Below are 144,179 nucleotides of genomic sequence, written 5' to 3'. Positions count from 1 at the left end.
ATGTCATGTTTGGTTCCCCTGTTGCCCAGTTTCGGCTACCATTACTGTCTGCTGTACTTGAAGTGTTGGTGCTATACTTTTGTTGTGAAGCCACCTGATGTGTTCCTAATGATTCTGCTGTGGCTATGTATGTTTAGAATACATGGATTTATTATATATTATTTAATTGTCTTCCTGTTATGCTACCTTTTATTTTGTGGCGATTTGACATTTATTTTATAAGTTCATTTAATAAATGTTTTTTTGTTTTCCCCAAATGTGTGGTTTAATTGATACATGTCGAAGTGACATGTGTATTTGTATTATTAATATGAAGTTGTGTTCATTATTTGCAGTGTAAAAGTGTGTGAAAAGTGCAGCATATATGTGTGTGTTTAGTAATGTTCCATTTAAGCTGCAATGGTTCCAATTGAAGCAGTGACAAGCATGTAATTAACAAGTAATGAGTAAAGTAGGTGAGTGTATTGTGTTCAGCTGACATTGGTTGAGGTGCGTCCGTCCTGATTAGGCGTTCCGATTGCCTAGCGCATGACCGAGTGGTGTCCGCAAAGCAATACTTGCTTATGGACACCGCATATTTCTTGCCTTTTTGTTCGCGTGCATTCGGCGTGCTATCCGAATGCACGCCTACCAAAATAAGTGCACTCCCTCGTGTCCGCCCATGTTTCCGCCCAGTTTAGCCCACTTTGAAAGTACGCCCCTGTGTCATTCCGAATGACGCCCATAACACGCCCATATTTCCCGAGTGATTGCGGGGCACATTTCAGTACGGTATTATTGAGAACAAGTACGGTGTCCATGCGTGGCACATGCGCATAGCGTTCCCCACGCATGCGCAGTCGGCTAAAAAACGCCATCCGAAAGTATACGGAAATGTACGCACCAACCAGAATAAGGCCCTGTGTTAGAGTATGCATGCACAGATTTCTGGATATATAGCACCTGCACAATGATTACGATTAATTCTGCAGCACCAACAGAACAGAGAGGTATCTTTTGTGAATAGGTGAGGGTACACCCTGCACCCATTTTAGATATGTCCATGCCTACAATCAGAGGCAGAACTCTGGGAGGCAATGGAGTCATCTGCCGCCGGGCTCCTGCTCCCAAGGGGGCACCTCTCCTACCCTGCATGCTTGAATCACTTAATTGAAAGCCGTCTATAATGGTTCTGTGGCTGAATCCCCCTCCTAACAGGACTATAGACGTCAAACTCTTGTTATTTTCAACATAATATACATAACATACAGTATATTTATATAAAGTGTGGGGGGAGGGCATCAATTTTTATCTTGCCTCCGGGCCACTGGAACCAACTTACGCCACTGCCTACAATAGTCTTCCGTCCCTTAATAATTGTCACTGGGAAAGTAAGGTGGAAATGACAGCTTGGTATTGCTCTTACTAGGACATTCTGTTCTTATTATCGGGAACAAGTTGTAGGTACAATATCATTGTCATTTTAGACTGCAGACACCATTCAGGGAAAAATAGGATAGATGGAATCCCCATCACAAACCAAAGCCTTAAGACAAGTATGGACATTTTCTTTATTTCAGAGAAATATTGAAGCAACCATATAAAATCTGAGTAATATAATTTTATGCATAATGTATGTTAGCGATAGTATGACAGCATCAGATTAACGATAGAAGAGCAGGACAGCTGCCTCTGTTATCTCCTTGGAAGCACTGTATCCTGCGTGAGTTCCATAGCCATCCCAGTCAAAAGCTGAAAAGTCTCCACACTGCCTGGGGTTTCCCTCTGGGATGTAGCCACCGCCACCGATGCAATGCTGCAAAAAAAAATGTCAAGTAAATATACAAACTAAACACTTTAGTTTTGAAAATGAGCCCTAAGAAATGATATAGCCTTGTATGAAATAAAATATAGCTAGATTTTCAGAGGTCTTCCAGATGTTGGGAGAGTAGCCTAGGTGCCTACGGACGGGTCCTCACCTAAACCTAGAGTCTATACACAATATTCTGTAGTATGCCGTGAGATGCCTAGGGCAACAGCGCCACTCTGAGAGGGGTAATGTACCTCTTTTTCTTAAAATTGTGCTACTAATTTGCTATGCAGATACAGTGGAAGCACTGCTCAAAATGTTGGGCTGGGCTACGACTTTATCTGCACAGGAATTTGTGTTAAACAGATACAAGGTCACAGTGAGGTGGAACCAAACATGTCAGAATCAAATCAGCAATCAATGTATCATATACAGATTTGAACTCATTCACACATAGAGGAGGTATTTAATCTTTTTTCCGAATGTCGGAACATTTCCGACAGTTGGAAATACCGGTCAATTCAACAGATGGGGGTAAATTTACTAAGATGGGAGTTTTGTCAAAGATGGGATGTGGCCCAAAGTAACCAATCAGATTCTATCTATTATGTTCTATTATGTTAAGAAGTAAAATCTTATTGGTTGCTACATCCCATCTTCAATAGAACTCCCATTTTAGTAAATTTACCCCATGGTATTCAATTTCCGACTGTTAGAAACGTTGCAAGGGGTAAAGAAGACGGAAACGTCTGAAATTGAATAGGTGTGTGCTGATATTTCTGAATGCCGAAAATATTGGCACACGTTCTATACCACCTAAAGGGGGGTATTCAATCCTCTGCCGCTATTCCCGATGGGAGAAATAGCGGCCGGGCCCTATTCAATGCAGTCTTTCCCAACAGATTTGAACAGGGATCTCGGCAGAACGGGCCCGACTTTAGAAGCAGCCGGGGCCCGTTCTGCAGAGAACGGCAGTGGATTGTCGAGCTCCATGGCCGCATCTCGCGGCCATGCCCCCTTTTCGGCGTTTGGCAGGCGGGACATTGAATCCGCCTGTCGATTCTTCATCGAGCCAGCCGAGAAGGGGTCACTGCTGTCGGACCAGCCTGACAGTCGTGACCCGGGATTGGATATCCCCCATAGACGTAAAAGTGTCACATATCAAACTAATCAGTGTAATCTAGCAAAGTAGTTTGTTGCCACCAGCTTTTTTATATATGTGAATAAGATGCATATTTTAAGTGGAAAAAATGCTTGGTGCGGTCAGGTCGCCAAAGACCTGCCATGCCTAGAGAGACTGGAGTGACTGAAGCCGCAGTCTATGATGACACATCTGTAGACCCCACTCATTTTGCCAGGGTAGTGGGCAATATAGTGGCCCAATGAGGCAATCTTTGTGACACGCCCTCTTCCCTTTCCCCATACACCTCCCACCAGGAGGAAAAAAAGTAAATAGTCTTCAAGTATGGCTATGTTACTGTAGTACCGATACTTACATGTTCTGCATTGCAGCCCGTCACCTTCACACCTGCGCACAGAGCCAGAGGTGCTCTTTCTGTGTTAATTACTCGGAACTGGACATAGCCGGCAGTGAACTCTCCTTCATAGAGAGAAACATGTATTAATATACAGGTCACCTTTAAACGTCATTATTTCCAGCTTACTACACAATAAAATGTTACGTACTTGCTCCCAATGGTGAGTAGTATGATGTTGTCTTCTCAGCGCTTCCAAAGTCATACACAACAGGAACAGCGGGTCCATTGTGTGAAAGACAGCCTCCGATATTGTATACCACCGGGTATTTCTGAGGGAGAAGCAACAATTACGTGTCCATTCAGCACAAACACTATGTAGTATATACAGCTTCTTTGTTGATTAACTTCAAACTGTTACTTAAGTACGCCCTGGTACTAGTTATGTAAAACTAATTTAATTATGCTGAATTTATATATATTCAGTCCTATCTATCAGGTGTGATGCCCAAAAACGTTACACTGTTTAAAACAGATGCTGATTGATCACAACTTGTATCATTACATGGTATCTCTAAACTATTTTGCTCTGGGACCCCATCAGACAATAAAAATAATGACAGGACCCCAGCAAGTTACTGCAGAAGGTCATCACATCACGTGTGTAGTCAGCAGACAGCACATACATGGCAGCATTGTGGAGGCTCAAAATGATGGGAGGAGTCTAAAATAACAGACAATTCAACAGATTTTTGAGACTCAAACATAACTCACATTAAATAGGCACTTACTTTGTACAACTGGAAAAGGTTACCCCCTTCTTGGGAAAAGAAGCCATTTTCAGTGCGGTATCTCAGGAGGGACGAGTTCCTCCACTGGGGCAAGGGTGTCTTGTTGGGAACATGCCATATGCCCAAATCTTTGGTAACAATGTCATAATAGCCGGGATTCTAGATGCAAACAGGAAACAATAGACTATTGAGTCAACTATATTATTCAGCAATTTCAGCTTTTCAGCTGTTCTGTGCCACATTAATATAGACTGCAATGATCTGAAATAGAAACTGGTTACAAGTGAATACACTGATGTGATTTGGGCCGATTTAACCCGATTCTGATGGATCAGGCTGAGAAATCGGGTAAAAACGGCCAAATCATATGTGTTTGAAATCCCATCCAATCAGAAATGTGTTGTAAAACTGGCACACCTGCTACTAGTGATATTACCTATACGCTTTGAATACAAATGCATTCATACGCCACATGAGTCCATGTTTTTTTGTTTTATTGCGCATTTTGGGGAAGAAATCATCTAGAAATAGATTTGGGTTAACAATGTTCTGTGGTATAATGGGAGGAAAGTCCTGGCAGAACAAATATGATAAGGAGAAATGTTGTACAAACAGAACACTTAGGACCTTATTCAGTTCCGTTCGCTGCGGCCGTTCGTTCGCACGGGGACTGATGTCAAAAGGTCGACATGGGGTTTTTCACTTTTTTTTCCGAGCCGACATGTGCCGACAGGCAGTATTTCATGCCCTACCATCCACTAGGGCGCGGTGGGAGAAATAGTGTGCTGAGTATAGCGAGGCACCGTGTCCAAAGCATGGTAACCTCAGCGAGCCATGCGAGGAGACGCAGTGCTACGTTTCAGTGTCCATGTCGACTGTGTCAAAATTTGGGACAAAAAAAGTGAAAAACTCCATGTCAACCTTTTGACTGTCGACCTTCCCCATGTCGACATAATGCTTGTGTCAACCTAATGACCCTGTCGACCTAACCCATGTCGACCTTCCTGCATGTCGAAATTGAGTCATGTCGACCTTAATGCATGTCGACCTAGTGGTGTTGACCTAATGCTTGTCGACCTACTTGCTGTCTATCCAATGACCCATACCCGTTTACTGTACCTTGTAATCATCACTGGTAGCTCCATCAGGTAGCCCAAATGTGGCATAGTTTGCCCAGTTTCCATCCCCTTCTGGATTATTGGCGTTATCCCCCTGCTGGGAGGACCAACGATCTCCCACTGTGCATTTACCATACATGTTATTTTCATGAACACTGGCCACTAAGGTCCATCCTCCGCCTTTGGTTGTCATGTCACAGAAGGCTTGATAGGCTATTCCATCTTCAGTGGTCAGCATGTATATGCCATCTGAACAGGAGTCATACTGTATATTAGTCACATGATTTCACTGCATATGTATGTGTATATGTATATGTATATTTGAGATTTAAGATAAAAATAATTGGACATTTGCCCTTAATACTGCAGTCTCTGTGTGAGTAACATGATGGTAATAATTATTAATTACATTTTTTTTTAAAAGTCAGGGAACACTTATAGCACAGGGTTGCCGACTTTGAAGAAATCCTCTCCGGGAGAAGCCCGGAGAGGAATCTAGCATTACTCGTTTTGGGGGCGGGGCTTAACTGTGACGTCATTAAGCCCCGCCCCCATTACAAGAAATAGCCGAAATGACAGTTATCCATGGAGGGGGCGGTGCTAAAACGTCACGATTGTGCCGTTTTAGCTCCGCCCCCTCCCCTGAGACCCGCGGATTGCGGCATATAAATGCCGCGATCGGGGGGCTCAGTGGGGGTCCCCCTGATTCCGGGAGGGTTGCCCACCCTTCCGGGGGCCGGGAGGAAGGACCCGATTTTCGGGAGACTCCCGCAAATTCCGGGAGGGTCGGCAACCCTGTTATAGCAGCATAGTATGTATTGTATGCGTGGATGTGAATACATTCCCGAATGTACTGTATGTGTGGATGTGAATACATTCCCAGTATGTATATGCACTGTAGATATATGCCATGTCAGAATACAACTGAATACATTGGCATATACAGAAAGTACATGTGCTGACTGTGTTGAAGCTTCTCTACATGTCGCTATTGATGTTATATAGCCTCATCTCACCTTCTGCATCCTTATCGGATTTCTTGATATCCTTGCAGCTCCTGTACCCATAACCTCCACCAGTGGGATTCCCAGAATGTGATTGGTAGCTCTCTTCATTATCTTCATTCCAGCATGCCAGCAGATTCAGAAGGTTTTGCTTCTTTTCAGAAATAGACTCTAAGGATGACAATCTGTGTTACCTATACCACTTTTACACCAGAATACCGGGTAGGACCCGGGAAATCGAACACGGGAAATTGCCAGGGCATGCCCTGCCTCAGACCCCATTTACACTGCAATTAAATCCGGGTTATTCCCGGGTAAGGCCCTTTCACACTGAAAACGGATCAGCCTTGTCTTTCCTTGCTGGTGTCATTAAAAATGGACCTTTGGGCTGTTTGAGATGAGGTCACAAGAAAGGGAAAAGGGAGGGAGTGGGTTCTGCTCCCAGCATTGCAGCAAAGATGGCAGACGGAGTAGCTGTGTTGCAGTTTGTGCTGTACTTTTCAGCAATTGAGAGTTTGAAGCAGCTTCTCACCCTGTGCTACTTGCTTCACACTTGGAGGAGGAGAGCACAATTCTTGGCTGAGAGGTCTAGATCTCGACACCAATATTTGTGCCGAAGGAGAGAGCGTGGTAACGCTGCTGCTGCGCTGCTACATGCGCCCTGTGCGGGTCTCCAGCAGATGACATCATCTGCCAGAGCCGCAGAAGCACCAATCAGCTCTTCGCGCCCCTCTACCCACCAAATAACCCGGATAATGACCATTTACACCACCCTGAGCCCCGGATAAGCCCCGTGTCCGACCCTGAACATTTGCCGGGTCAGATTCCCGGGGAACAGTACCCGTGTTATTTTTTTTCAGCCCATTTACACCATGCCCTGCCCCGGACTGGAGCGGCAATATCCCGGGTCCAACCTTTGGTGTAAAAGGGCTCATACATATTATGTTGAGTGTAAAAAATGGCTACTGTAGTTTGCCAAGATGGGGCTAGCTGACCAGATTAATCAGTATATCAATATATGGAAGTAAAGGTGCCCATACGCGGGCATCGCATCGGACGGTACAAAAAGTAAGTGCTGCACATACTTTTTGTACTGCCCGCGGATCGCATCGCATTGCATCGCATGCAAATCGCACGCGTGCAATCCGATGCGATTTAGTACAAAACGCATGGGTGCTGTCGCACCGTGTATGGCCACCTGAACCCTCCTTGTTTTTATTTACAAAGTGCCTTTTAATCTAAACATATAGCATAACAAATTATTCAGTGTCTTTTATGTTTTTCCAAAGGTGAATGTCAAAGTTCATTATCGTCAGCGTAATACGTGGTCATCCTAATTTGAATTTCATTGTTATTTAGAACAACGTAAACCAACGTATGTCCTATTCATCTATGTTATAAGGATACTGAAATAGTTATTAGTAGAAACCAATATTTCAGTACATCCCTTATTTTAGAATATACTGTACGTCTTTCCTTACCTGGCTGCTATCCATATGGGATAGCAACTAGGGACGGTGTAAGGCTTCTCAGCACCCTAGGCATAACATCAACTTCTGCCCTCCCATACTGACACCAATACCCACTTTCCAACCCCAGCCCCCCAGAAAGGTGGGAAAGTCCCCTTTGCCACCCACAACAGAGTACAAAGAGGAAGGGGCAGCAAAGTATGCCTCAAGGAAAAGTATGGAGGTGAGGTCTTAATGGTTCCACTGCCGCCACCTACATTAAGTACAAAAAGGATCCTCAAAAACATCCTTGATTTTATGGTAGTCAGACTTGGTGGCGCCCCCCAGATCCTGGCACCCTAAGCAGCTGCCTAAAGCTGCCTAATGGTAGAGCCGACCCTGATAGCAAAATAATTTTAGTGATTTCTTTCCTGCAGAAGTACTCACCACATTTAGTACAGTATACTCCAGCAAGTGCCAAAGACAGCACCACGAGACTGTGCACCAACATTTTCCACTAAGCAGATAAGAAAAGCAAACACATAATAAACAATCATGTTACTTAGTACAGTATATACCTACTGTACATAGCCAAATGCAGAATGTATTACAATTAACATTCATGTCAAGACAGTACTTGATATTAACTTGGCAAAGTAGCACTTAAAAGATGACCTATTCCAGGCATGGCCAAACTATGGCCCACCAGCTGTTGTGAAACTACAAGTCCCATCATGTCTTGCCACAGTTTTGCTATTAGGGGATGCTAAAACTATGGCACGGCATGCTGGGATGTGTAGTTTCACAACAGCTGGAGGGCTGTTTGGTGGCGGAATAGTGGGAAATACAAATACTAACAACAGGGGTTATTCTTGTTCATTCTTTCTGACAAATTCCTTCTTAGATGGTAAAACCATGTGCACTGCAGGGGGGCAGATGTAAAATGTGCAGAGAAAATTATATTTGGGTGAGTTATTTTGTTTCTGTGCAGGGTAAATATTGGCTGCTTTATTTTTACACTGCAATATAGATATCACTTTGAAGTAAAACCCCACCCAAATCTAATTCTCTCTGCACAAGTAACATCTGCCCCACCTGCAGTGCACATGGTTTTGTCCATCTAAGAAGGAATTTGTCAGAAAGAGTGAACCAAAATAAACCCCAATGTGCATATGTGTAGTCTCTGCTAAGATAGCTGGCGTTTCATTTGGTAGAATACGTATAATTATTTGGGCCCAGTTCTTTTAAGTATAGTGAATTTGGGCGTTATAGCCCAGACAGGAATTTCTAACCTCAAATTCTAATACCACTCAGTGTGCTGGGGGGAAAAATGTCTTGTTTTACTTAACCAGTATTAACCCCTCCCTTGCATGCACCTGAGTGATATTACTGAACTAATTTGAGCATCTACCACTATCTGTATGAACCTCAAATTCTAGCTTAGCTACCTATATTTTATCTCTCATGACTAATTATTTGCACATTAAACTAAAGCCTATTGAATATAGGCCCTTATTCGGATCTGATCGCAGAACAAAGCTGTTCTCAAAATGGGCAAAACCATGTGCACTGCAGGTGGGGCAGATGTAACAGAGAGAGTTGCATTTGGGTGGGGTATGTTGAAACTGAAATCTAAATTGCAGTGTCAAAATAATGCAGCCAGTATTTACCCTGCACAGAAACAAAATAACTCACCCAAATCTAACCCTCTCTCTATATACATGTTACATCTGCCCCCCTGCAGGGCACATGGTTTTGCCCATTTTGAGAACAAATTTGTACTGCGATCAGATCTGAATAAGGGCCATAGCCACAGCAAAATCATCCATTGTCAAAGAGAAAGTCACACAACATCATCTAAATGAATTAAAGTCTAGCTAAACTGCGGCTGAAAATGAGCCTATATGTCATATTGAGCATACAGAATGAGATTCATCTTACCAGTTAAACGCCCTTGAAACACTGGAGGAATCTGGTCTGAATGGTTAGATGTCCCACTTTATATACTCTAGCTGAAAATCCTAAACCTGCCCAGTGGCATTGTTTAGAAAGCTATTAGGGTGTCACTGGTTTCATTGATTACTTAGTAAGCTATAAAGTTCCTTTATAAAAAATGCATTCCATCTTACAAGTTCGATTTGGCCATGAAAGTAATATAGGGTATATGTGAACCATAAAAATACCTTAGATTGTATATTTGCATGAAGATTGATGTTGCTACAAATAAAATATACAATCTGACATAAGCCTTTAGAGACACATGTAAAACTTGTTTTTCAAGAATATAACTTGTCTATAGACACCTGTCATACAGTATATTTGCTGTACAAATACACTACTTAAAAACAAGTTTGGTGAAGTGAAATTCTGCAGTACTGTAAGGTTAAGTTGCTATTTATTATTGCAGGTGTAATAATAAAGTATGTTGAAGAACAGAGACAACTCTGCTTATTTACTGAGAAATTTGGATAGAGTTGGGCTAGAGGGGTTTAATCATTTAAAAGTTGATTAGAGCCAGGCAGGGGCGGATCCAGGATAAAATGACAGGGGGGGCACCATGATAAAAGAGGGTTTAGGTGGGGGAAGGTCAGTGTTAGTGGTGCCAGTGTACATGCTAAGAGAGCGGCAGAGAGAGGGTGGCAATGGGATTAAAAATAGGCCCTGGCATTTAAAGTGCACAGGCCCACCATGGCAACAAAAGTGAAGGATGTAGTTGTGCGCGCGCCGAAGGTGCGCTCTGGAAAAGGGTGTGTGGCCACTCAACAGGGGGCATGTCCTTGAGTGTAGTGTACAACACCATATACAACGTCTACACATTATGCAACAAAATACTAGACCCCATTATACTTGCCCCTTACACATGATGCCAAATGGAATGAGCCAAAATTCCAACAATGCCACATGGATTGTGTCAAAATTCACATAATGCCACACGGATTGAGCCAAAATTTACATAATAACACCCGGATTGAGCCAAAATTTACATATTAACACACGGATTGAGCCAAAATTCACATAATGCCACACGGATTGAGCCAAAATTCACAAAATGCCACACGGATTGAGACAAAATTCACATAATGCCACACAGATTAAGACAAAATTCACAATACGCTTCATAAACAGGGACATTGTCCACCAAAGGCACGCATTAAACATTTACACCATAATGTCCATTGCACGTTAAGTTACACGGCATGATGTCCATTATGTATTATGCCAAACACCATAATGCCTATTAAAAATTATGCTACATACAGTAAGTGCTGCTTATCTACATGCTCATTGCCAAGGTTCCATGCTCATTGCCAGAGGTTCCATGCTCGTTGCCATGTGGGATTACATGCTCATTGCCAACGGGGAATACATGCTCGTGGTAAATGGGGAACAGCCGCTGCCAGGCAGAAGTGATAGCCACTGACAGTGGCAGAGCCTGGCTGTATTCCGAGCACTGCAGGTCCCAGCTATTTGAAATAATACCCATTTCACACCAGAAAATGCGTTCCCAGGTTGGCCCCTTTTACACCAGCCTAGTCCCTGCATTTTCTGGTGTGAGGGGGAGAGAAAACAACCCCTCCCCCCCTTTAACCAGTTATCTCATTTAACCGGCTATATCTTCGGAACTAACTGACCCATTTACATGAGACAATTATCATACTAAAGAACTTTTGAGTGGGCTTTGAATGATTTTGGACCAGTGAAACTGGAACGTTTGGTTCCAGAGTAATCTGCCCTCAAAAAACATGAACAGCCATGAAATTACATTTCAACAAAAAAAAATCGATTTACAAGCTATATCTCTGGAACCGATTAACCGATATGGACCATCCTGGTATCATATTGAAGGCCCAGCGATTTGGAATTGAATTACTTTAACCACAAGCTCCTGTGATGCCAGGGGGGGACCTGGCAGCCGTCGGAACCGGGTGGGGGTCGGAATTGACAGGTCCCATATTATCCTATGGGGAAAAAATGTTACAGCTTTGACTGGCGATATCTCCGGTTCCCGGGGGGCTAGAGACATGGGGCTGGGCTCGTTGGAAAGCTCTGGTCCTCATCTACAAAATGAATGACAGGGGGGGCACGTGCCCAGGTGCCCCCCCCCCTGAATCCGCCACTGGAGCCAGGGCTGGTGTAAGGCTTCTCAGTACTCCAAGCAAAACTCCAATATAGTGCCCCCCATTCACACACTGCCACCCCAATATTTCCAGCCACTCAAATGGAAGTGTAAAGGTGGCATCTTAAAAGTTCCACAGCTGCCACCTGCATTAAGTAAGAAAAGGAGCCCCCCCCCCCCCATATCCTGGCGCCCTAGGCAGCTGCTGAATGGTAGAGCAGGCCCTGGTGGGAGAACTCTTGTTGACAGTCAACATTGAACTGGGACAGTTCCCCACTCTACTGATGCCTGGGTTGGGGGAAACAGTGATATCCAATCTGTTCAAAATCCTCAAATCACTGATTCTGCCACAAGATTATAGAGATTGAGATTATAGAGCTTGGCGAGCCTGAGATTTTAATAACATGCTGGTTTTTTTGCATATTCCCCAATGGAATATCAATCATCAATGTCGGCTGACTGGCGGATTGGCAACGACAGAATGGGAAATCCTGTCCTAAATGCATGGCCCACGTTTTTGCACTAAATCTGTGTTGTACATAACACATGCTAAATACAAAAACACAAACATTTATAAAACTTACAATAATGTAAGGAGGGGTAAATTTGAATATTTGTCTATTTATATGCACTGTTTTTTTCACTTGTGTATGTTCTGATTACAAAGTGTTCCAGTCTCCTGAGTGCCGCCGATCAAATTTTTTCTAATATATATATATATATATATATATATATATATATATATATATATACAGACCAGATTGTAGAGCAGCACTCCCATACAAACGTCCAACAAGTGGCGGGTGCCAGCCAATGTAATCCCCCAGGGGATACTCCAACACAGAATCCTTGCGGCGGCACACCAGAAAATAAATCAACGGAGGCTTGTGTAACTGCAACGTTTCGATGTTTTAATTGTTCACATCGTCTTCAGGCAATAATAAACATACAGATAAAACAAGTTACCTTATATCCCCACCGGAGAACACGTGCCGCCAGCTACCGGAGCCCACGCCGGAAGGAGGACGCATCCAAGATGACGTCACTCCCTTCACACACGGGTTACCATAGCAACCGGACGCACGTGAATTTTAAAACCATTTAAAAACATGATCAGAATGCACTGAATGTAAACAATCATATATGCACAAGCACATCAGTTATAATAATGCATTAATAAAGCACAAAAAGAACTTGCATGATTCCACGAACAATAAAATATATATCATCATGACAGCAGCACCCACTGTTTAGAGGAACGCATGCAGACCCAACTGTTTGTTAAGCCCATAAGGGGACAGAGTCTTTAATCGAAAGATCCATCTCGATTCGCACTGCAACAACCTAAGAGACCGGTCACCCCCCCGGACATCTGCCGGCACATGATCAATGATCATGTACCTCAGCATGGCCAGGCTGTGACCAGCCTCCAGGAAGTGCCGTGCTACCGGCTGATCGCTGGAGCCAGAGGTGAGGGCTAAACGAATGGCATATCGATGGGCTGCCATGCGAACACGCAGGGTGCAGTCGGTTTTGCCGACATAACTTAACCCGCACGGGCAAGTTATCATATAAACAATATATGGAGTAGTGCATGTGACACGATGTCGGATAAAATATCGTTTACCACTGTACGGGTGGCAAAAGCTAGTTCCAGCCACCAACGACCGACATGTGGTGCAATTTAAGCAACGAAAACATCCCTTGTTAATAACAAGGAACTTAGAAGTAGTCTCATCCGTGACCGGGCGACGGGAAATATCAGCCTTCATCACCCAATCACGGATGTTACGCCCCCTAGTATAGCAGGACATAATACGAGTAGTATTAATGCCCACGTCTGAATCTGCCTGCACAATGGGCCATAACCTCTTGCTGATTTTATTAATATCATTGCTGGCTGTGCTGTAATGATTGACCCAAGGTAGGCGTTTGGTGCCGGGGTTAGAGATTTTTTTACTCAAAAGTTGCTGCCTGGGAATAGACATAACCCGATCCTTGGCACTAAGCAACAAATTACGGTCATATCCCCTATCACCAAACCGTCCAACCATGGAGTCAATCTGAGCAACAGCCTCAGCATCAGTGTTGCAGATCCTGCGAGCCCGCAGGAACTGCGAGTAAGGCAGTCCATTCTTTAAAGGTAAGGGGTGAAAACTGGCTGCATGAAGGATGGTATTCCTATCCGTGCTCTTCTAAAACAGGGTAGTCTCAAATGAGCCATTGCAAAGTGACACCGCCACATCCAAGTAATTGACAGAATGTGCATCAACATTATAAGTTAGCTTAATAGGACTATCTGACAAATTATGACTATCGATGAACTCAATGAATTCCTGTTTGGATGCTGCCCAAAGCAGGAATACATCATCGATGTATCGAACATAAAATTTGACCCTGCCTGCAGCCAAAGGGTTAAGAAAAAAAATGTCCTGCTCCGCCTTCATCATGTAGGTGTTGGCGTACGATGGGGCCACATTGGACCCCATCGCACAGCCAGACACCTGCAGATAAAATTTCTTATCAAAAAGAAAAAAATTGGAAGTCAGTATCATCCGCAATAAATCACAGATCAAACTGGCATCAGGGCCTTTGTATGCTGGATGATTACTAATGAGGTCACGTACAGCACTAATGCCTTCCTCATTAGGAATAACAGTATACAGGCTGCTGATGTCAATGCTACATAGCAGACAATCAGCAGGTATATTATCAAGGGCGGACAACTTGTTCAAAAATGCAGTGGTGTCAATCAAATGGTGTTGGTAATTCACAATACAAGGCTGCAATAGTGTATCAATGTAAACAGCACAATTCTGGAACAGTGATCCACGGGCTGCTATGATGGGTCGCCCGGGTGGATGCTTAAGATTTTTATGTACCTTAGGTAAGGTATAAATTAGTGGTACTACAGGCCACTTAGGTACTAGAGCATCCATAAGGGCCTGATCAATGACACCATCATTCACAGCAACCGTGAGTCTCTAAACCAGTTTATCTTTAAATACCCCAGTAGGATAATGATCAAAAGCACGATAAACAGCAGAATCAGATAGTTGGCGTAAAATTTCATTACGATAATCACTTAAATCTTGAATAACAATTGCCCCGCCTTTGTCGGCGGGGCGAATTACAACATCAGTATAAGACGCTAAATTGCGTAATGCTACAAACTCTTTATTAGGTAAATTGTGATAAACTTTCTTAGATGGAGAGGGGGAAGACATTTTGTTGCGAACCTCAATGTCCAACATAGAAGAGAAAGTCTTAATAGAATGATTCACTGATTTAGGCTCAAAAGTGGATTTACGTTGAAGCTTCCGCAACTGCGGAGGTATTGTCCCCTCAGGTATGTTATCGGGGTGATTTCTAAAGTGTTCTTGTAATCTTAGTTGGCGGTTAAGTCGATATTTTTCAATTTCCCAGTCAAAGGGCCTAAAATGACAAGTGGGGACAAAAGACAAACCACGTCCGAGCACTTTAGATTCATCCACAGTTAGATTGCGGGAGGAAAGATTTATGACCGGTTCTTTAGTAGGGGCGGCCTCCCTCTTTTGCCATGCCCGCGCCCGCGAGCGGGTGCCACCCCTCCTTGTGTGGAGCCTGCGGCGCCGCGTTGTCGGGGCCGCAGCGGATACCCCAAAGGGGCCGGAGCCATGTTAAATTGCGAACCGCCAGATTCATTATAATCAGAGTCACTAGTGGAGGTCATGTCACGGGCTGATTGAAACCCACGGCCAGGTCGGCGGGGTCTTGCACCAGCACGGCCCCCATTACCACGATATGACTCAGGTTTACCACCACTGATCCACATGTATACTTGATTATGCTCATAGTCCAAATGAACCTTTGCAAGTTTTTGCTTTTTGAACAATAGTAGATCCTGTCGGTAGGTGACAACCTGCTTATTCAATCTGGATAACCAGTCCTGCGACTCATCCTGCACAAACAAGGCTTTATAAGTGGTCTCAAAGGCAGCAATTTTATCACGAGTGACACCCAATTCGCGGCTGGCCTCCTCGATCACAAGTAACATTAGATCATAGCTGCACTTATTCAATACAGCGATCCAACGCTTGCAGAAATTGGTATTAAACCGGCCAATCGTGGGGCAATTTTTCACACGAAACCCCCCTGGGATCAACTTTTGCTTATAATAGTCACTGAGTGTCACAGCGTGTAGATGAAAATCCACCTCCCTCTGTTTGAGTTTTAACCAGTCACGATACACAATATCAAGTGGTTTAGGGTCGTCAATCAAAAGCTCATTCACCAGTATCCCCTCAGCATCGCTGTCAGAGAAATTTAGAGCAAGTCCTTGTGTGGCTTTAGACAAATTCACGCTTTCCAGTAAGCGATCCACGGGTAAATCAGTACCCTCAGCCATTCTGACCCAAAGTCCAGTACTCTCACCCAGATGGGGATGTGTGGAATCAAAATACAATGGGTGCTTGTGCTCCAAGTACAAAGTTAGCCCATATACAATGTACTATAATACAGACCAGATTGTAGAGCAGCACTCCCATACAAACGTCCAACAAGTGGCGGGTGCCAGCCAATGTAATCCCCCAGGGGATACTCCAACACAGAATCCTTGCGGCGGCACACCAGAAAATAAATCAACGGAGGCTTGTGTAACTGCAACGTTTCGATGTTTTAATTGTTCACATCGTCTTCAGGCAATAATAAACATACAGATAAAACAAGTTACCTTATATCCCCACTTGAGCATCCACCCGGGCGACCCATCATAGCAGCCCGTGGATCACTGTTCCAGAATTGTGCTGTTTACATTGATACACTATTGCAGCCTTGTATTGTGAATTACCAACACCATTTGATTGACACCACTGCATTTTTGAACAAGTTGTCCGCCCTTGATAATATACCTGCTGATTGTCTGCTATGTAGCATTGACATCAGCAGCCTGTATACTGTTATTCCTAATGAGGAAGGCATTAGTGCTGTACGTGACCTCATTAGTAATCATCCAGCATACAAAGGCCCTGATGCCAGTTTGATCTGTGATTTATTGCGGATGATACTGACTTCCAATTTTTTTCTTTTTGATAAGAAATTTTATCTGCAGGTGTCTGGCTGTGCGATGGGGTCCAATGTGGCCCCATCGTACGCCAACACCTACATGATGAAGGCGGAGCAGGACATTTTTTTTCTTAACCCTTTGGCTGCAGGCAGGGTCAAATTTTATGTTCGATACATCAATGATGTATTCCTGCTTTGGGCAGCATCCAAACAGGAATTCATTGAGTTCATCGATAGTCATAATTTGTCGGATAGTCCTATTAAGCTAACTTATAATGTTGATGCACATTCTGTCAATTACTTGGATGTGGCGGTGTCACTTTGCAATGGCTCATTTGAGACTACCCTGTTTCAGAAGAGCACGGATAGGAATACCATCCTTCATGCAGCCAGTTTTCACCCCTTACCTTTAAAGAATGGACTGCCTTACTCGCAGTTCCTGCGGGCTCGCAGGATCTGCAACACTGATGCTGAGGCTGTTGCTCAGATTGACTCCATGGTTGGACGGTTTGGTGATAGGGGATATGACCGTAATTTGTTGCTTAGTGCCAAGGATCGGGTTATGTCTATTCCCAGGCAGCAACTTTTGAGTAAAAAAATCTCTAACCCCGGCACCAAACGCCTACCTTGGGTCAATCATTACAGCACAGCCAGCAATGATATTAATAAAATCAGCAAGAGGTTATGGCCCATTGTGCAGGCAGATTCAGACGTGGGCATTAATACTACTCGTATTATGTCCTGCTATACTAGGGGGCGTAACATCCGTGATTGGGTGATGAAGGCTGATATTTCCCGTCGCCCGGTCACGGATGAGACTACTTCTAAGTTCCTTGTTATTAACAAGGGAGGTTTTCATTGCTTAAATTGCACCACATGTCGGTTGTTGGTGGCTGGAACTAGCTTTTGCCACCCGTACAGTGGTAAACGATATTTTATCCGACATCGTGTCACATGCACTACTCCATATATTGTTTATATGATAACTTGCCCGTGCGGGTTAAGTTATGTCGGCAAAACCGACTGCACCCTGCATGTTCGCATGGCAGCCCATCGATATGCCATTCGTTTAGCCCTCACCTCTGGCTCCAGCGATCAGCCGGTAGCACGGCACTTCCTGGAGGCTGGTCACAGCCTGGCCATGCTGAGGTACATGATCATTGATCATGTTCCGGCAGATGTCCGGGGGGGGTGACCGGTCTCTTAGGTTGTTGCAGTGCGAATCGAGATGGATCTTTCGATTAAAGACTCTGTCCCCTTATGGGCTTAACGAACAGTTGGGTCTGCATGCGTTCCTCTAAACAGTGGGTGCTGCTGTCATTATGATATATATTTTATTGTTCGTGGAATCATGCAAGTTCTTTTTGTGCTTTATTAATGCATTATTATAACTGATGTGCTTGTGCATATATGATTGTTTACATTCAGTGCATTCTGATCATGTTTTTAAATGGTTTTAAAATTCACGTGCGTCCGGTTGCTATGGTAACCCGTGTGTGAAGGGAGTGACGTCATCTTGGATGCGTCCTCCTTCCGGCGTGGGCTCCGGCAGCTGGCGGCACGTGTTCTCCGGTGGGGATATAAGGTAACTTGTTTTATCTGTATGTTTATTATTGCCTGAAGACGATGTGAACAATTAAAACATCGAAACGTTGCAGTTACACAAGCCTCCATTGATTTATTTTCTGGTGTGCCGCCGCAAGGATTCTATATATATATATATATATATATATATATATATATATATATATATAGCAGCATGTACCCCGGCACTCTGATGGATTTCGGCATATAGCGTGCTCCGGTGCCTTCCATGGAATAATACCTTTATGGACTGGAAATAAGGCGGCACTCGTCAGACTTCGTTTGCAGTGAAATCAAAGTAGTTTATTCCGACATATGTTTCGGGCTGAGCCCGTCGTCAGGGACAAACAATGATAGAAACAGTGCACATATATATACCCATCCCACAACCAAGACACCTCCCCTCATTAACCCCAACAGTTCACAGCTGGGTCCTGACACGCCGATCACCTCCACGTCCGCTCCTGTGTATCCTATCCTGACGTCAGAGGCTAGCAGCGTCGGACCCAAATGCTCACAGGTGGAGTCAATCAGTTGACTTCATAAAATCTGTATATAAAAAATACAAAATACAGACAGGTACAATGAATACCAGAATTTTGTACATATATTAAAAACAATAGCACATATGATTACTAGACGATCACATTATTAAACAATGTTTATACATTTAATGCTCATTATTGATATCATTTTAATCATTTAATTTTGTTGAGTAAACACATGTATACAAGCCGTGACCTTAAAGGATCAGAAAAGTTTTTTTTATCAGATATATAGTTTAAAGAGATCTGAGATACAAAGCTAGAAAATAACGTTTATAAAAAACAAGATAAGCCCAAGTATTCGTTTAACCCCTTCGGTGCAATGGTCTCAAGTTTGTGTATCCATTTACACTCTAATTGTAACAACAATTTATTTCTATTTCCCCCTCTTCTTAAGACAGGTATATGATCAATTAATTTTGATCGTATAGACGATACAGAGTGCCCAAATCTAGCACAATGTCTAGCCATTGGTTGATCACTCGTTCCAGATTTTAAAGCTGAACGTATGGCCAACCGATGGTTAGCCATCCTTTCTTTGAAAGTGGTACTGGTCTTCCCCACATACACTAAACCACACGGACAAGTTAAAGTATATATCACGTATCTGGATGTACACGTGAGAATATGCTGAATGTAATACTTTTTGCCACTATGCGGATGTAGAAAGTGGTCACTGGCTGTCATGGCGCTGCAGGTAGTACACCCCGTGCAGCGATAGCAGCCGGGTTTGCGTCTTAGAAAATGTGTTGGCTGGTTGTTAACCCCTAGGTCTGTTACATCCAATTTTACCAATGATTGTTTGAGGTTCCTACCATTGCTGTATGCCGGCATCAATCGTACATCATGAAACATGGGCAGATCGCGGTCGGCATTCACCATTGGCCACAGATTTTTAATTTTCTTTGTTGTCTGTCTGCTGGCCACTGAGTATTGATTTACCCAAGGGATGATCTTATCCTTTTTCTTTTCTATTGGCTTGGGCTGCAGACAAACTTCACGGGGAATACGCATCACTCTATCTCTAGCAGCTATGAGTTCTTTATAAGGATAACCACGATTTTCAAATTTGATGACCATAGTATTCAATGCCTCAAGGACTGCCCCCTCATCACTAGTGATCCGTCTCACTCGAAGCATTTGTGAGAAGGGGAGCCCTTTTCTTAATGGGAGAGGGTGAAAGCTGTTATTAACCAAAATGGTATTTCTGTCAGTTGGCTTGACGTACAGGTTGGTTGTGATAATACCATTTTCAATGTGTATCTGCACGTCAAGGAAACTGATCACCGATTTGCTAATATCGTATGTGAACTGTATAGCTTCTCCTTTGGCATTGTGCTCATCCAATATCTGTTGTAGCACAGTTGCCTCGCCAGACCACACAATCAAGAGATCGTCAATAAATCTCACAAAATAAATCATTCTGGTGACAACCATCGGCTGAGAGAAGATCTTTCGTTCTTGTTGGCACATGAAAGCATTGGCATACGACGGGGCCACACTGGACCCCATCGCAACCCCAAGCCTCTGTAAATAATACTTACCATCGAAATAAAAATAATTTCGGGTAAGTATCAATCTAAGCAATTTAAGGAAGAAAGGGATAGGTGGACCCTTATAGTGCGGACTGTCCAGTAATAGTTCCTCTACTGCCTCCAACCCCAATTCATGAGGTATGGAGGTGTAGAGGCTTACAACATCGGCGCTGCATAGTATAGTATCGATAGGTGCAATGCCCAAATTACGCAGTCCATTTAACAAATCTGTAGTATCTCTAATATAGGTAGAAGTATGCTGAATAACGGGATTAAGCAGAGAGTCCAAGTAAATAGAAATCGGTTGATACAGTGACCCCCTGGCTGAAATAATCGGTCTGCCAGGGGGGTCTACCAACCGTTTATGGACCTTGGGGAGGGTATAGAACAAAGGTGTGATAGGAAATTCTACCTTCAAAGCGTTGTACAATTCTAATGGGATATATCCAGCGTCCCGAGCTTGCGATAACAATGTATCCAATTCTGTTTTATATATCGCTGTAGGATCACTGGATAAAGCCTCATAGACTATACCATCGTTTAATTGACGATAACATTCACATTTGTATGCATCAATACTTTGTATTACCACACCCCCTCCCTTATCAGCTTGTCGAATGACTATATCCGACCTACTTTTTAAAGATTTTAATGCATCCCATTCAGAACCTGTAAGATTAGAACAAATGTTAGCATTACGTTGGGCAAGTTCAATACCTGTTTGATCCATCATTCTAACCAGAGTCTTTATAGAAGCATTATTGGATACAGGATCAAAGGTAGAGCCTCCCTGTAGCTTGCGTAGTTTTAACAATACTGGATCAATCAGCACAGAGTCACTTGAATCGCCAAAATGTTCTTTTAATTTTAAGGACCGATGGAATTTGTACATGTCCTTTTTCCATTGAAAAGAGTCAAATCGATTTGTGGGCATAAATGATAGTCCTTTGGACAAAAGTGAATATTCAGTGTCCGTCAGAGGTTTGTCCGTCATATTAAAGACCAATTGGTCTATTTGCCCCGCCTGTTGCGAGCCTTTGAGCCTTTTGTTTTGGCCTGATCTCCGCGTCCGGCAGGCGGCTTGCCGGCGATGATCGCTCTGGTGCGTACCCCTAAAGGGTGTTGGGCTGAAAGAGACGGTGTTAGGCTGATATCTGCATCACTCATGGAAGAACTGGAACCCATATGAGGAGTTTTGTTGAAGCGTTGCTGTTGACTTTGGCGCTGATATTGGCCTGAATGGCCGCGTCGCTGGGGGCTTAACCACAGATAGACAGAATTGGTTTCATAGTCATGTGCAACCTTGCGTTTCTTCTCCTTTTTAAATTTTATTAGGTCCTGTTTATATTTCCCCACAGAGGATGTCAATTTGTCCAGCCAGTTAACCTCTGTGTCTGATGTCATTGTCGTTTTATTATCATTTTCAAACTTCTCCAATTGGGTTCGAGTTAGTAATAGCTCTCTATTGGACTCTTCTATTACCAACAATAAAAGGTCCATGGAGCACTTGTTCATAATCCCAATCCATTTTTTGCAGAACGCAGTATTATGTCTGCCAATAGTGGGAGAGTTCCTTATTCTAAACCCTCTCGGGATTTGTTTATCCTTATAGTAATCTGATAAAGTGATTGTATGATACAAAAAGTCAATTTCCCTTTTCTTTAGACGGTACCACTCTTTGTAGAGATCTGAATTACCTGGAGTTGTGGTGTCGTCTTTCAGGGATAATGTCGACAAAATGTTGTTGGCATCAGAATCAGAATAACTGTATCTATCACCTGTGTCCAAGGCTGCAGTAGCGTATCCCATCTCGAGATCCTCCATTCTTATGCAGAAACAGATCCCGATACACGGCAATGAACAGGTGTTTGTAGCTGACCAAATCAGTAATCATGCGGCAAGCAAAGAAATTCCCATAACCTGGGTAGTCTCGGTCATAGACGATGTAAAACAACGTAGTTTTGGTGCCTTGGGTTATAAGGGAACTTGCATGGTCCTCCTTACGAATGTAGCAGCATGTACCCCGGCACTCTGATGGATTTCGGCATATAGCGTGCTCCGGTGCCTTCCATGGAATAATACCTTTATGGACTGGAAATAAGGCGGCACTCGTCAGACTTCGTTTGCAGTGAAATCAAAGTAGTTTATTCCGACATATGTTTCGGGCTGAGCCCGTCGTCAGGGACAAACAATGATAGAAACAGTGCACATATATATACCCATCCCACAACCAAGACACCTCCCCTCATTAACCCCAACAGTTCACAGCTGGGTCCTGACACGCCGATCACCTCCACGTCCGCTCCTGTGTATCCTATCCTGACGTCAGAGGCTAGCAGCGTCGGACCCAAATGCTCACAGGTGGAGTCAATCAGTTGACTTCATAAAATCTGTATATAAAAAATACAAAATACAGACAGGTACAATGAATACCAGAATTTTGTACATAATAATGAGCATTAAATGTATAAACATTGTTTAATAATGTGATCGTCTAGTAATCATATGTGCTATTGTTTTTAATATATGTACAAAATTCTGGTATTCATTGTACCTGTCTGTATTTTGTATTTTTTATATACAGATTTTATGAAGTCAACTGATTGACTCCACCTGTGAGCATTTGGGTCCGACGCTGCTAGCCTCTGACGTCAGGATAGGATACACAGGAGCGGACGTGGAGGTGATCGGCGTGTCAGGACCCAGCTGTGAACTGTTGGGGTTAATGAGGGGAGGTGTCTTGGTTGTGGGATGGGTATATATATGTGCACTGTTTCTATCATTGTTTGTCCCTGACGACGGGCTCAGCCCGAAACATATGTCGGAATAAACTACTTTGATTTCACTGCAAACGAAGTCTGACGAGTGCCGCCTTATTTCCAGTCCATAAAGGTATTATTCCATGGAAGGCACCGGAGCACGCTATATGCCGAAATCCATCAGAGTGCCGGGGTACATGCTGCTACATTCGTAAGGAGGACCATGCAAGTTCCCTTATAACCCAAGGCACCAAAACTACGTTGTTTTACATCGTCTATGACCGAGACTACCCAGGTTATGGGAATTTCTTTGCTTGCCGCATGATTACTGATTTGGTCAGCTACAAACACCTGTTTATTGCCGTGTATCGGGATCTGTTTCTGCATAAGAATGGAGGATCTCGAGATGGGATACGCTACTGCAGCCTTGGACACAGGTGATAGATACAGTTATTCTGATTCTGATGCCAACAACATTTTGTCGACATTATCCCTGAAAGACGACACCACAACTCCAGGTAATTCAGATCTCTACAAAGAGTGGTACCGTCTAAAGAAAAGGGAAATTGACTTTTTGTATCATACAATCACTTTATCAGATTACTATAAGGATAAACAAATCCCGAGAGGGTTTAGAATAAGGAACTCTCCCACTATTGGCAGACATAATACTGCGTTCTGCAAAAAATGGATTGGGATTATGAACAAGTGCTCCATGGACCTTTTATTGTTGGTAATAGAAGAGTCCAATAGAGAGCTATTACTAACTCGAACCCAATTGGAGAAGTTTGAAAATGATAATAAAACGACAATGACATCAGACACAGAGGTTAACTGGCTGGACAAATTGACATCCTCTGTGGGGAAATATAAACAGGACCTAATAAAATTTAAAAAGGAGAAGAAACGCAAGGTTGCACATGACTATGAAACCAATTCTGTCTATCTGTGGTTAAGCCCCCAGCGACGCGGCCATTCAGGCCAATATCAGCGCCAAAGTCAACAGCAACGCTTCAACAAAACTCCTCATATGGGTTCCAGTTCTTCCATGAGTGATGCAGATATCAGCCTAACACCGTCTCTTTCAGCCCAACACCCTTTAGGGGTACGCACCAGAGCGATCATCGCCGGCAAGCCGCCTGCCGGACGCGGAGATCAGGCCAAAACAAAAGGCTCAAAGGCTCGCAACAGGCGGGGCAAATAGACCAATTGGTCTTTAATATGACGGACAAACCTCTGACGGACACTGAATATTCACTTTTGTCCAAAGGACTATCATTTATGCCCACAAATCGATTTGACTCTTTTCAATGGAAAAAGGACATGTACAAATTCCATCGGTCCTTAAAATTAAAAGAACATTTTGGCGATTCAAGTGACTCTGTGCTGATTGATCCAGTATTGTTAAAACTACGCAAGCTACAGGGAGGCTCTACCTTTGATCCTGTATCCAATAATGCTTCTATAAAGACTCTGGTTAGAATGATGGATCAAACAGGTATTGAACTTGCCCAACGTAATGCTAACATTTGTTCTAATCTTACAGGTTCTGAATGGGATGCATTAAAATCTTTAAAAAGTAGGTCGGATATAGTCATTCGACAAGCTGATAAGGGAGGGGGTGTGGTAATACAAAGTATTGATGCATACAAATGTGAATGTTATCGTCAATTAAACGATGGTATAGTCTATGAGGCTTTATCCAGTGATCCTACAGCGATATATAAAACAGAATTGGATACATTGTTATCGCAAGCTCGGGACGCTGGATATATCCCATTAGAATTGTACAACGCTTTGAAGGTAGAATTTCCTATCACACCTTTGTTCTATACCCTCCCCAAGGTCCATAAACGGTTGGTAGACCCCCCTGGCAGACCGATTATTTCAGCCAGGGGGTCACTGTATCAACCGATTTCTATTTACTTGGACTCTCTGCTTAATCCCGTTATTCAGCATACTTCTACCTATATTAGAGATACTACAGATTTGTTAAATGGACTGCGTAATTTGGGCATTGCACCTATCGATACTATACTATGCAGCGCCGATGTTGTAAGCCTCTACACCTCCATACCTCATGAATTGGGGTTGGAGGCAGTAGAGGAACTATTACTGGACAGTCCGCACTATAAGGGTCCACCTATCCCTTTCTTCCTTAAATTGCTTAGATTGATACTTACCCGAAATTATTTTTATTTCGATGGTAAGTATTATTTACAGAGGCTTGGGGTTGCGATGGGGTCCAGTGTGGCCCCGTCGTATGCCAATGCTTTCATGTGCCAACAAGAACGAAAGATCTTCTCTCAGCCGATGGTTGTCACCAGAATGATTTATTTTGTGAGATTTATTGACGATCTCTTGATTGTGTGGTCTGGCGAGGCAACTGTGCTACAACAGATATTGGATGAGCACAATGCCAAAGGAGAAGCTATACAGTTCACATACGATATTAGCAAATCGGTGATCAGTTTCCTTGACGTGCAGATACACATTGAAAATGGTATTATCACAACCAACCTGTACGTCAAGCCAACTGACAGAAATACCATTTTGGTTAATAACAGCTTTCACCCTCTCCCATTAAGAAAAGGGCTCCCCTTCTCACAAATGCTTCGAGTGAGACGGATCACTAGTGATGAGGGGGCAGTCCTTGAGGCATTGAATACTATGGTCATCAAATTTGAAAATCGTGGTTATCCTTATAAAGAACTCATAGCTGCTAGAGATAGAGTGATGCGTATTCCCCGTGAAGTTTGTCTGCAGCCCAAGCCAATAGAAAAGAAAAAGGATAAGATCATCCCTTGGGTAAATCAATACTCAGTGGCCAGCAGACAGACAACAAAGAAAATTAAAAATCTGTGGCCAATGGTGAATGCCGACCGCGATCTGCCCATGTTTCATGATGTACGATTGATGCCGGCATACAGCAATGGTAGGAACCTCAAACAATCATTGGTAAAATTGGATGTAACAGACCTAGGGGTTAACAACCAGCCAACACATTTTCTAAGACGCAAACCCGGCTGCTATCGCTGCACGGGGTGTACTACCTGCAGCGCCATGACAGCCAGTGACCACTTTCTACATCCGCATAGTGGCAAAAAGTATTACATTCAGCATATTCTCACGTGTACATCCAGATACGTGATATATACTTTAACTTGTCCGTGTGGTTTAGTGTATGTGGGGAAGACCAGTACCACTTTCAAAGAAAGGATGGCTAACCATCGGTTGGCCATACGTTCAGCTTTAAAATCTGGAACGAGTGATCAACCAATGGCTAGACATTGTGCTAGATTTGGGCACTCTGTATCGTCTATACGATCAAAATTAATTGATCATATACCTGTCTTAAGAAGAGGGGGAAATAGAAATAAATTGTTGTTACAATTAGAGTGTAAATGGATACACAAACTTGAGACCATTGCACCGAAGGGGTTAAACGAATACTTGGGCTTATCTTGTTTTTTATAAACGTTATTTTCTAGCTTTGTATCTCAGATCTCTTTAAACTATATATCTGATAAAAAAAACTTTTCTGATCCTTTAAGGTCACGGCTTGTATACATGTGTTTACTCAACAAAATTAAATGATTAAAATGATATCAATAATGAGCATTAAATGTATAAACATTGTTTAATAATGTGATCGTCTAGTAATCATATGTGCTATTGTTTTTAATATATGTACAAAATTCTGGTATTCATTGTACCTGTCTGTATTTTGTATTTTTTATATACAGATTTTATGAAGTCAACTGATTGACTCCACCTGTGAGCATTTGGGTCCGACGCTGCTAGCCTCTGACGTCAGGATAGGATACACAGGAGCGGACGTGGAGGTGATCGGCGTGTCAGGACCCAGCTGTGAACTGTTGGGGTTAATGAGGGGAGGTGTCTTGGTTGTGGGATGGGTATATATATGTGCACTGTTTCTATCATTGTTTGTCCCTGACGACGGGCTCAGCCCGAAACATATGTCGGAATAAACTACTTTGATTTCACTGCAAACGAAGTCTGACGAGTGCCGCCTTATTTCCAGTCTATATATATATATATATATATATATATATATATATATATATATATATATTTATTTATTTTTTATTTATTATTATTATTATTATAAATTTTTTATTATATACACTAGCTTAGTGCATACCCCACAAAAAGGGCAGCTAGTCTACATGCAAAAGTGTCGAGAGTCTCCATGACTCTTGCAGGTGTAGACTGTCCAACGTGTTTCGCTGCCCCTGCAGCTTTTTCAAGCTTGAAAAAGCTGCAGAGGCAGCGAAACGCGTTGGTAAGTGGTACACCCATCCAGCTGCCTTCCACTAACCTATCCAGTGTGTGCCTGCCAGCACCATTACAATCACAGGAATATTCACCAAACCCGCTTTCACATTCTTTGGAGTGTAGGATCCCAAGACAGGCATCATTTCCTTGTGGAGGAACGCCACCTCTGTAATTATTGCCAAGCCAGGATCCCACATCCACTACCTCCATAACATCAATTTATGGATTCACTCCATCTAACTATCTATTGGAGGTGACACAGCGGAAAATATTTCATTCCTTTGATTTTCATTTGCTACCGTGATCATTATCCTTTTGGGCCCAAAAGAGGACAGGACACGCCTGGATCTGAGGTGACTTTTGGAATTTATCCTATGTGCACAAAATATTGCATATCTACATTAGTTTTGTAGCTATATAGCTATGAAGCTTTATGTAACTCTTGTTACTTTTTATAGGAAAGGAATTCCTTTATTTTGAAATAAATATAAATGCTTTTACATTAAGTATAACATCTGTTATTATTGTACAGCGCAACCGTTCCTTCCATCTACAGTTAGGGCCATGGTGGGAATCAAACGCATGACCTCAGTGCTGTTAATTAGTAATGCCATTATACCGTGGTTACCCTATTATCATTAGTATTAACTACATTCCCGAAGACAGAAGGGCCTATTGTTTTTGAAAAATTGACTCATTTTTGAGACTGAAGAAACTTTCACATTACAGAAAAACATTACACTTTCTTTCTATACCTTGATAGAGCAATAGGGACATTAGTTGCCAGCAAATAACTATATCTTTGCAGATATTTGCGATTATGCTACCTTGAGACCTATGCTACTAATTGCAATCTATAAAGTTGAACATATCAATGGCAGCAATGCAGCTAAACCACCAAGTGGCATGACAATGGAAGTACAGTATCTGCCTCCAGGAGCCGGTTCTAAGGGGGGGGGGGGCAGACTGAGGAATCCTCCTTGGATCTCTCAGCCAGTGCTCTTAGGAAACTGAGAGATCCGATGAGCCACCAGGCAGCCTGGCTCCCATCCCAGTGCTAAGGTTCTCCTGTCCCTCTACATGCTGGCTTTTAGTGTATTCATACTGTAAATGTATTTGTAATAGATCAACCAGTCTATACATTGTTTTAGTGCTGCTAATCCCTTTTGTTTTGCATGTTTCAGTGTACAGGACTGACCATCCTGTTATAGAGCAGCAGCTGGGTAAAACCACCCCTACCGAGCGCCCCTGGTCCAGTCTCACGAGTGAGATGTGGTCCATATTTTCTCTTTCTCCTGTCCCTCTACAGCAGTTCAAGGGGAACTTGTAACTAGTTAGGGTCGATGAAGAGAAGCAGTTGAGGAAGGGGATCACAGAGAGGCATGTGAGATGGGGGACAGGGGAGCACAGTAAGGCATGTGGGAAGTGGGGAACAGTAAGACATGTGGGAAGTGGGGAACAGTGAGGCATGTGGGAAGTGGGGAACAGTGAGGCATGTGGGAAGTGGGGAACAGTGAGGCATGTGGGAAGTGAGGAACAGTGAGGCATGTGGGAAGTGGGGAACAGTGAGGCATGTGGGAAGTGGGGAACAGTGAGACATGTGAGAAAAAAAAGTATAATTTTCACTGGTACAGCATCCTGCACCATCACCTATCGGCACCAGCATAGTAACCTGGCAAACTGTACTGTCATTTTGCATACTCTGTTTGCCACCAGTCCAAGAAACAGGTTCTTGCAGATTATGTGATCACTGCACCACCAAAGTAGATCAAGCTCCAGGTCATCTGACGTCAGTAACCAAACTGCGACTGGCAGCCTCATCGGAAAAATTAATGAATTCTTAGGCTAGTTGCCAGTGCAACAAATCTTACAGCCTGCTCTGTGACCAGTTTCTCTGTGCTCCACAGTTCTTATTCTCAGAAGTCTCTCTAAGAAAATTAGATCTTGACCTGTATTCTGCAAATATTACAGGTCCAACCCAGCTTCAAGCTATTCCAATTCCAGTCCAATTTTTCACAATTGTGGTTCTAGCCAAGATTTCAGCAATTTCAAGTTCCATCCCAGCTTCAAGCAATTCTTATTCTAGCCTGGTTCTAAGCAATACTGGTTCCAGTCTGGTGACCTTTCTTATCGTTCCCAGTGAGGAATCAGTGTCCGAGTGATTGACACAGAGAAGTCCTTTGGGGAGGTAACAGGGTGTGTCTTCTCAAACGTAAGCATCTCATCGCTGCTTTTGGTCCATGTCCTACCATGCAACTGCCATCTCGTTCACATAAAACTAGTGTTACAATTCCACAGTCATTCTGTGCGCCCCACTGTTCATTGTGGGTGGCTGCTACACCTGCAATGCTTTGTAGTTTCCTCACTGAAAAGGAGTGCTGCTGCATCAGCATGGCAACTGCATCTGAATCAGGCCAAAAGAGCAGATCATTGAAATATCAAACATTAACAATGGAAGGCAGTTCAATCAAGCATTGTTTTAACTATAAAAACCAGTTAGCAGATTCCTTCTAGCATCAGATGAAAATGGAATTGATTGGCATTAATAAAACTAACATATAAGTACCAAAGTGTATTATTCCATCAGGCATTAATAAAGAGATAGCAGCAGATAAGCACTGTTTAAAGCCAATAGGGATAGTGCCGGATTACCAGATAGGAAGCGAAGGCACAGGTCTATGGTCACCACACCTTTTAGGGGCCCAAGGATACAGAAATACTTTATTAATGTACAGTAATGTACCCATTAACAAATTAAGGTACATACACCATACACTGATTAACATTAGATTTGAGATGGTAGACGGTTCGTAAATTTACTAAATTAATCAGGAGATCATTTCAAAAGGGTACCCCAAGATTTTGACTGCCTAGGGGCCTCCACAGGGTTTGATCCGGACTGTGATAGACAGTCCTATAAATAATTGATGAAGAAGAAGATGCTTCCTTACACATCTGTAATAGATGTTAAATTCAGGTTTGGACCTCCTCAATATGTCTGGCCTGATTGGCAGCTGCCTCAGCTACAAGGACTATCAGACCTACAAAAACCTAATGTTCCAGGGGCACAAACAATCCCTTCCTGTGATATGTGCAGAGAGTTTAAAGGGGGTATTCAATCCTGGGTCAAGACTGTGGGGATGTCCCGACAGTCCTGACCCTGGCCCATTCTTGGCCCGCTCACCTGTTTATCGGCAGGTGGGATTCAATGTCCTGGCTGCTGATCTGCGAAAAGAGGGTGTGGCCGCATAAACGACCATCGATTGTCAAGATTGTTGGCCTTGATCTCAACAATCCACGTCCGTTCTCTGCAAAACTGGCCAGAAAGCTTTGATAGTCGGGGTCTGTTCTGCCAAGATGCCTCCTCAATGCTGTCGGGAAAGACAGCATTCAATAGGCGCCCGCCGCTATTTCCCCCATTGGAAATAGCAGCGGGGATTGAATGCCCCCCCCCCCAAAGATAGGCATCTGGGTTGTGGAGCAAAGCAGACCCTCTCCCTTATATGATAACTGCTCCTTTCCGGGGGACTTCCGCTTCCGGGTTGCATGACGTCGGAGCTCCTGTCCTGAGCTCCGCTTCCCAACGGACCTGCTGACACAGTTACACGGCTCCTGGAGCCTCCAAACCACACACCTGCTACCGCTACCTTGCCCTGATATCCCCAGGCACAAGCAGCGATGGACCGCTTCCTCGCCTCGCAGCCGTCCCAGCCGCAGCAGCAGAGACAGGACAGACGCCGCGGGGCAGACAACATGGCGCCTGGAGACGCTGACGCTTCCCCCCTGCCAGCACACAAAAAGGCAGCATCAGAAGGTACTTTGCATGGAGGTCTCCCCCAGAGGGGACTGTAGACTCCTGTCACTTACACTGAGATGGTGGAGGCCATTACTGACACTATGTCCCTGCTGCTATCTAAGGCGGTGGAAGACATCACATCCCAGATACAAAAACTGACTCAGAGGGTATCTACCATAGAAAATCAGTTGGGAGCAGCTGCTCATGACATAGCGAAAAACCAAGTGGATATTATAAAGCTGACCAGAGATAATCACCAGCTCTGGAATAAAGTCGATGAGCTAGAAAATAGGTCCCGCAGATGCAACATAAGACTGGTGGGCCTGCCCGAAGCAGTCAAGGGCCCTGCCCTTACCCAGTTTGTGCGTTCCACCCTCCCCTCGCTATTAGGCATTTCAGAAGCCTGTCACGACATGGTGATAGAGAGGGTTCATAGGGTAGGTCCGCCACCGACTCCAAACAGACCGTGTCCACGTGTTACACTTTTCAAGTGCCTAAACTATTTGCACAAAGTAGAAATCTGGTTAGCATAAAGAAAAGTAAAAAACCTCACTTGGGAGCGCAACAAATTGTTCATTTTTCAAGATTTTTCAGCAGAATTATCTAAGATTCGGAAAACGTTTTCCCCCATTTGCTCCACCTTGGCCTCTGAGGGCAGAAAATTTGGCCTCCTGTACCCCACAAAGTTAAAGATATACGATGGCTCGACATTTAAGGATTTTTCTGACCTGGCTGATGCAACAGCTTATTTGAAAGAACTCTCTCGTGCAGCAGCAGAAGATATTTCTGACACCCCACACTAATTGGGTTGAGGCTCAGCGCTCTCACAGCTACGAGTTACCTCCACCTGAAAAGATGGATGCTATCCAGTGTTTCGTTATACTCATTGTTCTGGAACTTATTAGACTTCTCCTAGTTTGAATAACTGACTGCGCCTGCCATGATGATGATGAGTGTCGCGAGAAGACAGTTTACCACATATTTCTTCATTAACACTAATTAGTTAATAATCGGTCACTAATGGTCTTTAGAAATTTGAATAAGTTGCTGCTGGTATTGTTATAGATAAATGTTTCTTCTTAACGCGCCACCCCCCCCTCCCCCCCATATTATTCAAGTTATAACTATGGTGTGGTATATAAATAAGAAAGAAAGGCAGTAGGCCGAAGGGAAAGCTCCTTACTGCCGCATTATATCTGGATACTGTAATAGTTTAAGATATTTGCTTAAAGGTCTAGGAAGTCGTCCCCGGGAATTCCCCCTGTGGGATGTGCTCACTAATTTGTTCTCTTCCTCTCTTTCTCTCCAATATTATTCTCCTACCTCCTCTTACCATGTCCCTTCCCTACTTGAGGTATCAACAGACAAAGTACAATGGTATTGTTATCCCAAGAACAGTCAATGTAGTAATACTTCACTTTAGGTACAAAATTGAAGCACGAGTCATAGGTTTATCCAGCATCTCTAGTCACCTCTTTCTATGACTTCCTCCATGATTCCTAATGTCAAAATAAGCACATGGAACGTGGGTGGAATCAATTCTCCTATCAAACGTAGAAAATTGCTAGTATACCTTAACAAGTGTCATTGTGATATTGCATTTCTACAGGAAACACATCTTGTGCCCCTGGAGGTTTTAAAATTACAAATAATGGGCTGGTCGGTTATTACTCACTCCTCTTTTTCCTCTAGGGCTCATGGGGTGGTTATTTTGGCACGGAGATCTCTCGCGCTGGAGGTGGTTCACGTGGACGAGGATGCAGAGGGCAGGTATGCAATTGCAGTGGTCAAATACCAAGCTAAACATTACACACTAGCCAACTTATATCCCCCCCCCCCCCATACTCAAAATATCTATACAAAACTGTGGTTGCCTTGCTTACCCCACATATGGAAGACAACCTCATCATTGGAGGTGATTTTAATATGGTCTCCTCTCCGTCTTTGAACAGGTCTACCCAGAAGGTCTCTTCCAACCCCCTCCCAAAAATTGGTCTTTACCTTCTGATCAAATCTTTGAACGTAATTGATGTGTGGAGGGCGATGCACCCCATTGACAGGGAATTGCTCCTTCTCTCGTATAGACTTTCTACTTGTTTCTCATACTCTTTTCCCGCTCATTTCTTCTTCCAATATTGCTCCTATAAATATTTCAGATCATGCTCTGGTTTCCCTGGCGATTGGTCTCATCTCTGAGCCTAACCCGACCCGCTCTTGGCGATTCCCATCTAGGTTCTTAAAATCCACTAAATTTAAGACTTTTTTGAAGGAGACCGTGACAGAATTCGGCTTAAATAATGCAGATTGCCTTCTCTCCAATCCAATTCACAGCTGCCTCCAACAAAGAATATACCACTCAATACTTGACACTGGTGTATTCAGCTTTTCAATCAAACCCCACTCCTTTACATAGAGAAAGATATCTATTAGCAAAAACCCAGCTAGAGGGTTGTGTTTCCGAGGTAGGGGAGAGGCAGCTGTTCTCAGTGAACTATAAATTCCATAAATTCGGGAATAAGACAGGCAGACTTATCGAACTTATTAAAAGGCACACAAAAACCAGCAGTAGTGCATCCCCTGCGCACATCACAGCCTTCAGTAACTACATCTAACAAAGAAATAGCTCAGGTAATGCAACAATTTTATAGACCTATACCAGGGCCGAAACTAGGGTTTCCGGCGCCCGGGGCAAGGCAGTCATTTGGTCGCCCCCCCCCACTGACTGGGGGGGGGGGGGGGGGGGGGCAAATGACTGCCTTGCCCCTGGCACTGGAGGCTGAGCAGACCCTGCGCCCACATACCGTTGTGCAGCGGGGGTTCCGGACCAGGCAGCAGGGGGTTCCGGACCAGGCAGTAGGGGGACGGGCAGCGGGGTCCAGGGACGGGCAGCGCCGCGGCGGCTTTATTCCTTGTAGTGAGCTACGCTACTTGCCTTGCGGCGGGAAGCGCTGCTGATTTTGACTTGCCGGACGCTAATTGGCTGATAGAATTCAGCCAATTAGCGTCCGGCAAGACTTTTTAATATCTACTTCCCGCCGGGCAAATAGCGTAGCTTGCTTCCAGCTCGTCGCCCGGATGCCCGTTGCCTGTTCTCGGACTCCCGCTACCCGGCTCGACAGCGCCCCCCACATGCAGAGCCCAGTGCGCATGACCCCCCAGCCCCCCCCCTAGTTACGGCCCTGCCTATACACCTCATCACTGACACCCTGCCATTCACCCGACTCCGACTCTTACCCACACCCATCACCATTATGGAAGAAGCTGCATTTTCCCAAGCTAACGACTAATCAATCCTCCCTGCTTGTGGGACCGGTTACCACTAAAGAAATAGACTCATTCATTAAACTATTAAAACCAAATAAAGCCCCAGGCCCAGATGGCTACTGTGGTGACTTTTACAAAATGATGAGACAGGAGATAACCCCGATTTTAGAGGGATTCTATAACTCCATTATAAAATCTGAATCCCCACCCCTACACTTTAATTCTGCTATTATAAAAATTCTCCCCAAACCAGGAAGGGACCTCTCCCTACCTGGCTCCTATCGCCCAATTTTCCTTTTGAACCTTGATTATAAAATACTTACGAAAATCATTGCTGATAGTCTGAAAACAATTCTTCCCCATATTATTCACCGTGATCAGATGGGCTTCATATCCGGCCGTCATTCCTCTACTAAGGTCCGTAAAGTACTAGCTGCCCTTGCCCTGCTCCAGTCTCCTTCCCCCTCTACAGACCATTCGATACTTGCTCTAGATGCTGAAAAAGCATTTGACCTAGTGGAATGGCCTCATCTATATCACACTCTTAGATGCTTTAACTTTCCACCCCTCTTCATACAGATACTCCAGATGATATATCATAATCCACTATCCCAAGTCTTCTGTAATGGTCTTTTATCAGATCCCTTTACACTGGGAAGAGGCACGAGACAGGGTTGCCCTCTCTCACCCTTACTCTTTGCGATCGCCCTGGAACCCCTGGCAATGGCCCTCAGATTATCCCCTATATATAGTGGAATCCCAATAGGCAGAGAAGAACTAAAGATCTCCTTATTTGCCGACGACATGTTGTTGTTCATCTCCAAACCCCAAGACTCGATACCAGAAATAATCAAATTAAAAAAAGAATTCGGTTCCACAGCGGGATATAAGATTAACCCATCCAAATCTGAACTCCTCCCTATCATACCTACAAATACCCCAATACCTAGTGTCCTACATTCATTCCCTTTTTATATCAACACCACTCACTTTAAATATTTGGGTCTACAGATTCCGAATAACATTACAAGACTGTATGACTTAAACTTAGGGACATTGGGAATTATCACACAACTGCAGGGCTGGCACAAGCTACCTTTGTCCTTACTGGGAAGACTCTCAGTCATAAAATCAATTATATTCCCGAAGTTATTATATATTATGCAGCTGCTTCCACTACGCCACTCACCCCTTGATGACAAAAAGCTGAAAAAAGCCATTACTCACATTTTATGGCAGGGTAAGAAACCTAAAATTGCTCTAGCCAAACTTAGACTAGATAAGTCAAATGGAGGGTTAAGAGCCCCAGATTTATCCCTCTATTCCATGTTGGTCCTGACGAGATATGCGGTTGACTGGATTCTGGGAAAGAGCATTTACACAGATAATATGTTGGAGTCAGAGATATTTCACCCATATTCCCTCAACGCCTTACTCCATACGAAAAAATCTATTCCTCCGCATCATATATTTACCCATCCACTTTTTCATGACACTTATATCAACTGGGTTAAATTACATAAAAAGCTAGGTAAAGACCATACAGCTACCACCAGAGTCACTCTGTGGGGAAACCCCTCTTTTCCTCCCTCTCTTACCAATTCTCTCTTTCTTCAATGGAGGGTTAGGGGGCTATGCGCGGCATCCCAGGTGTTTGATCCAGGAGGGAATATACTCTCATTCGCCACATTAAGAGACACCTATGATCTGCCAAACTCGCATTTCTACATGTACCTTCAGACCCGACATTATGTATCCCTTCCAATGGAACAGAGCAAACTCTCTCCATTACCCCAATTGGGGACGCTTCTCCGAAGATGGGAGACTAGACCATGTAAACTAAAACATATTTATGATCTACTGATTAATCCCTCAAACATGACTCTTCTCACCTCACTACTAACATCTTGGCAGAAAGATGTTCCCACCATCACCTCGATAGATACCCTTACACATAGTTTCACGTCCTCTCTAAAGACACTAAGGGTGAGATTTAATAGGATGAGAGATTCAGAAAGTGAGAGATTTTGTGAGAAATCTCCAGTTTTTTTAAAGCGGTAATCATTTACACGGCAATATCCGTTTGATTTTGCTGTGTAAATGATTGCCGCTTTAAAAAACCTGGAGATTTCTCACAAAATCTCTCACTTTCTGAATCTCTCATCCTATTAAATCTCACCCTAAGTTCAGCATACTTACAAGAAGTTCATTTGAGAACAATACATCGAGCCTATATGCCTCCGTCCACGAGAGCTTACTTCGACTGTTGACTCGTCATGCCTCTGGTGCGGGAGATCGAAAGCGGATTTTTATCACTGCTTCTGGGAATGCCCCAAATTAAGACGTTTTTGGAACAAGGTATATCTTTTTATGAATCAAAATTTCTCATTATCTTTACACCCATCCCCCCTACCAAGCTTATGTCTGGAGTACTCTGAGTGGAGCCATATTCCAGATATAAAACCCCTTCTTTCCATGTTTACCATGCTGTTCTCTATAGCAAAAAAAACTCATATTGAAACACTGGACAGTTAAGACTGCCCCAAATATGCTCCAGGTGCATAGGATGATGTTACAGAATCTGTATTATGATAGGAAATCATGGTTACTACGCACCTCCTTTTCCTCACGTTCATTTGGGCTCAAATGGAATGCATATTTACAAACGCTTGACATAGATCTTAGAGATAAAGTGTTGAATTCCTTCGACATATCAAAATGGTCGATGCTGGAAAATCGAGAAAATTAGAAACTTGGAAAATCGAAACTAACAGAGGTCACCTAACAATGTAAAGGAGTACCCTGGCCTGTTACGAATTCATAAAACACAGGTACCAGAAGTATATAGTGTTGATTCCATGCAAGGGATAAATGTATATAGTGTTGATTCCTCACACCCCCCCCCCCCCCCCTTTGTTTCATGTTCTTTCCTCTTAGTTATTAAGTTGATCTTTAGATAAGTAGGAGAAATGGGAATGATGATTAATGTTGCAATCAATTTTATGCCGGCCTAAGAACTGACGATATCTCGGTTTACAACCTTCCCCCTCCCACCCCCCCCCCCCCACCCCCCCAGATGGCTCACTACGTGTTTCACTTATGTAGTTGATTCACACATTTCTCCCCCCCCCCCCTAAGATAGCCTCAGAGGCCGTAATAATAAAATGTATACACTAATTTGGTTGCAATAAGGAAACTTTATTTATATGACATTTTGTAATATAGGGGGACATTTACCAAAATGGATTCGTAGAAAAAAGGTGTATTCGTAGGCAGAAATACACCTTTTTTTTACGAATTTGTATTTTCGGGATTTACAATCCCAAAAATACAACAATTCGTAGTCCTAAAGATGGAACATTCGTATTTGTATTTACAAATACGAATGTCTACACCATCGATAGAATACGACAGAAATCACCATTCAAAAGAATGGTGGTTTCTGATTTACTAAGCAGCCGTACTGATAATACGGCTGCTTAGTGGTGTAAAACAGGCATGCAAATACGACAGGAAAATAGAACACCATTTTCATGTCGTATTTGCGTTTTAGCCTGCACGGATCAGTCAAATCCGTGCAGGCTTCGGTGTAAAAAAATAGAAAAATAAATAAATAAAAAAAAAAAACGGCGTGGGGTCCCCCCCACAGCCGAAACCAGCACCAGGCTGACGGAGCCTGGAGCCGGTAATTAAAAATCAGGGAACCCGACAAATAGGGGTTCCCCGATTTTTAACAACCAGCCCCAGGCTCCTGCTCTGGGGCTGGTTCCCAAAATACGGGGGACAAAATGACTAGGGGTCCCCCGTATTTTAAGAACCAGCCCCAGGCAAAACCAGCCAGCAGGGTAATGCCACAGCCGGGGGGAGACTTTTTATACAAGTCCCCCCGGCCAAAGCATTCATCCCTACCGACCAGTCAGCCTGGCCAGGGGCCCTGGGGGAGTGGGGACCCCCCCAATAAAGGGGTCCCCCCCCTCCAGGACTTACCTGACCAGGCTGAAGCCTGGTGCTGTCCTCGATGCCCCTGGGCGGTGGGAATCGAGCTGATTATGGTGTAAAAAATAGAATAAAAACCATTGTCTTTTACTGGTGAACTATGAGTCCCAGCAAGCCTCCCCCGCAAGCTGGGACTTGGAGAACCACAAGTCCCAGCCTGCGGGGCATTAAAGGGCCCGCTGGGTCTTGTAGTGCCACAGTAAAAGAAAGAGTTAAATAAACACACTGACACACGTGAAAAATAAAAGTTTAATACATACATAACACATACATACTGATACTTACCTTTCTTGATCCCGTAGGTAGCCCTGGTCCTGATGTCCTGTGTCATCCATGTCGGCTGTCTGCGTCGTCCTCCAGGTCCATGTCGACGGTCCGTGTCGTCCTCCAGGTCCATGGCGGTGTCCGGGTCCGAAGAAATCCATGTTGGAGCTGTGGAAGGAAATCCTACTCACCTGGTCCTGCACTGAAGAAGTCTTCTCTTGATCCGACGTAGTCCAGGTAATCTTCATGCTGTCGCCGGTCCCCGCTGTCTGCGCTGTCTCTGCATCGCGCTGAGGAGAGATGCTGAAGTTTCATATTCGGCGCCTCTCCTCAGACTGAATTCTATTGGCCGCCTAGCAGGCCAATCAGGAGCCGACTTTCTCGGCTCCTGATTGGCCTGCTAGGCGGCCAATAGAATTCAGTCTGAGGAGAGGCGCCGAATATGAAACTTCAGCATCTCTCCTCAGCGCGATGCAGAGACAGCGCAGACAGCGGGGACCGGCGACAGCATGAAGATTACCTGGACTACGTCGGATCAAGAGAAGACTTCTTCAGCGCAGGACCAGGTGAGTAGGATTTCCTTCCACAGCTCCAACATGGATTTCTTCGGACCCGGACACCGCCATGGACCTGGAGGACGACACGGACCGTCGACATGGACCTGGAGGACGACGCAGACAGCCGACATGGACGACACAGGACATCAGGACCAGGGCTACCTACGGGATCAAGAAAGGTAAGTATCAGTATGTATGTGTTATGTATGTATTAAACTTTTATTTTTCACGTGTGTCAGTGTGTTTATTTAACTCTTTCTTTTACTGTGGCACTACAAGACCCAGCGGGCCCTTTAATGCCCCGCAGGCTGGGACTTGTGGTTCTCCAAGTCCCAGCTTGCAGGGGAGGCTTGCTGGGACTCATAGTTCACCAGTAAAAGACAATGGTTTTTATTCTATTTTTTACACCATAATCAGCTCGATGCCCACCGCCCAGGGGCATCGAGGACAGCACCAGGCTTCAGCCTGGTCAGGTAAGTCCTGGAGGGGGGGGACCCCTTTATTGGGGGGGTCCCCACTCCCCCAGGGCCCCTGGCCAGGCTGACTGGTCGGTAGGGATGAATGCTTTGGCCGGGGGGACTTGTATAAAAAGTTTACCCCCGGCTGTGGCATTACCCTGCTGGCTGGTTTTGCCTGGGGCTGGTTCTTTCAAAATACGGGGGACCCCTAGTCATTTTGTCCCCCGTATTTTGGGAACCAGCCCCAGAGCAGGAGCCTGGGGCTGGTTGTTAAAAATCGGGGAACCCCTATTTGTCGGGTTCCCTGATTTTTAATTACCGGCTCCAGGCTCTGTCAGCCTGGTGCTGGTTTCGGCTGTGGGGGGGACCCCACGCCGGTTTTTTTTTTAATTTATTTATTTTTCTATTTTTTTTTACACATTGCAGCCTGCACGGATCTGACTGATCCGTGCAGACTGCTAGAAATAATTCGTATTAGCGGCCGTATATACGGCCGCTAATACGAATTCCTACGACATCGGTGGGTTACAAAGCAGTCGTATATGACTGCTTTGTAAATCCCCCTCCGGAACACGACTTTGCATACGACTTAAACAGTCGTATGTAGTCGTAGGGAAAATACCAATACGAAAAACTAGGTTTTTCATATTGGTAAATTTCCCCCATATTGCCACTTCTCTATGTACATTTTTCTATTTTCCTGTAAACAAAACAATCAAAAATTGTTATTTCAAAACTGCTCCTTTCCTCCTAGGGCTAACTAACAAAAGTAAACTGGGCATACAAACTTCTCATGCCCAACAAGGTTCCCATCTTTCCTACCACTTGAATGTGGCATGTCTGGTAGCTGAGGGGGTGCCTTGTTGTAATATATTGCTGCCCCTTCAACACACCAACAGATGGGCTGACCAATGGTCCCTATCTCACCACCTACTACTGACCTCAATCGCTATAGAGGAAAAAATGTGTGGAGCTGTAGGATGGATATGAGGACACTTCTATAAACTACCCCAAGTGGAACTCAGCAGTATTATTTGTAACACCACTGCCTTTGTGAAAACTGGAGTAACTAACTCTTCCACAGGATTCCCATGATGAAGAAATGAATGCAGGAGAATCCAGCAATGCATTTAAGATGTTTCAATACGACCTAGACCCCTATATCTGACATAAACACAATGTTTGCTTTCAAAAGACCAATAAGTCACTCAGAGGTTACTACAGTATGCAGAGATTAACCATAGCATCCAGAAAAACAGGTCTAGCCTGCAAATATCAGCATAATTTCTCATGATGGATTGTTGCCTTCCAGCTAACATTCAGAGAAAGAAAAGGCAGCTCTATTGTTTCAAGTATGCAATTTCATGTATTTAGGGCAAGCAGAATATATTTGGTTATATGTGAATGCAATAAGACATTACTGCAGTATAGATGGCCAAAGGGTTTTTAAAACACATGCAGCTATTTTCTTGAAAAACACATAATAATTTAATATTGTGATATTCTGCCTACTGCATTCCATAAAGGTCTCCTAGATAATAAGGACCAGATAAGAGATATACTCAAATCAAAAGTTTGCTCACATGTTGAGATCTGCAAATAAATTGCTGCTGCCGCAGTAGTAAGGGTAGCCCGCTGCAAAGGCGGGCACTGCGTCGCCTCAGTCGGCCAATCAGATGGCATTAAGTAATCCTGGCTGTGAAGGCAAGCGATGCGCCATCATTTTTTTCGGTTGCAGCTGCTGCATGTGATGTCACGCAGCCACTCCAAAAAACGATCTGGAGACAACGTTGGTTTATTTTTTTTAATTGAGTCTTTATTTTCATTTTCGATATACATATATAAAAAAAGAACAAACACATATACAACGTCAATGTACACAGAACAAGTATCCGAATGTGATTTACATATAATATATAACAGCGTACACACTGGAGACATATACAATGTTTAAATCCTTATAACAATAAAGTACACGAGTATTATTGCTAGATTCACTAGCCCTCATGGGGAGAATACCCATGAAACCCTTTTCGACACGTGCACTTATGCTGGATCTTGGGAGATGAGAGAGATTGCAGGGGAGATCGGGGGTGTATATGTAAAAGGTAAGGGGGATACTGGGACCTGTTAATTTGATGGCTTTGCACTGGAGGGAGGGGTGTTAAGGCATTTGCCCTGTCATCCCGATTGTTAGACCTGGCTAACCAGTTAGTTAAAAGTGCTAATTGTAATCTTAGATGTGGATAGATAAGAGTCTAGAAGTTGTTGTGGGAGAGAACATATGTAAAAGGAATGAGAAATAAGTGAATCAGTAAAAGACGGCTGAATGTAGCCGTGATAGTGTATGTCAATGCAAAGATGCATAACTTGGTGAGTACTAGAATACTAATTATTCAAGAGAAAAGATTCTGTGTATCATATTTTACTACTATTGTTCAGTGAAATAGAGCGTGTAGTAGGCAAAAAACGCAAACCCTTACAAGGGCCCACAAATGTGGCCCAGGAGGTCATCCTAGCGTGACTCAGAAGCAAGGGCGTAACTACCATAGGTGCAGGGGGTGCAGCTGCTGTGGGGCCCAGAGCTGAAGGGGGCCCATCTTTACTGTCTAAGTAATATGTTTTACATACTTTTATCACCATCAGTTGCTAAATAGGGGGCCCTTAAAAACTTTTGCTATGGGGCCTATGAATATCTAGTTACGCCCCTGCTCAGAAGAGTTGTCGGTATCTAGAAAGTAACAATCTACTACTTTTGCCTACCCTTTAATGTGCGTGAGTGAGACCGTGGTAGAACTATACGTGAACTAAGTGCTGTATAAGACTAAAGCGCACAATAATATAGTGAATGAAACTGCAAGTGACTTATAGACAGTAATTAGCAAAAGGCTACCCTTTAAACTGGTAATATACAGAACGATACCAAGGGTACCAAATTGATAAAAATAAAGTGCTGCGTCCTTTGGATGCAAAAAAGAATTTCTCGTGTTCATATATAGTGTTCACCAAGTTAAGCCATTCAATGAAAACCGGTCCATTTTTTGCCATCCAGTAGCGTGCTATGACTACCTTAGCAATAGCGGTGAGGTACATTATGAGGAGACTCAGTTCTCTAGATATGTCCCCCTCTTGCCATATCCCCAGTACCAAGTTGATATCGGTAAGGTTAGCCTGTGCTACCCCCAGACCCTTGATAACCTGGCAGGCCCTATTCCAGAAGTGGTCAACTCTATTACAAGACCTTATTAGGTGCCAAAATGTGGCTCCACTTTCGCCACACTTTGGGCATAGGTCAGTCTCGGAGCCTCTTATCTTACTCAACCTAACCGGGGTCATATACGTTCGATGAAGAATATTAAACTGGATTTGTTGAACCCGTATAGAATTTGTTGCCTTTTTCGGGATTGCTAAGGCTGCCTGCCAGTCACTCTCTTTAATATCTGGGATGTCTTCCACCCATTTCTGCATGAGCTGCGTAAGCCCATCGTCGGTAGCGGCAGCAGATAAATATTTATATATTTTCGAGACGCCCTTCCGCGGGGTAAGTTTTCTCAGGAGGACCTTGATAGGGGTCTCTATTAGCCACCCATCTTTATCCCTTCCATAAATAGTTACAGCGCTCCTGAGCTGCAAGAATCTATGGAACATTGACTTTGGCAGTGCGTACTCAGCCTGAAGCTGGACAAAAGACTTAACTCTCTTGTCATGGAATAATTGACCCAGCGAGCAGATTTCATATTGTGACCAGAGCCTCCCACCTTGTTGTCTAGTAATCTCGTGGGCTATAGGCAAGAGGAGAAAAGACGATTCTGGATCCACACCCAGGGAGTTCTCCATATTACATACCGCTTTCCAGACTCTCACAGCTTGAGAGACAATAAAGGGGTAATTTCTGTGTAGGGACCTGGATAGCAATATTTGCAACGGAGTAATGTTGGAGTCTATGCACCTTATTAACCTAGTTATTTCCAGAGACTGCTCTTCCGGCTTGACCCACGGCCTTAGGTGTATTAATTGGGCTGCATAGTAATACCTTTTAAAATTTGGGAGGGCCAAACCCCCATTATCGCGATCTCTACATAGAGTGGCAATTTTAACTCTCGGGCGCTTGCCTCCCCAAATAAACGAAGAGATTATACTGTCCAAGTTTCTGAGATACTCATCCTTGATATATATTGGAGAGTGTTGGAGTAGGTACAGTATTTTAGGTAGGATTACCATTTTAATCAGGTTCACCCGACCCTGTACCGATAAGGGAAGTTTGGCCCAACACTTAAACTGAACCCTTGCCTCCTGAATCGCTGGAGTGATGTTATCCTTTAGAAAATCTTCTGTTTTTGCTGACACCCTAACCCCTAGATATTTAAAACCTGAGGCCTTCATCAATGGAACGCTGGGTCCACTAATACAACTGCTATCCTCTCCTACCGCCATCAAGTGCGACTTGCTCCAAATCACGGTGAGCCCCGACAGTTCTCCGAATTGGCTCAGTTGCTCAACTACTATAGGGAGATCTTTATTTGAGTCAGCCGTGCCAACCAAAAGATCATCGGCGTAAAGGGATACAAGATTGTATCTCATGTCTCTCCCCATGTCCTCACAATGCAGCTTTGATCTTAATAAGCAAGCAAGGGGTTCGATTGCTACCGCAAAGATCAACGGGGAGAGAGGACAGCCCTGCCGGGTGCCTCTAAACAAAGGAAATGACTGGGATGTGTATCCATTAATGGAAACTCTTGCCCTGGGGTTCTTATACATCAGCCTCAACCATTTGACAAAGCCTGGACCAAAACCGAATGCTTTAAGGGCACCCCATAAGTAGCCCCACTCGACGGAATCAAATGCCTTGTTCGCGTCGAATGAGGCAACCGCGGCGTTCAACCCTCTCGCATTCATGTGTTATATATAGGAAAAGACCCTTCTTACGTTGATCAAAGTGGATTTCTCACGCATAAACCCTGATTGATCGGGGTGTACAATATCTTGAATCACAGTGCTTAATCGATTTGCCAATACCTTAGCGATTATCTAAGCATCGGTAGGCATAAGCGAAATAGGCCTATACGAGTCCACACTGGTCGGGTCTTTACCCTTTTTTTTAAAATGAACACTATAGATGATTCAACCATAGAAGGGGGCAGGTCATCCTCCACCATCAAGGCATTACAGAGTGCTACAACCCGGGGAACCAGAGCTTTGTCAAATTTTTGAAACATCTCTCCAGGCAAGCCATCCAACCCAGGGGCCTTACCCAAGGGCAGGTATTTAATTATGCTTCCCACTTCTTCACTGGTGATTGGTGCGTCTAGGAGACTCTGGGCATCTTGAGTTAATAAGGGGAGATGCAACTCTGCGAAGAATGCCTGCAGGTCCTCATCACTTGCTTTCTGAGCTGATTGATAGACTTTGCCAAAATGGATAACAAATTCATCCACTATGTCTGGGGTAGATGACAAAATTTCATCTTGTTCAGTTCTAATACTAGCAATAACACTGGATGGTCTATCCATTCTAAGCAGGAAGGCCATACATTTACCCACTTTATCTGAGCCAGCGTACCATTGATGGGAGCCCACGAGGAGTCTGCGGTAGTTTACTTCCTGAAGATATTCTAGCCACTCCATCTGCATCCTTTGCCAACCTACCCTATCTGACTCTAGATTGCTAACTTGATAAACTCTTTCCAATTCTAGTGCTTGCGCCTCAAGGTCACGCGCTTTCTTACGGTGCAGCCCCTTCAAGTACAAGATCCTCTTGATGAACACGCCCCGCAGGTAGGCCTTGAAGGCGTCCCATATATAAACATTTGAGGCCGATCCTTCATTGTACTCAAAAAAGGACAACATTTCAGCCTCAATCTCTGCCTGATCGATCTGGGAGAGCCAATAAGGCTGAAGCTTCCAATACCTAAAGCCCATAGGCTCCACCAGATCAAGCCGCATGAGCAAAGGAGAATGGTCCGAGATCCCACGGGCCTTATATTCAATGAGGGTGATCTTATTTAATAGTGTATCAGATACAAAGATCAAATCTATCCTAGAAAATACACAGTGAGTTGCTGAATAGCACGAGAATTGGAGGGTTTTTGGGTGTCGTATTCTCCATGGGTCTTTCCACCCAATCCCATCGATAAACTCTGCAAATCTATTTCCAGCCTTGCTGACTACTTTATGGGATTTTGCCCATCTATCCAATTGAGGTGAGATGATATTATTAAAATCTCCCAAACAAATCAGCTGATTGGTGGGGAAAGAGGTGGTAAAGTCAACTGTTGCCCTCAACACATCATATGAAAAAGGGGGAGGGATATATACAGCAAGTAGACTTATGCAGACATGATTGATGCTTGAGCCTATAAAAATATATCTACCCCCAGGGTCGATCTTTACTGTGCGGCTTTCAAACATCACTGATTTCCTCACTAAGATGGAAACCCCTCTGGATGAGGATGAACAAGGAGCATGAAATGCCGATCCCACCCAAGGACGTTTTAATGAGGACAATTTGTCCCTGCACAAGTAGGTTTCTTGAAGGCAAATGATGTCGGCTTCTTGAGATTTACAGTAGTTTAATACCAACGATCTCTTCACCTTGTCATTAAGACCTCTCACATTCCAAGTTAAAAATTTAACCATCCCCACGTTTTCTCATAACCTTACAATTCCTCCTCCCACACTTCCTCCCCTCACTCTCTTCTCCATATGCACACGCTGTATTATCACAAAACACAAGACACAGACAGAAAAAAGACATTACAGATACAAATACCCCGCCCCCCCTCCCCCACCCTGTACAACCCAAAACCCCTGGCGTACCTGAAACCCTACTTACCCCTCAACAATCTTGCCCTTAAACTTTTATCGCTAGGGGCAAATAGTTAATGGCCACCATTGGCGTGGCCGGCTCTCCCCTATCTTATAAATGGAGGACATACTCCTTGCAATTTTACCCGCTCCCCCCCGCACCCATGCATAAAAAAAAAAAAGGAGAAGAAAAAAAAAAATCGATCAGCAAGCAATGAATTATAACACGCTTATTGTTACATAGCTCTATTGATTGGCGAGCGGTTTCCTACCAGGGTAGGATCCGTCTAGCCAACCCGCAGCATCTACTGGATTGAAAAGAAATTTAGTTGTTCCATTTACTTCAATTCGTAATTTAGAGGGATAGAGCATGAAATATTTTAGATCGAGTTCTCTAAGCCTTTCTTTTTTTATCTCTAAATTTTGCTCTCTCCCGCTGGATATCAACTGGAAAGTCTGGAAAGGCAGGTATTTTCTTGCCCATGTACCCAAAGTCCGCCTTGTTCCTGGCTGAGCGCAGAATACAGTCCCGGTCTTTGTAATTCTAAATTTTAGCTATTAATGTACGCGGGGGACCCCCTGGCGGTGCAGGGCGAGCTGGCACACGATGGGCTCTTTCGATCGCAAATTGCGCGGAGAATACCTCTCTCCCAAATTCCTGCACCAGCCAGGCCTCAAGGAATTTTTCCGGGTTGCTGCCTTCCACTCTTTCTTCAAATCCAATAAATCTAACATTATTGCGACGAAGCCTCCCCTCAATGTCCGACATTTTGAGTCGCATATCTGACATCTGGCCAGACATAGCTTTAACTTGATTTTGGAGAGGGGCCATAACATCCTCTAGCGAGGAGACCAGATTTTCCACTTCCTTAACTCTTTCCCTAATTACTTGGGCATCGTGCCGCAACAGTGAAATATCAGCTTGAACTTTATTGATCTGCTCCAACAGATGTGTTTCACACTTATTGACTGCGTCTAGCACCTGCTGTAGTGTAACATCCATATGACGTGGGTCAGTAGACCCCTTAGAAGGGGTAGTCTGTGGGGTATTGGGCTGAGAGTTGTTTGCTGCCTGAGTTTGTGAACGTGCATATTTCTCCAGGTGAGCAGCGGCCGTGGTCTGGCCCGTCTTGCCCATTTTTTTTTTTTTTTCCTTTTTCCTTTTCCTTTTTCTCCCCTTCCTCTTTCCTTCTTTCCTTTTCCCTTCCTCCTTCCTTTCCTTTCCCTTTTATTTATTTATTTTAAGCACACTAATCGCCTGTGAGTGCCCCTGGACGCTGTTTTATATTGGTAGGGATTCGAGTTGCCACCTGCCCTTCTGAAACAGCAAGAGCTCTTCAATTAAGACAGAACAGACCCCTAGATGGGCACCACTGGAGCGCTAACAGGCACGGGGTAAGAGTCAGAAAGTACAGCTGCAAGGCCGATATATGCGCTAAACAAGTGCTACGTCTGATCGACAGGCGAGATCAAATTTTCTGCCCTTCAGCCCAGTTTATGCAAGATTGGGCCCACTGATCGAACTTAATGACAAACAGTCAGACTAGGCACAGTGCTCCACAGGTTGACAATAAGAGAAAAAAGTACCTTAATCCGGATGAGTGAGGGCAGAGAATCCGGCAGAGTCAGCCTGCTTGTGGGTGCTGTCGCTGGCAAGGGCACTGAAACTAGGCTTTTAGGGCAGTAAATGCAGCTGCCACTGACCCACCACTACTTAGATGTAGATGCTCCAGACAGGGAATCAGTGGGAGATGACGCCGATCTTCAGCAGCTTTCACACTGCCATGCTCACTGGCGTCTGCTGGCGTCCCTCAACACTGGAGTTCCCGTCGGGAGGTCAGGCAAGTGTTATAGGGGAGCCGAGCGCGTCACTGCTTGGACAGGTAGCTCCTGCCGGCGTCCCACCAGCCTGTGAGGATTCCGGTGGGGAATTCAGAGGGAGATGCCGCTGATCTTCAGCAGCTTGCGTATTGCTGCGCTCGCTGGTGTCTGCTGGTTCTGCGCTTCGGCAACGGGACTCCCGCCTGAAGGTCAGGCAGGGGTCACAGGAGAACCGAGCGTGTCACTGCGAGTAGCTCCTGCCGGCGTCACGCCAGCATGCAGGGATTCCAGCGGCAGAGCAAAGCTGGAGTCTCGTGCAAAAAAGCCGCTGCCAGCATCAAGCAAGGGGTCACAGGGAGAAACGGAGAGTTTACACTCGGGCCGCGCCGGGCAGGCGAATGTGCAGCGAGTCAGTCGCCCTCCACAGGAGCCGAGAATGAGACCCAGGTACCAGTAGGGAATTTAGCCACAGTGCTGGATCAGCTTGCCGGGTTACTTATGCATGAGTGATCGGGGAAGGGACAGAGTCTAGTGGAGAGCCGGCATCGACCTCCCTCACTCAGACGCCACCGTGACCAAGCCCCCGACAATGTTGGTTTATAGTGAGGAGAAGGGAAGGGTGTGCTTTGTATTGAAGTGTGGTCCCTCTCCCTCTTTTGTGGCAGCTCCAAAGCTTGCATTACTCCCTAGGGCCCCTGCCTCGCCTACAACCTGGGGTGGGGGCTGGTGGTGGTAGTAACGCTACTGACCCGGGAGGGTGGTGGTAGCACTACTGACCGGAGGGATGGGAACGCTACTGATCCGGGGGAGGGCGGGGACTACCACCACTTACCCGGCTTTGGTGTCACGCTGCAGCCGCTTCCGCCAACCGCACCGTCAGTTGCGGGTGGCAGGATGACATCAACGAAGAGTGACCAGCGGGCGGCCATCTTCAAACTGGTCAAAGCACGGCAATTAACCAAGAGCGACCAGTGGGTGGCCCTCTTCAAACTGGTCAAAGCCCGGCCATCAACCAAGAGCGACCAGTGGGCGGCCATCTTCAAACTGGTCAAAGCCATGGCCGGCCGTGGCCATATTTACTGTGGGCAGCACAGCCAGGGGGGAAAGCAGGAAAGTTTATTTAATAGGAAAAGTACATTCTTTGATTCTCAAAATTGGCTACTAGGACCTCAAAATTTTGCTTGTAACTGGGCAGCTGCACATGAATAGCGGACAATTCTGGTATATTTGCTCTCTCCATGAACTAGGCAGGATTGCCACCAGATTTTGCGTCCTGGCTGTTCTGGTAAATTATGTGTACAGGGCTTGATTTAGAATCACATGAAGATACGGTTGCATCTTTCTGCTAATACCACAGCCAACTTCTTAAAACAGAGACACCTACTTGCAGCTCCCGTGCACATCCATCCTGGTGCATTTTTAGATGCAGCATCAGGCGAACCATTGAAATTTGCACCAGCCCTATGGCAGACAGTTTCTCCATCTGACTAGGGCATACTGTATGCGCAGTTGTACATCAGTGACAAGCCATCACTTGCCTAGCCACCCTAGGTTACCCCCAGAAATGCCCACTGAATACAGCCCCCTCCCACAGTCACTTCCACATACTTTCTGCATACCTGCACTGTAACCATTAATCATCAAGGGCATCATTACGCCAGGACCTGAAAGAAACACTCCCAAGTATCAGGTCACGTGGCCGCCAGGAGCACTGTTGATTGGCCGCTGAGCACGGCAATAGGAACAGCTGTTCCGTTTTAGTGAGTGATTATCACCCTTTTTAAATGAGTGGACAATAGCTATTTTTAATACAGCCTTGAAAAAGACCACAGTAGTGGTTGAAACGCGTTGGCAGCGAGACTACAGCTACAAAAGGAGCTTCACACTTTCTGAGGAGGAAGACATCAGCCAGGAACCTTGCTGCAGCGGTCCGGGACTGGTAACCTTTACATCAAGCTGTTATTCTGAAATGCCTTATTGAGAACTGACTACATCTAGTTCTCCACGCTTTCTGGTAATTGCAGACTTTCTGCCACCTCAGGATATGTGCTGATTCCAATGCTGTTATATTTTAAGCCTGTTTGAGAACTCTTTTCATTAAGGTTCTCATTTTATTCTGGTAATTGTGCTTTCAGTTTGTTACCCCAGGAGGGAACCAAAAGCATTGATTTGGATTTTATTGTATTAAATTATACTTTGTTACGCTATGATCCACTCTCTTTTCTATTTTTATATGATGATGACATCCAATTGATGAGAGTTTATTTGTGATTCTGTACCGGAAGCATCCTCTACAGTACAGTTCTAAAAGGGTTGTATAATACCTTTATTTTATACATGTGAAGGTGGAGGCGCAGACAACGTTTTGGTGTTAAACTTTCTTTCTATGTGCACTTTGTGTGGGGTAATTTGGGAATACCCCTTTATCACCATCTACGTATTTGCTGACTCCGCCTGAGGCGCACTGTGTCGATACCACTTTTTATTCTATTGCTATTTGAAAGATGTCAGTTGCAAAACAATCAGGCCTTGCCAGGTCAAATTCTTAAACTTGCTGCAGCAAGACAATCTTGGCTCGTTGTCTCATTACTTTGCCATTCAGCACCAGTATATATTGGATGGCACAAGGTTGTTGGAGGGCAGAAATTTAAGACAGAAGACCAATAGGAGGATCTGCAAACTTTAGACACTGGAGAAGAATAGGTGCTTGCAATGGCTGTCATTGAAGAATCCAGAAGCCGATGATGCATGGCAGCCACTTCAACATAGCAGGTGAAGACTAGAGTGCAAGGACCCCATGTTGGTTATGGATGAAGACACCTGAAACGTGGACCCATGGTGGCCATTGCAAAAGAGTCAGCATCAGCCACAGTGGTCCAAGTGAAGACTCAAGAAAGAAGAGGAAAAAGATCTGAGGGTGAGGAGGTTAACTCACCTTTGTGTGAAGAGAGAGGAGATCATGATCCAGACCATGGATGGTCTAAGAGGACACAGACAAAGATGTCAACAGCAGGTAGGGCACCAGTGGGGACCCTTGTTAATAACCTCCCTAGACCATCAGGGATTCTGGGGAACTAGGTCCATGAGTAACAGTCAGGCATGTAGCCAAATTAGGCAGACCAAAGGCCTGAGCCCAGTATCAATGACAATGGGCAATAGGACTGGGTCACTTATTAGAAATTAGGCAGGCCCAAATGCATGAGCCCCTTGTGTACTACTTAGGCAGGCCTGAGCCCTCTTCACTAAAGTATTATGCGTTATGATAATCTGGGGTGAACTCGGGGTTAACCCTTGCTATGACTGGAAGGTCTGCAATATGTTGAGTACTGCCTGAATTGTGCTTATGTGGCTGAGGGGGTGAAGCCACAGCAGAACCTGATCCTGACTCTATTACTAAACCCTAAGTTGACTGGCACCTGCGTAGGTCTTAGACTTCAGATGCCACCTGGTTTTTTGCGGTAACACAAAGATCCAACCGAGTCAGGGTACTAGTAAGAGGATAAACTGACTAGACAACACAAAGCTAAACTAGGCTGTGCACATCAACATGGACTAAAATATGCAACCTTGCAGACAAGGACTGAACACAGATTTTTGCGGCCTTTACAACTATATTGCAAATCTGTCGCAATAAACCAAACTAAAACTACAGTATAACCAAGGTATTGCAGATAGGTTTGCAACCTAACCGAAACATACACAAGTAGGCATGCAATTAAACCTGCACCCTAACCGCCTCCATGACTCTAAATTTAAAAAAATGTCATGACTTCTCACAGCGCTAGATTTTTTGGATTTAAAGTGAACTATGCAACTGTTGCATATGTCTCAATTTCAATCCTTCTTTCACTCCGATGTCCAAACATAAACAATGGAAGTCTCTTTTTCTTAAAAAATATATCCCACGCTGCATAAACCACTCAGAGATGTTTTTTAAGCTCATACATAGGGCCTACTTCACCCCAGACAGGTTGCATAGGATTTGGCCAACGACGTCTAATTTATGCTGGAGAAACTGTGGAACCATCGGAGATATTTTTCATGCCTTCTGGGAGTGTCCACTCTTGAAGCCTCTCTGGAGGGAGGTGTTTCAAATGCTGAGCTCAATCTTAAACCACTCTTTTCTCCCTGACCCAGCCATAGCTTTACTTCATATTTTCCCACCATGTTTCTCGGTAGCAGATAGCTATATTGTAGGACAGGTCCTTGTTGCCACCAAGGCAGCTATTGCCAAATTATGGAAATCTAACACAATCCCTCCCATAGGATCCATACGTAATAAAATCCATAGCCATTTCATATATGAGACCTCAGGTGCCGTCTATTCCCCATCCCCAAACTCAGTAGTCATGAAATGGTTTGGATGGTCTCTTTATATTGACAAGATGGGTTACTCGAATATTTTCAGCAGTCCTCCTGATTTAACTATACTCAATTCTCAATGAGTATGTACCTCTTCCGTTGTTCACCAATTCCATTGTTATTTGTATTTGTAGTTCAAGACCGAAATATTGATACATTGATTGATTCAATAGTGAATTGTGAGATAATTGTTATTTTACCATGTGCAGTGTGCAATATTTGTTCCCCCTTTCCTTTTTCTTCCTTCTGTACCACCTTATTATTTGGTTAAAAACTTTGAAATAAAAATCTAATGTTAAAAAAATGGTACTTGTGTACTTTCACGGCTCCCATCGCATGCCATCGCATGCCATATGTAGTGGCATGTGATGGCATGCGATGGGATGCGATTTTTGCCGTTTTTAAGCATCGCTGCGATTTGATCGCATGCGATTTTTAACAGAAATGCATCCAAATGCATTAAAATTAGTATCAAACATGTTCAATGGCCCCCAAATGTCATTTTTCAGGCTGTACCACCCCCACTATCAACGCGAACCCGAAGCGTGGCAAGCGCAGCGAGCCCGCGAGGGGCGGCGGTACGCATCCTACAACCTTTTCATACCCCCACTATCCACGTCGGCGTGGAGTTGAGAATAGAAAGTGTGGCGAGCGCAGCGAGCCACCGAGCCCGAAGCGTGGCGAGGGGACGCGGACACCTGTGAAGCCCGCGAGGGGACGCGTATACCTGTGAAGGTATCCGTGTCCGCTCGCCACGCTTCGGGCTCGCTGTGCTCGCCACACTTTCTATTCTTAACTCCACGCTGACGTGGATAGTGGGGCTATGAAAAGGTCTTAGGACGCGTACCGCCGCCGCTCGCCACGCTTCAGGTTCGCGTTGATAGTGGGGGTGTTGAGCCTGAAAAATGACATTTGGGGGCCATTGAACATGTTTGATACTAAGTTCAATGCATTTGGATGCATTTCTGTTAAAAATCGCATACTTGTGTACAATCACAGGTTTCCACGATGTCCATCGCATAGTAAAAAATCGCATCGCATGTGATTTGATCGCATGCGATTTGATCGCATGCGATCAAATCACATGCGATGCGATTTTTTACTATGCGATGGACATCGTGGGAGCCTGTGATTGTACACAAGTACCAAAAAAAAAAACTATATATATATATATGCATAGGAATCCGCACACAATTCGAAAGTTCATCCCGGTAGTGCTCACTCCAAGGCACTAGTCCACAATATAGAAATTTGAAAGGAGGGCACTCACCAATTCGCAGATAAAATTTTCAATTTACTCAATTCATTAAAATATTGAACCTTTTGACGACTGTTTGAGGTTCAATATTTTAATGAATTGAATAAATTGAAAATTTTATCTGCGAATTGGTGAGTGCCCTCCTTTCAAATTTCTCTCTCTCTCTATATATATATATATATATATATATATATATATATATATATATATATATATCCCAGTTTTATTGCATTCAAAATATTATTTTCTAAAAAAACTCCAATAAAAAACACAGAAAAAATATAAAAAATATTCCATTTTGGTACTTATGATGTTACTGGGGGAGCACTGATGTGACTCTACCCCTTTTTTATGTTATTTAAATGCTATCTCTCCTCATTTTAAACTGCCGGCTTGGGGAATATGTAAAAACAAAACCCCAGCCCGCCGGACATCAAAATCTGCAGTACGGAGCTTGTGGTGTCTGGTCCGGGGGGGGTCCCTGTGATAGCTATCATCAGAAGACATGGGGAAGGGGAGATTACTGCCTCCCCGTGTGGTCTGGCCCGTCCGGTTTTTGCTACATGCCCAGACCATGCAGGGAGGCTTTATTCTCCCCCTCCTCCACTCCCTGGTGACAGGTGTCACAGGACACCCCCCCGGACCGGACGCTACAAGCTCAGGACTGCAGATTTTGGTGTCCGGTCCGGCGGTCCGGGGGTCTTGTCCTGGTCCGGTTTTTACCCATACCCGCCGGCTTGTCCTGCCGACATATTGCTTTTTGCATGAGCATTGGATCAAATAAATTACATTCTGACTATTACAAGTAAAAAAGTGTTCAATTTTATATTCTTTCTTTGTGTATTGGAGATAAATGTTTCTATTTTGCTCCCTTACATTACTTACAGCCCAAACATACCCCACAACGAAAAAAACATTTATATTTTATTCTTGTTAGCACATTGGGTTTTGGGGCTGATGCACTTTTTACTACCCAATTTTTTATATTAGGGGCTCTTCCGTATATTATATTGGGTTTGTCTGAAACGATTTAATTTAAAATAGGTTTCCAGGAGGGCACTGGGTTACCAGCAGATGGATCACACAGAGAATCAGCAATGTGTCCTAACAGTACAATCACATCTGCATGTACAGCATCTAATCAGCTTTGGTTGTGTGTACACACTACTAGTATGTGTGAGTTAACACCTGGCCGGCACACAGGGGGTTACTGGGCGGCACAGTCCTCTACATTCCCGTCACTGGGCCGAAAGCAACTTACCCCACGTGCACTACCACGCATGCGCAGGCACGGCAGCAGGATATTCTTCAGAGGAACTCAGGGAAATCGGTGAGTGTCCAGCTACATAAGCTCCGCCTCCCTCTACTGCGTAGTGCTTGCTTGATTGGTTAGGAAGGTGGAGGGGGAGGAGGAGAATCAGGATATTCCGATAACTTGCACATGGGCGCCGCTGACTTGTCGCAGTTCTACTAGAGCACAGCACGCCAACAGCAGCAGGCAGGTAGCCGGGTCACAGGATACACTGCAGCCGATGTAGTAACAAAACCGATTTGAGTAAATGACATTATTAATTGTTAGCTCTGGAATAATTCAGTGATTAGCGCCCCAAATTGTGCATCACTGGCACAATGCAGATTATATTAACCGCTGTATTATACTGTACACATAATACCTATATTGCAGCAGGCAGTGATTGCACCAAGTCTGCAGCTCTGTTCTCATGTCCTCTATTAATGATCTCTATCATCAGTATTATCGGGTATGGGTAAAATCCGGAATCGGATAAGACACCGGAATGCCGGACTGGACATCAAACTCTGCATTCCGGAGCTTGTAGTATCCGGTCCGGGGGTGTCCTGTCCGGGGGTGCTCCATCTGATGAGGCTGCTCTCGCACCTGTCACCTGGGAGAGGAGAGGGGGGAGAATACAGCCTCACCGCATGGTCCGGGGGTGTAATAAAAACTGGAATGTTCCAGACCACACAGAGGCTGTAATCTCCCCTTCCCCATGTCCCTGGTGTGAGCAATCACAGGCATCCCCCCGGACGAGACACCCCCCCGCATGGGACACCCCTCGGACCAGACACTATAAGCTCCGGAATGCAGAGTTTGATGTCTGGTCCGGCGTTCCGGTGTCTTATCCGGGTCCGGTTTTTACTTAGTCCCAGTATTATCTCAGCTTAACTATCCTAGTTGTAGGTGAAAGATATATGACTGAAGGGTTCATCCACATCAACTCAGAATAAGGGCGAGATTTACTAAGCCTTGAAAAGTGTTAAAATGGAGAGTGATAAACCACCAACCAATTAGCTCCTACCTGTCATTTTTCAAACACAGCCTGTGAAATGACAGGTAGGAGCTGGTGGTTTATCACTCTCCATTTTATCACTTTTATCACTTTTTAGTACATCTGGCCCTAAGACCCAGCTATAAACCCATGAATCAGGCCCAAAGTTTTTAAGTGCAGATCAGACTAGAGGCCTAATTCAGCAGAGGTCGAATAAGTGATCCCATGCACCGTTTCCCAATGTATGTGTGCGGTTTCCCAAACAGGACCAGTTCTGCTCATGTGCAGCATGGGGTCTGCGATCGCAATGGTATAATGCAAATGCCTCTACCTGATTGACCAACAGAGGCATTCACAGTGAGAGATGGGGGTCCTCTCCCTACCATTTTCCATTCAATGGCAAGCCGTCCTGCTCAAGGGCGTAACTACCATGGGTGCAGGGGGTGCAGCTGCTATGGGGCCCAGAGCTGAAAGGGGCCCATTTTGCCTGTCAAAGTATCATATGCTATATACATTTTTCAGCATTAGGTGATAAATAGGGGCCCTTAAATACTTTTGCTATGGGGCCCACATGTATCTAGTTACGCCACTGGTCCTGCTCCTGGCAAGTCTGGGTAAAGTCAGATTTAGGCTGCAGTGATGGTCGCAATGTTCCTCTAGAACTTTGATGCAATTTCAGTTTTAAGAAATTGCAAATGCAGGCAGGGGATGGTATGCGTCTCCTGCGTTTGCATTGCTATGCATATGCTAAGCTTCTGCGAGCAGCTTGGCATGTGCGATCCATTCTGAATTAGGCCCTATGTTTGAGGTCATCTGAATTAATTTCCCCAAATGCATCAACATTGGTACTAGTTTTGGTCTCCTAATCTTTATCCATATAGGTTTAATAAGGCCCATATGACTGTCCACATTTCAGAATGCAATACTGCTTTTATTTTGGTTACCCAAAGCAATGTTTTTGTTTTATTTATTTAAAAAGGTTAGGTCAGTGGTTCCTAAACTGTATGCCGTGGCACCCTGGGGTGCCCCAGAGTACTTGCAGGGGTGCCTTGGATTGTTGGTCCAGGACCAATTCATATTATTTTTCAAACTTTTTTGATGGTATAACAGGCAAAACCAGTGCCTGTGGCTGCATATCATAAAATATTTAATTATTCATATAGCGCACACATATTCCACAGCGTTTTACAGAGAATATTTGAACATCAGACCCTGCCCAAGGGGAGCTTACAATCTATATTCCCTAACACATATACACGCACACATTCATGCTGGGGTTAATTATGTTGGAAGCCAATTAACCTACCAATTTATTTTGGATTGTGGGAGAAAATCGAAGGCCCCGGAGGAAACCCAGGCAACCACGGGTAGTATATTCAAACTCCACACAATTAGAGCCATGGTGGGAATCGTACACATGACCTCAGTGGTGTGAGGCAGTAATGCTAACCATTACACCATCCGTTTTGACAAACAGAAATTAATCCTATCACTGCATACTTGAACATAAGGCTATAAACAAAATTTACTTAATTATATATTTTTCTCTAAATTTCTTAGTTCAAAACTTTTGGCCTAGGGGTGCTGTGAAAAATGTTATGGTACGCTAGTTTTGAAACCACTGGGTTAGGTGATAAAAAGCTCATAAGAAATTACAGGGATATTGGCCTTCTTGAAGGGATACATACGGCTGACTGGTGGTCAGCATGCCAGTAATCAGAATCCCAATGGAGGGAATTCTGACAGAGGTGAGGTAAGTATATTTTTACCCTCTCTCTTCTAGCAGCCTAATACCCCTTTCACACCAGAAATGCAGAGACCATCCCAGGAATTAAATTCCAGGGGCATTCCTGGGTTGGGCCCCATTTACACATGCTTTTGAAGCAGGGACATCCTAGGTCGACACCTTTCATACTGAGCACAGGATGACCCTGCATTTCTATGAGAATGTCATGAGAAATTGACTTTTTTCAGCCTACAAAGATGAGATCATTAGAGAGAGGGAGAGAGGGCCTTTGCAGACATTGCAAGCTTTCAGGGGTTAAATAGCACTGCTGGGGTCTGTTGTGCCACAGAGCTTGCACAGTGTCTTCCTGCACACTGTGTGATGCCTCTGCGTGTCTCTGGAAATCCACAACAGGAAGTTGCCCTGCATAGCCAATCAGCAGAGGCAACACGGGAAGGAGGGACATGTCCCTGCACCTTTTACACCAGCCAGTAACCCTGGAAGGTCCAGGGAGAAACCCTGGTAGCTAGCAGGGTTGAAATCCAGGGGCATTGTTCCCTGGGTTTTGGCCCGGGACCATTTCACACCAGCACTAGTCCCCTGGCCCCACCTCCCCGCGGCCTGACTCTTACCCATGCACCCGGCCTCCTGAACCTAAACCACCATCCCTGCAGCATAATCTGAAGTCGTCGCCCCCCTCCCCCAGCAGTGGCTAATCCACACCCCCCATCCCTGGCCGCACGCCTTTCTTCCTGTATACATACTGATCGCGATTCAAGCTAACGGGATTTCCAGTGTCGGCATTCGGCTCCACTTGATGCTGCGGCAGCAGTCAGAAATATTATTGGAGAAGTTCTTAATATATTTGTGATTTGCCAGGAACCCTATAACTTTACATAATCCTCCCTACCCATTCAAAGGTTCACACTAGAATCAAGTTAATGTGTCCTGCTTCTCATTTCAGAATGACGGTGTTTGTAGACCTGAATATTACGAACTGTACTGAAGTAAAGAAGTTACAGAATATTATTGAAATGGCAGCACACCGTAAGTGTCACAGAGTCTGTAAAAGCAAACTTTCACATATAGCCGTTCTTATGGAAAAATACCATAGAGGGAAATAACTGCTGTTCATCCAATACTATACATCGTAAACTCTACATGTCATACTAAACAGTTCAATATAGGGTAACAGGCCCCCATTTCAATTATGTCTTTGAAATTAAATGGCTCTCTAATAGTCAAGCTCCTGTGGGGGAGTTATCTGGCGACCAATAGCTTGCAGGATTGCCCTTCCCTCTAGGCATTGGGATGCCATGCAGAGTTACATGAGCAAGCAATAAAATAAACTGTACGTTATAACATACTAATAGCTAGTCATCAACTTCTGATAGTCCCCAGTCTATGTTCCACAGTTGCTGAAGAGGGTGGTCATCATCTTTTAAAAAGGCAACTTTAAAACTCACTGGGAATATAAAGGGAATCTGTAATGTTAATGTTATCTTGTTTATATTTACACAATTTCTCCTTCATCCACTAGGGGACATTGGGCGTGATGAGTGGTGCATATCACTTTCTTTTATGATGTTGCTTATACATATCCCTGAGTAGTAATATTTTAATCTTTGGTACTTGTTTCCTAGCACGGCGCCCATTGGGTCCAATCGCATACCTTTACTTAAGGTATGCGATGGGACCCGACCGACCCGATTTCGGGCTTTTTTACAGCTTTCCTGACAATTGTAAAATCGGGTCCACCGCATGCCATTATAATGGTATGCGATGCGATGGACCCAATTTTACATAGGAACCAATGTTAAATGGCCCCCCATACCCGATTTTTGATTGTATACCCACCCTGATGGGTAATTTGTATGTCAAATGCCCCCCCATTGTTAACGACACCCACAATGAACGCCAACCCGAAGCGGGGCGAGCGGCGGCGGTACGCGTCTTCCGACCTTTTCATACCCCCACTATCCGCGTCGGCGTGGAGTTGATTTTATATAGTGTGGCGAGCCACCGAGCCCGAAGCGTGGCGAGCGCAGCGTAATACCTGTGAAGTAATGCGCGTCCCCTCGCGGGGCTCGCTGCGCTCGCCACGCTTCGGGCTTGATGGCTCGCTGCGCTCGCCACACTATATAGAATCAACTCCACGCCGCCGTGTATAGTGGGGGTATGAAAAGGTCGGAGGACGCGTACAACCTTAAATGGTAGAAGTAAACAATCTCATATTTAGAGTATCCAAGTTCCAGACAGGCATCAGTAATAGTATAGCAGTCCTACCAAGTTACAAGTCCAGAAGGGAAGCTATATAATACATAAGTGCCTCAGAGGGTTATACGTGTAGAATTTTTAAATATGGTAGGCTTGCCTGAAGAGGTGAGCTTTCAGGGAACACTAGAAAGTTTGGTGGCTAGTGGAGAGTCTTATTGTGCGTGGAAGGGCATTCCATAGGATGGGAGCAGTCCGTTGAAAGTCCTGTAATAGTGAATGGGAGCTAATGATCCATGCAGAAGAGAGACGCAGATCTTATGCAGAGCAGAATGGTTGAGATGGGAGATATTTTGTGATAAGTAAAGAGATATATGCTGGTGCAATTACTAGTAAGTCTGCTCAAAGCAAATGCTTCAAAAGCTAGTCTGCTACCTTGTGATTGCCTCTGTGTTTGTGCATGTGTGAAGAAGCTGTAATTTCACACACAGCCAACAGATGGCAGTTTCAGAGACACAAAAATGGACACTAGCCATATATATAGATGATATAGTAAGTACAGTACTGTAATGTGAAGCATTTTCTATAGCTGTAGTGATCTAGAATGTGGCTTCCAGGTTGGTGGCTGAAATATTCAGAAACTCACCATCAAATGGATCTGTAAAGCAACCAGTTATTTGCAAGTGACCATTATCTTGTTTATATTTACACTTCCAGTTTTATGGTGTTAAACATACTTAATCCTGAGTAGTGAAATGTTATTTTTATTTTCCAGTCGGCTATTCAGCTGTTGCCATAAATCATGTAGCCAACATGGAAGAAAAGAAGATGGTAAGACTTAAAACAGCGGTTTTCTGTGTATTTCCTCCACAATGATACCATGGCTGGTAATCTCATCTACACATTCTGACTGTTATATGGGAACTGTTCACAAGATCACTTAGAGATGTATTACACCATGTAAATGTCAGGTATTCTATTACAATTCATATGTTGTGAAATCTTTACAATCTGCATGCCCTATGGTGCCCTTATTGATAGAGTAACAATGGCAAATTGGAATCACTTGTAAATGTGTAAATCTATACCACACACGTTACATTTAGGGCATGACTGCATCACGCTATAGGGGTAGCGTTCAATCTTCAGTAAAATGCAAGAATCTTAACAGATTGAACATAATACCGTTAAAAAATAATTAAATTCATAGAACCTGGTAGGATAGATCTTAATTTAACCCAGCCTAATGTTTATATACATCGCGGTGAATGCTTTTTTCTTCTAGGAAATTGGAAAACCCATCTCTCCTGCGGATCTATTCCCTTCGCTGCCAACTGTACAGGTATTGACAGGGCCTTTGAGAGCGTGGGGGGGAAAGGGCAGGTACTTTTTATCCAGGCCCGAGTCTGTTGGAGGGGTCCAGGGCCCACTCTCCTCTTCCCCTTTGCAGGGAGTCAAACAGTGGGGAAAGAGATGACCGGCGGCAGCACAGCCTCTTTCCCCAGCTCAGCACACACAGTGCCATGTGCTGAGCTGAGGAGAGAGACATCTGTAGCAGCAGCTTGTCATCTCTCTCCCTCTTGTTTGTTTATTTTTTTCACAAGGCTGTGGCCACACCCCCACCCGGTAGCTACACCCCCTCCTTAATTTACCGGGCCTGGCTGAGCTGTTGACGCCCCTGGGTATTGAGACCAATTTCATAAGGTCATGTTGGCCCTTTAGAGTAGGAATGTGCAGATCCGTATTTATCTGGATCTCAAAATGGGATCTTATTGGCTATCTGGCTGTCACATGTTTTGGAGCCAAAGCATACGACAGCTGATAGCCAATAAGATCCCGTTTTGAGTTTCAGGTAAATCCGGATCTGCACCATCCTCCCTACTTTAGAGTGCATATAAATAAGGTTAAGGGCTAACTCTGCCATGCCTTGAAAAGTGATAAAGTACCAACCATCCATCCCCTGTAATTTTTCAAATACAACCTGTAACATGGCAGTTAGGTGATTGGCTGGCACATTCTCTCTTTTTCACTCTCCAGAACTCCCAAATCTTCAGTTGATTCTTATTCTAAACCAGGTCTTAAGCCAGCCATACATCTACAGATTGATTGTCAGATCGGGCTGGTTGGAACAAAATCCTGGTAATGGATGAGAGCAAATGACAGTTGACTATTTGCTTTGAAATGCTGGAAAACTGCCATTCAGATACTACCAGGTTTTTGTTCCAGCCAGCACAATCTGACAATCGATCTGTAGATGTATGGTCAGCTTTAGGCCCCATACACCCTGCCCCATTTTTTTTAAAGATATCGTTCAGAAGATCACTACTGAGCGATATCTTTAAAAGGAAAAAACAGCTAGTGTGTATGCTCAATATGTTTAATGCTGCACACTTCCATGCATTGTGAGTGCAACCACGCCTCCATCGGCTGAACATCAGCTGTCAATTTTGGCCACGTAGCCAATGACCTGCATGTACTGCGGGGTCCCGGGGACATCACTGAACGATATCGGTAATTTAGTTTGACTAGTGACAGCACCAATATAGTTAATTATATAAGCAGAGCTGCTGGTTGGCTACTGTAAAAGAGTTTCTATACATTGCTGACACCATGTAGAGGTGCAGTGGTACAATCTTGGCACTGCACTCTACCTTATTCTACAGCTGCAGCGGCCTCCTTTATTTATAATTTAAATAAATAAGTTGGTAGATATGATGTACTTATTGGAGGAGGCATTGTCCATGAATAAGTCATAACGGCCCCTAAGCGCATCTATGATGATCCTCTCTTTTTGACTCCTACATTTAAACCAGTGGGGTGGACTAAATATTGCTCAGGATATATACAAAATACACAGGTATAGGTGGAAAAAAAACTTCCTTAAATATTGTAAATAAGGAAACTGTAGTGGTCTTATCTGTAATAAAACCTCCTTAATGGATTTTCAATATATAGGGGGATATGTATAAAAGCTTGCAGAGAGATAGTAAAGAGAGAGAGTGTCGACCAGTCAGCTCCTAACTGCCATATTGTATAGGAAAAATGAGGGACGCTGATTGTTTAGTGCGTTATCTGTATCCAAGTTTTGATACATATGCCCATAGCCCCAATATGATCAATAATGGTTGCATATATATGCTGTAGCCTTGAGTCCAGTTGGCGAAAACGCGCTATATAAATAAAACTTACTTTGTAAGATGTACATTACTCTACCTTAGTGTTCCTGATACTTTTGAGTGAGTCCTCCTCCTACAGCTTCCTCTATCCATTGTATCATAAATGCTACATAATCTGGCTCCAGCAGGGTAGAGAAAATACACAACCCCATAGTACTAAAAATATTAAAAAAAAACAATCCATGTTTTATGAACCATTGGGATACATACGGATGACCAGCGGTCAGAATACTGATGCCAGCGTCCCAATGTAACTATAGTATACTTGTCCACAGTCAAAACATCGACCAGCATTTATGGAAATGCCAGGGATGCAGACAAGTGTAAAATGCTGTACACACTGGCAGACCGTACAACTGTAAATAGGATACATTACCTTATCTTGTTAACTGTATGTGCAATGCTTTAGGTAGTATTGTACACTTGCTGACATTGGGGTGACATTGACCTTCTGTGTTTTGCTTTTTATCTGCAGGGAAAATCGACACCAATCAAAATTCTTACTAGACTAACCATTATAGCATCCGACCCATCTCATTGCAATGTGCTGGTATGTAGACGAACTGCTGCATCCTCCCCTTTTTTTTTCATCTTAGAAGAAAAAAATGGTGTAACCCTTTAAGTGGTCTCTGTGAGAGATGCACAAAATGCCCGTTAAAATTGCCATCTCTGAGATATGTGAGTGATGTGCAAAATATTCTCTAAAAATACCGGCGTCGCTCACATTTGTTATATAAATTCAAATAAAAAATGTTTTGTAAAAAAAAAAAATTATATTTCCTATATAAGGTAAACATTACAGGTCATTATGATGAATAAAAAAGTTTGCTTGCCAATTTTCACACCAATTCTGACAAATTCACTTGGCACTCAAAGAAAAAAAAATGTTATTCTATGGGTTTTTTTCCCCAACCCTGGTTATAAGAAGGGTTAAACCTGGTTGCCCTCTGTATAGTTGGCGACCAGGGTTTAATGTGAATGCAACGGACCTGGGATCGCTGGCGCTCTCAGATTGAACCTGGGTTGCCCATTATATAGATGGCTACCTGGGTTTAATCCTTCTTATAACCAAGGTAGAATTGCTGGGTTGGTCAACATGGGTTTTTCAGTGTGGTGCGTTCACACCATACCTCGACCTTGGTCGACACGTCCACAACCCAGGTTATTTGTGTGATATGAAAGGAAAGTTGACACTCAAGAATGAAAAGAGAAGGCCGCTGAAGCCATCACAACTCATTTGCAATATAATATGCATACACATTTGCAGCCTATATGCAGTAACTGGTGACTGCAACTGCTTAAGTAAGTCTATGGCTTCTCAAACTGGACAGTAGTAGTGAAGCCGGCCCCATGCTTCTCTGCGGACATGTTTGCAATTGCTGAATGGCCATGACTTGCCTGCATCTTTTGCTGCCACTTCCCATTACCTCACGCGAAGGGTCACTTCCTGTCCATTATATACATCCACTGTGATAACAATCATAAAGCCTCTTGCCTCATCTGCAGTGCAATCGCAGCACATGCACAGCCTGACTATAATCGCTCAATTGCAAAACATCGGCATATCGTACAACTCTGAAGGCATAAGTCTGTAGTCTGTATTACCTTTACGCAGTTTGTGTTGGTTTGACTCCATATATTAGCATGACCTCTTTTTTTTCCCCCTCTTTATTCATATTCCTTCGGTAGAGATCAACTTCACCTTTAACCAGGCTGTATGATATTGTGGCTGTCTATCCCAAAACAGAAAAGTTATTCCATGTAAGTTGTTTATGCATGAGACCTTCATATATAGTATTAACAAACTGATTTGACATGACCAGAAATAAAGGTGAATACAGATGAGCCATAACTTGTGCAGAAGTTTGACATAATGTGATCTCTCCTGTATAAATCAGAATGCATTAGATTAGGCTGCGCTACAGATACATTGTCACCTTTGTTTATTACCAGGGGTTAAAGTGAGGGTTAACTCAGTGGAATTGAGTTCCACCACCTGTAATGGTAGGGGGAACTGAGTTCCACCTGAACCGGAGCCCTGGACAGTAGTTCCAACAGAAAAGCCAGTTCCAGCGGCTTCATTTTCTGGCATGGCGTATGTGATGTCATGCTGTCACCACTGCTCAGGTGAATATCAGAGGAGAGGTAGCTGCTGGACAGAAAGGCACATATATGTGTCTTATGTCAGATATATGAAATGGGCACTTACTGCAGACATTTTTTGCTAGGGGACTACTGCTGTGGGCATTATGTGTATAATCAATACTACTGTAGGCATTATGTGCAAGGGATACTACTGTGTGCATACATGTAAAAGAGACACTTATGTGTCATAACATGAATAAGGAGCACTACTTTGTGCTGTAACATATATCAGGGTCACTACATGTGGTGTAATGTGAATATGATTGTGCTGCTGTGTTGCATAATTTAAATTGGTAGTACTATTTTGAGACCACTGTCCCTTTTATAAAGTATCAGAGGAATGGCATAAAGTTTATAGATTGCATGGGGTGCCAAAAACCCTGGAAGTACCCGGGGCTCCACCTAATTGTGTGTGTTTGTGGGGGGGGCGGGGGGGGGGGGGGGTCCGTGGCAGGGTAAATGTGTTCCACCACCCCTTTGGGACCACTTTAAGCCATGTTTATTACTAGTATTGAAACATTGGGTGAAATGTAATAGGATGAGAGTTTCAGAAAGTGAGAGATTTGGTAAGAAATCTCCAGTTTTTTAAAGCGGCAATCATTTACACTGCAACATCAAACTGGTTTTGCAAATCTCTCACTTTCTGAATCTCTCATCCTATTAAATTACCCCCATTATTTTGTTTTAAGGTAACAATTTAATCTACTGTAATATCGTTTTTCAAGCTGTCTGTGTTTTTCTGTTAGCTTTTCCATATGTACAGTATTGCATGCTACTGTTTTATATTAGTAACCATGACTATTGCTTTTAATTCAGTCATTATGATTTCATTTACTTAATGGGCGCTGAATGTCTTTACCATCAGGCTGCCTGCACAAGCATCGATGTGGACGTGATATGCATCAATGTTACAGAAAAATTTCCATTCTTCTTCCGAAAGCCACCTGTAAATGCTGTGAGTTTTATTAAGTAAATAAAATGATTTGTTCAGTGATGTGTTTGATTACAGGGCAGCTCCCAGATCTTGGGAGGCGCTGTTTGTCAGGTGGAATGTTTTTTAGAATTCCTCTTAATTCTTCCTTTTAAGTTTCTCCTTTTTCCCTGTGCCATATGACCTGCTCCAGTTTCCCTTTTATAGAGGCTCTGCTAGGTATATCTGTAAGGCATAACTTTTAGAGACATTATTAAATTATTGTCAAAAACAAATTTGAGTTGTATTTTGCACAGTTATGATTATGATTGAAGGGCAGCACGGACGGTGTAATGGTTAGCATTACTGCCTCACAGCACTGAGGTCATGGGTTCGATTCCCACCATGGCCCTAACTGTGTGGAGTTTGTATATTCTCCCCGTACTTGCGTGGGATTCCTACGGGGTACTCTGGTTTCCTGCCACAATCCAAAAATATACTGGTAGGCTAATTGTCTCCCAACTAAAATTAACTCTAGAATGACTGTGTGTGCGTGTACATGTGGTAGGGAATATAGATTGTAAGCTGCACTGGGACTGATGTTCAAATATTCCCTCTTTAAAGCGCTGCGGAATATGTGTGCACTATATAAATATCTTTTAATAAGAATTGAAGTTCATGTTTAGTACACTACCTATTAAAAACTGACAATATGGAAACTTCTTAAGAAACTTTAAGTACAGATGTGTCCTCAGGTGTCTAGCCTTAATACACAAGATTCCTGTTGCGAGTGAGCCACCCGCTCCCTTTTAGAGTCTTTTTTTATTTATTTTTTGTAGGAAATGCCTCTTGGTTGAAATGCGATGCATCCAGGATGCACCCGGAGACACTTCTAGATCTGTGTGCATTCTACACTGCATCAGAGAGCCTCAGTGGACCTACACGCCAAGAGGGGCTGTTTGGTGTGACTGCTGCAATGATGTATATTTGTTGTAATGTACCCTTTTACACCTATTCCTTTTTTGCCATATGGTGCAAGAAGAATCCTGTCTGCTTTACATATTTTTTACTAGCTGACCCGTCCGTTCCATGGGAAAACCTGGTTGTTTTTTTTTAATTTCCAAAATTACTGTAAAATTTCATCTCATGCTGTGCCAAAGGCCCAATATTGTAATTTGTTAAAACCTTTATCATAATGTTAGAATCTGTGTGCAATTATACTCGATGACAGCAATGAAATCAGGTGTGGGGTTGTTGTTTGAAACACACCGCTCCTGACTTGATAGCTTGTGTGTGTTAATGAATTCCACATCCACTCCTGAGATTTATTTTTTGTGTGTTCTGTGTGTGTGTGGTGTGTGTTGTACTGTTTTTTGTGGGTGTGTTATGTATGTATGTATGTATGTGTGTGTGTAGTGTACTGTACTGCGTTTGTGTGTACAATGGCCTTTATTATTATTATTATTGATCGCAGTACAAATTTGTATGGAAAATGGGCAAATTCATGTGCACTGCAGGTGGGGCAGATGTAACGTGCAGAGAAAGTTAGATTTGTGTACGTTATTTTGTTTCTGTGCAGGGTAAATACTGGCTGCATTATTTTGACACTGCAATTTAGATTTCAGTTTCAACACACCCCACCCAAATTTAACTCTCTCTGCACATGTTACATCTGCCCCACCTGCAGTGCACCTGGTTTTGCCCATTTTCCAAACAAATTTGTACTGCGATCAGATCTGAATAAGGGTCAATGTGTGTGGGATGTGTGGTATATTTATATCCCCAATTATTCCTAATTGTTTAAAGCCTCAGCCATAATGTTAGAATGTGTTTGCATTCATACTCAATGACAGCAGTGAAATCAGGTTTGGTGTTGTTGCTTCGTCAGCTGTTTCCCATATCATCTAACTTTTTTTGTAGATCATCAATCAAGGCAAATTGGTGTATTTTACATTTCTAAGTGCAATTTTCCAAAAACGGCTTTGAGGTGCACACCACCGGGTCCAGAGGTACCTTGCTGCCGAATTTGGCAGCTCTGAGTGACACGGTATCTCCGCAGTGCGATAGACACACACACTCTTCGATTTATTATATAGATTAGGATTACTGCTTTTTCACCAGTCTTACAGTTTTTTCTTAGTTTGCAAATGGTATTCTAGTGGGGTTTTGGTGTAAAATTGCAGATAAGGCAATAATGATGCAGGTAAGCAGAAAAATCCAACAGGAAAAGACTCCCATGCTCATAAAGGAAGATTCATCATATGCCAGGAACGATAACTACAAAAGATTGCACATGACAGGAGCCCACCCAAATAAAATTGCACCGGGGGGGGGGGCGACGACAAATGTCCTAATGTAGCGGTTCTCAAACTGTGGGTTTTGACCATCTCAGTATGGAGTCGTGACACCATGTTGCTGACCGTCCAGCTGATGATGTATTTGATCTCTTAGTGATCCAAGGAGTCTGAAAAATCAGTTGAATTGCCTGATACTTAAGACACCTCGCATCATTTTCTGCCTCCACAATGCTGCCATGCATGTGTGTCCACCATTCTACAGTAACTTGCTGGGATCTTGTAATAATAATTATTTTATAATGGGGTCCCAGAGCAAAAAGTTTGAGAACCCCTGTCTTAATGCAATTTCCCTGTGGGCTTTTTTCCACGTGTGTTTGTTTTTCCACAGTAAGGGCTATTTCACACGCTCCGGCTACTGCCGGACGGCGAAACCCTGCACGGCCAGGAAGCCGGGCCACACACACAGCAGTTTACAATGGTGGGGATGGCCACAGCCCAGCAGCCGTCCCTTCCGGTGGTGGGATCCGACTGTAACCGGGCGGCCGGGCCGTGGCCGTCCCGTGTGAATGGACACAATTGTGTCCATTATTAACTACATTGTGCGGCACGGCATCTGGCCGTGAGGGGTTTTGCCGCCCGGCAGGAGCCGGAGCGTGTGAAATAGCCATAACAGTGATGTATGGAGAGTGTTACTTGCATCTGACCTGGCTGTTGCTACTTCCTTCTTCTGTTTTGTTCCTTGCTGGGCATGCCAGAGTTTGTTTGCTAACAGAGAGGTGTGTGCGTGAGAAGAGGAACTGTTGTGAGATATCATTGTATGCCACTGAGATGAGGTTTGATTATGTTTTAGCACTGATCAATCTTCAGTGCAGTACTTACACTTTTTTTTTTCAATTAATATTATTTTAGGCAATCGAGCGAGGCATCTTTTTTGAGTTGATTTATACGCCAGCAATTAAAGACTCCACTTTAAGGAGATACACAATATCTAATGCGCTCAGCTTAATGCAGATCTGCAAGGGGAAGGTAAGTAATCGTGCAAAAGATAATATGGTAACCTATGTATTTACAGCACATCCGGAAAGTATTCACGGCGCTTCACTTATTCAACATTTTGTTACAGCCTTATTCCAAAATGGAATAAATTAATTTTCCCTCAAAATTCTGCACACAATACCCCATAATGTCAATGTGAAAAGATGTTTGCAAATTTATAAAAAAAAAAAAAAAAAAACATTAAGAAGTCACGTGCATAAGCCTTTGCTCAATACTTGGTTGATGCATGTTTGGCAGCAATTACAGCCTCAAGACTTTTTTAATATGATGCCACCAGCTTGGCACACCTATCTTTGGCCAGTTTCGCCCAGTCCTTTGCAGGACCTCTCAAGCTCCATCAAGTTGGATAGGAAGCGTCGGTGCACAGCCATTTTCAGATCTCTTCAGAGATGTTCAATCGTATTCAAGTCTGGGCTCTGGCTGGGACATTCACAGATTTTCAAAAGGGGAAAAGTTCCAGCAGTCAGTTGGTGTTGCTCACAGGGAGTGACAGAAGAAAAAAAGACCCCTTTTCAGGAAAACACATATAATAAAAATTTAATTATAACTTTTAATACACTTGTAACCTCATATATAAAACATTGAGAAAAATACCTGTACATATTCATTATTGGTAAAACTAGGGTCTATGTTCTAAGCCTTGGAGGTAGATAAAATTAAGTGAATGAACCAACCAATCGGGCCCTAGCTGCCATGTTGCAGGATATTTGACAAGTTACAGTTAGGGGCTGGTTGGTTGGTCTCTCCGAGATCTAGGACAAAGGGCACATTATATCTGCAAAGAGAAGCTTCTAAATATGGTAGATCTGTAAAAAAAGATCAATCCTTAAATCCGACCAGATAGGAGCACATGTTTTACTGTGAATCACCTAACAAATGCTTGTGATTCGACAGAAAGCCTAGTGCTGTGTACACACGGGGTAATATGATTGCTGGGGATATATTGCTAGCAATATATCCCCAGCAATCATATTGCTCAGTGTCTCCTTTTCATCAGCGATGAAAAGGAGACACTGCTACGTGGCGGAGGAAGAGCGCAGCAGACGCTGCTGCTGTCACTTTGATGGGAGGAGGGAGGAAGCAGCGGCACGGTGATCAACGCTGATCTCCCCGGCGCTGACCTCCCGGCACAGCGATCGCCGGGGAAAGCCGCTGGTCGCAGGAGCATGCTCCAGCGACCATTAGGCAGTGCACACGGGAGCGCGCAGCTGGCGATTTATCGCCAGCTGCGCTCCAAATCACTGGCAATATGGTCGCTCAGCGACCATATTCCCAGCGATTTCACATGAAATTGCACCCGTGTGTAATCACCTTAATTCTACCAGTTGTAGCTTTACTATGATAAACTTTTTATTTATATTTCAGAACATAATTATTTCAAGTGCTGCAGAACGGGTACGTTCAGTTCCATTTTATAAAGATATATTTTCACGGGTTGGGATCATTTGGTCTATTGCATTATGGTCGAAAGTCATTAGGTCGAATCCATTAGGTCGACATGCTAAAAGGTCAACATGACTCTAGGTCGACATGGGAAAAGGTCGACATGATTCTAGGTCGAAAGGTCATTAGTTCGACAGGTCATTAGTTCGACAGGTCATTAGTTCGACAAGGTCATTAGTTCGACATTGTCTATGTCGACATTCACAAGGTCGACATGGGGTTTTTCACTGGTTTTTTACCTGAATGTCAACACAGTCGACATGGACACAGTTTAAAGTGCACTGCATCCCCTCGCATCGCTCGCTGCGCTCGCTATGCGTCGGGCACGGTGCCTCGCTACGCTCGGCACACTATTTTATTCTCCCGCCACGCCCTAGTGGATGGTAGGGCATGAAATACCGCCTGTCGGCACATGTTGGCTCAAAAAACAGTGAAAAACTCCATGTCGACCTTGTGAATGTCGACATAGACAATGTCGAACTAATGACCTTGTCGAACTAATGACCTTGTCGAACTAATGACCTGTCGAACTAATGACCTTTCGAACTAGAATCATGTCGACCTTTTCCCATGTCGACCTAATGGATTCGACCTAATGACTGTCGACCATAATGCAGTAGACCAAATGACCGCATCCCATTTTCCCTTGTGTCTATTGTTTTCATGTATATATTACTGAGCACTGAAATTTGTTTTACTGTTTTTTTTTGTTTTGTTTAGAAATTTTGTTTTCAGTATTTGTGTGTTTATCATTGTGTGATAAAGAACAGAATATAAATGTGTAGAAGGTAGAACATAATTGGAAAAATAAATCCTTATTAGCTCTTAAAGCTTTCCCTTGAAATAGAGAAATGATTACAGTAGTTTATTCTTAACCAAGATTCAGGAACTTGCATAATGGGTTCTCGTTTTAGGATACCTACAGTATATGGCTAGACATGCTGCGGATTTAAAAAAAAAAAAAGTCTTAAAGAGAATAACGCAGCCCATCAAAAAAAAAAATATGTCAGTTCCTAAGGATGTTTGAACAAATTCAGGTCATATTTGGTTTGCTGAATTCAAAAACGAAAGTAAATTGGCTCTAGTTTTTGAGATAGTACCCTCAATTAAAAGGAAACTTAGGCCCTTATTCAGATCTGATCACAGTACAAATTTGTTCTCAAAATGGGCAAAACATTGTGCACTGCAGGTGGGGCAGATGTAACCTGTGCAGAGAGAGTTACATTTGGGTGGGGTGTGTTGAAACTGAAATCTAATGTGCAGTGTAAAAATAATGCAGCCAGTATTTACCCAGCACAGAATCAAAATAACTTGCACAAATCTAACTCTATACATGTTACATCTGCCCCACCTGCAGTGCACATGGATTTCATTTTGAGAACAAATTTGTTCTGCGATCAGATCTGAATAAAACATGCAAATGGGAGTCGACCAGATCATTCTAGAAGATGAGATTACTGAATATTCTAGGTGTTCAATCCATGACTGTTGGAGAATATTCCACCTCCATATATCCGGCTACTGTCTGTTGACAGTTGAGTGGTTTGCATGGTCTGTTTTTACTAGTTTTTCATCCATTTATCTAATAAATTTGAGTTAATCTAGAATAACCAATTATATTCTGCATCAGCACCACAGATTTACCCCATTATTGCCCTGTGTCTGATAAGATTAGAAATTGAGTGAGTGTAGATAAATGTAATAATTGATTATCAGAGGCACTGTCCCAATAATTACTTTGTGACTATACGAGCAGACTATTTGGCGTTCAAAAGAATATATGATCACAGAACACTTCCATGATTACGATCTCTGTATAATCTACTTTAGGGAGTAGATTAAATTACTTACTAGTTACTTACTAGTGCCTCTGGACTGGCTTCAGTTGACTATGCTGGATATGTCTCTGAGGCTGATTTCTGCTCACAGCCTATATAGAGAGGTCAGAGGTCAGCCTACCATAATTGAACATAAGAGATTATCATTCACAATTCCACAGGTAGTTTGTACCATGTGTATATCAATATGCAGCATTTTGTATTTCACTGCCTCAATGGGGCCGATGGTTCCCTTAATCTATAATGATGGCCGTTCACACACAAGTCTCTGCAAATTGGCATGAAATTTGTATTGTCTGGCTGCAAACTTGCACACTTAAGTGATCTGTTATAAATCATTGCTGTCTATATATGTGATGTTATCTGATAAACACTGTCGGGGTCCTGACAGCCAGCACTACATAGACAACTGTTTGACATGGAGACCATGTGAAAGGGTCTGATTGCATAAGATGTTCATTAACCACTTGCCTGGCATGGCTAAATCATTTGCAAAAGCACAATAAGGTGCATTATCCGATCACAGCCTCCTACGCTAATCTTATGGGGCCTACACATGCGGTGATTTTCGCCCATTTTCTAAGCGATCTGGCAAGATCGCTTATAAAATTACCCACATCGCTCCGTGTGTACGGCCATAGCAATGTGCGGCCCCAAGCATCACTATCACCGGGTGATTAAGATCCTCCATGCAGGATAAATCTAGTTAGATCATCATTCAGGGCCAGTGTTCTCACCGGAGAACACTGGCCCTGACAGACCGCTCAGCACACATCGCTGGCACATCGCTGTGCAGCGCTCAATGGAGAACACTGGCCCTGACAGACCGCTCAGCACACATCGCTGGCACATTGCTGTGCAGCGCTCACCGGAGAACACTGGCCCTGGCAGACCGCTCAGCACTCATCGATGTGCAGCGCTCACCGGAGAACACTGGTCCTGGCAGACCGCTCAGCACACATTGCTGTGCAGCGCTCACTGGAGAACACTGGCCCTGACAGACCGCTCAGCACTCATCGCTGTGCAGTGCTCACTGGAGAACACTGGCCCTGACAGACCGCTCAGCACACATCGCTGTGCAGCACTGTGTGCTTAGCGATCTTGTTGAGCGCTCTACATTGCTCAGCAGTGTCGCCCTGTGTGTAGGCCTCTTTACCTCTCTCAGAGATCTCCCGCCCCTTCTGCTTCCCTGCACTCTCCCAAAATTAAAGACCTAGTTCAAAAAAGTTCTCCAGTACAGTTGATGTTACCTGTTCCAAGTGTAGGCCATTTGTATTTTTACTTCTTTCTATAAAAATGATCCTATTTTTTTTATTTTTTTTATTTATAGCCGCTTGAACTGAGAGGTCCTTATGATGTTGCCACCTTGTATCCTTTTTTAAAACATTTAAGAATATAATTAGTACAGTATTTGTTGACATTGTTTTCTTTTCTCTTAAATGTATATTCTCTATTAGATAAAAGCCTTGAAAGCTGCTACAGGCTGAGTATCCCTTGTCCATTATCCCAATTATTCCAAAAAACTATACAATCCAAAATGTACTTTATTTTTTTGCTAAAACCCTACTGTAACTGGCGCTGCTGGGGACATCTGTAACTGGCGCTACTGGGGACATCTGTAACTGGTGCTGCTGGGGACATCTGTAACTGGCGCTGCTGGGGACATCTGTAACTGGTGCTGCTGGGGACATGATGTGTAACTGGTGCTGCTGGGGACATGATGTGTAACTGGCGCTGCTGGGGACATGATGTGTAACTGGCACTACTGGGAACATGATGTGTAACTGGCACTACTGGGAACATGATGTGTAACTGGCACTACTGGGAATATGATGTGTAACTGGCATTACTGGGGACATGATGTGTAACTGGCACTACTGGGGACATGATGTGTAACTGGCACTTCTGGGGACATGATGTGTAACTGGCACTACTGGGGACATCTGTAACTGGCATTACTGGGAACATGATGTGTAACTGGCATTACTGGGGACATGATGTGTAACTGGCATTACTGGGGACATGATGTGTAACTGGCACTACTGGGAACATGATGTGTAACTGGCACTACTGGGGACATTTGTAACTGGCATTACTGGGGACATGATGTGTAACTGGCACTACTGGGGACATGATGTGTAACTGGCACTACTGGGAACATGATGTGTAACTGGCATTACTGGGGACATGATGTGTAACTGGCATTACTGGGGACATGATGTGTAACTGGCACTACTGGGGACATCTGTAACTGGCATTACTGGGAACATGATGTGTAACTGGCATTACTGGGAACATGATGTGTAACTGGCACTACTGGGGACATGATGTGTAACTGGCACTAAATAGTAATAGTACACAAACTTTTTTTCATGTTTTGTAACCTTGTTTCATGCACAAATAAAATATATTTGTGTGTATTTCATGTGTTTGATGTGCTTATACAACATAAATGCAAGATACTTCAAAATACCTCATTCAAATATAAAAATATTCCAAAATACGGAATAATCCGTTATCCAAAATTCTTCTTGTCCTGAGCATTTTGGATAAGGGATACTCACCCTCTAATAGGAATCAGCTTTATGACACTTTTTATGATGGACTTGTTTTTGCTAGAACACTTCAATGACAGTAATCCCCAGGAGCTAAAACTTAAGTACATATTACTGAGAGGTTGTAGAGTTCACACTGTACTGTAATTTTCATCTGTCAATCAGATGTCGGCTTCCTTTTGACCACCCTAGATTGCTATTTTAGCTATATCGCATTGCTGTAGGTAAACCGTATCATTCTTTTATTATACACTAGCAGTGTTATTGTTATCCATGGTATATTTGTAGCTGCATGTTATATGTACACTATGCCCCTATAGCACCATCCTTCATCGCACTATCCCAAATGGAAGGGAATGTTTGATTTAGCCTGTAACTTTTCTTTTTTTCAACTTGTCCTAAGATCTTTTGTATCTCCTTAAAGGTCCATGCAATGCACTCACCTTACTGAGAGTACTAGCCTTCATATTTTGAGACAACATTTATAAAGTTACCTACTGTGCCAAGAATATTTGAATAGAAGTGAATTCTAATTTGTATATTATGTTTTGATAACCGATGGCGTATATTGATTTTGGCAGTTACAATTTTGGGTGTTGCTTAGACTTCGGAATTCTCCCATGCTGCCAGATATGATTTATTCTTTTAAAAAATGATGTTGAATACCATTGTTGGGTGGAATGATCTCATAGTGTACAGTCCTGAACTCACGAACAGAGGCTTGCTGTTTGGATTGTCAGAAGCAGCAGCCAAGTCTGCCCTGTCTGTAAACTGTCGCTCTGCCATTCTTCATGGTGGTAAGTTTATTTTATACGTGTCACTTGGCAGAAATTGCCTCTATGCGTGCCCATGTCATGTTTACCAATATCCTTTATCATAAACAAAAAAAAGTGGCTAAGACCAACTAACAATATGAATGAAAATGTAAAAGAAACTAAATTTAATATAACTTAGTATTTGTGCTGCCATAGACATTATATAGTCGTATTTCGTGTACACACGGTGAGATTTACCCTTCGATTTTGACTATATAGTCAAAATCGGTATCGCATTTAAATCGAATGGGGATCTAATATGGTTTGAAGATTTCAATCCCATTTCAATGCTGATGCGCATTACCTCCCATTTAACTAAAATCAAATAGACAGTGCAGCCATGACTGTATAGTACAGATCTGTACTATATGGTCAAAATGAAATGCGTGCGTTTAGCTTGCCGTGTGATTCGATCCCGATCAAATAGCCAGGCAATCGCACCGCGTGTACACAGCATAGCAGCCTCTGCTGGACCAGTGGTTTTAGTTTCTAAATCAATTGGTTCTACAGATGGAGCTGGGCTCCCTCTTGCTGGCGAATTGCCAGAACGTCACCGCTGGCGATCCGCCAGCAGCTCGGCGTCCATCTGACTGAGACGCGCGTGCGTCTCAGTTTCCGGGAGGCGGGGCGATGGGAACCCTGTTCGTCTCCGCTTCAGGGAGACGGACAGGGTTAGGGGGGGGGGGGAGGCGGTGGGGACCCCGGGTGACCGCCGGCAAGCCGGCGGGGACCCGGGGGAGCCGTCGGAAGGGGACGCGCGCGCATCTCGTGCGCAGATACAGATGGGGAATGGCGGCTGGCGTCGCCATCCCCTGCAAAGAAGAGACCCGCTCCATCTGTATTTCACAGGTTCTCAAAGATGGTCCTCAGGACCCCTCACAGTGCAAGTTTTGCAGGTCTCCTCACAGAATCAAGTGAAATAATTAGCTCCACATGTGGATCTTTTAAAATGGGTGTCAGTCAGTAATGAGTGCACCTGTCGGGTGACCTGCAAAACATGAACTGTGTGGGGTCCTGAGGACTGAGTTTGAGAAACACTTTTCTATTTCATGCTGAGTCTGCTATGTTACCTGCTAGTACCACATGGCAGAACATATTATCGGTTGTATAACAGAAATAGGAGAGGAAACAAGAATCAATACACTGAAACTTATGTTATTAGTATGATATCTTAAATACATTATGGCAGTGGTTTCCAAACTGTGTGCCATGGCACCCTGGGCCTTAAATTAGTGGTCCAGGACCAATTCAAATTATTTATGGCCAGTCTAACAGGCAAAACCAGTGCTTGTTGCTGCAAATCATAAAATATGTCGGTCAAACAGAAATGAATCTTGATCATCACATAATTAGATGATGAAAAACAATTTAGTTAATTTAATATTATTTTCTAAATTTCTCAGATAAAATACTTTGGCTTAGGGGTGCCATGAAAAAAATTATGATACTCGAGGGTGTCAAAAAAGTTTGGAAACTACTGTTCTACGGATTCAAACATATGTATTACCAGTGATCAGTGTGTAAAATTGCATTGAAATCCCCTTGTTCAGTTGCAGCCTATAGTATGTTTTTTTGCTTTATTAAAGAGAGTTTTTTTCATAGTAAAAAGTGGTATTGTTGTACATTTTGCACCACCAACAAGTAAAACTGATATAGGAATAGATGTAGGATGTATCCTTGTTGTCCTCTGCGCAAATGATATAATAATAATGCCTGTTTCCATTTTTATTCTCACAAAATTTTAAACAAACTAAAATATTTTCTGAACAGTATAAAAAACTGTTTAAGGAAAAAAGGCCAAGAAAGGTGTGTATACCTGCATTTCTATTTTTTTATTAAAGAACCCATCCATAAGGGAAAATGTGCGTAGTATATATTTTTAGCATTATGTAGTAAGCTTTAAATGCTAGTTAAATATTCCATGGCCAGTCAGTAAGTCATGTTGGGTATTGCAGCTGATCACTGTTCTGTGATATACATTTAGGGGATAATGCACACCTATTTGCCTTTCACAAAGCATTGGCAGGCTAGGCTGGACCTGTAGTCGTACCGGGTGCCGGACGAGTTTCCGATAGGCAATTCTCCGACAACGATTACACCGACAATAAAACACAGACACACAATTGTCAGACAACTGCTTAACTCCGACAACTGAAAAACACAGACACACAAAAGTCAGACAATACAAACACCGACACCATGGATATCCTGACAAATAAAACCCAGACAACACAAACATAGACAATAACTACACCGACACCCCAAAAAACCGACACAGCATATGACGTTTTTATTGGTGTCTGATGTATGTTGTGTCGGCCCTATAAACTGTCGGTCAAATAAGTGTCGGTTTTATTGGTGTCTGATGTATGTTGTGTCGGCCCTATAAACTGTCGGTCAAATAAGTGTCTGGTTTATGCGCTGTCGAACTATTCATGGTCTGTGGTTCAGCTGTCGGAGAAATATGTGTTGGTCTTATTGATGTCTGACTAATGTGCTTGTCAGACTAATGTGTGTCTATTTAAGATTACTGTCTCATATATATTTGTCGGGATTTCTGTGGTGGTGTCTGACTACCGCTGTCGGTCAATGTACTGTCGGACAATTCATTGTCGGAACGCTATACCACACCCGTCTTACCGATAAAGACAATATTACTTCTTATACTATCACAAGCAATCACCCATCGCACAGGGGTTTGGGGTACAGCCTTGGGGGTTTAGCTCAGGCCTGCGGTACACTGGAGAGGGGTATACCTTTATTGGGGTTAGTCCCCACTTCCGCAGGAATCCCCAGTCTGGGCTGCCTAGTCAGGGGAGTTAATGCTTTGCCTACCTACCAAATGGTAAAAAATTGATTATTGGATCGACCACTGAAGGTCGACACCTGAAATATGTCGTCATGGGTTGGAAGGATGACACAAGCATTATTTGGCAATGGGAAGCTTGACCATGGACATGAATATTTTGACCTGTCAAGTGTTTTCCCTGGTTGTGGTATTACCTACTTCTAGTGGTGCCTCGTGCTAGTTCTGAAAATACAAAATACAATTGTTTTTCCCCCATATTTTATATAAACAGGGCCAGCTCAAAGAGCCTGGGGCTGGTTATGCTTTATGGGGTAAGAGGATGCTTTATTGTGGTGTTAGGAGTCCAAACATAGAAGGAGAGGTGTGGGATAGTAGTACTGCTCATTATTTACTTTTTAACATGTGACGAGGTAAAATGATGATTGAGGTGATGTATGGACACTTTCATAGTTTGCAGACCTAGGGCGGGATGCTATATAGCAGAAATGCGGTAAAAACCCCGTTTTCGGGGTTTCTACCGCATTTCTATATGCTATATGCCCCCTCCGCAGTGTCAGCGCTGCGGAGGGAATCGCCAGCTAAAGCTGGCGAATCCCTGCAGAAGCCTATGGGCTTCTTACCGCAGCGCTGTTTGAGGGATCCGTCACGGATCCCTCCCAGCGTGCCCTGCGGCCGGCGCCGGGGTCTGCGCATGCGCAGATGGACTCCCGGGTCACAGACCCGGAAGTCCAGCGCCGGCACCGCATCGCAAGGGACAGCGCTTATCGCAAGAGCTGTCCCTTGCATGAATAACGGCATATGTTATAGCATATGCCGTTATTACTAATGCGGTAGCCGGCGAAGGGGGCCGCGGATGTTACAACATCCCGCCCCTAAACTTTAGATGGATACATCTGCGGATCACTAGAAACTCGGTATTGAATGGGCAAAGTTAAATTGATTGGGAAAACAATAAAACAGGGAACAAATCACAGAGGGACCGATGCACTAAGCTTCAAAAGTGATAAAATGGAGAGTGATAAACAACCAGCCAATCAGCTCCTGGCTGACATTTTTCAAACACAGCCTGTGACATGACAGGTAGGAGCTGATTGGCTGCCTGTTAATCACTCTCCATTTTATCACTTTTGAAGCTTAGTGCATCTGGCCTAGAATCTGTAAAACAGTAAGTTGTGATTGCTGATATTTGGGGGCCTTTAGAACTTTGGAAAACCACCAAATAATATGAATAAATTTATTAAAACATCCCTAGAATAATCCCCAGTTTAATTGACCTTCCAAGGTAGGTTGCATGGGATACGGTCACTAGGTCGACCCTTTTTAGGTCACCACTGAAGGTCGACAGGGCCAGAAGGTCGACAATGGGAAGGTCGAGCGCCAAAAGGTTTTTCTGGAGCTGACATGTGCCGACAGGTGGTATTTCACACCCTACACACTATGGCATGGTGCGAAAATATAATCGTTTTGCTGAGAGCATCTAGGCACCGTGCCCAAAGCATGACTGGCAGACGTGGTACACTTAGGCGGTGTCCATGTCACCTATGTTGACTTTCAGGACCAAAAAAAAGTGAAGACTCACATCGACCTCTTGAAAACCCCATGAAACGTGAAAAACTCAAGTCAAAATATTAATGTCGACTGTCAAGCTTCCCATTGTCAAATAATGCTTGTCATCCTTCCAACCCATGTCAACATATTTCAGGTGTCGACCTTCAGTGGTCGATCCAATACATATCAACCTAAATAGGGTTGACCCAATGACACATATCCGGTTGCATTGCCTTGTTAATGCTCGTGGAGTATAGATTTGAGCAGCTGGGTTAATCTATTGCAGTGGTTCTCAACCTCGGTTCTCGAGTACCCCGAACAGTTGATGTTTTTCAGGTCTACACGCAGAATCACAAGTGAAATTATTAGCTCCACCTGTGATCTTTTAAAAAGTGTCAGTGAATAATGAGTGCACATGTGCACCTGCCAGGTGGCCTGGAAAACTTGCACTGTTGGGGGTACTTCAGGACCGAGGTTGAGAACCGCTGATCTATTCTCTGCTTTTAGTGCAAAATTGAACATTATTTTTAATAATACTGTCCTGCAATCTATGATGCCAATATCACAGAAGGGATTTACTCCTCCCCCCCTTCACCCATGTGATAGCATTTCATTTTCAACCATTTGTGTACTGTACTTTAGTCTTGCTGTGCTTTATTTCCACCAAGATGTAGTTACAATTAGAGGTACTTGTGTATTTTGGCGGCGCCCCCGATGTCCGCCGTACGATGAACGTATCGCATCGCATGCCATGTACCCGATGGCATGCGATATGACGCGATTTTGACCCCCTATACGATAAAAAATCGTATAAGCACCCTAATGGGTGCTTACAATGTTAAATGCACCCCCACGCCACCCCCCCACTATAAACATGAACCCGAAGCGTGGCGAGCGGCGGCGGTACGCGTCCTACGACCTTTTCATACCCCCACTATCCACGTCGGCGTGGAGTTGAGAATAGAATAGTGTGGCGAGTGCAGCGAGCCACCGAGCCCGAAGCGTGGCGAGCGCACGCGGATACCTTCACAGGTAAACGCGTCCCTTGCGGGCTTCACAGGTATCCGCGTCCGCTCGCCACACTATTCTATTCTCCACGCCGACGTGGATAGTGGGGGTATGAAAAGGTCGTAGGACGCGTACCGCCGCCCCTCGCGGGCTCGCTGCGCTCGCCACGCTTCGGGTTCACGTTTATAGTGGGGGGGTGGCGTGGGGGTGCATTTAAGATTGTAAGCACCCATTAGGGTGCTTATACAATGTTTAATCGCATCGTATGGCATTGTATGCCATGTACAATAAAATTGTATGCCATCGTGCACTATCGTACGATATCGCGTCGCATCGCATACCATCGTATGCGTTATGGTATGCGGGCGCCGCCAAAATACACAAATACCCAATTAGAAATATGATGTGTATTTTACTGACCATGTGTGTTTTTCTACATCAGAGACCAGGAAGACAGCTTTCGGCATCACATTTACTGTGAAGAAACCAAAATTGGAGGATGATGAACTAGCAACAGAAGAACCAGTATTCAAAAAAGCTAAAAAATAATAAAGTTTCTATAGACATTCAATGCATTTGTATCCAAGTTCCCCACAGTGTTTAGTACTGTATGTGCCAATAAAAGAGAATTTCAAGTGTTAATGTGTCTGCAGGAATTGTGCACAACTTTAGATGAACAAAAACAGTATCTCCAAATCATTTTAACAAGTTTATTGCTAAACAGCTGTACAGAATATATATCATTCTTGAAAAAAAACAATAATGGAATAGTCGAGATTATATAAAACAATATTGCTCAAAATCCCATTTGTGTACTGTTTAGCTTCACACTTCCCAGAAGCTGCATCAATGATACCACATACGGCAGTTCTAGGAGTGATTTAACATTGTCATTTCTTTCGGTAGTTTTTGCGTAAGCCATGGTATTAAAAGTGCATAAAATGTCTTAGGCTGCATTCTCGTGATTCGGTTCACAAAATGGCTACCTTCATGATTAGTGCACTTTAATTACAATAACTTGGCACACACACAAAAACTAGTTTAGTGGTGTTCTCAAACAAAGTTGTATAGTTTATTTTCTAAGTCAGGAGAACAAGAATTGATTACAAGGTAGGCACCCCTAGGTGGCGCAATATGATCATCCTTGACCAGACTGCTCATCCTGAAATTAAAGTCCTTCACATTACATACTTGGCTTAGAGTTCTTTCTGTTAACAGATAATCACAGTCCTGTAGGATCACTTCTCAAGATCACAGGTCTCTCACAATGTAATGCGAAGAGGGTAATTACACATCTCAGCATCACAGGCACACTGTGGCCGAGCAGAGCCTAACTACTGTGATACATTTTAGAACCAAGCTACTCTGTAGCATATTCATTCTTAAATGAATTGTCTATCCTTTTCTTCGTCATTATTTGGTATATAAAGCCCGTACTCATTTATTTCATCATAAATACATGTATTCAATACAAAATGTACAGAAAATACAATACAAATGTACAAAAAGGACATTCTATAATACAACCTTTCCATTTGCCATTGCATTTCTTTCTAGTCCCTTCTTCTGTCTCGGTCATTCTTTGACCATTATTACTCATGGCTTGGAAGTCTAATATCCCTTCAGGAACTCAAAAAGTTGAGCCCAATATTCAGAGACTAGGTTCCACATCCTATTAATGGGATGGCGTGCAGAGTTCTCTGCATCCATGCACTAGAGTCCGTCAGGTGTCTTACACAGATTTAGCCCTAATTCCACCATGTTTAAGATGTATTACAACATGCCAAGTCACCTGTGTTATGTGTTTTCCCCATTCACATATGCTTTTGGGGGTATTAACACAAAACAACAGATTTCAGTTGTAAATACATAGTTATCGGTATCTATAAGGCTACACTGGTAGATTCCTCCTAGTGTGCTTCTTAAATCTGGAGGGAAAAAAAAACGTCCCCAAATTTTTGAAGCCAATGCAATGAGACTTAGTGTCACATTGACCCTTTCTATAAGCCATGTCTGGGGGTTTCTAGGGCAAATGCCAGTGGATAAAGTATACACTCTTGTTTTGTCATTTTTGAAACAAGTGTTTATTCGGACATATGGACCAGTGCTGAGACTCAAGCTCTGAAATACATTAACAGAACGAGCCAAGAGCAGCGCAAGGATGATGTCACTTTTTGTATATCCACTAGGTCATTGGCTAGATTACAACCCCCTCTTTACTAACGTTGCATTTGTCTTCATTCCGTTGCTTAGTAACTTTCTGCTGGGTTGGGCTCCTTTAATAAACGGCCCAGCCCATTGCAGATTTGTACATATCCAAACCATACGTTCCATAGCGTTCTCCGTGGCATTTTTTGCTCAATTATATACTTATATTGTTTAAGTCTTCATACAATGGTTAAAGTGCAATACGCATTGCACATCTACATGCGTTTAACATAGTCATAATATAAATATGTGCGTCCTTTATATGTCTAAATAAAATGATACCAATCAGGCATAAATAAATATGTTACTTTTATCATGGACATACATATTTTCATCCTCATGGAATTCGTATTATGCGTGATAGCAAAGCAGTCTTGCTGAACAGTAAGTATATATTAAAAATACATTAAAAGTGCAAAGAGTTTCAAATAAATATGGAATAGTCTCAAAGCGTATTGAAGCAACAAAAAGTGTTTTTCTCCTCAGCTGTTCCGTCAGAAGTCCTGTATATGGGAGCCTTTGTAGGACTTCTCCTGGAGGCTGCTGAATATCTCTTTTGCGCCGTTCTGCCACTGTAGGACAAGTTCCATAGGTGTCTTCCCAGCCTGTTAGATCAATTTAAAAAGAATTTATGTTATTTATTTGCTTTCTGTCTGTGTTAAAGGACCTTTAACCTTCAGAAGATTTAATGTATTGCTTGTGCAAGCCCTTTAACACTCATCTTAAAGGGGTTTTATACTTTAAAAATCAAGATGCCTACCTGTCCCTCTCCTTCAGGGAGAAAATGCTCTGTTCCTGGACTTCCCTGGTAATGTAGGATTGCCATCACCTGTGGTGAAACATCTGTCTTATCAATTACCTAGCTCACCACAGGTGATGGCAATCATACATCACCAGGGAAGTCCAGGAACAGAGCATTTTCTTCCTGAAGGAGAGGGTCAGGTAGGTAAGAACCAGGACCTTACTAAATGAATCGTAAGGCAGTGGTTTTTAAAACAACACATTACCCAATTATTCCACTCTGTTTAATTTAACAAAATAATATATGGGGGGTCTCAATGTCCCCTTCACGTCACTGAGAAATAGTTATGGTTAGTGCACAGTTTTGGGAGGGTTCAAGTATGTGCAGAGGGGTGTCCTATGGCATACAGCAGGGTTCCTTAAACTGTCATGAAGACATTCTAAAGGTGCATACACACTGTACAATTTTTTTGACCAATTTTGTCGAAAGACATTTCCCTTGAACCCAGTGTCCTGGAATAAAGATGTTGACGAAAGATATTGACGAAAGACGAAAGATCTAGCCACAGTTTATAGGCTCTTTTTGAAAGATATCCAAATTGAGCTGCATGCACAGTTGACGAACAATCTTGATGAACAACTGGCGGGTATGCGCATCATCATTCGTCGTTCGTCTGTTGTCAATATCTTTCATCAACATCTTTCGTCCAGGACACTGGGTTCAATGGAAATGTCCTTCAACAAAATTGGTCAAAAAAATTGTACAGTGTGTATGCACCTTAACAGTTTACGTTTTTAGGATGTCCAAGCTTGTGCACAGATGGTATAATCAAGTTAGCTGGGGTAGTAATTATAGGCCTGTTTCTGATTTGCAAGGGGTACAAATATGTTTTATATGTTTGCTGTGCAGTATAAATACTGGCTGCTTTTGTATGTAGCCCACAAATGTTAGACAGCTTTATTTTTGCACTGCAGTTTAGATTTCAGTTTGAAAACACCCCACCCAAATATAAATCTCTGCACATGTTACATCTGCCCAACTTGCAGTGCATAATGCAGGTTCACATTTATTTATTTTGTTTCCAAGTCAGATTCATGCCATAAGTCACCTGTGCTTAAGCATGGATATCCTTAAAAGCTGGACTTCTAGACTGCCTTGAGGCCTGAGTTCTTGCAAATCACTGGTCTACAGTATCATAGAGAGCTGCTTTAAACAGTGGCTGTAACTGAATTCAATTTCATTTTGCAGAAGTCTCCTGTTACATCATGGCTGTAGTCGCGCCAAACAGACCCTCTTGGTGCAAGATTCTTCTACCATTAGGTGTCATCATTTTTGACAAAAGTGATGCTTAAACACAACTTGGTTAGGACACACCAGGAGATTGTGTGGATTAATTATATGTGCAAAATTTGTATAGATATGTACTATTGGGTCCCTGAATCTGCATATAAAGTGCTATGATGCAATGACCACAACTTTGTTCCATGCCAACTTTCACGTTTTATATACATTCTCAGCTGCATACAGCCATCCGATATGTAATGCCGGCGGTTGGAATCCCGACCGCCGAAATCCCGACATGGGGGGGACGTGGAGCTCGGCACGCTATTTTATTCTCCCTCTATGGGTGTCGTGGACACCCACGGAGGGAGAAAGTTTCGGGATTTCGGCGGTCGGGATTCCGACCGCCGGCAAATTGACTGCATCCCGCATACAGATATACTTGTGTTGCATAGCAAATTAATCAGCACAGTCTCTCAGTGAGTCCTAAATACTTGTTGCATCTACTTTAAGTTGCATTTTCAGCAAAAAAGACCCCAATTCTAAAGGATTTGCACGGGACGTGAAATTTCACTTACATCATGTATGAGGACACATCTGTTTGTAAGTAGGAAATGTCATGACTGCTACCATCATATTTAAAAGTGGAAAATAAACAATTTGATGTTTGTACTTACACAATTTTTGATAGTTAAATTCACTCCATACATGATCAACAATTTCATCATTTTGTAGCGATTCAATCTCACCCCATCGTGCATTGGTGTGTCTCCTTCCTGGGAAAGCCATAAAAACAAATGTAACAGAGATTTAATTGTATTTTATAGCATACAGAACACCCATGCTTGCATCTTACAACTACTAAATATCCTACCAAAATTAGAAAATCTTACTCCCCTCAATCTTATTGTTAGGTATGAATGGTTGTAACTTCCTGTGTTTTGCTTACTAGAATCAAAGCAGCCTATGGCTGTACTAGTGAACTTTTAGGGGTAGATTTACTAAGATGGGAGTTGTATTGAAGATTGGATGTTGCCCGTAGCAAATCAGATTTTACTTATTTATTTATTTAGCACCTTCTAAAAGAAAATAGATAGAATCTGATTGGTTGCTATGGGCAATAAAATTCCATCTTAGCAAATGTACCTCTTTGACTTAATATGATAGTTTGTCTATGCACTATGGGGTATATTCAATTAGAGTCGGAAACTACCGTTTGTCGAAAAATGGCAGTTTCTGACTCTTTGTTGTTGTTGTTTAATCCATGATTGAACCTATTGAATTTTTTTCTTTCAGACAGGTCAGAATGCTCCAACCTGTCGGAAACCACATGGAGTGAACGTGGAATAGCCACCAATCCGCATGCTTTGTCAGAAACGGGGCCAAATTCAACAGGTTTGGGGCCGTTTCCGACCATCTCCATCCAACTTTAAAAAAAAGTAGTATTGAGGAGATGATGCAGGGAGGATGGATGCTGGGTGAGCAGCAGCAGATTACCCGCCTCCTTCCACCATCCTTCCATCACTCACCCGCAGCAGCAGCCAAATACAACCGTCCGATTTGGCCGCATTTGAATAGGTGTTGTCGGATCTGGATCCGACTCTAATTGAATATACTCCTATGTCAATGTGGCAATAGACGACACATGAACAGAACAACATGAGTTTTTTTTATTTTTTTTGGACTTTTCATACTTTACCATTACTAATGGATAGTCAAGTGGCATTGTGAGCAGACGCTATACACTATTTAGGCGTTCAGGTGTCAATGATGACACCAAAATAGTGAAAAAGTTATGTTGCCCTTTTCATGTGCCGACATTTTTTTTTCCATACTTTTTTGTCCGTGTTGACCTAGACATTGGGAGTTATTCAATCCCCTGCCCCTATTTCCGATGGGGGAAATAGCGGCGGCCTCCTATTCAATGTTGTCTTTCCCGACAGCATTGAACAGGCAACTCAGCAAACAAGCCTGACTTTTAAAGTAGTTGTGCTCATTTTGCCAAGAGGGGCCATGGATTGTTGAGCTTTTCGGCACTCGACAGGCGGGACATTGAATCCTGCCTGTCCAGATGCAGTCGAGCGGACCGAGAATGGGACTGGGAACTGTGAATACCCCCTATTGTCTGTGGGCTATACCAAACCCCCAATTTTTTTTTAGCTAATCTGTAACAAGTTTGTGTCTTTTTCTCAATGAAAGGTAACATACAAAAGAGGAAGTTTTCAAAAATAATCACTATGAAGTGAAAATAAGGGTTTCTTATTCAAATGCGGTGCAGTACCTAGTAAATAAAAAGTATGAAAGACCTGCAGGTCACAGCAATCAAGTTAGTTATACCCCTTTTACACCAGCAAACCGTGTCGCTCCTGGGATTTGAAACCCAACTCCAACCTTGGTGAGACCCGGCTTCTGACCCCTTTTACAACCCCCTCCCAACCCAGCATAATGCCAGGAGGGTGACGTCACCGGATGCAGGTCCTGAGCCGGCGCTGGTTATTACCAGCTATTGCATTGCACCGAACGGGTCCTGTTCACACTGCACTGAACGGGTCCTGTTCACCCTGCACAGCGAGCTGGGTTGAATCCATTTTCAACCCTGCTCACTACCCAGGGTGAAATGTCGGGTCTCAAGACCCAAGTCGTTTCAAATGGAAGCATTTACACTGCCTGCAAACTCTAGTTTTCGCGCTGACTTGTGTAGAAGGGGTATTAGTGATTTTTGATATTTGTCTACATTAGCTTTTAGAGGATTCATTGAAGTAGTGTAATAAAGTTAGTGTTTTCCTTACCCGGTCTTTGGCATTTATGTCTGCTTCACAGGCAATGAGATGTTCTGCACAGTCATATTTCCCTGTCCTGACTGCAACATGCAGTGGAGTACTGAACAGCTTGCCAGGGAAAGAGCACAGAGAACATTTACTAAATTGTGCATGGACCTTTGCAGTTAGTTAAAAAATAGATGCAATGGGATATCAATAGCTCATGAGTTTGCAAATGTATAAATAACTGCATGTGTAAACCAGTAACCCTTCTGCTTTTACAAATGTAACACATCCCGCCTGAGCAAGGGAAATATATTTGGAATTAAACCCACATATTTCATAGGCCATTCGGAGCAGGATAAACCAGTGTTGGGGCTGCTATATATTTGTGATGCCTTGCAAATGGTACTTATGCTGGAAACAGACTATGGGTAACATTTAATAGGATGAGAGATTCGGAAGTGAGAGATTTAGTAAGAAGTCTACAGGTTTTGCAGTGTAAATGATTTCGTTTAAAAAAATGGAGATTTACTAAATCTCTCACTTTCTGTATCTCTCATCCTCTGACATTTCACCCTAAGAGACTATTAAATCTACCCATTAATTATGTTAAGCATCAAAATCTGGTAATGTATGGAACAAATGGCAATTACCAATTTGTTCCCAAAAGTTGGATAAATTGGCTTAATCAAATGAATCTAACCAATTTTTCTGAATGTCCATTTTTGCCTTGTTTTCCAGGGTTTGGGAACAAATAGTCAATTGTTATTTACTTCCATACATTACCAGATTTTTATTCCAGCCAGAAAGATTGGACAGATAGGACAGAATGTAATGCCGCCCGAGTTCGGTGGCAGTGCCGTATGCAGGTCGAACTCGGAGGTTTTTTTACAGGGGCAATCACTTCCATGGTTGTGCCTTAAAAAAAGTCTGAGTTCTGCCAGCAATCTGCACTGCCACCAAACTTGGGGGGCGTTACATGCTATCCCTAATCTTATAATGTGTATCCAGATTTACGGACCCATTTATCATGGATCGCATTCACAATGCGTTCTGGGCCGAATGGTACCGCCCAGGATCGCATTGTAAAATGTGATCCCAGTGGCAGGATGTATCATACCTGAGGCATAGGGACAGGGCTCAGAAAAGAGCCTGTACCTGCGATGTGCTGAGCCGAGCACCGGGGGGTCGGCACATGCACGGTTAGCACTGACCCCCCGCCAATCCTGCTGACTGCACTGCTCCGGGTAGCTGTGTGTTCTGTAATCCATAGGCTACAATGGATGTTATGTTGATACATTGTGCAGCTTTGTGTCACCTATAGGAACCTATGGGGGATGCAGCCAGCGGCGGTGCAGGAGGGATCGCAGCAGGCATCGGAGATTCCTGCGCAGTCCCTCCTGAAACATTCCAGTGGTACTTAATATTTGCGGCTAATGGGGATTTAGCCGCAAATATTGATTAATAAATAGTGTTCATTCTAGCACAGGCTATCTTTGAAAACCCATGCAGTTCCTCTTCCCTGCCTGGGGTGTCGCTGTCTGCTGTAATGCTTCTAGCACAGTGTGGTCTGTATATCAGCACTGATATGCAAACCAGACCTGTGCTACAAACACCACAGCAGACAGCAACACCCCAGGCAGGGAATAGGAACTGCATGGGTTTTCAAAGATAGCGGGTGCTACAATGAACACTATATAAATACGGCCCTTAGTCATTAGGTTTGTGCATTAACTTGCTTGAAAAGCATTAGATCACAATATGGGAAAAATACTACAGGATGAAGTGTTCTTATTGCGTTCATTCAACCTGAACTAGCCGAACTGGTGTCATTTTGTTACTACAGTATACTATATACTGGCAGGTATTCAATGCTGTGGGCGAGTGGTGACAGCGAGCAGAGCTTCCTGCTCGCTGTCACCACTCACCCTGACAGTATTCAACGCAGCCACCTCATACGCCAATTCCCCCTCGCTCCATTTTTTGAGCGAGGGGGAATTGGCGTATGCGGCTCCTGAACCAGCGAGACTCACGGCTAAATACAGCGAGCCGCCGGCGCTGGGGTTAAACAGGGCGAGCGGCCGGCGCTGGGGTTAAACAGCGAGGATCGCTGGTTTTCTGCAATCCTCGCTGTTTAACCCCCTCGCTGGCCGCTCGCCACGGCATTGAATACACCCTGTGTATTCCAAGATATGTTTGTAATTATGGGAGCGACATCATGAGCTCAATCTGTTGCCCAGTTCTTATGTGAACTAAAGTCGCCTTCATTTGTAAATTAGGTGATTGTCCTCTAATTAAACTAACACAAATGAATTTGGTCTAAATGTATAATAGTGTTTTCTAAGGCCTCCCAAGATCTTGGCAACTGGTCTGACTGGCCCAATATGGAATACATTACTACCACATTATTTAACACATCTGCAAATCCTGATTGTAAACATGATTTAAAATGATTTTAAATGTCTCTACTGAGAAATGTGATCCTTTCAAACCTTTCACAGGATTTAGAGACCAATAATCTTGATGGCTTACATTGCAGCAACAGTAGCGCACGCAGGGGGGGTTTCTGAGTACCCAGAAACCCCCCCAGGAGTCTAAGGGCCCTAGACTGAAAGCTGAGGGTCTCCTCTTTCCATGGGTACAAGAATTTTAAAAATCGTCCCTTGGGAACCGGAGATATCTGACTTCAAAGCAGTGGTCCCCATCCAAGCCTGTTAATTGCTCTTCCCAGTCAGATATTTCAGGTTCTTTCTGACTTAGAGTTTTTTTGAGGATATATTCCAAAAGCTGGGACTCTCCCCCTTTGATGGACACTAGAAGCTTGTCTCTACTCTTCCCAGAACCAGAGATATCAGCCTTCCAGCAGCTGGTTACTGCTCCAGCTCCACACACCTGGTATGTAGTTTTATATACTCGTTGGCAGATTGCTCTGCCTCCTGAACTTTGATCCCCTAGTCCCCAGTACCATTTGGTAGGTGGGATTCTCTAGTTTTTAATTCCATTTAAATCTAAGAAATCTATTTCTGGGAACTGGAGATATCTGCAGTCAAGCAAGCTGTCCTCCCACCAGAAAATTATGAATAATAAGCCCACTCCACTATACACCCCTCCTCTGCGTATTAAACATCCTCTACCACCCTGGAAGTAATGTATTAGGGCCCCTTCATTCAGCCCAATGCCCCCCATCTCCCACCATCTGTGCAGTAAAGGGGCAATTAGTGGAAATTATTGATCCAGGCCCTACATGCTGAGTGGTTGATATAATACCCCCTACCAGATGCAGGACATCAAAGCTTCCCCCACCCCTACCGCTGGAGGATCGGTAGGGGCCCCAATACATTGCTATGCCCAGGGGTCTACACTGCTGTTATGTATATATATATATATATATATATATATATATATATATATATATATATATATATGTGTGTGTGTATTATTATTATTATTTATATACATTTGGTCTATCTATAATACTTTAACTGACCCGGCATATACTGAGTCACCTAAGTGTCCATCTCCGTGCTTTGCTCCGCCCCTCTGGAAACCCCCTTCTGAAAATCCTGCGTTTGCCACTGCAGCAATAATATTTAATATTATTAAAGGAATCTACCTTGTCTCTTGCATTGATGTTTGCTCCTTTATTAAGCAATAACTTTAAAACCTCAACATTTCCACCACGACAGGTCCAATGTATCGCTGTGGATTCAAGCTGTACAAAAAAATCCCAAAAAATATCAGTTAGATTCATACAATTTGGACTTTTATTCTGCATAATGAGCATTATAGTTCAAATAAATAACAGTCATATTTGTAGCACTACTTCATACAGGTAGATCTGAGACATGCACTGATGGAAAGAACACCTCTGTAGAGTAGGTGTGCTATTTATTTCTGCTTTAGAATGTTATAGGTGTGGAAGACATACTGCACAATTGCCAGCCCTCACTGCATTTCAGGGAGATTTCCATGAAATTGTGATCTCCCTTACTATATGAAGGCTCTAGCAATCTCACTAAAGCCAGGCTGGGGGTGAAATGTAATAGGATGAGAGACTCAGAAAGTGAGAGTTTGGTAAGAAATCTCCAGTTTTTTTAAAGCGGCAATCATTGACACGGCAAAATCAAACTGATTTTGCCGTGTCAATGATTGCCGCTTTAAAAAAAAACCTGGAGATTTTTTACCAAATCTCTCACTTATAGTCAAAGAATTTGCAGCGCTCTTCTGGGAATACAAAGGCTGTCAGGGAGAGACCACAGTTAAGGCAGCTACTGTGTGTGATTGTAGATACACACAACAGTGGTTATATAATTAAGGTAACAAGACCTTTCAGGTGTGCAGCATTCTCTATTTCTATGTCCCACCAGACCAGAGCAGGTAGATCACCGCTTTGACATAAGTCAGCCTGTCTATAACCTACCAATTCAGGGCTGTGACCAGAGAACCTACAGTATATTAATGTGTGATACAGAAATCAGCTACTGTACCGGATACATGTGACTATATCAGGCTTGCCAACCCTCCCGGAATGGCCGGGAGTCTCCCGAGAATCGGGTCCCCCTCCCAGCCCCCCGGGATGGTGAGCAAGTGTCCCGCAATTTTCTCGGATACCTGGCACCCCCCTTCCCTGCAACTACAAGTGCTGATATTCACGCTGTACAGGGGGAAGCGCGGGGCTAAAAGACGTAAATCGCAGCATTTAAGCCCCTCCCCTCTTCATGGACCCGCAAATCACGGTGTTTTGTGGAATGGGGGCGGGGCTACATGACATCAATCTCCCCCTGCATCCCCCACCATGTGCTTCTCACGGAGAGGAAATGTAAAAGGTAGGCAACTATGGACTATATTCATATAAATACTGTGATAGCCACGTGTGATGGCCATTCAAGGCTGACAATGGGCCTTATTCTAGTTCACTCTTTCTGACAAAATCCTTCTTAGATGGACAAAACCATGTGCACTGCAGGTGGGGCAGATGTAAAATGTGCAGAGAGAATAAGATTTGTGTGATTTATTTTGTTTCTGTGCAGGGTAAATACTGACTGCTTTATTTTTACACTGCAATATAGATCTCACTTTGAAGTAAAACCCCACCCAAATCTAATTCTCTCACAAGTTACATCTGCCCCACCTGAAGTGCACATGGTTTTGTCCATCTAAGAAGGAATTTGTCAGAAAGAGTGAACTAGAATAAGGCCCCGTATCTCAGCTCCAATAATAAACTTGGTGCTCCATTGAATTAATTAATATCAAGTGCACAATAAGATTTAATGTGGCACTGGGTAGTTGATAATAGAGGATTCCTATTTACTAATCTAGATATAATATCCCACTACATGCAATATATACATTGTGAATAAGAATTCATGAATGAAATACAGAAATGATAAGTTGTCACCACCTACACTGACTGTGTCACATTTTCTTAATTAAATTAACTTTGCTTGCAATAAGAAACACATTTTCCAGTGAACCATCTGTTGGTTAATTATTATATATCACTAGGAAAGTGAATATACCAGCAAGATAGACTGAGTAAACCACTGCTGGCAGCTTTTAATACACATCAGTAACATTAAAGGGATACTGTTGCAGAATAGTATCCAAATGATTCTTTACAACATATCAGCAGTGCAACAGTATCTCAGCATTCTGAAGTGAAACTCCTTAGGCCAGTGGTTCCCAAACTGTGCGCCTAGGCTTCCTGGGGTGCCTCGGAGCACTTGCAGGGGTGCCTCAGGTTGGTGGTCCAGAACCAATTCAAATTGTTTATGGTCAATGTAATGGGCAAAATCAGTGCTTGTGGCTTTCAATTATAAAATATGAAGATAAACAGAAGTGAATCGTGTTCCTCACCACATAACTGGACCAAAGGATAACATTTAAGCACAACTTATTTAATTTAATTGGTACTTATGTAGTAACTGGGCTGCCGATTTTGAAATCGGGTCCATCGCATCGCACCCGACCATATCGCATGCGATGCGATGCGATGCGATGGACCCGATTTTTCCATAGGATTCAATGTTAAAATGGACTGAGTTCATTTTAACATGGAATTCAATGGGAAAAGGGGTCCTTTTCATACCCCTACTATCCAAGTGGGCATGGAGTTGGATATAAACCTGTGGCGAGCGTAGCGAGCCACCGAGCCCGAAGTGTGGCGAGCGGACACAGAATACCGTTCGCTCGCCACGCTTCGGGCTCGGTGGCTCGCTACGCTCGCCACAGGTTTATATCCAAATCCATGCCCACTTGGATAGTAGGGGTATGAAAAGGACCCCTTTTTCCCATTGAATTCCATGTTAAAATGGACTCAGTCCATTTTAACATTGAATCCTATGGAAAAATCGGGTCATCGCATCGCATCGCATGCGATATGGTCGTATGCGATGCGATGCGATATCGCATCGCATCTGATTGTATGCCTTAACTTAAGGCATACAATCAAAAAATCGGCAGCCCAGATACTACATAAGTACCATTTAATTATTATTATTTTCTATTCTTGGTAACAAACTTTTGGCCTAGGGGTGCCCTGAAAAATACTCTGATACCCTAGGGTGCCGTTATTCAAAAAAGTTTGGGAACCACTGCCTTAGGCAATAAGGGTGTATTCAGTGCTTTCTGTGATAGCGAGCAGGGTCAGTATTCAACTGACCCCCTGCACATACCGTTTCCCCCTCGCTAGGTTTTTGGAGTGAGGGGGAAATTGCGTGTGCTGCCGCTAAAACAGTGAGGCTCGCAGCTAAATGCAGAGGGCTCCCTGCATTAGACTAGGGCCTCGCTGTTTGGTGGAATCTTTGCTGTCCAACAGCGAGGTTTCCGCCAGAACATTGAATATGGTGAGCAGCCGGCGCGGGGTTAAACAGCGAGGATTGTTTGTTTTCGGCGATCCCCACCATTTAACCCCCTCGCTGGCCACATTGAATACACCTCATAGGCTGTGTACACACGGGGGCGATTTTGTCTAATATCGTGGGCAATAGCAACAATTGCAAGCTGAGCAACCATATTGCCCGCAATGGGAGTGTGCTACCGTTTTCTCCCCTGTAGTGATCGCTGGTCGCAGGAACATGCTCCTGCGACCAGCTGATTTCCACTGCCGGGCTCCCCCGGCAGTTTCTTTTTCATCAATGCAAATGGGACACTGAGCGATATATCGCTCATCGCGAGCGATATATCCCCCCGTGTGTATGGGGCTATAGTGTTATACAGTGGTGAGGTGAGAGATTGGTTAACCCCTAATATATTTGGTGGTTAACAAACAGAATAATAAAATCATTTAGGTGAAGTGACACCGAAACTGCCACATCTCCAACACTGAAGCCATAGAGCTACACTTCATTAGTGATCACACACAGTGGACAGCTTTATTTTAAATTTATATTGACACCTTAAACACATTATTGTACTTGATTGCACTATAAAATAATTTTTTAACCATATTTTGCAGGTTTAATTTACCAATAAAGGTTACATTTTATTGTAGCATTTTTCTTGGGACACTATATTGAAAAGAAAGCATGGCAAACCAATGCTAAATAGCAATGCTAGCCAGTCTAGAGTGCCCCCTGCAGCAAACCTTTTTCTTCTTTTTCAGTATACTTACAATGATTCCTGGGAAGCACCTCTCTATATATAAAACATTGAATTTGTGAAGATTTCACAATATAGGGATTGTCTGGTTGCTATACATTTGGGCTTTGTGGATTAACTCTCCTGTTCGGTAATAATGATACATATGAGCCGATTATTGCCTCTTGTACCTTGTACTTTGTAGCTATTCATACTGATTTTGTTTGAGAACCTGTTCCCTGCACAGATATAGGGGGTTATTCTGATAACTCTCTCTGCACATGTTACATCAGCCCCACCTGCAGTGCACATGGTTTTGCCCATTAGAGAGTGATTGTGCCTTTCCGAGTGAATCAGAATAACCCCCGTAATGCTGAAGAATATTAACAAGGCTCCGGTAAATCAATTCACAAGGAGCCAGTGATGTCACTGAGGAAAGGACTGGTTAAAGTCACACCTTTTATGTGGCACAGATGATGTTTTGGGAGAATTTTTAATAAACTAAACAACCTCTATTAATCTTTGCACACAAATACTGTTTTCTTGTCCAGCAGCAGGAAATGAAATGTTTTCCTTTATAAATCTTTTAATAAATGTCTGGCTCTCTGTTTTTGTGGCTAAAGGATGTCACAGTTTGCTTCTATTATTTCTGTGAATACAGTAATTGCATAACCACATGTAATATTCTGGGCATGTGGATTGGCATTAATCTCACTTAGACAGCACAAAGTGACAAAGGTAACTCTCCAATAATCTGTTATTTTCCCTATGATTTCAGAGCCTTGTAAAATGTGGCTGCCTTACGTCAAAAGAATTATTGTTTGTACTTCAGTAGCATTTTCCAGTCTTCTTTTTCCAGCCCCCTCTCGTTGTTCTGTTTTAGTGGTTTTCTGTTTTTAATAGCTGCCCTGTTGTTGCTGTTTTCAGTTGTAGAGGCCCATTTATCAATGATCACACTTGCAATGCAATCTGGGTGCGATATTAGTACCCAGGATCACATTGCAGAATGCATTCACTTCTGTGGAATGTATCACCTGCAGGGACTGTCTCCAAAAAAGATCCCATCCATATGATGTGCTGAGTTTGGTGCCGGAGCTGCTGTGCATGTGCGGTCCCAACTAACCACCAAAAAAATGGTGTTTGGGGGGAAATAGCCATAAATGTTGCTTGATAAATAGGCCCCATAAAGGCAAGTGTATTGGAAAGATCCACCTACCATGTCCTGGAATTCAAGGTCTGCTCCAGCATCCATTAACTTCTCAACGATGGCCATGTGTCCTTCTGAGCAAGCTCTGTGTAGGGCAGTGCGTCTGTACTGTTAGGAGAAACACAGCCAAATTACCAATAAGCCACCCTGATGTAGAGTATTTATAACCAACTCTTTTCATCAAACTAGATTTAGAACCTGATGAAGAGCGATATGGACTCAAAGAGCTAAACCTGCTCAAGATTGGAAATAATATGCATATTGAGGGGGGTAATTTACTAACATCGCCTGAAGACACAAAACTGCACTAAACTATATCCACCAATCAGACCTGCGATTTCACTTCCTGCCCTGTACTAGATGGTTTACGGTATAGATCAGTGGTAGCCAACCCTAGCCCTCGAGAGCTACCAACAGTTCACATTTTCAAGACAACCTAGCTGCTGCACAGCTGCACTCATTAATCACTGACACATTTTAAAAGATACACAGATGGAGCTAATTACTTCACTTGTGATTCTGTGAAGAGACCTGAAAAACATGCACTGTTGGTAGCTCTCGAGGACTAGGGTTGGCTACCCCAGGTATAGATGATAAACAATGTCTAGGTCAAAAATCACTAGGTCGACCACTAATGGTAGTCACTAGGTTACAAGTGAGTTGCGGTAGCTCTGGTGAGCATCTCTTTTCATTTCTGGGTGACAGCTTTACTTGCTGATATCAGCAGCTGCATTTGCACCCATCTCCGAATCAGGCATTGATTCTGTACATACAATTTTAGTGAAGCACTTTTTCAAAGCGAGGAAAACTTTAATAATGTAAAATGCTAAGAATATTGAAATCCTTAACATAATTATAATAACTCATCAAGGTCCATGAGATGGGTGTGAGACCTGTTGACAAGAGTAATAAAGTAGGTCGTCATCAGTATTGTTAATGACCCGTAACTTCCATCATGCTTGGCCATTTGCTAGCTTGCTGAACATGAAGAGAATTCTAGTTACATGCCAAGTAAATTCCTGAGCTTTGCCAACTCCTGTTCTAAATCTTTGTTGTGGTGGCATATGCTGTAAATACTTTAACAGAAACTTAAATCCTACCTCATCGCAGGCATTTGGATCCCCACCATCTGATAAGTATTTTTCAATTATAGGTAATTTGTTTTCCAGTGCCGCTTTTAAGAATGTTGTTTCATCCACTTGTTCAATCTGATAAAGATAGATTGCATATAAGTAGGTGTTGCATTCTTTCCTGTATAATCCTTAATACACCAGTTATCTGCAAACAGACTTACAATTGGTTCAGGTTCTGGTTCCTTGACCACCGGCACTTTCACTTTCTTGGTTCTTTTTCGTTTTTTAAGCTTTATTATAGTTTGAAGATCTTCCAAGCTATCCAGCTTTGGTCGTTCATCTAACTTCTTTTTGATGAGCTAAATTTGAAATATTAGGTGAGCAAACAAAAAATATTCATATGTTTTTACTGGTGTTTGAGCATTTAGTTCTGTATTTAAATGTCCGATTATTTTGCAGTGCTGTATTTATGTTGATTAGTAAAATATATTATATTATAAATTATAATCAGAATGTAAAGTTTGGCCAGTACCTGGTATAAATGCTAAAATTAGTTGTTTTTCCTTTTTGTAAAGAGCCAGTAGACCAGACGCTATGGGGTTAATTTACTAAGATGGGAGTTCTGTTAAAGATGAGATGTTGCCCATAGCAACCAATCAGATTCTATATACAGATGGATGCTTATTCAACTAGGCTTCTCTGGATAGCCATGGTATACTATGCTGCAATACAATACATAGAACAATACAGATTCAGTACTGAATCCCGGCGGTCGGGATCCCGGCGTTCAGAATCCCGACACCGGAATCCCGACCGCCAAAATCCCGACAAGGGGGGGACGGGGATCGCCCCCCCTTGCGGGCTCGCTGCACTCGCCACGCAGCGGGCCCGGTGCCTCGCTACGCTCGGCACACTAATTTATTCTCCCACCAGGGGTGTCGTGGACACCCACGGAGGGAGAATGTGTCGGGATTTCGGCGGTCGGGATTCTGGCGTCGGGATTCTGAACGCCGGGATCTTAACTGCATCCCAACAATACAGTAGGGGATTAGCATAGGATTAAGTCCAACAGTTTTGGTTTACTTAATCCTATGAAAGGGCTAGATTAGGATGGCACTATCTTTATTATCTTCCAGAAGGTGCTAAATAAATAACAAGTAAAATCTGATTGGTTGCTATGGGCAACATCCCCTCTTTAATAGACATTCCATCTTTGTAAATTTACCCTTATCTGTGGGGTAAATGTAATAGGAAGTTTTCGACGAGTATATTCAATGTTTTAAAGGAGCAATGATCTACAAGGTAACACCAGGTTTGTTTTGGTTTTTAAATGGTTGCCCCTTTCAAACATTGGTCAGAATCACTGGAACCTCACTGACATCTGTATTGCATAGAACATTTACCCCAATATTCTCATTTTAGTTGTACTGGGAGCCCATCAATTGAGAGAAGCACACTAAGCCTTCTGACCAATGCCAGTCCATGATGGACAATTAACATATTTAAATAATAGTACGTATATGAGGTGTCATAAAATGTCATAGTTGCAGAAGTAACAGATCATCAAAGAGCAATGTCAACATTAATAATGATGCATAAGGCCTATATAATGGATGCGGATGGCTAGACAGCCTTTTAAGGAGGCATAAAACAGCTATGAAATGATAGTAAAGGGTCAGTAGACGCACCTCGGCCTTGAGCTGTTTCTGTTGTGCTTGTCTCTCTTCCTCTTGTTTAAGTAATGATTTTGAAGTTGTTTTTAAGTCATCCTGTTTCTCTAGTGTTACTGCTGTTTCATAAACTCCTTGTTTAAAATCTTCAGATACAATATCACCAGTTCTCTTGTCACCTCTCTTTCCGGTCACCTGTCGATAAAACATTATTAAACCTTCAAACTCTTAATAAAAAAAAAATGTAGGTTTGTTGACCACATGTCAAAAACTACAAAGTTTTTACAAAATTAAGAGGAAATATTAAATTTCATGCATGCTTAAGTAAAAGTATATGTCCTCCTATATATCAGTATTATTTGTGACTTTATCCAAATAACTTAATTCTGAATAGCGCTATCATACACCTGATCCAACTCATTCAGTTTAGAATACCTGACTGGACTTGATTTAATGTTTTAAAAATATTTTTTATTTATAATATTTTTTACATATGTCAGCTTTTGAATATGAAAACAATTGTTATATTTTGAATAGAGTAATAAATATGATTGTATTAACAATTACCATCCGCACTTGTTTCTAATCTTAATTAGTGCAGTATTAATTGGATGAAAATAACTTAAGTAAAACTGCCTTGTCAAAAAGACATTACTTTATTATGCTTTCATTTAATTCTGAATCTAATTACAATATTGATATTTAGCGTTCTTCTTCCAACAAGATTCAAAGGGCAGTATTCAATGACAAAGTTCTCCGTGCATGGAGAGCGTTTTATTTCGCTCTCCATGCACTCTCCGTGTTCCGGAGGGCTCGCTGCCACTCCTGCTCCCTCTATTCAATGTGGTTAAGACTCGCCGCCACTCGCGGCGAGTCTTAACCCCTGCAGCGGACGAGCGTCCGCGGCAGGGAGCTTTCAGGGAGCCGGGGGACGGAAGCAGCCAGAGAGATTATAGTCTCCCTGGCTGCTCCAGAGGAATGTGGAGATGAGGGGGGCTCTCCGAGACCCAGGCAGCACAGGCTGCCCCCCCCCCCCTATAGCCAGCGGGGGACCCAGTATTCACTGCACCCGATCGTGCATATTAACGATCGGGTGCAGTGAATATATGAATATGTAATGAGCGGCTCGAGCGCTCCGGCCCCCTGCTGGCTGCACGGTGTAAAAAAAAAATATATATTTTTTTTAAATTAAATATATATTCATGTGCTATAAGCACATGAATAAAAATAACATGCCCCTTCACAGAAAAAAATAATGATTTTTTTTACACCAAAATTAAAAAAACAAAACTTTTAGTTTAAAAGTTCACATTCCAGCTCCCCATCAAAAGATGGAGAATTGCTACACGGAGAGACACGGAGAAAATTACTTAGAAAGACGGGGGGGGAATTTCACATTGAATAGGGTTGCTCGCTTTTGGAGAGCAAAATGCTCCGTCCAAGGCGAACAAAGCACAAATTCTCCACAAAACACGGAGAACTTTTCTCATTGAATACTGCCCAAAGTGCTGTATATTTGCATTGACTGCACAAAATACAAAATAAGCTACACAGGGTTCATTAGTGAAACGCTAGATAAACAGGTACGTTTTGAGTCTGTCTTTGAAGGATTCTAAAGTGGGGGCTGAAAGTTCGACCCCCAGATATATTCAGGAAAATTTTAGTTACTGCTTATAATCATTCATCTACAAAGCATAGTAATCGAGAAGCATTAATAGAAAACTTATTATTACAAATTGTTGAATGTAGTTAATAAAGTTTGAAAAAAAAGGAAATCTTCAACAAGCTTTATTGTGGAGACCCAAGCAGATGAAAATGATAAAAGTAACAAAAAATGTAATTTAAGTTAGAAAACAGGAATAATAAAAACATCAATAAATCTTTGTGCACTGACTGTGTGTTGGAAATAGCGCTGAGTTAATAATATAATATTCATGTACAAAATGCCTTCAACTCTTCTCAGGACCACGGGACGAGCTTAGGAATGTCATCATACAACTCCTCATGTATGTTATCATGCTGAGTAAAATGTAATGACTAAAACCCCAGCTCACCAAAGCTTAGATAGCAGTATACTGTATTTATGTGGCATTTAGCAAGCAAACTTCCAAACTGCAGTATGTGATAGAACACTAACTTAATTACATTTTCAACACCATAGATTTCATTGAAAAATACATTTGTAAAGTATTTAAACTGCAAAATATATTTAGTCTCATGTTTAAACTTGCTTATATTTAATGCAAACCAGCATAGCTCAACATGTTAATTAAATCTGAATAATGAATCTAATTTACATCCATAATTTGAATTCTAGAAGAAAAAGGTAAATCGTCTGGGGTGTAGGAAACCCCCCACCTCACCCCTCAGCAGAACCTTTATGACATCACAAAATACTATAATCACTCATTTAAAATGACTTTAGATTGTGCATTGCTTTATTATGTTAAAGCAGGAATAATATTATATAGTGTTTATGTCACTAAATTGTAAATATTCTAATATTTTTTTTTTCATTTTGTGGTATTAATTTAAATATGGATGAATATTTTGTAAAAGCACAGACAAATTGGTTTACAGACAATGTAATATAGCTAATCCCTAAATAATATCTGATCGCTAAAATTAAAACTAAAATGAACTTACCAGTTCTTCCACTTTCAGCAACATTTTGCCTGTGATGTCTTACACTGTTCTTTCCTGATGTTAACCTTAATGAAGACAAGTTTGTTCTCTCGTCCAAACCCAGCCCAGTTCTACTTTATATACTGTGTCCCTGGCAAGGTTGAATGAGGTAATGTTCCAACCTGGGACCCAACATCTATGTGCCTAGTTCAGACATGGCGATAGGTGCTCTGTCATTCCAGACATGCTAACTACCCAGATCTTGTGTCATGTGAGATGCTAGAAGGGGAGGAGAGCAGTAGCAATGGACCTTATGATAAAATAATATCCCATACACTAACCACATTGCATATCCTAGTTGGTATGAAATGCGAGATGCCCATTTCACGGGAATGACTCAAGAGCTCAGCAATGCTAGTCATTCTATCTGTACTAGCGGGACAGCTGGATCTATTGGTCTCGCACCAAATTTATCTTCTGACTGCCAAATGACTAAAAGATGCTGGAAGAGAGCATGTATCAGAGGTTTTGTCTGATAAATAGGTTACTGCTGCTTTCAGGCTGAGCTTACATTTAATTTTATTTCAGAGCCCAACAATGAAGGGGGAGCACATTCTATGTATGTTGTCCAGAGGTCTCCAGAGGATTACTGAGCAAGAGCCATGTCTCATAACTTAGACGTGACAATGATATCATTGTAAACAACCCGCTTTGCAAATAGCACAAATGCGCAACTATTTCTTAAACGCTAGTAAACTAGTTAGAAATCTAATTATGTACAGGCATTTACTAGGACGAGTAGAGGGTGTTATTCCATTTTAAAGGATAATAAATTCCTGTTTTAAGATATTTCCGTTATCTAAAGACATTGCCTCTCATAGAAAACATCCTACAGTATTTGAGGTATGGCAGACTGATAATAAACTTTTAAGGGCCAGATGTATCAAGCTTAAAAAAGGGATAAAGTGGAGAATGATAAACAACCAGCCAGTCAGCTCCTAACTGGCATTTTGCAAACCCAGCCTGGATCATGATTGGTTGGCTGTTTATCACTCTCCACTAAAAATATGAAAATGAAAGGTCTTATCCAAAGCTGTCTACTTTTTAGTAGGAATGCCCATTTAACACCAAATATATCATTTTCCACATTTATCTTCAGATTTCCGGATTTATGCATTCCATGGAAATTATTAGGCCTAAAATTTTCGGAAAAGTGTTTCCAGACATGTGCTAGATTTGATTTAAATACAGTGTAAAAAGTGAACTGGACAATATAAATGATAAGATGATATATATATATCATTTCTTTTGGAACCAGTGACATCGCTGAGGCACTTCATAAAGACCTAACCATTATTCATGGGCCGCTGGATAATGGTGACGGGAGACAGGCTGTATTTTCATGAACATTTGTATGGCGTACAAAATGGCCGCTGCACCAGATACATTTTGAACTTCCCACTTACACAGTTTTACAGTGGACAGAGCAGGGCTGATGCAATGTTAGCCACAAAATGCAGGTGTAGAATCCTGTAAACATGACATGATGGGAAATGTAGTAATCCAAGGACTGCCAAAACACCAGAGCCAGATTAAGGTCTAAATGGGCCTGGAGCTGAAAATGATCAAGGGCCTATTATGCGCAATAATAGGGGTTGTGGCCAGCACCTAATAATGTGTGGGGCGTGACCAGTGTTCTGGTTGGGTGGTCTGCTCATGGGTGTGTCTCTAATCCTTTCAACTAATTATATATGACTGGAAAAGGCAGGGGGATGGCATAGGAAATATGCTGCGAGATATATTGGCGGGTGCCCTCCAAAGTTGCACCCGCTGGATGCCGATGTCCTAAGATACTTGCGGGGTGAGGTGGCACTCCAGTCATAAAAAAATACTGAAAGCCAAAACTTGGTAGACAACATTTCAGCACCTTTTATGGGGTCACCTAAGTTTACCACAACATATACCCCTTATGTAAATCATAAAACCCAATAGTAACCCCCTTATACTGTACTTGCCTCTTACACATTGGGCCTTATTCTAGTTCACTCTTTCGGACAAAATCCTTCTTAGATGGACAAAACCATGTGCACTACAGGGGGGCAGATGTAACAGGTGCAGCTAGAATTAGATTTGGGTGAGTTATTTTGTTTTGTGCAGGGTAAATACTGACTGCTTTTTTTTTACACTGCAATTTAGATCTCAATTCCCCACCCAAATCTAATTCTCTCTGCACATGTTACATCTGCCCCCCTGCAGTGCACATGGTTTTATCCATCAAAGAAGGATTTTGTCAGAAAGAGTGAACTAGAATAACCCCCATTATGACACATGGAATGAGTAAAAATTCACATTTTGTCACATGGATTGACCCAAAATACACACTATACCAAACAGATTGAGCAATAATGCTTCATAAATATGCTTCATAAACACGGGCATTGCGCACCGGAGGCGCACATTAAAAAATTTACACTATAATGCCCATTACATGTTAAGCCACACACCATACTGTGTGGGCTTCAAATGATTTTGGTCTCATGAAACTGGGCCATTTGGTTCCAGGGAAATCTGTCCTCAAATAACATGAACAGCCAAGAAATTACATTTCAGAAATGGAAAAAATGGGTTTACCTGCAATATCTCTAGAACCAATGAACCTATATGGACCAGCTTGGTATCAGATTGAAGGCCCAGCAATTGGGGTTTGACTGAGATCAACCTCGAGCTTATGTGATGCCGGAGGGGGAACTGGCAGCTGCTGGAACCGGGGGCTATTACCACAATGCGGGACACTTGCCTACCTTCCCGGGGGGGGGGGGGGGGGGGGAGGCGGACTGGATTTCTGGGAGGCTTCCGGCCATTCCAGGAGGGTAGGCAAGACTGCTGCACAGGTGGTGGGAGGGAGAACACTAACGTGTGGAAGGGGCACTGAGCTGAATGAAGGGTCCCTTGTAAATGACTTCCAGGGAGGTAGGGGGTGTTTTATACACAGGGGAGGGTTGGATAATGGAGTGGGCTTAATATTCATAATTTTCCGGTGGAAGGGCAGCTTGTTTGACTGCAGATATCACCATTATCTGGAAATAGATTTCTTAGCCTGCAATAGTACAAAAACCTAGAGTCCCAACTTTCAGGAGGTGCTGGGAACTTGGGGATCAGAAATCAGGAGCCAGAGCAATCCATTGACAAAATATAAAACTGTACACCAGACGTTTGGGGCTGGAGCAGGGACCGGCTACTGGAAGGCTGATATCTCTGGTTGTGGACATGATAGAGACAAGCCGCTAGAGTCGGCAGAAAGGGGAGAGTCCCAATTTTTGGAATATACTCTCAGAAAAACTCTAAGTCAGAGAGAACCTGAGAAATATGACTGGGAAGTGCAATTAACAGGTCAGATGTGGACTGCTGCTTTGAAGTTGGATATCTCCAGTTCCCCAGGGCCGATTTTCAAAATTCTGGTATCCCTGGAAAAAGGGGATCCTCAGCTATCAAAATAGGACCCTTATACTCCTGGGGCCCCTGGGCAAGTGCCCATTCTGCCCATATGAAAAGACGGCCCTGGGACCCATGTTATCCTATGGTTCCCGGGGGGCTAGCAACGCGGGGCTGGGCTCATTAGAAAGCCCTGGTCCTCAGCTACAGAATGGGCCTATTTGGAGAGTGGGCCTGGAGCTGTAGCTCCTTCAGGCCCATTGTTAATCCGGCCCTGCAAAACACTACTATAACCGGTTACCTCTATTAATGCATTGACCTAGTAGCAAAGTGTTACTTGAAACCATTTTAAAATATTTGCAAGTATACAAGCTATAATTTTGCTAAGGGCCCACTAGCACAAAAGAGACCTAAGGAGTTTCCTTGTCTCGTTGTGGGGTCCAAATGCTCTTCTTCAGATGATGTTTTGCTTTTGTAATTCAAAGGTCTTCCTCCTTATACAGGCTTTGCATAATATACCAGGTAAATATAGCATACATACTTTACACATAAGTAACCCGATGCGTTACCTATTAACATTACAATTCATGTCCTTTCTACTCTCAATCAGAGGTTTAAATATGTTTGGAGGAATGTTTCCTCACTACACAATAGTAAATTAATATCAGCTTCAATAAATACATTTTTGATATAGGTAAAGTAGATCATGGTAAGGCGCACCAAGCTAATGTATCATTAAACCCTAATAATATTTCACCACATTTCTAGACAATACCACAAAGTTGGGTAAACTAAAAAATGGCATTAGAAACATGTATGATGAAACATGTATGATGAAACAAATAAAAAAAAATTTGGCCTTTTATGGGATGCTAATTTTCAGAGGGATGGCTTCTCTGATGTTGTTCATTTTTCTAATATAGCTGGTGATGCAAAGTGAAAGAGAACAACAAAAACAACACACAATGGTATAGTACATCAAAGTTAAAATATTTTTTTCAGAATTATGATTTCCACCCTGGTGTGCTTGTAAGTATACTTACTTGACCCCTGTCAGAATTCCCTCCTTCGAGATGCTGGCATCGGTATTCTGACTGCCTGCATCCTGTCCACCGGTCATCCATTTGAATCGCTTTCAAAGGGGTGTAGTAGTTTTTATGAAAATTAGTAGTGTACCATACTCAAAGAAGGGGAAACAATAATGTGTACTGTATATAAAGGTTTCTTTACCCTCTATTAGGATATATGTCATACCCCAACACACAATAACACAGATGGAAACATGCACATAAAGGTATCTTGTACAGTACAGTAGTTTGCAAAATTTGACTGGTATACCTCAACTCCCAATTAGGAATGCTGTTACCAACATATCAAGGTATCTTTAAATGCTTAAAAAACAATGGTACTATTTAAAAGGGTATATATTGATACAAAGCATAAAATATATCATGCAGGTACATAGCAGAACTACAGATAGGGTACATACAGTATATACAGTATTTCAAAAATGTATAAAAAGATATAACAATACAGAGTGCACTTCATAAAGAGGACCAGGGAAGGTGGTAAAAAATAAAACCCAGATATTGGGCCTTATTCTAGTTCCCTCTGTCTGACAAAATCCTTCTTAGATGGAGTTAGATTTGGGTGGGGTTTTTCTTCAAAGTGAGATCTATATTGCAGTGTAGAAATAAAGCAGTCAGTATTTTCCCTGCACAGAAACAAAATAACTCACCCAAACCTGCACATGTTATATCTGCCCCACCTGCACTGCACATGGTTTCGTCCATTTGAGAAGGAATTTGCCTCCAAGAGTGAACTGGTATTAGGCCTTGTAATAGAACTGGCTACTGAATAGTATTTCCAGGGCAGGGAAATCACTTTTGGCACCCATGTCTACACCGTGGTTTTGGATAAATGTAATGATCAAATACATAGGGCGTTATCTCATAAAATCGAATTCCTTAACTAAACTTATTTTTATAACATTTATTGCAACAAATAAAATGTAAAAACAACACATAGAACAAGTACATTTAAAATACATTTCACACCTTCACAGCATACTTGTTTTGAAACCTTTGAATAAAGATCGATAGAAATACTGCTATTGTCCATTCCAATACAGGTATAATGAATTGGCCCACAGTCTCATTCCCTTTATGAATGGTTGTGACTAATTCCCCCTCGCCCTAAGGACCAGGATGTTGAAGTCACGTAAGGGTGGAAGCAGGGGCGGATCCAGGATAAAATGACAGGGGGGGCACCATGATAAAAGAGGGTTTGGGTGGGGAGGGGCGGTGTTAGTGGTGCCAGTGTACATGCTAAGAGAGCAGCAGATAGAGGGTGGGAATGGGATTAAAAATAGGCCCTGGCATTTAAAGTACGCAGGCCCACCATGGTGACAAAAGAGAAGAATGCAGTTGTGCGCGCGCCGAAGGTGCGCTCCGGAAAAGGGGGTGTGGCCACTCAACAGGGGGCATGTCCTTGAGTGTAGTGTACCACACCATATACAACTTCTACACATTATGCAACAAAATACTAGACCCCATTATACTTACACATTATGCCAAATGGAATGAGCCAAAATTCACATAATGCCACATGGAATGAGCCAAAATTCACATAATGCCACACGGATTGAGACAAAATTCATAAAAGGCCATACGGATTAAGCCAAAATTCACATTACGCTTCATAAACAGGGACATTGTCTGCCAAAGGCGCACATTAAACATTTACACCATAATGTCCATTACACGTTAAGTTACACGCCATTATGTCCATTATGTATTATGCCAAACACCATAATGCCTATTAAAAATTATGCTACATAAGTGCTGCTTATCTACATGCTCATTGCCAAGGGTTCCATGCTCATTGCCAGAGGTTCCATGCTCGTTGCTATGTGGGATTACATGCTCATTGCCAAGGGGGAATACATGCTCGCAGTAAATGGGGGACAGCCGCCGCCAGGCAGAAGTGATAGCCACTGACAGTGGCAGAGCCTGGCTGTATTCAGGTCCCGGCTATTTGAAATAATACAACTTTCACACCAGAAAATGCATTCCCAGGTTGGCCCCTTTTACACCAGCCTAGTCCCTGCATTTTCTGGTGTGAGGGGGAGAGAAACCCCCCCCCCCCCCCTTTAACCAGTTATCTCATTTAACCGGTTATATCTTCGGAACCAACTGACCCATTTACATGAGACAAGTATCATATTGAAGAACTTTTTAAGTGGGCTTTGAATGATTTTGGTCCAGTGAAACTGGAACATTTGGTTCTAGAGTAATCTGCCCTCAAAGAACATGAACAGCCATGAAATTATATTTAAAAAATAAAAAAATAGGTTTATCCGCAATATCTCCCGGTTCCCAGGGGGCTAGAGACACGGGGCGGGGCTCGTTGGACAGCCCTGGTCCTCAGTTACAAACAAAATTACAGGGGGGGCACGTGCCCAGGTGCCCCCCCCCTTGAATCCGCCAATGAGTGGAAGTTATTTGATGCCCTTATTACGTTGTAATTTCGGTTTGGTGTACTACAGTAGATTATTTTTTCTACTTCAGCTGCATTGTAGCATCTTGGACTCAATTTTTTTCACCATGCTTTGGGCACGGTGGCGAGCTTCGCTTACCACAGGTTACTAGAAGATGTGGACTCCATATCCAGCCAGTTTGAAACAGATCAGTGTCCCTGCAAAAATTGCTTTCACTTTCTGTTATGACATCTTTTAGCACACAGAGGAGTAATTTAGTCAGTTGAGTGGCCTCTAGTGGTCAGCTGCACTACTTCACCACATTGAGAAGTAGTTAGCCTTTTATATAAATAGACAATGAAATGGCACATAACAACAATTGCAACAAAAATGTAAAAAAAAAGTATCTTTGCTGCTGTTTGTTTGTGCTTGTTATAAGCTGTGGAGACACAATATTGTCACACACCATATTATTTCCCTGTCCTAGTAATGTACACTCCAACTCTGGCTGTGTTTGTACTTAAAATATCAGTAGACAAGGCACGTTTGTTTTGGCACTTTTGCTCTGTTGCATCATATCTGAAATGGTCATTGGTTATTTTGGGCACAGTAGGTCACCTCTTTTTCTGATGTGCCGTACCTGCTGGGAGCATATTAAAATTATTGGACATATATAGTAGCCCATAATGCAGTTTTTTTTTTTCATTGCAGGTGTCGTGTTTTACTTTTATTCTAGAGTTACATAGATTCATATGTACTGTATGGCTCCAGCTGCTGGCTTTGGGACTGTGCCAATGCTGGAAGCAGTGGGAACTGCTCATTGGGCAGACAGCAGGAATGTAAAGGAACACCTACTGTATCATCACATGTTGCATATCCCATGCCCAGTAAATGACATAGTGTTACTGAATACTGAGTGATGGCTTCTAGTGTAACAGACATTGCAGCCTTTCCAAAAAATAATACATTAACATACCCAAAGATAATGTATTCGAGCACATGTTATGCAGTGTGTGTATGTAGTAATGTCAATTTAGTATGGTTATTACATTACAGCCACAAATATTAGTAATGATAAAATTGTTTTGCTATAGAGAAGTCCATAGAAAACAATTTAGAAGAAACATAAGGGTTAATTCTGATGCGGATTCGCATCCTTGCAAGTCCAAGAAACCATGACTTGCGAATGGTTGGCTGCCGCCATCCATTCGCAAGAGCAATTCGCATGCAGGGCATATGAATGGATGTCACACAGTAACATCCATTCGCAGGCCAGGGGGATCCACCCACATCTTTCGATGGTCGCTGATCATCGAAAGATGTGGAAGGTGCACACACATATGTAAGGTTGCTCTGTGCTCGCCCCCCGCACCTGCGTCATGGCCTCATTAGCAGGAGAATGCCCAGCATTCTCAGGGGAACGCCCATGAAACGCTGGACATCCCCATATGTTAATGGAGCCGCCCGCCGCCTCATGCCCCTCTCCGCCCCCCACCCGCTGTCCTGCATGCGTGCACCCGAGGAACAGTTTATTCAACATGGGTGCACGTGCCGTGTGTATGCACATGCGCAGAAATGCGCTTGTGCAGTAAAACATTGGTCCCAGTGCGAACGTAGCCCTGCTACAAACGGACCAGAATAAGGTCCTTAGTGTACAGAAAACATGTTAGTTCTATTCAGTGTCCCTGTGGCTGTAAGTTTCAATGTTCACTTGAATGACAGCATCCTTCAGCGAAACCACTTCAGGATTAGTCACTTTGGAGCCGAGCATAGTAATTAAGTGTAAGGCTTGTTTAATATCCACTTCAGGACAAGAACATTAGGAGGATTTGTGTTTCCAGCATGCCAGTCACTGACTATTATAGTGAAGATATCACTTATCAATGTTAGCGTACTGTATTACACCGAGGACTAATACTGATACTGTTCAACACTCAAGACGCTGCTGAATTAGCTCTCACATGCTAAAGCTTTCTACAGTATGTATTGTGAATGGATAAATGATAGATATAAGTAACTGAGTACCCAAGGATCATGTCTGTTGTAGTTCAGCAACAGTGCAGATATCCGAACCAGTGATAAATTGACATTGATAACACGCATGGTAACTATTTAAAGTCCTTCACATGAGGTACAGATCAGTGGCGGAACTTGTGAGTGGTTATCCCAGGTGCAAAAATACAATTTGGGCCCCTATTTTCCACCCCAATTTCACAATATGCAACATGGCCATGGATGGCAGGAAGAGGCAGAGGGTGACAGGGAAAACAGTGGGTGACAGGGGCAGCAGCGGGCCCCTTAGCCTTCAGGGGCCCCGTGCACTGCCCCTGCTGCACCGATGGTAGTTCTGCCTCTGCTGCAGATGCATTACATAGGCAGCAGTAAACTGGAAATGTAAGGTACAATAAGATATGAACATCTTCTGACCATTGTTTTACAAAGACATAAAACTATAGGGATTATTCAGACCTGATCACTGTGGCGCAGTTTAGCAGTGCCTTGCCATCACCCTGCAATTAGATAGGTGTTGCCCATTCTGAGTGAAATCCCACCCTGTGCAAACTTGGGATTTTTATTGCATTGGAAAAATCACGGTTCACAGCTAAAGGCAACTTTTGGTTAAGCAAGGAGAAAGGTTCAATATGGAAAAAGTGTGCGGTAAGTGGCTCAATGGCAAAAGTCAAGACACAAAACGCACGGTATGTCAGGCAATAAACTGTACTGTATAAAGACAATACAATGCATGAAAGAGAAAATATCAAATAATAAATCTTAAATGTATGAGCAGTTCAATACCTAAAGTGTGCACTTAGCACAGTATGGACTCCTGGTGGGACTCATTTAGGGAAAGTTCCAGCAAATAACTTAATGGCCTTAGGTTAAATGACCTTAAATGGAAAGTCTCCCTCCTTTGTTTGCTTGTAGCTGAATAAACGTATCTCTTTTAGTAAGCTCCTATGCTCGATTTCTTGAATCCAAGAAATCAAGGGGGTTTCGGGCAGTGGTGAGTGGTGCCGGTGGGGCTCAACTGGCTTTATGGGGGAGATGGGGTGCGGGCGCCACTCACCTTGCTCCACACCGCTGACCTGCTGCCAAGTGTTGCCCTCCAGTGGCCGGCGTCCCAGGCAAATGCCTAAAGCTGCCTAATGGTGGCGTCGACCCTGCTTACAGTAGAAGTTATTTGAGCCTGCCCTGCACCTGTCTATAATGATCAGCAAAGTAACAACCCATTGAATAGAGCACTGCCTGCCAGGGCTGGATTTAGGCTGGGGGGGGGGGGGGGATATTTACATTGTGCACATTTCACAACATGACCCATTCCAGGATGGATAAATATTATCTCTACCTGGACTTCCCACCTAATGGGCCAGATGTACTAAGCTGTAGAATGGGATAAAGTGGAAATGAGGAACAACTAGCCAATCAGCTCCTGTTATTTTCTGAGCCTGTGACATAGCAGTTATTAGCTGATTGGCTGATTATCCACTTAATCACGTTTTAAAGCTTAGCGCATCTGGCCCATTGGCAACACTTGTGTTGAATTCTTTAATTTATAATAAGGAATTTCGGTACAGGTGATTGAAATGATAAATTAAGAGGGAAGTCCATATAGAGAGTATTTGGTCTCTCCTGGAATGGGTCATGTTGGGAGCTAGAGTATGGATTGTGTATATCGGTGGTTCTCAAACTCGGTCCTCAGGACTCCACACAGTTCATGTTTTCCAAGTCACCCAACAGGTGCACTCGTTACTCACTGACAAATTTTAAAAGATGGTGGAGCTAATTATTTCACTTGATTCTGTGAAGAGACCTGCAAATCATACACTGAGTGGGGTCCTGAGGACCAACTTTGAGAACCTGTGGTGTATATTAGTGTTAAACTAATATTTTAATAATATTTGGGAACTATTTATAGCTCCACCTTATTGAGAGATAACTGTTTTATTAATTTTCTTGTAGTGGAAAAAAGACAACTTAACCTCAATCTACAGAGGGAGCGCCTCTCGTTCAGCGCCGGTGATTGGCAGAATGTCCCCGCTGGTGATTGCCGGCGGAGAGGCGCTCCATCCGACTAGGATGCCTGAGCGTCTCACACACATGCGCGGCCCAGTTTTTTCGGTGGCAGACTCCCGCTAGACGAGGTGGGCTCCATCTGTACTCTATGATCTATCTTGTCATATGCAAGAATAGCAGCAGCCTCTGTACTACTTACACACTGGGACAGGTATTAGAAGAGCTGGTGATGTCACTGTGCTCTGGCCAGGCCCCCCCCCCCCCTACAGTGGAGGGCCTGGGGTACGGTATCCTATATGTGTGTGTGTCCACTTAAACTCCCTATGCTGCCTGCACAGGTGCTTTTACTGTATTACCTGATTTGGCTCAGTGCTGAATTCACTTTTGTATATACTATTATATTTTATATTATATGACTTTTGGCCTTAGTATTTGGTAAAGATCGAAAGAGAAGAGTCACTGAAATAAAGTTACATATATCATAGACAGTAAAATGACATAAAAGCATGTGCTATTTGTTACATTAAAAAGTACTATATAGTCCAACAAACCAAATCTCTGGTAGAGCTGCCAAACTTTCCATTTTACTAATTATCCCATAGTTATGATTCAGAACTTATGACTTATCATTTAAATACAAAATTGAATTTGCATATGGTTAATGACATAGTAGATAACACAAGGCAGTTTTCTATTAAGAGTTACATTTACTAACTGATTCCTATTCCACTGAATAAGGTATCATCCTAGGCTTCAGTACAGCTTAGGAAATTTACCGTAGCTCATTGTCAGACGCGATGACTCTTCAAAACATTCTCGACACATTGCTAAACTACTAAGTATCTTATTAATGTGCACCTGTTTGTCCTGTCTGGTGAATCAGAACCTGCACGTCTACATGCTTGTCACATCAGCATGTGGCTCTCATTGTGAAGTAGTCTGACAACTAACAGGCACACAACTTTGAACAGTTCACTTGTATCAGTAATAAATGATAGTATACTAGTAAGCCTGCCAGAAACAAAATGTTTTGAAAGCTAGAAAGTTAGCTAATATGCGAGAATGAGATGTAGTTTCACTTGGTGCCAACAGATGGCAGTGTTTCCGTGACACACAGACACTAGACATATATATAGATGAGAACAGTGTGAACATCTGAAATGAAAGTCAAAGCTCTTTGAATCTATTCATAAAACAGTGAAAAGAGCAGAGAAGTGAGCCAGTGGTTGCTCATGGCAACCAAACAGCTGCTACGTATAATTTAACAGAATGCACTCTATAAACATTACTTTAAAGTTGATTGGTTGCCATGGGCAACTTCTCCACTGGCTAATTTCTCCACTGTTTTAACTGCTTCATGAATAGACCCCTTATCTGCAACAGAAATAAGAAAGACTCAAAACAATATATAATATATACAATATATAAGTATGTTTATGAGAACTCAATGATTTATTTAATTCCATTTTTGGACAAAGGACAAAATGAAACAGTTAAGTAGATAATATAATATGGAACAGATTTTAATTTGCCAATATTTTTTATTTACTTAAGGATTGCAATAATGTTTTTACTTTAATATAAATGTAGGCGGCACCAATTATTTGTGGCACTACAAGTGACCTAATGCACACGGCTTCATAATTGATTCATTAAAGGTGCCCCATTATACTGTATATTATTGTTTTGTTAAAACAAATATGATTGGATCTGGACTTTCATCTGATTCCTTTGACATAGTTAACGGGACCAGACAAATCTGTTTATTCAGTCCCCATGGTTGCCCTCAACTTTTCTATTTGGGATAGCCATGACCAGCTTTTCCTGTCGGAATACCCTTCTCTGAAAACACCCTTGTAGAATCACCAACTGTTCCCCACTCCCAGGAAAATCTATGCTCATAGATTCACATGGATTCACCCAAGTGAATCTGCTCTGTGTTTTGATATTTGTTGCAGATCTTTGATAATACATATGGGGAGGAAATATATTTAATCCTCATAAATCAGAGATTTTACCAAAAAACCTACATTGATACATCTCATAGGAACATAGACTATGACAGCAACTTTTTGGCCAATCTACCTTCCCTAAGTACACATGCACACTCTAGGATTAGGGTTTGTTTTATCAGGATCCAGTAAGCCTACCAGTGTATTTTGAATTGTGGGAGGAAATCTGAGAACTCGGAGGAAACCCACAAGTGCCAGGAGGGAATGCAAACTGCATACAGTCTTAGCGATGGTGGAAATCGAATGCATGACCTCAGTGTTGTTAAACAGTAATGCTAACCATCAGGGGCGGATTGGCCCACCGGGAAACCGGGCCATTTCCTGGTGGGCCGGTCCAAACAAGGCATGAAGCGGCCGCTCTCCCCCCTGCTGGGCTGCAGCCTGCCATCTCTGCGATTAGCCCGGCCGCCGCAGCCACAGCAGTGACAGCACTTTTCCCTGAACAAATATGGCCGCGGGAGCGCTGCTGCGCATGTGCGGTCGCACGCAGCTGCTCCCGCGGTTCTTGTATGAAGAAGGATGCTCCCGTGCTCCCCAGCACAGCTGAGGAGTTTTTTTCACGCTGGGGATGAGCGGCGCTGTCAGCCCGCTCCCGCATCCGACACTCATTGATTGCAGCTGGTGGCCCGTCCCCCAGCATTCTCCCACAGGAGGCACCCGGCGGCAGCTAACATGTACGCCCCCTGCCACCCTTAAAAATCTGGTGGATAAGTACGGTCCCCATCCCAAGCACCCAGCGGCTGGTGTGTGCGCAGTTGCTGCACTTTTGTAGGTGCTGTTAGCCAGGAGCAGCAGAACCTGATCAAATGCTGCAGACTGGCCATTCCTACAGTACCTCCAGACATTGGTCCTGCCTGCTCTCTTCACTGCCACCCGCTCTGCGCCATGCATTGCACAGTGGTGAGTAACACACATTTATTCTTATGTATATTGTGTGCTGTTTCCAGTGATTAGCATCTCCTTCAGCCCCTCCCCCACCATGGTGACCTGACATTCCCCCACCACTCCCTGTGACCCCCTCCACCCTCACAATTTCCTTGTACCCCCTCACCCCTCTATGTGCCCACCTCGCCCCACCTGGTGCCCCCCTAAACTCACAATCCCATGTGCCCACCTCACCCATCCCTTTACTATAACCCCACACCCCACCCTGTGCCAACTTCACTGCTTCCGGGGCAGCTTCCTCTCCTTTGCTGCCCACCAACATCCTGACCACTGGCCATTACAAAAGATAAAGCTGTGAAGGAAATCTCTATCTTGTGTAATGACCAGCGGTCAGGATGTTGGTGCGCAGAATACTGACTCCAGCATCCTAAAGTTAGGCATCCTGGCAGGGTCAGGTAAATATATTTACCATCTCCTTTCTCCCTAACACTCCCTTCTCCCTAACACTCCCTTCCTGCAGCCCTACCCCACCACCTCCTGTGGCCTGACCCTGCTGCACATACAGGAGGAGGCTCTTGTGGACGCTGGGTGCTGCTGGTCCCTCCTACTTGTGTCCCTACTTGGACTGGCCTGGCTCTCTTCCTGCTGCCGTTTGATCCCCGATGGTCACACATTTGGGGTGGCCATTCTCTCCTCCCGCTACTGCTGGATCCCCATTGGTTGCCCATTTGGGTGGCATAACTCTCCTCCCTCCGCTGCTGGATCCCCTTCGGGTACCATTAAAATAAATATTCCAAAGTGAGTTGCTATCCATTTCCCTGCTGTCACTCTCTGTCTGTGTCCCTGCTGTCACTCTCCCCTTCCCTGTCCCTGCTGTCACTCTACCCACCCCTCAGCAGACCCCACCTCTCAGTACACCCCGCCCCCTATTAGGGCTGCTTCCCAAAATTTCCCGGGCTGGATTTCTAACCCAATCCGCCCCTGCTAACCATTACACCACCCTTGTCTGGCCAACACAGGTGACACAGGTGACCTCCAGTCAGTAGCTGCTAAGGAGCTGATAAAATAATTTTTTTTTATTATTCAGGTCTCAGTTGCCACCATAGGCATGCGCAGCACATGTTATTAGGGGTGCAACGTCAAAGGGGTGTGCGTAGCTCCACCTATTGGGCATGTCTAACACCGCCAACCAGACGTGTCTTCCGTCATCTATTGGCACTCACTACAATATATAATGTCTCTCAGCCACACCATAATCTCCTGCTTATTTGTGGTTTAATCTTCTAATTACTCTGTGTAACAATATAGTCATAAACATATATGGATGACACAGGTATGTAGTGATATGACAATGGTGCAATTAATCCAGTACAATTAACGGTACTCTTTACCTAGAAGGGCGCCCATCGCGGGCATCGCATGTACATCGCATGCCATTATAATGGCATGCGATGCGACCGATGCGATGCCCGCGATTTTACATAGAAATACATGTTAAAATGTAAATCGCATCGGTCGCATCGCATGCGACCAAAAAATCGCATGCAATGCGACCGACGCGATTACCGCGATTTCCCATAGGGAACAATGTTAAATGTCCCAATTGACCCGATTTTCCATAGGGAACAATGTTAAATGGGCCTTAAGTGTGAAGTGGCCCCCCCAATTGTTAACGCCACCCCACGATCAACGTGAACCCGAAGCGTGGCGAGCGCAGCGAGCCCATGAGGGGCGGCGGTACGCGTCCTACGACCTTTTCATACCCCCACTATCCACGCCGGCGTGGAGTTGAGAATAGAAAGTGTGGCGAGCGCAGCGAGCCACCGAGCCCGAAGCGTGGCTAACCCCGCGAGGGGACATGGATACCTTCACAGGTATCCGCGTCCCCTCGAGGGCTTCACAGGTGTCCGCGTGCGCTCGCCACGCTTCGGACTCGGTGGCTCGCTGCGCTCGCCACACTTTCTATTCTCAACTCCACGCCGACGTGGATAGTGGGGGTATGAAAAGGTCGTAGGACGCGTACCGCCGCCCCTCGCGGGCTCGCTGCGCTCGCCACACTTCGGGTTAACGTTGATCGTGGGGTGGCGTTAACAATTGGGAGGGCCATTTCACACTTCAGGGTGCCTATTTGGCCTCTGTGGCCCATTTAACATTGTTCCCTATGGAAAATCGGGTCAATTGGGACATTTAACATTGTTCCCCATGGGAAATCGCGGTGATCGCGTCGGTCGCATCGCATGCGATTTTTTGGTCGCATGCGATGCGACCGACATGATTTTTTACCTTGCGATGCCCAAGATCAAAATCGTGGGCGCCCTTCTAGGTAAAGAGTACCCAATAAACAATGCAAACACACATTATTGATTGATGGGTGTTTCTTTAAATGGAAAACAGTTCTAAAAAGCAAAAGTCTTTGGTTAAAGGTATTGCTGGTATTGCTAGTGGCAGGGGGGCGTAGCATTAGGGGGTGCTTGTGCACCCCTAACACTCAATGTGTGCATGCCTATGGTTGACACAATATGACATGCTTTAATATAAATATGAAGTATATTCACAAATAAATGAATGAACCAGGCTCAGTGACCCCCAGTGCGGCCACGAGGAAAGAAGGCATGGCTTCTCAGAAAGGGAATCCTCACCCTTCCCACATACACACACACACACACACACACACACACATAGACTTTTCTTAAGTGGCAGATTAAAAATAAATAGCATATCTTTAACCTAAAATATCTTAGGCCTAATTGGGGGGGGGGGGGGGGGGGGGGGGGGGGGGAATGTTTGTTTTCCTCTTTTTCCCAATTATTTTAACCACAGCCCCATTTTCTGGGGGCAGTTGGAGCAAATTTCACATAAGCTGCGGCTCGTGCTATATTGGCACTCATACATTTAATGTCGCCTATAGTGCTGTTAATACATATAATGCCTCATTTAGTGCCACTAATTCCAATAATGCCCCATTTAGTGCCACTTACAAATAATGCCCCCTGCAGTGTCACTTATACATATAATGTCCCCTGTAGAGTCACTTAGACATTTACTGCCCCTCGTTGTGCCGCTTATGCATATTGCCCCCTGTAGTGCCGCTTATCCCTATAATGCCCCCTGTAGTGCCACTTATACATTTAATAGCCCCTGTCATGCCGCTTATACACATACCACCTGAAGTGCCTCTTATAGCTATAATACCCTCTGTAGTGCCATTTAAACAAATAATGCCCCCTATAGTGCCGCTTATACATATAAACCCACTGTAATGCAGCTGATACATATAATTCCCACTGTAGTGCTACTTGTACTTATAATGCCCCCCTCTAATGCTGCACCCCCGCACTTCATTAGTGACTCCACTGCCTGCATCCCTTTGAGATGATGCTGAATTGACTAAGACGGGTATACTGTACAATTTGTGGTGATTTTTTGCCTAAACAAACACATTTTCTCAAATGGAGGGCCAATTGTTTCTCTAGGCCTGACGTGGGCAACATGTGGCTCTCCAGCTGTTGGGAAACTACAAGTCCCAGCATGCCTTGCCACAGTTTTACTATTAGAGAGTGCTAAAACTGTGGCAAGGCATGTTGTCACTTGTACTTTAGTTTCACAACAGCTAGAGAGCCACAGGTTGCTACACCTGGCCTAGGCTAAAAATTTGGCAGTGTTAAAAAATGCCTTGAGCCAATTAACTTACCAGTATATTTTTGGATTTTTGGAGAAAAGCAGAGTACCCAAAGTAAACCCACACAAGCATGGGGAGAATATACAAACTCCATACAGTTAGGGCAATGGTGGGCGTCGAACCCACGACCTGTTCTGTCAGGCAGTAATGCTAAACAATTACAGCATCTGTGCTGCCCATTGTGAGGTTGGCAATAAGTAGCGGTTAGAGATGCAGAAGAAATTAATGATTTTCTTCCATGGCTGACCCCTAGGGAAGCTGTGAGGTGCTAAGAAAAGCTTATCTTGGTTTCATAAATACACCCCCATAGTTAGGCGCACTAAACTAGATGATAAGACTCCCTGGAGGTCATTCTGGTTCACACCCCCAACGAGAGCGATGGTGAAGGCCTGCGCATTAACATATTTACTTATGCGCAAGAGTGACTTAGATTTGCAAAAGCTTCAGAAATCATTCAATGGTCGGCAACACTGCGGACTGCCCACCCCGCACGATGCTGCACCCGCAGCCCGGACCCCACGCTGCACCCGCAGCCCGGACCCCAGCTTCACCGCTAGCACACCTCCGGATCAGACCCATCACATCGTGGTTGCTAAAAAACATAGTATATGGGACCTTAAGTTCCTAAGCGAATCCGGCTTCCACTACATTCCAGCTGACAAAGTAAAACACAAACCTCAGACGTGACAGTGCCCCATGAGGTCTAAATCTTCCTCTGCCCCTTTCTCTCTCAAGCAGCTCCTCCTCTCATGACAGCAGCAGCAGCGTCTCACTTCCCCTTATTAGTGCCAGATTAAGGGCCCGGAGCTGAAATGTCTGAAGGGTCTATTGCGTTTCAACGCAGGAGGTTTGAAAAGAATGGCAGGAGTGTGGCTACTGATATGGGGGTCAGATGCCCTCATGCCAGGAGCAGCCTCTCACCTTTTTCTCATGCCAGCAGCAGCAGCCTCTCGCCTCCCTCTTTTGGCAGCAGCAGCCTCTCATCTCCTCCTCATGCCAGTAGCAGCAACCTCTCACCTCCCCCTCTTGCCAGCAGCAGCCTCTCACCTCCTCCTCTTGCTAGCAGAAGCCTTTTACCTCCCACTCTTGCCAGTAGCAGCAGCCTCTCCTCTCCTCCTCATGACAGCAGCAGCCTCTCACCTCCTCTTGCTAGCAGCAGCCTCTTACCTCCCCCTCTTGCCAGCAGCAGCCTCTCACCTCCCCCTCTTGCCAGCAGCAGCCTCTCACCTCCCCCTCTTGCCAGCAGCAGCCTCTCACCTCCCCCTCTTGCTAGCAACAGCCTTTTACCTCCCCCTCTTGCCAGTAGCAGCAGCCTCTCATCTCCTCCTCATGACAGAAGCAGCCTCTCACCTCCTCCTCTTGCTAGCAGCAGCCTCTTACCTCCCCCTCTTGCCAGCAGCAGAGTCTCACCTCCCCCTCTTGCTAGCAGCAGCCTCTCACCTCCCCCTCTTGCCAGCAGCAGCCTCCCACCTCCCCCTCTTGCTAGCAGCAGCCTCTTACCTCCCCCTCTTGCCAACAGCAGAGTCTCACCTCCCCCTCTTGCTAGCAGCAGCCTCTCACCTCCCCCTCTTGCCAGCAGCAGCCTCCCATCTCCCCCTCTTGCTAGCAGCAACCTCTCACCTCCCCCTCTGGCCAGTAGCAGCAGCCTCTCATCTCCTCCTCATGCCAGCAGCAGCCTCTCACCTCCCCCTCTTGCTAGCAGCAACCTCTCACCTCCCCCTCTGGCCAGTAGCAGCAGCCTCTCATCTCCTCCTCATGCCAGCAGCAGCCTCTCACCTCCTCCTCATGCTAGCAGCAGCAGCCTCTCACCTCCTCCTCAAGTCAGCAGCAGCAGGTCTGGATTTAGGGGGTCATTCTGATCCAAATCGGCCCGTTTTGATAGTTGGTGGACTGTGCATACGCTTGGTCCTTTGTGCGCATGTGCAAGTCCACTGTGCGGATGGCCACGGTGACTTACAATGTCGCTTGCCTGTTCACACGGGGCAGTGTGGGCGGGGCGTGTGGGACAACGGGCCCAGGTGTAGCCCATGGAAATGCCCATTTCCGATAAGGATGCGGGCAGGAGATGTGCTGGGGGTGAGCGGCTGACATCACATGCAGTCGCCTACCCACCCAGTCTTCCATGGCATGTCCATAAATAAAAGTCAGTCTCCACTCCACTTATAGTCATCTGTCCAGACTGTCCATATAGGGCCTAGTTCTGAGCTGGGGGCAGTTTTATCTGTGACATGTGTCTGATACTTATACAAATGAAAATACAAAGCATTCTGTGGTGTTCATTCATGCATCTGAATGTGCAAGAACTGACCATGTTGCTTGCGAAGGCCTCCGGGCTGCTAAAATAACAATATTAGAAAGATCATAGTAGATGAAATCTTCATAATGAAATGATCCACCAAACAGCTTACTTATTCTACATTGGAAATGGGACATACATTGGCATGTAAACAATGCATTGGCTGACAGAGAGGTAGAGGGTGACTAGAAGAGAGTGAAAGGAAGAGGTGACTGGCAGGGGAGAGAGTGACCCGTGTACCCTGCTCCGGCAGTAAACTCTGGCACAACCAGACAGGCGCATGAATCAATAAATAAGCTTTATTCACAAATATAGTATGCATACCTCCCAAAATTGCTAAGTACGGAGGTGGGACTCCCACCCAGCAGCACGCATTCCTGAAAAGGGGGTGTTTTTTAGGGGAAGGGCATGGATACAAAATTACACCCTTTCCTGAAGCTACACCCCCTTTTAGGGGATGCGTATGGTCGTTTAATCACTGTACGGGGCAAGTCCAGCACTCTGTAAGCTGTTGGCTATACCCCCCTGTTACTCCTCCTGGTAATTGATAAGAAAGGCGTTTCATCACAGGTGATGGCAAATCATACATTACCAGGGAAGTCCAGGAACAGAGCAGTTTCTCCCTGAAGGAGAGGGCCAGGTAGGCAACCATGGGTTAGAGAGAGGAGTTTGGAAGCATGCAGAGATTGTGGACTGTCAATAGCGATATTGAAGTCACCCAGGATGGTGGTGGAGTTGTCAGAGGATAAGAAGTGGGAGAGCCAGGCAGAGAAATCTTCCAGAAATTACGTTTTGGGAAGCCCAGGTGGGCTATAGATAGCAGCAACACACAGAGAGAAAGGGAAAAAATCCTAATAGAGTGAACTTCATATAGGCCCTTATTCAGATCTGATCGCAGTACAAATTTGTTTGGAAAATGGGCAAAACCATGTGCACTGCAGGTGATGCAGATGTAACATGTGCAGACAGAGAGTTAGATTTGTGTGAGTTATTTTGTTTCTGTGCAGGGTAAATACTGGCTGCATTATTTTTACACTGCAGTTAAGATTTCAAATTTCAAAACACACCACCCAAATTTAACTCTCTCTGCACATGTTACATCTGCCCCACCTGCACCTGGTTTTGCCCATTTTCCGAACAAATTTGTACTGCGATCAGATCTGAATAAGGGCCATTGTGTGAATGTAAGTGAAGGAACTGGTGGTAGAACTGAGTATGTGAAGGATTGGAACAGTAATATACCTACCCCACCTCCTTTACAGTTACCAGGCCTGGAGGTGTGAGTGAAGTGGAAACCACAATGTGACAGTGCTGCAGGCAAGGCTGTCTGTGAGCCAGGTTTCTGTAATAGCCAGCAGGTTGAAGTTGTGAGAGATGAAGAGATCGTGGATGGATGTTAATTTGTTGTTATTTGCTGGGTTTGGTGATATGTCACCAGCTAATAAGATTAGAAAGTAGAGATAGATATAGTTGGATGTTTGTGGTTTTTTATATTGGTGGTGGGATGTGGATGTGAAAGTACAAGTAGAGAAGTAAGTAAAGAGCTCATGAGTGTTTAGAAGAGGGAATGTGCACAGAGTGGTGAGTGTCAGGGAGATTATAGGATGGATGAAGTTTGGTAAGAATTCCCTGTAATGAAATAAGAAGTATTTCGGACAAGAACCGAGTGTTCTTAGCCCCGCCTACCATACGGATCGCTCACACCGTCCGAATGCGGTAAGACGCCGACCGAACGGACCGCGAGTGGATGTTTCATGTGAACACCTCCATCTGTGGGAACCTCCCCCATCCTCCGATGGTCGGCGACCATCGTATGATGGACCAAGTGGTCAGGCAGCACCGAGTGCTCCAGACCACTCAGACATTTTTCCGAATGAAAGCAGGGATATGGGCGGCCAGCTGACATCCGGCTATGTCAGCTGTCCACCGCCCACACGTGCATCATGGCTGCATTACCATACATACGCCCAGCATTTTCATGGGAACGCCCATGAAACGCGGGGCGTACCCATATGTTAATGAGCCCAAACAGCCCTTCACGCTCCTCTCCACCCCCTGCTCGGATGGTTCCGTAAGATCATTTTCTGCAGGGAACTCACGCCGTGTTCCTACGTGTGAGGCATTCGCACATGTGCAGATACGCCTCCGCACATGCGCAAACACCAACCATCGGCCGTCCGTCCACATTCGGAGCCATCCGACTCAATCAGAATAATGCCAGTATAATGGCTGTGCAAGTGCAATAAGTAGGGTGGTTTCAGACCAAGCAGGAAAGTGATAGCAGAGAGCTTTGATAAATTGGCAAAAATAAAAACAATTATTTCTAATGACTTTGATATGTAGCAAGTAATTGTTTGAGACCACTGATAAATAGATATAACGCTTTTCCCCTGAAATAAAAAGTGGGTTTCAATGTATACTGTAAGTTGACACAATGAGTTTGACATGATTTAGGCGGACAGGCACAAAAGGTTGACATGGTGAAAAGGTTGGCAGGTAAAAGGCAGATGGAAAGAGTGGACATGCCAATGGTTAATACACAAATGGTCAAAGTTTTTATGTTCATCCAACTTTTGTTTTACTTACTAGCCACTAGACTATGGCCCTTATTCTGATTGGTGCGGTATTATCCGCGTGCGTTCGTGCCGCCGATGTTTTGTGTCTGCGCATGTGCAGAGGCGTCTTTGCGCATGTGCGAGCGGGGCGTACGGCCAAATCCAGCATGAAATGTGAACACTCTGAACAGGGGGTGGAGAGGGGCGTGAAGGGCTATTTGGGCTCATTACCATATGCATACGCCCCGCGTTTCATGGGCGTTCCCATGAAAACGCTGGCCGTACGTATGGTAATGCGGCCGTGACGCACGTGTAGGGGGCGGACATATGACATCGCCGGATGTCAGCTGCCCGCCCAGATCCCTGCTTTTGCACTGAAACATGTCCGTGTGGTCTGAGGTTGCGGGAGCTGGTGGAGCACTCGGTCCTGCATTCGATGGTCTGCGACCATCGAATGATGGGGGAGGTTCCCTGAGATGGAGGAGGCGTATTCCGTGAAAAATACACGTGCGGTCCGTTCGGCCAGCTTCTTACCGCGTACGGACGGAGTTGGCGATCCGGATGGAAGGCGGGGTTTCGCACGCACGGTCCTGGCCGCATATTCGGATCCGGCCGCACCGATCAGAATAAGGGCCTATGTTTGGGAATAGTAGCCTGCCTTAAACGTGGGGAGTAAATGAGCTTACAAGGGTACACATTTGTGTCATTCATTATCATGTCGATCGTTTGCTTGACCCTGTCGAGCTTTTGTACCTATCGACAATATGGTGTCAACCTAATGCAGTGGTGGACCTACATTTTTGAGGCCCTGAAGCTTGAACTATTGAGGGCCCTTTCACAAAACGCTAAATAGGGCAACAGTAAACAGGTCCACATTGCCTTAAGGCCCTTGCACCGACCACTTAGCTTCAGCAAAATGACCTTATTATATGCCTCCTTGTCCCAGTCTGCTTCCTAGGACAGGCCTTCTCAGGCCCCACCATTCCTTGGAATCAGGGCTATTTTTCAGCAGGCTCCAGCAGGAACTGAGGCCCTTATTCTAGTTCACGCTTTCTGACAAAATATTTCTTAGATGGACAAAACCATGTGCACTGCAGGTGAGGCAGGTGTTACTTGTGCAGAGATAATTAGATTTTGGTGGGGTTTTACACCTGCCTCACCTGCAGTGCACATGTTTTTTTCCATCTAAGAAATATTTTGTCAGAAAGCGTGAACTAGAATAAGGGCCTCAGTTCCTGCTGGAGCCTGCAGAAAAATAGCCCTGCTTGGAATGATACAAAGAAAAGAGATTCAGGCTGTCAGGAATGAAAGTTTAAAATGAGTATACGTAGATCCTAATGTTCAGTCTAGCACCCTACACCTTTCAAAAACCATGCAGTTCCTCTATCCTGCCTAGGGTGTCGCTCTTTGCTGTGGTGCTTTTAACAGACTCTGGTCTGTATCACCGTGTGAAGATACAGACCAGAGTGTTCACGAAGCACATAAGTAGACCGTGACACCCCAGGCAGGAAAGAGGAACTGCGTGGTTTTTTGAAAGATGCAGGGTGCTAGATCCGTCTCTAACCTAATGGGGGAAATTTACTAAGATGTGTATTCTACTTCACATGTGATGTTGCTATGGGCAACCAATCAGATCCTGTCTACTATTTTCTAGAGGGTGCAAAATAAATAAATAGATTCTGATTAGTTGCCAATAGCAACATCACATGTGAAGTAGAATACACATCTTAGTAAATGTCCCCCAATGACTATATAATCTATACCATACAGTGTAGATCTACCACACCCAGAAAAATTCACAGTTGATTTATGGAAAACCGATACCACTATAAGGAAACTATATCATATTAATTTAACAGTAATTCTCATATTTTGAAAATACATTGCCCTCCTTTTTATCTGTGCCCTAAACATTGCTTTGATAAGATTTTTGTCTATAAAAAAAATCCCATGATAAATAGACACGACTAAAGTGAAACTCCTATTGAACTAAGGGGGTTATTCTAGTTCACTCGCAAAGGCACAATTTGGGTGGGGTTTGTACCTGATATCTATATTGCAGTGTAAAACTAAAGCAGCCAGTATTTACCCTGCACAGAAACAATAAAACACCCAAATGTAACTCTTTCTGCACATGATATATCAGCCCACCTGCAGTGCATATGGTTTGGTCCATTAGAGAGTGTTTGTGCCTTTGCGAATGATCCAGAATAACCCCCTAAGATCAATATATTCCATATACAATGGCACAGTCAGTTCTGGAAGCTCTCATGTGCTTGTATATGTTGTAGAAACTGTCGATCGTTTATAAATTAAATGTATTGTAAATACTGGAACTAATTGCTAGAACATTGTAATTGACATATCGGTTGAGATACAGATTTTCTCACTTGTGTGTTTCTAGAATAGGCCATTCTGTAATGTTGATGATTCTTTCGATAGGGAGTGTGCTCCTAAGCTGGGATATGTTCGGCAGCTGACACAGTAAAGAATTATAAGCAGCTTCTGGGCATGTTATTATGTCAAGTGTAAATACTTCTTGCAGCTGCTGGGCAGATTTTGCAGTTTAGGCAATGGGTACTTCACTGACTTGCCCTGATATGGATATCTGTTAAAGTATTAGATTGTAAACTTGTGGTTTCTATTCTACTCGCCAGTATGCCAAACTGTCCAGTGGGTGTGAATGCTACTGATGATAGTTTAGACAAAATAGGAAGTTATCCGACCTTGACTTCAACAGAACGGAGCAGAAAATGAGTAATTCATCCTACAAATAGCTGTTTGCAAAATGACCCTAATTAAATGCCACGTTTAATAAAAAAAATAGGTCACATAAATCAGAGGTTTTGTTAATAATTCCTTCTTATAATGATAGAGAAATACTAACAGATCAACACAATTTGTTAATAAAATAGCACAGGGGCAGCTAGCAATAGAATATTTCACCATTCACTTCAGTCCGTGCTACCGTGGAGCTTGCAATCTATAATCCCTGCCACAAGTACACACATTCTAGGGTTAATTTTTGTTGGGAGGCAATTAACCTACAAGTATACTTCTAGGTTGTTGGATGAAACCGGAGTACCCTGAGGAAACCCACAAATGATGGGGAGAATATACAAACTTCACACAGTTACGGCCATGGTCAATCAAACCATGACCTGAGTGCTGTTAGTCAGTAATGTTAACCAATGGTAATCAGATGATATAGCCCAAGTGCATGGGGAATGGGGGAAGGGCACATTTTGCCCTATATGCTACAGATTGTAATTGCTTTCTCACACATGGAGGAACCATGGCTTGAAAGAGTGAGGACTTCCCTTTCAATTCATGTCCCATCATAGTAGTTCTCTAGTGACTCCCAGACAAAAAAATATATATATTTTGTACAGATGGTAGGGATCTCAGCTCCATTTCTTTCCTTTCTTGTGTCAAATAAAACACAGGTACACTACTGATTTTCCATATTGCCAGGCTAACAGAGGTCGTTAATACTAATACATTAATACATCTAAGACCCAGTAGTTGTGCACTGTCAATATTTCTAAAGTATTATAGATTACTAAAATTATGAATTAAACAACTAATGCATTCACATTAAAGATTAAATGAGTTTAATCATTAATTCAAATTAGTTATTTAATTTACACAGCGCCACCAAGTGGCCAATAAAAAGAGGCACTGAACCATAAGTGGCCAGAAATTCGGTGGTGTACCTGTATAGTGTAATTTAATGCTGTAGATGGTCTAGTTTTTAAAATGGTAGGCTTTGTTGATCTATCATTTCTACACATACAGCAGGATGCGTTAAAATTAATACAGCAAAAATGTCAGGGGAATAAAAATATTTCATTGTTCAGATTTTTTTCTATTTGTAAATCCTACATATAGAATCCTGCTGTTATGAATCGGGTGTGAACCCCAAGCCATAACCGCTGTTTAGAATGGTCACAGAGGATCCTACACTGACTCTGTTGAACTCTCCCAACGATGGCTGACATCTGCGTAAGGCTTCATCTCTAATAGCTATGTTTGGAGGGGCAAATTAGGTCTGCCCCAACTCCAGTGCCACCAGGTCTTATGTGGAACAAAGTGTCAGCAATCTTTGAGAAATAACAAAAGGAAATACTGGCTAAGGATGGCATAAAAAGGTAAAAAAAATATCAAGGAACAGCTGTATAGATACAGAAGTACCAATAGACTCGCCATTCCTAGGAATGGGGTGCAAACAGCACCCACATCCCAGGGTGGGGTGCGGTGGCCTGTGACCACACACTCTAGTAAATACAAACACAGGGGGCCCAGCACTCACTACAACAAACTAACTCACCTTAACATTCAAATAATCAATAAATAAATAATGGGGTTTTAGTTCATGAATTGATCAATGCATTTAAGCTTGCAGCCCATCGCCAAGGGAACCCATTTCACTGCAAGTCCTACACTAACAACTGGTTTTCTTGGGAACCTGGCACCTGCTTACACATCATAGCTAAAATGAACATGTGTTTTTTTTTCAGGGTTAATGCTCAACTGCCAAGTACTTATGGCTTTTATAAGGTGAGACAATCCCAAACACAGCACCTGAATTAGTATTAAAGGGGTAGCTGTCACAGGTTTCAGGTAAATGAGCTTATCTAGGGTGCATGAGAAAGCTATGATCACAGTAACAGAGGATAATTCAAAATCAACCCAAATATATAGATACAGAAGTACCAACACACTCGCCATTCCTAGGAATGGGATGCAAACAGCACCCACATCTCAGGGTGGGGTACGGTGGCCTGTGACCACACACTCTAGTAAATACAAACACAGGGGGCCCAGCACTCACTACAACAAACTAACTCACCTTAACATTCAAATAATCAATAAATAAATAATGGGGTTTTAGTTCATGAATTGATCAATGCATTTAAGCTTGCAGCCCATCGCCAAGGGACCCCATTTCACTGCAAGTCCTACACTAACAACTGGTTTTCTTGGGAACCTGGCACCTGCTTACACATCATAGCTAAAATGAACATGTGTTTTTTTTCTGGGTTAATGCTCAACTGCCAAGTAACTTATGGCTTTTATAAGGTGAGACAATCCCAAACACAGCACCTGAATTAGTATTAAAGGGGCAGCTGTCACAGGTTTCAGGTAAATGAGCTTATCTAGGGTGCATGAGAAAGCTATGATCACAGTAACAGAGGTTAATTAAAAATCAACCCAAATATATAGATACAGAAGTACCAACACACTCGCCTTTCCTAGGAATGGGGTGCAAACAGCACCCACATCCCAGGGTGGGGTGCGGTGGCCTGTGACCACACACTCTAGTAAATACAAACACAGGGGGCCCAGCACTCACTACAACAAACTAACTCACCTTAACATTCAAATAATCAATAAATAAATAATGGGGTTTTACTTCATGAATTGATCAATGCATTAAAGCTTGCAGCCCATCGCCAAGGGACCCCATTTCACTGAAATTCCTACACTAACAACTGGTTTTCTTGGGAACCTGGCACCTGCTTACACATCATAGCTAAAATGAACATGTGTTTTTTTTCTGGGTTAATGCTCAACTGCCAAGTAACTTATGGCTTTTATAAGGAGAGACAATCCCAAACACAGCACCTGAATTAGTATTAAAGGGGCAGCTGTCACAGGTTTCAGGTAATTGAGCTTATCTAGGGTGCATGAGAAAGCTATGATCACAGTAACAGAGGTTAATTAAAAATCAACCCAAATATATAGATACAGAAGTACCAACACACTCGCCATTCCTAGGACTGGGGTGCAAACAGCACCCACATCCCAGGGTGGGGTGCGGTGGCCTGTGACCACACACTCTAGTAAATACAAACACAGGGGGCCCAGCACTCACTACAACAAACTAACTCACCTTAACATTCAAATAATCAATAAATAAATGCATGAGAAAGCTATGATCACAGTAACAGAGGTTAATTAAAAAAATAGGTCACATAAATCAGAGGTTTTGTTAATAATTCCGTCTTATTATAATAGAGAAATACTAACAGATCAACACAATTTGTTAATAAAATAGCACAGGGGCAGCTAGCAATAGAATATTTCACCATTAACTTCAGTCCGTGCTACCGTGGAGCTTGCAATCTATATCCCCTGCCACAAGTACACACATTCTAGTACACACATTTTTGTTGGGAGGCAATTAACCTACAAGTATACTTCTAGGTTGTGGGATGAAACCGGAGTACCCTGAGGAAACCCACAAATGATGGGGAGAATATACAAACTTCACACAGTTACGGCCATGGTCAATCAAATCATGACCTGAGTGCTGTGAGTCAGTAATGTTAACCAATGGTAATCAGATGATATAGCCCAAGTGCATGGGGAATGGGGGAAGGGCACATTTTGCCCTATATGCTACAGATTGTAATTGCTTTCTCACACATGGAGGAACCATGGCTTGAAAGAGTGAGGACTTCCCTTTCAATTCATGTCCCATCATAGTAGTTCTCTAGTGACTCCCAGACAAAAAAATATATCAGCTCCATTTCTTTTTTTTCTTGTGTCAAATAAAACACAGGTAAACTACTGATTTTCCATATTGCCAGGCTAAGGCCCTTATTCTGGTTGGTGCGGTCAGAGCCGCACACGGGGCTCTGACCGCACAAACCAGTCCCCGCCCACCCGACGGATCGCCACGGCCGTCCGTACACGGACGGCTGGCGATCCGCACAAAAATGGTGGAGGCTACGCCTCCACCATGGTGGGAGCTGCCCCCTGCCTTCGATGGTCGACGACCATCGAAGGCAGGCCCGCACGCCGCGGCAGCTCCCGCAAGCTCAGACCACACGGACAATCGTCCGTGTGGGAGCTTGAAAGGGGGCTGAAAGCTGACATCCGGCGACGTCAGCTTTCCGCCCCCATGTCATGGTAATGAGGGCGTCATGCCCTCATTACCATGCACACGCCCCGCGTTTGCATGGGAACGCCCATGAAACGCGGGGCGTACACATAGGGAAATGAGGGGCTGAAGCCCCTCACGCCCCTATACGCCCCCTTTGCGGCGGACGAAATCCGTCTGCGGCGAAGGGGGCTGCACATGCGCAGAATGACCTCTGCGCATGTGCAGTTTAAAAACATCGGCGGTACGGCCGCACGCGGGCCGTACCGCTTAGATTAGAATAAGGGCCTAACAGAGGTCGTTAATACTAATACATTAATACATCCAAGACCCAGTAGTTGTGCACTGTCAATATTTCTAAAGTATTATAGATTATTAAACTATGAATTAAACAACTAATGCATTCACATTAAAGATTTAATTAGTTATCATTTATCATTTTATCATTTAATTTGAATCATTAATTCAAATTAGTTATTTAATTTACACAGCGCCACCAAGTGGCCAATAAAAAGAGGCACTGAACCATAAGTGGTCAGAAATTCCGTGGTGTACCTGTATAGTGTAATTTAATGCTGTAGATCAGGCATGTCCAACGTTGGCCCTCCAGATGTTGTGAAACTACACATCCCAGCATGCTTTGACACAGTTTTGCTATTAGAGAATGCTAAAACTATTGCAAAGCATGCTGGGATGTGTAGTTTCAAAACATCTGGAGGGCCAATGTTGGACATGCCTGCTGTAGATGGTCTAGTTTTTAAAATGGTAGGCTTTGTTGATCTATCATTTCTACACATACAGCAGGATGCGTTATAATTAATACAGCAAAAATGTCAGGGGAATAAAAATATTTCATTGTGCAGATTTTTTTCTATTTGTAAATCCTACATATAGAATCCTGCTGTTATGAATCGGGTGTGAACCCCAAGCCATAACCGCTGTTTAGAATGGTCACAGAGGATCCTACACTGACTCTGTTGAACTCTCCCAACGATGGCTGACATCTGCGTAAGGCTTCATCTCTAATAGCTATGTTTGGAGGGGCAAATTAGGTCTGCCCCAACTCCAGTGCCACCAGGTCTTATGTGGAGCAAAGTTTCAGCAATCTTTGAGAAATAACAAAAGGAAATACTGGCTAAGGATGGCATAAAAAGGTAAAAAAAAATATCAAGGAACAGCTGTATATACAAGGAGAAGAAGCAGTTTTAATCGCAAAACCAACTGAGTGACCAAGTATCAAACAACCAGAGCAACCAAGTCGCATATACAATAATTATTATGACAGACAAAAGCACAAAATGACACCACTGCAAGCATAATAAAACACTGCACGAAAGATGAGAAATAGCCCTGCCAATGGGTAACAGCCTTTATAAGAAAACGAAATATGGGACAATGCCGAGTTTGGCGAGAAGAATACAAATATATGTACCCAATGGTGTTCTCCACAAAGAGGAAGTGGCACACCACCAAACATGAAAAAACCTGTAAGCTGGATAATGGAAAGAACTGAGAAGCGGGTCTCCAGGAAGGAGGACTCACGGATTCCAGCAACGAATTTGGAGCTGACAGATGGATTACAGGAAACAGATGACCGAGGCCCAGACAGGGCCGAATAGAGCAGGGAGCTGGCAGGATGGAAAACTGAAGGAAATCTATCACCGGAGGGGCTCTGCTGGACTGACTCACTTAAAAAGGCCAGGTGACCAATGACCTGAGGAGTCACCAGCCCAGCCCCCTGGGACCTGATTTCGTCAGCTGTGTTTAGATGTGCCCTGCTCACATCCTCTGTACCCCGGCAACCGTCGGGCGGAAGTCCTCACCGGGCATCCAGGAACCTGGCAATTGTCAGAGTGGAAGTCGCATCCAGCGTCCCTGGTTGCTGAGCAACACGCCAAGGTGATGGTGATGCATGCGGCTAAGCAGCCACCCACTGTTGTATTGTGACAATTGCTAATGGCGGAAAATGGTAAGAAAATCCTCAGCAGCTAAGGGGTTAAGATATACTCTAGCATCAACTTGAATATGATCACTGCTATATCTTTACTTCAAAAATACATATATCAAATATATATACTGTATTTTTCAGTACTGCTGCTCTATATCCCATTTCACAAAACACACAACTCCGGTACAAAGGTGGTAATCTACACCAGCCTTTGCTAGGCTCCTACAGATCACACTACAATATGACAGCCTCAACGTGTTGATCTTGACTGAGACCCAGTGGGATTCGGGACCACATATAACTTGTAGGCCTTCACTATCATGGGATAAATGGCACTGAGGCTGTTCCTGGTGTCCCTGCTGTATTAGGTATCAGAGTAACAATTAAGTAAGAAATACTGTTGTGGCATTACGGGTACCAACACCACTGGAAGTTTCTTATTGCTAAGTGATTTCAAACCATTGATGGTTAACGGCCGATATCAGGTAGTTTTGCACTCTTGCATAGAACGAACGGTCTTCTTAATTGTTGGGTGTAGAGTCTAGCTCCACCCCCAATCCCTTCCTCTAAGCCCTGCCCCCAACCTTTGATTGGCTGGCAACTTATTACTTTATAGAATAGGTATAAACATAATTGGGTGAAACCATTAATGGTTTCCGTGTGAATGGTTTTATACCATCAAGGCTAACCAACAATGATACCATGGTAACATTGATGATGTCTATCAATATTTAAGTTGATGATGACAAGTCTTACTTACTACTTATACATGCAGGCACATGGATCTACACAAAACAGCATACTCACAAATGTCATAATATGCTGGACCTTTTTTAACTTTAAACCCCATCAATCTTCATTGTCCAACCTAACAACTTTTCAATAAAGATAACATTAAATTATTCAGAAATACACAATTAATGTGGTAAATGACTATCTGTAAACGTCTTTTATTTTAAAGAATATCTTCATAGGTGTATAGAGGCCCATTTCAAGCAACCATCATTCCAGTGTTCTATTGGTACATTTTGTTTGCTAATTGCGTTTGAAGGCTAATAGATAAATAAAAAAACCTTAAATACCCTTGCGCAATTATGTTAGCACAGATGAAAATTAGTTTTCTTGTTAGAGAAGCTTTAAAACTGGCCTTCCTTTGAGCTAGTTGAGTATCTGGAGCATCACATTTTTTAGTTCAATTATACTCTCAAAATGGCCAGAAAAAGAGAACTTTCATGTGAAACTCAACAGTCTATTCTTGTTTTTCGAAATAAAGGCTATTCCATGTGAGAAATTGCCAATAAACTGAATATTTCCTAAAATGGTGTGTACTACTCCCTTTAGAGAACAGCACAAACAGGCTCTAACTGTTACCTGTCAGCGGCGGGTCGGCAGGCAGGACGGATGGCGGAAGCTCTCAGTGCTAAGCAGTAGCATTTAAAATGTATTGATTGCTCTGCATATGTTTGTTGTCTGCTCTGATCCAGCATCATTGTGTGCCCCATGACCATGGGGCCCCTCCGACCCTTGGGGCCCAGGTCAGATGTCCCCCTTGACCCCCCCCCCCCCCCTGTCGCCAGGCCTGCAGGCAGAGGGGCAGCAGCAGCAAAACAGGGGCGTTCCCTCACGTGACGCAATTTGAAGGCCACACCTCCTCACCTCAAGGCCACGCCCCTGACATTTCGGCTGAGGGGCCCGCTGGTCCACCAATAAAAGTTGGGAGGTATGAAACTGTGTTCTCTTTGTTGTAAAAAACAAGCAATGCTATGGAAACTGTTTCACTGATAATTCTGGTTTATTTCTATTTATTTTAAAAAAGTTTACAAAATATAGCAGTACAGTACGTAATTTTACATGGGATAATACTATTGAGACTATTTAATAATTTTCATTATATTTGTGTTTTTCAGATAGAAAACAACCTAGTTATATCATAATATTGTTGTTACAGAATATATAACATTATGTAAATATCCCAGAGGCCTATGTAAGAATACATTTATATAATTCTGTAATTCTCTGACCTAATGCCCTTGGCACTTTCTGCTTATTTTTACATATTTTTCCCTTATAAAAAAATTATTTAAAAATTGCTTTAACATCTAAAGAAATATCTGACATTGTTGTATCAATGGAGAAAGGTCTGTTAACATTACACTTTTAATGTATATTATTTTCTTATAGTGTAAACTGTCAATCTGATAACTAAATAAGCAATTTTATACTATACAAAATAATGCTAAAATTCTTTTTATGTCCAAGATAATTTTTTTTACATTTATGGAAAATGAAAGCAAAACTGAATAAACTGTATATTTTTACAGTATTGTGTTTAACCCATACTTTCCTACTTTTGAAAACTAGAATGAGGGAGAATACAGTGGGATGTGCAACACTTTGCATCATCAAGGGGGTGTCACACACGTTTTGCAAGTATTGATACTAACATTGCTGCCTGCAATATAGAGTTTTTTGTTTGCAACTATATATTCACTGTGATATTTATTTGCTTCTCAGTACATATGATTAATGTGATGTCTAGGTTGACAGACAATAGGTCCAGGGCTGCCACTAGGAATTTCAGGGCCTGGGACTTATGTGAAGTCCACTCATCTCCCCTCCCTTCACTTACCGCCCGACTCCTAAGTCCTGCTATGAGTTCCTCAACCCCAGCAGAAAGGACCCGAAGCACAGGCTTCTTCAAAGCAGGATGCTGGCGGCCAATTAAAATGCAGCACCGGCTGGTGAGCCAATCAGAGCTTGTGTACCAGCAGCCAATCTGATTGGCTAACGGTACATGAGCTCTGATTGTCTCAAAAGCCGGTTCAGCATCTTTTTTGGCCGCAGGCGTCCTGCAGTGAAGAAGGCTATGCTTCGGGAACCTGCACCCAGCACAGCGCAGGAGCACAGCAAAGGCAGTCAGGGGGGGTTGCAGTTGGCAAAATGAGCTGCCTGTGCCCTTCCAGAGACCGGGGCCCAGGACAGCTGCACCCACAGCACCCCATAGCCACCCGAAGGAAACTCATGTTGACCTTTTCCTGTGTTGACCATTTCCATGTCAACTTTTTGTTTGTGTCAACTTTTTGACCATGTTGACCTATAGCATGTTGTCGACCTTTTGCCTGTTGACCAATAGTGGTCAACCTAGTTCACAACCGATGTCTATGCAATAAACTCCAAATGCAATTAAACCCTACAGATGGAGCCCTCCTCATTTAGCCTGTTAATTGGATTAAGTGAGTAATAGTATTACTATGCTAATCCCCCACTGCATTGTTCTATGTATTGTATTGCTGCTGAGAACAATATGATAGCCATGGCTAGCCATGGTGAGCCACGACCTAAGGAACAAAGTTGACAGGGGCTCCAACTGGGCTCCAACTGTATGTGAATTCATACCTAGGCATATAAGAATGTTTTTGGAATATTAAATGCTATTTTATTATAAACACTGGATTGTCTGCATCTTATAGGCACTACCTATATTTATTTGATTTGCTTTTTTTCCATACCATTACAGCAATAGCCATATCAGTATGGACACCAGATACTATAATTATAAAAATGTGTAACTACAGAAAGATTACTAGCAAAAAGTCTAAACCTTACAGCTAACAGCAGCAGCAGCATGCTATTGGTCAGTGCACACCAGCACAGCTAATGAAATGGAATGAAACTAATAAATAGAACCTCCGGCAGATTCTGAAAAAATGCAGGAGATTAGGAGGTCAATGCATGGCAGCAGTAGATTAATGGCAAAACAGGAGCCCCCTGCACGATGCAGAAGGGCAGGCAACTATGGATTAACCTTACATACCTTTTACTGCAGTCATCTTTCTCCCTGTGTCACAGGAAAGTGATGGAAAATCTTATCTGACATGTGCAAGATCAGTAGTATGTGTAACTACAGAAAAATCAACACTGTAATAAAATAAATTTACACTAAAGGACAAAAACAGTGGTTATGTGATATGTAGAATGGAATTACAAATATAAGCAAACTCCTTTGTGAGGCACTGTTTATAAAATGTATTTATTACCAGCACACATATTCCACAGCACTTTATAGAGAACATTTGAACATTCACATCAGTCCCTGCCCCAGTGGAGTTTACAATCTATATTACCTACCACATGTACACGCACACATACATTCTAGGGTTAATCTGTTGTTAGCCAGTTAACCTACCAGTATAATTTTGGACTGTGGGAGGAAACCAGAGTACCCGGAGGAAACACACTTAAGCACGGGGAGACTATATAAATTCCACACAGTTAGGGCCATGGTGGGAATCGAGGCAGTAATGCTAACCATTGCACCACTCGTTATGCCCAATACATAAATATTAAAAGATGTAACTTTAAAAACTCAATACAAATATTACATAGATATGTCAATAGAAAAATATAAGATTAATTAATCAATTCACATACGTAAAATACATAATATTGATGTGGCCTAAAGGGTTGAAAGAATACTCCTTTAACCTGGGACACCTTGAATGTAGCCAGTCACAGATTACAGTCTGTGGCACAGATTAAGGAAAGGATATTGGGGGGTTATTCAGACCTGATTGCTGCTGTGCAAAATTGCAGGGTCTGCGATCAGATAGTCACCACCCAGACAGTGTCACTTTTTGGCCTTGCTACGATCCGTATGAATGCGCAGTTCTTTGATAATTGATCGCTGTGCAAAGTCAGGTCTGAATGTGAACTCTACCTATACAGAATATCATGGACAGGGACTGTACTCTGATTGGTAAAGTAAAAAGTAAAACAATCCTAGAACCTTACGAGTTTATGGTAATTAATGGGGTGAAGTGCTCAGTATTTAGAGAAGTAATAGAATATATAAATGAAAGAGATATGGCTAAAAAGAAGCAATGACATGATTAAATAGAAATACTGTTTATAGAGAAGTAATATTGTATATAGATGAACATTATATTACCCAATAGGATTAATGACATAATTGCATAGAAATACTGTTTCTAGAAAAGAAATAGTGTATATAAATAAAAATTATATTCCCCAATAGGGTCAATGACACGATTACATAAATACTGTTTCCAGAGAAGTAATAGTGTATATAAATGAAAGAGCTATTATCCAAAAGGGTGAATAATATTACATAAGAGTGCTTCATTTGAAAGTGTCCAATTGTAAAGCGCAACGGAATATGATGCGCTACCTAAGAAACTGTAAATAAACAAATAAGTGTCAGCAGCGGTTTTCTTTTTTCTGCAAAAAAAAATATCCTCCAAAATCCAACCTCCAACATGGTTTTGCCCAGTAGTGTGCTTTATTATTTATTGCTTACAAAGCTGAATCAGTGGTTCAGTGGTTTTGCTTATTTTTCTGTGCACCTCTATTGGTTGCAAATACTGTCCAGTCTCTCACTAAGCCACTTGACTGACTGAAGACCTAGAACCTTTTGGACATCATCTTCACTATACATTACCATAAAGGATATGTTACCATAAACTCATATTAAAAAGTTTCAAATATACAATTCCTCCTCCTATGAAATTACTTGTCAGTATTTTTCCATAAACAATTTACATAAACTACTCAAAAAAGTAATTACTCCCCTAATAATAATAATAATAATAATAATAATAATAATAATAAAAATAACAATGTATTTTCTTACAATTATTTGACAAAACTCTGTTGTCTCTCTCTAAAGTCAGGGCTTAAAGTGGTCCTGGAGAGGTGATGGAACTCCTTTCCCCTAACACCGACCCCCTTACCCCTCCCCCCCCTACCCTCTTTAGGTAGAGCCTAGACCAGTGCCAGTTAATTTGTGCCCTACCTCCCATTAAGCTATAATAATGGTCCCACAAGAAAGTGGTGTGGTCACACAATAGTAACGCCAATTAAGGTGACAACACGCAGTAGCACAATCATATACACATTACACTGCATGTACTGTAGTGCCCCTGATTCATATTAAATTACACAGTAGTGCTCCTTATACAAATAATGTGTACAGTTGTGCTGCTTTTACACATCTGTCTCTGTTACTCCAGCAGCTCAATGTCCATGTCCCTCAGCAGCTCCATTTTATGTGTTCCTCCAGCAGATTCCCCTTCTCTCTGTGTTCCTCCAGCCCCCTCTCACCCTTCAGCAAGCACAGAGCCTGCTCCTCTTAGTGGCCCTTCTTCACTTCAGCGGCAGTGATGGCATAACATAACATACACCGTGCGAAAAGAAGAAGCCGCTGGGACGGGTTTTTCTGTGGGAATTACTGTCCAGGGCTGTAACAGAGGTGGAACTCTGTTCCCCCTACCATTAGAGGCATTGGAACTCAGTTCCACCCCATTCCCCCTCACTTTAACCCCAGGTTAAAGTACATCTAAATTGTCAATCCTTTCCCTACCCTCCAGAAACCCTTGCATTGGATACATCATGGTACGACTACCTTACCCTGAAAATCCTTCTACCACCAAAATGGCTGCCTTCATTTCATGTACACTTTAAATAATAGCTTCAAATACCCAGGTAGCTTAAACAAATAAAGAGCTGAAAGAACCCATTGATAACTGCCAAGCAAATTAAATGGATCATATTCTTTGGAGAGAACCTAAAACTGAGTAAGTTCATTGTACCTGTCAACTTTCAGCATTAATTTGTTAGTTTAGCCAACACAGAATACATTATTTCATACATGATCCAGACCAGATGCATAAAACACTGAGTTATGAGCTGAAAATATATTTCTACTGAAATGTGCTGTCATCTTTTTTTCCATTTTACTTTCATTTAGAAGATCTGGACTGAAAGCCTCTATACATTCTGCTTTCCGTTATGTAATGAGAGATATCTGTTTAGCATCATAAATATGTCACATAACTTTTTGTTTCTTCAGCATATTTGGAACTTCCTAAGTCTTGCCAGGTACTTTAAGAACCATACATTTTCCACTGGAGAAGTGAGTCTTACATTTTGAATGATCTATTTCCTCCTTTAGGCCACCACGAAGCTGAAAGTTGCTCAGACGTCATCTGGTATAAGTTTTCACTTCTTGACCTTCCCTACGAAAAAAAAAAAGAATTCATGCTTGTGATGAGCTCTAATTCTCTTTCCAGACAACACTTCCTAGGGCCTCTCCTTTTTGGAAGCTTTCAATGAGTTTCTGTTAGTCAGAAACTTTTTTTTTCTTCTTTTTGTGCAGACCAAATAATTACAACAGGAAAACATTCTAATCCACGGTGTCAGGTTTCCTTTGATGGCTGCTCTGGCAAAATTTGGAGCAATACCCATGTTTGTCTAACAGCTATAGTACAGCAGAAGACACTCACTTCTAGAAGATGAAATCATTCTGTACTGTATAGTGTGATGGAAAATATTTCCTCATTCAATGAAGCTCAGACAGAAAATAGTTTATTTTAAGTTTCAGCATATAAAAACTTAAAACACAATTTTTGTAAGAACTGTAGGCCTACACAAAAAGACTTACCTACTCTGCTGTGATCCCCTAATTTGATACCTGTCTGCTGTCAATTTAGCTTTAATTGTATGTTGCAGGCAGGGGGTCTGTTGGGACTGGAGTCCCGCGCCTTGATCAGACAAGGAAGCAACCCACACATGGCTTACAGCAGCATACTCTCTTCTAGGGTAGAATGGTACGGAATCCCAGGGGCACTTACCTCAAGTTCCCTGCTCTTCCACCCCTTTTAAACGGTGCCACCTGGGTATCACCTGCTGACTGCCATGGTTTCTGCGGCTGCTGATGCTCACTCTGCATACAGCTCAGCATGGGTGCGGCCCCACAGTCCCTTCATCAGTGGAATGGCCCAATGAGAACACTTCACATTGGTACTTTGATGTGAGTATTTTATATAATGGCTCTCCACAAAGGACCAAGGCTACTCTCGTAATCATGAAAACAGTGCAGAGGTCAACCGGTTTGGTTCAATAGTTACAGATTGTGGCAGGTGTGATGGAACGAGATGGACCTGGACTGAGAACCTTTATATCCACCTCGCGTTTCTCACAGTGCAATGTACTTTTAAATCCTTGGCCCAGTCTAGGCTTATATACAATAGAGCACCTGTGTGTTTTGTTATTTATTATTATCAGGTACAGTATATCTTACAATATTGTATGTAATAGAGAGATACAGGTCATTGCCATAGTGTGTGACAGAAAGGAGAGCCAGGTTACAGGTAATAGGATTACATTTTACAATGCGATCCTGGGCGGTAATATATCCTTGATAAATGGGTCCCATAATGATTTATGTAGGTCAGCAGGCAATCTGGGAGATAATAGGTTAGACCTCCCAAAGGATATACAATGGGTCCCCCACAGCACTACACTGGCTGACATAGTAGCATTGGGAGATCCAGTTGCCCACGTAGGGGGGGTTTCTGAGTACCCAGAAACCCCCCACAGGAGTCTAAGGGACCTAGCCTGAAATCTGAGGGTCCCCTCTTTCCATGGGTATAAGAATTTTAAAAATCGGCCCTTGGGAACCGGAGATATCTGACTTCAAAACAGTGGTCCCCATCCAAGCCTTTTAATTGCTCTTCCCAGGTAGATATTTCAGGTTCTATCTGACTCTCCCCCTTTGATGGACACTAGTAGCTTGACTCTACTGTTCCCAGAACCAGAGATATCAGCCTTCCAGCAGCTGGTTACTGCTCCATCTCCACGCACCTGGTATGTAGTTTTATATACTCGTTGCCAAATTGCTCTGCCTCCTGAATTCTGATCCCCTAGTCCCCAATACCATTTGGTAGGTGGGATTCTCTAGTTTTTAATTCCATTAAAATCTAAGATATCTATTTCTGGGAACTGGAGATATCTGCAGTCAAGCAAGCTGTCCTCCCACCAGAAAATTATGAATAATTAGCCCACTCCACTATACACCCCTCCTCTGCGTATTAAACATCCTCTACCACCCTGGAAGTTATGTATCAGGACCCCTTCATTCAGCCCAATGCCCCCTTCTCCCACCCCATCTCCCACCATCTGTGCAGTAAATGGGGCAATTAGTGGAAATTACTGTTCCAGGCCCTGCATGCTGAGCGGTTGATATAATACCCCCTACCACCCGTGGGACATCAAAGCTTCCCCCACCCCTACCGCTGGAGGATAGGTAGGGGCCCCAATACATTGCTATGCCAAGGGGTCTACACTGCTGTTATGTATGTATATATGTGTGTGTGTATTATTATTATTTATATACATTTGGTCTATCTATAATACTTTAACTGACCCGGCATATACTGGGTCACCTAAGTGTCCATCTCTGTGCTTTGCTCCGCCCCTCTGGAAACCCCCTTCTGAAAATCCTGCGTTTGCCACTGAGATCTGACCCAACCCCCTGAGGAGACTTTGTGGCACTAGGGGGGATCTGCTAGCCAGGTATATAAGGAGAGCAGTTTTTCAATGGTGGAGCATTCTATTCTGTCTATCCTGGTGGATCCTGTATATCAGACATCACAGGAAACCCTACCAGGGCAGGGTCTGTGTGAGCTAGTACCCCAGGCTGGGGGACACAGGACTGTGTAGCTAATGGTAGTGGCAAGGCTGCAGATTACTGAGATTGCTATTTCAGGATGCTGACTGCAAGAAGCTGCTGGAGGATCTATGTAATTAATTATCCTGTACCATGCGAGCATCTTATGGTGTTGTGCTGTCAGAAAAAATACTTATTTTCAATATAGTCTTGGTTGCCTGAATGTTTTGAATCAAGTCAAAGGTAAACACCATCCCAGCTAAGGATTGTTTCCTCACAGCAGGAATTGTTTAATCATGTAACGGTAGTTGAACATGGAACCAAAGCTGGAGAGTGTGGGGAAGGGTGTCCGGCCTCTCTGCTGTGGAAATAGATGCTGTGTGCTTGCGCACAGCATCTATTCACCAGACTATAGGGGGGACTCCCAACTGCCCCCCTCCCCCACCATGGGACACTGCTGGCCCC

General features: G+C 43.4%; 3 protein-coding genes across 5 annotated transcripts; 1 reads left to right on the top strand and 2 right to left on the bottom strand.

The window, feature by feature from the left end:
- Nucleotides 1–1,567: 1,567 nt before the first annotated feature.
- LOC146009038 (intelectin-1-like) lies at nucleotides 1,568–8,140 on the bottom strand. The gene is made up of 7 exons (XM_083149030.1): nucleotides 8,073–8,140; nucleotides 6,190–6,348; nucleotides 5,175–5,422; nucleotides 4,056–4,214; nucleotides 3,476–3,596; nucleotides 3,286–3,389; nucleotides 1,568–1,795 (listed from the first exon to the last, which is right to left on the bottom strand). The coding sequence occupies exons 1-7, from the start codon at nucleotides 8,134–8,136 to the stop codon at nucleotides 1,643–1,645; spliced, it is 1,008 nt and encodes a 335-aa protein (XP_083005156.1). The 5' UTR covers nucleotides 8,137–8,140; the 3' UTR covers nucleotides 1,568–1,642.
- A 47,348-nt stretch (nucleotides 8,141–55,488) lies between these two features.
- RPP30 (ribonuclease P/MRP subunit p30) lies at nucleotides 55,489–82,556 on the top strand. 3 transcript variants are annotated; one of them, XM_083149027.1, is made up of 12 exons: nucleotides 55,489–55,584; nucleotides 59,065–59,147; nucleotides 61,090–61,145; nucleotides 61,600–61,656; nucleotides 63,966–64,040; nucleotides 65,180–65,251; nucleotides 66,501–66,590; nucleotides 69,752–69,868; nucleotides 71,264–71,293; nucleotides 74,510–74,547; nucleotides 76,452–76,531; nucleotides 82,357–82,556. In XM_083149027.1, exons 2-12 carry the CDS (start codon nucleotides 59,066–59,068, stop codon nucleotides 82,461–82,463), a joined length of 804 nt encoding a protein of 267 aa, XP_083005153.1. In that variant the 5' UTR covers nucleotides 55,489–55,584; nucleotide 59,065; the 3' UTR covers nucleotides 82,464–82,556. The 3 variants fall into 3 exon arrangements, with proteins under 3 accessions (XP_083005153.1, XP_083005154.1, XP_083005155.1); XM_083149028.1 differs by having other exon boundaries at nucleotides 55,499–55,588; XM_083149029.1 differs by having other exon boundaries at nucleotides 55,549–55,641.
- A 61-nt stretch (nucleotides 82,557–82,617) lies between these two features.
- Nucleotides 82,618–121,644, bottom strand: ANKRD1 (ankyrin repeat domain 1). Its single transcript, XM_083149026.1, has 9 exons — nucleotides 121,482–121,644; nucleotides 100,454–100,630; nucleotides 98,987–99,124; nucleotides 98,793–98,900; nucleotides 97,702–97,800; nucleotides 92,521–92,619; nucleotides 88,935–89,033; nucleotides 86,823–86,921; nucleotides 82,618–84,727 (listed from the first exon to the last, which is right to left on the bottom strand). Exons 1-9 carry the CDS (start codon nucleotides 121,542–121,544, stop codon nucleotides 84,617–84,619), a joined length of 993 nt encoding a protein of 330 aa, XP_083005152.1. The 5' UTR covers nucleotides 121,545–121,644; the 3' UTR covers nucleotides 82,618–84,616.
- Between the last annotated feature and the right edge of the window lie 22,535 nt (nucleotides 121,645–144,179).

The sequence above is a fragment of the Crinia signifera genome, chromosome 6 (genome assembly GCF_055691185.1).
Source record: "Crinia signifera chromosome 6, ASM5569118v1, whole genome shotgun sequence".
NCBI lineage: Eukaryota > Metazoa > Chordata > Amphibia > Anura > Myobatrachidae > Crinia > Crinia signifera.
This window is presented reverse-complemented; position numbering and strand designations above follow the sequence as displayed.

Excerpts from the sequence above, each read along its gene's own strand:
- LOC146009038 (XM_083149030.1), bottom strand. The coding sequence starts at position 8,136 with ATGTTGGTGCACAGTCTCGTGGTGCTGTCTTTGGCACTTGCTGGAGTA. Across the intron at positions 6,349-8,072 it reads AGTATACTGTACTAAATGTG|AGTCTATTTCTGAAAAGAAG; the intron begins GTGAGTACTTCT and ends TGTCATCCTTAG. Across the intron at positions 3,390-3,475 it reads CTACTCACCATTGGGAGCAA|GAGAGTTCACTGCCGGCTAT; the intron begins GTACGTAACATT and ends CTCTCTATGAAG.
- RPP30 (XM_083149027.1), top strand. The coding sequence starts at position 59,066 with ATGACGGTGTTTGTAGACCTGAATATTACGAACTGTACTGAAGTAAAG. Across the intron at positions 61,146-61,599 it reads ACATGGAAGAAAAGAAGATG|GAAATTGGAAAACCCATCTC; the intron begins GTAAGACTTAAA and ends TTTTTCTTCTAG. Across the intron at positions 61,657-63,965 it reads CTTCGCTGCCAACTGTACAG|GGAAAATCGACACCAATCAA; the intron begins GTATTGACAGGG and ends TTTTATCTGCAG.
- ANKRD1 (XM_083149026.1), bottom strand. The coding sequence starts at position 121,544 with ATGAGAGGCTGCTGCTGCCAAAAGAGGGAGGCGAGAGGCTGCTGCTGC. Across the intron at positions 100,631-121,481 it reads GCTGCTGGCATGAGAAAAAG|GTGACCGGAAAGAGAGGTGA; the intron begins GTGAGAGGCTGC and ends TTTTATCGACAG. Across the intron at positions 99,125-100,453 it reads AGAAACAGCTCAAGGCCGAG|CTCATCAAAAAGAAGTTAGA; the intron begins GTGCGTCTACTG and ends TTTCAAATTTAG.